This window comes from Argiope bruennichi, chromosome X1 (genome assembly GCF_947563725.1).
Source record: "Argiope bruennichi chromosome X1, qqArgBrue1.1, whole genome shotgun sequence".
Lineage (NCBI taxonomy): Eukaryota > Metazoa > Arthropoda > Arachnida > Araneae > Araneidae > Argiope > Argiope bruennichi.
Genome location: NC_079162.1, coordinates 119,175,698 through 119,319,876, shown reverse-complemented (window position 1 = coordinate 119,319,876; position 144,179 = coordinate 119,175,698).

Below are 144,179 nucleotides of genomic sequence, written 5' to 3'. Positions count from 1 at the left end.
GTAAAGCTTTTAGTTTTGTTGAGTAACATTATCAATTACAGTTCTGATCATTAGTTGAAAAAATCAGTCTCCATTATATAAATGATTTATAGAATCAGATCAGGAAAGGTTAATTTCCTTTAAAACAAAATTTAAAACCTCACCCATTTTATGGATTATTTCCCCAATCATCATCGTTTTACTTACCATACTGATTTATCTACTTATTTGCATGCTCTTCTCTGTCAAACTCTCACGAGATATCAGTTTCCTCTTTTCTCTATTGATGAAATCAATTATTCTAATAGGCCAAAATTGCGTGCCAAGAGGAAAAAGTTAATACCATATGGTTCGCAACTTTGGCTTATAAAAATAAAAAACGATTATATAATTAAATACATTGCTTTTTTTTTATCCAAAAACTGTCTTTTCCATCCAAAATTCTCCGAAAAAATAAAAGCAGGCACTATTTTATACATTTGCACCATTTATAAGATTGAACAAAGATGAATTAAAATGATATTAAAAGCTGATTAATTTTTAAGTTATAAATTATATAATTTATTATAATCTATATTATATATAATTTATTTATATATAATTGAATTTATACATAATTTATTATTATCTATATAGATATAGTAATTAAAAACTTAGTGAACGATATGAGACAGTGAAATTGGGACGGAAAATTATTTTTCTTTAGAGCACTATTTTTGAATAAAAAGAAATTTAAAAAGATAGCTGTTGCTGTTGGATAAAAGTAATCATACCAATAAATATATTTTATAAACAAATTTAACTGAGATTTAATCCATGATTTAAAAATTTCTAGAAGCTGTAAAAATGAAGGAGATTTAAATATTCCAGCATGAAGTTGTTACGCAACGAAGAATAAGAAATTTTATTAAGGAATTTAGAATTCTTTTTTTTTAAATAACTTATGGCAGGATTTTAAGGTATGAGCGTTTTCAAATGAAGGAAATAACACGCCGCACTGAAATGATAAAAAAACGGGATGTAAAAAATTTTTTTCCCTGTTAGTTGAAGTAAAAGAAACATTTAAAAAAAATGAATACTTTCAGTTTACCGCCGAAAATCAAAAGCATCTGAACTATAGCTAGGAGATTGGGCGCCAAGGATTGAAAAAAAAATTATCAGTTTTTGAATTTCGAAAATGTGAAATGAATTAGTGTAATGTAAGTATTTATAGATATTAAATTAATAATATCCACTATATATTAAACATCGTCAAAAAAAAATCTTTTTTTACCAGAAAAATTGTTCTATATACATTTAAATTTTTATCAGGTATGCTTCAGAACTTGAACAAATAGTCTTACAAACAAATCCCTTCCCCTACAACAAAGTGTCTTAGGTGAAGTAATCTTCTTCTTTAGGAACAAGGGGGGGAAAAATTAAATCAAACCACTAGTATAATAATTACCTAGTGATGCAATGCAAATACATTGAAATCTTTAGAGAACCTTCACCACTTATATATTTTAGTGCTGTAGAGCGTTAAGTGATCTAAAGGAGAAACGAGCAGGTTTGTAATAGAGGAGAAATGCGAATTAATATCCATACAAAGGATAACGTTTCACAACCCACCATTTTGAATTAGTGCTATAAAAATTTTTTCATACACATATGGTTAAGCGCATTCGTACTTCATTCACTTCGTACATCATTTTCAATAAGCATTATAAAAACGTTCTCACACAGGAACGATAAAGCGCATTCAGCTTTGTAAATTTTTGAAGCATGGATTAATGTTAATACGTGAGATTTGAAAAATACCTAAAATATCTGGAAACATTAATTTTTTAACAGTATAAAAACTCAGACATTTTGGAGATATCTCTGCTTGTTATCATCGCTTTTCTTGTTCCTTACTTGTTTATAAAAGAATAATAGAATTCATAAAATTTCTCTCATAGAAACACCAACAGAAACACATATGGTACGAATACTTTTAGAGTGGGAGAAAGCTCAAAAGTTATTCTAATCATTTGACAGCGTATCTGAAACGTAAGGTCCCAAAATATCATTATAAAAATGCTTAGAATATTCAATAATATTTTAGAAAACCACAAAAGACTAGTTTACCATGTCTATGCTGATGTTGCTTTAATACTAATAATAATTTCTTTGCTTAAATTTGCTGGTGGTTAAACTTCAATCAAAATCTGCATACTTACACTGACAAAATGCTTTTTTTTTTGCAATCAGTAACTGAATCGCTTTCACATCGTCTCTGTAGTTAAGCTTTAAAGAAAATATATTTTTCGAAAAGCAACCGCACAGATACTTCGTAAGAAATTAAAATCTTCTGTTTCTATTGTTAGACTCACGTCCCTGGAAAGTCTGAAAAGAATAAATTTTAATCTAAATATAATAAAAAAATAGTTCAGTATTTTACGTATGTGTTTAGTATTCGGTAATCAAAAATGAAGGGTTTCATTTAAAATCCTTTTAGAAGGCATTTTAACTGTTGCCGTGCAATATTTCGGAGAGTGTAATTATTACTGATTGATTATTGGGCTTAGAATGTAATTCTTAATATATTCAAAGAATAAATTTAAACAGGACATTAATATAATTAAACTAATTTAATGAAACAAGAAATATTGAAGGACGATATTTTTCTAATATCAAAAAAATTTATCAATTATCATGGTTTGGAAAATTTCTTTTGGATATTTCCATTACTCCAATCTGTTCTATATATCAATTGTATGTCAATTTTCACTTCTAAAAAGTTTCCAGTTTATCAATGACATAGTTAAAAGAAAACAAATCACCTGTGAAATCTCTTGATTATGTTAAAGTAAAAAAGTTTATATTAAGGCGTCCTTGGTATTTGTGTGTTTAAAAACCAGTTTTTATGCAGTGTTTGCTCTCTCAGTGAATCACAGAACATCTGGTCCCATGTGTAATTCCTTTAGAAAAAAAAATATATGCAAAAGGGAAATTATTCAGCATATTATCTTTCACAGAATAAGAATGGAAAAATAAGAAAATTTTAAAAACTTTTATATTAATCTGAAATTGATGTAATAAAATAAAACTTATTTCTATTACATACATTTAAAATAAATAAAATGTAGTGAAAGAAAAAATTAAAAAATTATGATAGTAACTTATTGCTACAAAGAGCATACATAAAAAAAAGGAAAGAAATCCCTAAATGAAATGATAACTCCCCACCCTCCACTTAGTATGACAGCATTCCTTCTCTAAGGAACAATAATATTAGATATAAGAGAAACAATATAGAAAATATCCTTTTGGATGTCCTTCTTTTTGTGTATATCAGTTTCATGAAACAATATTGATGATAATAAATTATAGAAATGTATTAAAATGTTGATGTATAAATAACCTACGATCTCCATGACAAAATCATATAAATCCATTTTAATGTAACTGTCAAAACAAAAATTCTTTTGGGCAAACAACGATCTTCATAAGCGAATTAAATTGTAAATAATAACTCAGTTATAGCAGAACTCAGACATTATAGGAATTATTTCCCATGTCATCATCGTTTTTACTTCTTTAATTGATATACATTTGCAGTTCATATCAGACCAACTTCCTCGGACATCAATGTAATTTCTCTTTAGTGATGAAGTCATGTATTCTACTCAACTGAAAGTGAAATCCTTTTGAAATATATTAATAAAAGTAGGAATATGCTTCCAGTTTTATAAAACTAATAATAAAGTTGTATTTAATTGCATTATTTCTTGCATCGAAGATACTTTTATGGCAAGGTTCGGCAAAAAGGAAAAAGTGTGCATCATTTGATTCTTTTGCTTTATTGACGAAATTAAATAAAGTGACAATGTTATTATAAATTTTAAAAAATTAAAAAAATTATTTTAAAATACACTTGCTGTCTTTGGGTTCTCCGAATTAAAATAAGTGAATTCAATTTTTTATGAATCCATCCACTTCTTGCATCAAATTTCCAATCTTAAAAAATCCTAATCACTCTTAAAAGAAATACTATCAAAGTCACAAAATAACAGATACTAGTATTTACAGCGCCTTATTGTTTGTAATAACAGTATTTTGGAACTACAAGTCAATAAATCAATTCGAGCATTTATTAAGCATGAGAAAAATAATTTAAAAAGACTTCATGAAATATTTTAATACAAATCTTAATGTAAAATTTCAATGCGACATAAGATCTACTTTCTAAACCAATAGAGTACTTGCCATGACTAATATAAAATTTCCAAACAAAAGAAATTTTACAAACAAAATGACGCATTTCTTTTCCCCGGTTTTTCCGCAAACACCCCTATAAAAGAGGTGTCGCCAAGTAACAAAGGATACATTCTTATTATCTTAAGCATCTTGACATAAAAATACCAAAGAAAATTTTAAATAATTATCAAGAATCAATTAAAAAGTGTTATTAATAATATTAAACTTATATATCCGATGTGAATTTAAAAAAAGTACTAATGAAAATATCAACAAGTGTTTTATAAAATATATAATATAACGGAACGAGAATAAAATGATACAGAAATTTTATTAATCGACAATTTCTTTGCGATGCTCAAATTAGATATTTTACCGCAATACCAGATGATAGAATTATTTTCAACGTTTTAGATTTTAATTTATTCGTCATTATAATAAAATACTGAAATCAATTTTTTCTCAAATTCTTTCTAGATTATGCTTCTTATATAGAATGCAGTTGCAATTAAATTAATGCATAAATGAAAAATTAAATATTGAAAGTGGTAAATTTCTGTATTTTCTCCTAGAATATATCAGTGAACAGAGTTTCAAAATACCAACGCAACAAGAGTCAAGTCATAAATAAATTTCGACATCTCATCGTTAAAAACATGAAATAAATCAATAAATAAAAATAGTACATTAAGAAATCATAGCAGAATTCTTGCATTGATTTATATATTTTTATATTTTATTAGTATGTAAGAACCTTTTAAGATTTCTTAAATAGTGTGATTGAAATAAATTGCATTTTATAATCTGAATGATCATTTTGATTTTTCTGAAAACATTTTTTTTTCTTAGAAATAATGCAGGTTATGAACAAAAAAAAATTGAACATTTTACATCATGTACAAATATGTAACATTTAATTAATACACAAATAATATTATTTTAAATTTCAAATTATTATCACTCACTCACTCATTGTGTAAATAAAAATTGCTATCTTATTTCCTTTTCCTCACGAAAAAAGCTACTATATGAAGAAAGTATGAAGCTAAAAATTTCACCAAGTATTATAGTAAATGTATACATATAAACAGTTATATAAATATATGATTATAAAAGGGAGAACACCTTCTGGTGTATTCACGGAAGTGAATTTCATCTGAACTATAAATTGGACGATAGACGTCAAAGACTTAAATGAAAATTTCCATTTTTGAATTATCTAAAATAGAAAAAAGAATCACTATAATATACGGATATTCAAAACTTTAACAAGTGATTTTATAGTAATCACCATCAAAATGAAAATGCTTTCTCAATTCAGAAATTTTTTCCGTAGAGCATTTAATCACGAATCCTTCCAGTCATGAAGAATTTGATTCACAAATAAATTTTTTACCCACAAATTATTTTAGATGAGGTATTATCTTCCGTACTAGCATAAAAATTACCAATGTTGATATGCACATATGGTGAAATCCTCAGAGAGCATTAACTATTTACATATGGTAGCGCTATAAAAAGACCACTGGATCTTAAACATAGCCATCTCGTCCTAAGAGAGGTTAGAAGGGAACTATTAATTTTAACAAGACATAACATTTCACTACTTCGTCATCTTCAACTAGCACCATTAAATCTTTTCTCACACAGATACGGCAAAGGGCTTTCAACTTCGTCAGGGGTTAAATATAAATTCATCTTAAAATATTAAATTTTAAAAGTATTTGAAATATCTGGAAATACAAATTTTTTAACAATATAAAACCTCAGACATTTTGGAGACAATTTCCATTTGTCGTCATCGGTTTTCTTACACATTTGCAAATGTCAGTAAGGTGTGAAAATTAAACAATATCTTGAAAATTAAATAGAAGAAAAGTTATTAAAAATATATTTCAAGAAAACATGCTCCTCTTTCATTAAATCATATTCACAAAAATAATTCAATAATGAATAATAATCATTGGAAATGAATAATAAATGAGAACGAAACACTAATGAAAAAGTGTATGTTGAGTAATAAACGAATTTATTAAGCTTAAAATATTTTTTTAATGAAAAAATAATAATTTGTATTTGTTTATTTTTTTTTAAGTCTAAAACTACTAGTTTTTAATTTAAGAAAATATTTCGTTTTTTTAAATGAAATATAAGAACTTTTATTTTGCCTCAAGATATTAGTATACATATTGTAAATTATTTACTATAAAATATTGTTCTTTTGTGATATATAACTTGAATATTACATTTTCGGTTATGAAACGTATTCACTTTAATTAGTTTAAATGTATTCACTTTAATGATCCTCTGAGGCTCATTCAGTTACCTACTTTAATTATAATCTCGTTTCAGACAACGAAAAGTCGAACTTTTATCCATTCATGTAAATTTGGTTTATTGTGATTATCAATTACATCAGCAATATCATTCTCATTCAAGGTATTCTTGTTCATATTCCCATCGCGTAGCTTTAGCGAAAAAAGATAATTCCAAAGACGTTTTAAAAAGATAAAGGCCACCCTAATAGAAAAATCTATATATGAAGATTAAAAATACTTTGATGCAAAATTTTAAACATTAAAGCATCATAATAAAGGATACAAAGGAATTCTATCTTCTTTATAGATAAATTTGCTTTTTCTGAAAATGTTTGAGCTTGATCGCGCAGTTTTATATTTAACTTTGTGCATCAAGTTCAAACATTCTCGAACAAGCTACATCTTCCCTCCACAGCGCACTATGTCCTTTCTAAGTTATAGCCACACCCTAGTTAAAAAAATAATATGATTTTGAGGTACAATCGCAAAGAGTAAAGAACAATATAAAGGATATGAACGAATTCCGTCTTCTTTATTTGTGAAATTGTTTATTCTAAAGATGTTCGAAACTCGTACAAAAGGTTTATATTCAACATTACGTACGACATTCAAACACTCTAGAACATCATGCCTGCAAATTTCACCATTTCTTTTCGAAATTGTAGCCACACTCTAGTATAAAGTATGAAATGGTCTTCACGTATAATTTCTTCAAAGCTACAGCTGCAATCCAGTATAAAGAGTAAAATTACTCTAATGCATTATTTTATACATTATAGAATCATATAAAGGATACAAAGGGATTCTGTCTTCTTTATTTGATTATTTAGAAAATGTTACAACATGATGCAATAGCTTTATATTTAACTGTTTGCACCAAGTTCAAACATTCTCGAATAAGTTCCTACTACCTTCCACAGCTCACTATGACCGTTAAAAGCTGCATCCACAATGTAGTTTAAAAAGTAATGGGATTTTGAGTTACAATCGTAAGGAATAAAGAACAATATAAAGGATATGAAGGAATTCTGTGTTCTTTATTCGTGAAATTTTTTATTCTAAAGATGTTCAAAAGTCGTACAAAAGGTTTATATTAAACTTTACTCATGAAGTTCAATCATTATAGAACAAACTTCATCAAGCCTCCAAAGTTCACCTTTTTTTTTCTTTTTTTTTTCGAAATTTGAGCCACAATCAATATATAAAATATGAAATGGTCTTCAGGTACAATTTCTTATATTTAAAACTAAGTAAAGAATGCAAATAAAATCTTTCTTCTTTTTTGTTGAATATTCTGAAAATGTTGGAATTTCACAACAGTATTACATATTTAACTGTCTGTGAAAAGTTGAAACAGTTTCTGACAACCTCCGTCTTGCCTCCAAAGTTCACCATGTCCCTTCGAAACAGATGCCGGAATATAGTATAAAAAACAAAGTCATTGCGAGATACAATTTCATAGAATAATGAGCAATATGAAATATACGAAGGAATTCTGCCTTTTTTATTCATTAACTTGTTTATTCTAAAAATGTTGGAAACTGGATTTATATTTAATTGTTTGTCCGAAGTTCAAACATTTCCTTACGAGCTTCACTTTGCCTCCGAAATTCACCGTTTTCCATCAAATTTGAAGATTCATCCTGTTCCCTATGATCAGCATGTGTATTGGAAGCTGAAGCCATAATCTTGAACAAAGAATAAAATGATCTTGAGATACAATTTTATTGATTAATGAATATTTTAAAGAAAACAAAGGGAATATTTATTCTATATACATAACAATCATTATTCTAAGGATGTTCGAAATTCGTCAAATATGTACTACAAAAGGTTTGTATTCAACTTTACCGAAGAAGTTCGATGAGCTTGGCAGAAGCTTCATCATCCATCCAGAGTTCACTATTTCCCTTCGAAGTTGCAGCCACAATCTAGTATAAAGACTAAAATTAGCTTCAGACGCAGTTTCATATATTAACAAACTATGTAAAAGACATAATTGTGCCTTCTTTTTTCATGAAATTGCTTTCTCTGAAGGCGATCGAAATTCAAACGAAATTTTTATATTCAATTGTACGTACAAACTCGAAACACTCTGCAACAAACTTCATGAACTTTCTTCTTCTTAACATGTTCGAAATTAGAGTGATAAATTTATATTCAAATTTACTCACGAAGTTCAAGTATTCTAAAATAAGCATAATTTTGCCTTGAAAGTTCTTCTTGTCACTTTGAAGTTAAAGTTGTAATATAGTATAAAAAATAAAATTATTTTCTGGTACTATTTCATTGATTAAATAATAATATAATGAGAGAAATGGAATTTTTTTTTCTTTCTTCATAAACGTGCGTTTTCTTAAGATTTTCGAAATTCTTATAAAAGATTTCTATTCAACCTCATGTACGAGGCTCAAACTCTCTGGAATAAGCTTCATCCAGCCTCCAAAGTTCTCTACTTTTCTTCGAAATTGTAGTTACAATCTATATTAAGCATAAAATTATATTTATGTACAATTTCAAAGATTAAAAAACTACATTAAGGATGCAAAGGAATTCTATCTCCTTTATTCCTGAACTTGTTGACTCTAAAAATGTTCGAAATTCGAGAGAAAGTTTTATATTCAACTCATTTAAGAACTTCATACACTCTGGAACATGCTTCTAATTACCTCCGAAGTTCACCACCTCGATTCCCAGTTTCAGCTGCAATCTCGTATAAAGAATAATGTGATTTTGAAGGTGAAATTCATAGTTTAATGAATAATACCAAAGAAAAAATTTATTCTTTCATTTTAATTCATAAAACAAGCTTTATCTAAAGATGTTGGAATTTGCTTCAAGTGTTATGTTCTTAACTGTTCGTCATAAGTTCAAATACTATTGAACAAGGTCAAACCTTTCTCCTAAGTTCGCCATGCTTCTTTGAAGCCACAGTTGCAATCCAGTATATAGAGTAAAATTACTTGACGTAGAATTTTATACATTAAAGAATCATAATAAAGGATACAAAGGAAATCTGTCTTCTTTATTGATGAACTTGCTTATTCTGAAAAAGTGCGAGCTTGATGAGAGAGTTTTTTTATTTAACTTTGCGCACCAAGTTCAAACATTCTCAAACAAGCTCCATCTTCCCTCCACAGATCACTATGTCCTTTCTAAGTTGTAGTCCCAGCTTAGTTTAAAAAATAGTACGATTTTGATTTACAATTCTAAAGAGTAATGAACAATATAAAAGATATCAAGGAAATCTGTGTTCTTTATTTGTGAAATTGTTTATTCTAAATATGTTCGAAACTCGTACTTAAGATTTATATTCAACTTTACGTACGAAGTTCAAACACTCTAGAACAAACTTCATCATGCCTTCTAAGTCCACAATGTCACTTCGAACTTGCCGAACTCAAATTTTTATAATTCTAAACTAGTTAAAATTTCATTTGAATGTTTTATTTTAAATAGTTGGTTCGATGTTCAAAGCGTTGGAACAAGCCTTATCCAAAATTCAGAATGTTTCATAAAATTGGATCTGAAATCTAATATAAGGAATAAAATTATTTCAGGTTCAATTTCACCGATTAATGAAAAATAAAAATAAGTGAAAGGTATTTTTACTTTTATATACACGAGCTTACTTATTTTAAAAATGGTGGAAATGAGTGTAAGATTTTTATTTGTAACTCTACATTTTTATACTCAGACGCTCTAGAACAAGCTTCGTCCCTTCCTTTAATATGAGTCTTCAATGTTGCAGCTGCAATCTAGTTTAAAGAAGAAATTTTTTTTTGTTTATGTTGAAAGGATTAATGAACAATATGACGGATATAAAAGAATTATGCCTGTTTTAATTTTGAACTTACTTATTTTAATTTTTTTTTCTAAATTGGTACAAGAGTTATATTTTCAACTGTATGTCTCTGGGGCAAGTTTCATCTTTCTTCGACGAAGGATTTTCAAAGTTTCATCTGCTGCCTAGTATAAGGTATGAAATTATTTTGATGTTCAGTTTCATAGATCAATGACCAATCTAGAGATCTGAAAAGAATGCTGTCTTCTTTTTTCATGATCTTGCTTATTCGAAATATGTTTGAATTTTGTACGAATCTTTTATACCTAAATGCATTATTATTAACAAACTTTCTAGAAGACGCTTCATAATGGCGCTTACGTTCACCATGTCCGTTCGGAATTTCGGCAGCATTCTAATGTAAGAACTAAAATAATTTTTATTCAAATTTTTTTTCGCTGAGTCAATTAAAGAAATATGAAACGAAAATTAATCTTGTTCAGTTAAAATCGTTTTCAATTAAAAGCTTCATCAGTATGAAGGGACTAGATTACACAAATGAAACAAAGCAACCGCAAAAAAGTGCTAACTAATAATCTTCATATCGATTTAAATATAAGGAATTGAAATTGATAAAATATAGTAAGGTACAATGGGCAATTGGCGAAATCTAAATGGACACCTCTATATCTCGAGCATTTATAATCACATCTCCATAAAACTACTTTCAGTAGAAACGGCTTAAAGTAGCATGTTATTTAGATAGAATATTGATTAAACGGGCTAATTAACATAGTCTAAATTTTTTCCACTACGCCTATTAATTTTTCCTATTCATCGATTGCATTGTCATAAATTATGCCTCCAAAATGTTTTATATTTCTGATGATTATTTGGAGGGTTATAATGTTTCGAAAAATGCGCTTCCAGATTTTCCTTTTTCTCTATTTTCACTTTAAATTATAAACTGCACACAAAAAAAAATATTTCTGGTTGGATCCCTAGAAGTCCTTCGGTGTCTTAAAAAGAACCAGAAAACAATTTTGCTCACTCATATAAAAGAACGCTATGGTATCTTTGGAAATGAACGAACAGACTTTTTGGCAAAAGTTGCTTTAATTTCCCAATTAATATAGTAGTCGGAAATCCTAAATGCCGCTATAAAAGAGTCACTTACCGATAGGTCCTTATCAATTTGGAAGAAGTGTACGCTGTTTTTCGAAAGCCAACTATCCAAAAAAAGTTTTTTTTCCTGACATTTCGGATGATCGTTCCTTTTTAAAGTAACTCAATTTCTATTGGTCATTGTGATTTCAGACAGCATTAAAAAATGTTTCATCAACAGAGCAGTGACATAATGTGACAGTTCCTTAAGAAAAATTCAAAATGTCAAGTATATTAATATTTTGGTGCCTGTTTGCGTAGGTTTGAAGGGGAAATTTTTCAGAAAATAATTGGCGTTTGAACAAAAGATTTACCGGTCTTTCTAGTCTCATTTGTAAATACAATGTCCTCCTTGTACTCACTACCAGAATTTGCTCATATTTGTAATACGCATAATGTCACTCTTATATAATAGCTTAGAATTCTTACACCTATCATTAAATTACTGTTCATTCTTGGATTCTAAAATAATATGCGTTTTTGCCCATACATCGGAATGCTTTTATTTAGTCAAAATCGGAATAAGTGGAAAGATGAAATTAGGATGGTGAACTTGGATTATATGCAGACTTAGGAGGCGTAAAAATTACAGATAACTCGCCAATATTATCAGTAAAAGATACACTTTTTTTTAATATGAGGTGTCTGAACATAAAATTATGATGAATAAATGGAAAATAAATAATAATAATTAAAAAATAATAATATTTTTTAGATTAAAGCACTTTTTAAATTTGTTATTTAATTTTTTGATAACATTTTGAGATAATATAAAATATTTTTCATGCTAAATCTCAAGTTATTTGGCCGCTTGAATTAGCCATATAAGCAATCAATACGTAATTTTTGTTTACAATAAAATAGTACTATCTGAAACGACAGGATACTTGCATGCACGTTTAAAAAAATACAGAACGAGAAAGTATGTAAAGGGTCGGAAATCAATGCAGAGAATAAAGTAAGACAGTCCCCACACGGTAGACGATGGAAAGAGGATAGTAAGCTAACAATAGAAAATGGAAAGAAGAATAAAAGAGAAAGAAAACCAAATCAATAGGGTACCTCATGTTCGTGAATCCCGTCACACCTAAAGAAGATGCGCCCATGAGGAAATGTGTACTTACAATAGTTCTTAAATTTTCTCATTATGATTAATTTTTTTATCCATGCAATTCAATGTAATTTTATTTCAAAGTATTTGATTTTTAATCACAAGGAAGAGGAAATCATTAATATTTTAATGAAATATCAGCTTGCTTGAAGAAAAAATTAATTTGAATTTATTCAATTTTTCATCAAATGTGTGAAAAGAATGAATTATTTGATGAAAAATTTGATTTATAAAAGGTACATGTTTAAATATAATAGGATATAAACAATAAATTTTAATAATTAGAGCAAGACTTAATGCTCTCCCTGTAAACTCTGCTTATTTTGAGGATAACATATAAATTCAACTGATATTAAAACAAATTTTATAGAAACAAAAAATCGTACCTTACCTTGCCTGCTTTGTTGTTGTATTCGAATTCCAATAATTACGGTTGAAAAAATTTGATTCGAAGTACCTGCGTTCAAAATTGTTAATTGAATATTTCTTTCACAATTTTGAAACTAGCTACCTCGCAACAAATTATAAAAATGGTACTGGACTTTGAGTCGCCTTGTGGTTGCCATCTTTTTAAAATATTAATAATGCACAAAGTGATATAATGGAAATTGGAGAAAATGCCTAGAATCATCAACTATTTTGATGTACACACACTGCTTATTCCTTCAAAGTTCTTTTTCTGAAAGTGAATACTGTAAAAAAATGAATATTTTGAGGAAATCAGAATGCTTTAAAAAAATAAATATGCATTTGAATTCCTAGACTCAAAATGAGCAGACTGACAACATTTGGAAGATAATTTGAAATGAATTTCTTATCACTTGGTTTCTCTATACTTAAAAGCTCCCTCTATTCAAAAAAAAAAAAAAAAGAAGAATTTCAAAACTCATTAAACAGAGCTCTTCCGTAATTAATTACAAATTTTTAATTTCTTTTTAGACGTAGATTACTAGTTAGTAGTGGGCACAATGTTCTATAAAATCATTGGTGAGTTAAACTGATTTTTATTCCAACAAAATTTAAGGGGTAAAATAATTTAAATGTGCAGCTTTACAAAACGATAATCAAATTCATAAAATTTCTTTCATAAAAAAATTTTTCCCGCAAATATGGTATGAAAGTTTGTAGAAGGGTTGTCGCGTCGGAAGTCATCTTAATTATTTGAATGTAGATCTATGAAGATCTGAATTGTAAGGTCCAAAATATCACTATAAAGATGTTTGGAATATTCATTACTATCTTTGGATACATATATATAATTCAATCAGGTTTTCATATGCCGCAACTAAGGCAATAAATAAATAACTTGCTAGGAGTCAATTATTGTAAAACCAGAGAATGTCATTTATAATTCTTTTGAAGGGAATTATTAAATTCGAACCATGCTAAAAGTAATATTAGAAAACAACAAAAGAGCAATTTTTTTGGAGATACATTTGCATGCTCATATCCGACCAATTTCTGGTATATCACTTAGTCTCTTTTCATGATAATGTCATTTATTCTACTTAGCTGAAAATACTAACCTAGTGAAAGATTTTAATATCAAAAGAAAAGCGTTTGCAGTCTTATAGAATAAACAATATTTAATAAATTGCATTGCTTTATTTCTTGATTCAAACAAGTTTCTTTCAGTTCAATGTTCTGCAAATTGAAAAAATTGGACATACATTTGCATCATTAAGGAGATAAAATTATGACAATTTAAAAAAATAAATAATTTTAGGCTATAAATTTTACAATTCAAAAATATGTATACCTTTCAAGTAACTAACAATTATTTATTGTTGGGTATAAAGCTAACAGAGCAAAACATTTTTCCTCCGAGCCCTACTCCTCTTTGTAAAAGTAGTCCTTAAACAAATGTATTTCATAAACGTATTAATCTCAGGCTTAATCTATGATGTTTGAATTCATATATTGAAGAAATCTTACCCTGTTTCAGTATTCGTATTGTCGTCATGAATCATAAAATAGGAAACTTTCGGAAAAAATTTAGAATTTATTTTTCAAAAATAAAATGTTAATGTATAAAAGTTTTCAAACGAGGAAATAAAATGCTGCACGGGAAATCCTTTTTAGAAAAAAGCTATATTTTGTTTCTTTTCTGACTTTTTCCCTTCGAAATGCATCATTTAAGAGAGAAAAATTTAATTGGTTAAGGAGTTGCTTATCATTACATGAATTAACGTCGCTTTGCAGAAGTTCATGAATCTGTTTGAAATCTTCCAATGTATAGGCAATGAATTCCGCCCACCAATGTGACACCTCTACTGCAGTTGGCTTGCACCCTAGGCATTATCACTTTCTCTCTGTGATGAAGTGTTTGATAATAAAATTCTTTGTCCATCATTATTCGACATTACTGGCTTTTTTACTTTCTTCACGTATTAGCACTTTTTCAGCAATTAGATTTTATATTGAAAAGGTTTTAGTTTTGGTGAGTTCCAGTATCACTTACAGTTCTGATCATTAGTTGAAGAAATTAGTCTCTAGTGTATAAATGATGCTCTTCTTTGTCAAACACTCACGAGATATCAGTTTCCTCTTTTCTCTATTGCTGAAATCATTTATTCTAATAGGCCAAAAGTTCTAACTAATAGGAAAAATTTAATACCATATGGTTAACATCTTTGGCTCATAAAAATAAACAACAATTATGTAATCAAATGCATAGCTTTTTCTTGATCCAAAAATTGTCTTTTCCATCCAAAATTCTCCGAAAAAATAAAAGCAGGCACTATTTTATACATTTGCACCATTTATAAAATTGCACAAAGATAAATTAAAATCATGTTAAAAATTATATTATTTATTATTATCTATATAGATAATAATAAATAACATTTGCACCATTTATAAGATTGAACAAAGATGAATTTAAATGATGTTAAAAACTGAGAAGTTTTTAAGTTATAAATTATATAATTTATTATAATCTATATTATATATAATTTATTTATATATAATTGAATTTATACATAATTTATTATTATCTATATAGATATACTAATTAAAAACTTAGTGAACGATATGAGACAGTGAAATTGGGACGGAAAATTATTTTTCTTTAGAGCACTATTTTTGAATAAAAAGAAATTTGAAAAGATAGCTGTTGCTGTTGGATAAAAGTAATCATACCAATAAATATATTTTATAAACAAATTTAACTGTGATTTAATCCATGATTTAAAAATTCATAGAATCTGTAAAAATGAAGGAGATTTAAATCTTCCTGCATGAAGTTTTTATGCAACGAAGAATTAGAAATTTTAAGAAGGAATTTATAATTCTTTTTTTTAAAAATAACTTATGGCTGGATTTTAACGTTTGAGAGTTTTCAAATGAAGGAAATAACATTCCGCACAGAAATGACAAAAAAAGTTGAAGTAAAAAAAGTTTTCCTGTTAGTTGAAGTAAAAAAAATGAATGCTTTTAGTTAAGCACCGGAAGGCAAAGGCATCTGAACTATAACTAGGACATTGGGGGCCAAGGATTGAAAAGAAAATGTTCAGTTTTTGAATTATGAAAAAGTGAAATGAATTAGTGTAATATAAGTATTTATAGATATTAAATTATTAATATCCACTATATATTGAACATCGTCATAAAATAAATCTTTTTCTTATCAGATTTTTTTGATCTATATACATTTAAATTTTCATCAGGAATACTTCAGACCTTGAACAGCTAGACTTAAAAACAAATCCCCTCCCCTACAACAAAGTGTCTTAGGTGAGGTAATCTTCTTCTATACGAACAAGGAAAAAAAAAAAAAAAGGAAATCAAACCATCAAGATAATAATTACCTGTTGCTGCAATGAAAATACATTGAAATCTTTCGAGTACCTTCACCATTTATATATATAAGTGCTGTAGAGGTTTAAGGGATCTAAAGGAGAAACGAGTAAGTGTGTAAGAGAGGTTGTAAGAGTTGACAAATGCGAATTAATACCCTTACAAAAGATAACATTTCACTACCCCACCATTTTAAATTAGTGCTATAAAAAATTTCTCATACAGGTGTGGTTAAGCTCATTCGTACTTCATTCACTTCGTACATCATTTCCAATTAGCATTACAAAAACTTTCTGAATGTAAAGTCCTAAATGTAAATATCTGAAATGAAAGGTCCTATAAAAATGTTTAGAATAATCTAAAAAATGTTAAATGTTCTAAAAAATGAACTATAAAAATGTTTAGAATATTCTAAAAAATGTTAAATGTTCTAAAAAATGAACTATAAAAATGTTTAGAATATTCAATAATATTTTAGAGAACAACAAAAGAGTAGCTTACCATGTCTGTGCTGATATTGCTTTAATACTAATAATAATTTCTGGTGCATAAATTTTCAGGTGCTTAAAATGAATCAAAATCTGCGTCCTTACACTGACAAAATGCTTTTTCTGTGCAGTTAGTAACTAAATCGCTCTCACATCGTCTCTGTAGTTAAGCCTTAAAGAAATATATTTTTCGAAAAGCAATTGCACACCTACTTTGTAGGAAATTAATATCTTCTGTTTGTGTTTTTAGACTCACATTCCTGGGAAGTGTGAGAAGAACAAATTTTATCCTCGATATAGGAAAAAAATAGTTCAGTATTTTACGTATGGGTTTAGGATTCAATAATCAAAAACGAAGGCATCCTTTTGAAATCCTTTAGAAGGCATTTTAACTGTTGCTGTGCAATATTTTGTAGAGGGTAATTGTTACTGTACTTCTTAATATATTCATAAAATTGTGTTGTAATTCTTAATATATTCATAAAATTGTGTTGTAATTCTTAATATATTCATAAAATTGTGTTGTAATTCTTAATATATTCATAGAATAAATTCGAAACAGGACATTAATGTAATTAAACTAATTTAATGAAACAAACAATATTGAAGGACGATATTTTTCTTATATCAAAGAAATTTACTAAACAAATTAATTATCAAATAACTTATTGCTACAAAAGTGATATACAAAAAAAAAAAAAAAAAGGAAAGAAATCCCTAAATGAAATAATAACTCCCCACCTTCCATTTAAGATGTCAGCATTCCTTCTGCAAGGAACAATAATATTAGATATATGAGGAACAATATAGAAGATAACTTTTTGGATGTCCTTCTTGTTGTGTTTATCAATTTCATGAAACAATATTGATGATAATAAATTATACAAAATGTATTAAAATGCTGATGTATAAATAACCTACGATCTATATCACAAAATCATATAAATCCATTTTAATGTAATACTAAACAATCGAATTAAATCGTAAACAATAACTCAGTTCTTGTAGAAAAGATCAATTTAAAAACGAAATGAAAAAACAACTCAGACAATATAGGAAGTATTTCCCATGTCATCATCGTTTTTACTTCTACAATGGAGATACAATTGCAGTTCATATCATGCCAACTTCCTGTGACATCAATAAACTTTCTCTTTAGTGATGAAGTCATGCATTCTAATCAACTGAAAGAGCAATCCTATTGAGATATATTAATATAAGTAGGAATATGCGTCCAGTTTTATAGAACAAATAATGAAATTGTATTTAATTTCATTAATTTATTTCTTGCATCGAAGATACTTTTATGGCAAGGTTCAGCAAAAAGGAAAAAGTGTGCATCATTTGATTCATTTGCGTTATTGGCAAAATTAAATAAATTGACAATGTTATTAAAATTTTTTAAAAAATCAAAAATTTATTTTAAAATACACTTGCTGTCTATGGGGCCTCCGAATTCAAATAAGTGAATCCAATTTTTATGAATCCATCCACTTCTTGCGTCAAATTTCCAATCTTAAAAAATAATAATCAATCTTAAAAATACTATCAATGTCACAAAATAGCAGATACTAGTTTTTGCAGCATCTTATTGTTTGTAATCACAGTGTTTTGGAACTAAAAGAGAAAAAATCATTTCAAGCATTTATTATGATAAAAAATAATTTTAAAAGATTTCATGATATATTTTAATACAAATCTTAATGGAAAATTTCAATGAGACATAAGATCTACTTTCTAAACCAATAGAGTACATGTTTGTCATGACTAATATAAAATTTCCAAACAAAAGAAATTTTACAAACAAAACGACACATTTCTTTTCCCCGGTATTTCCGCAAACACCCCTATAAAAGAGGTGTCGCCCAGTACCAAGGGATACATTCATATTAAAAGCATCTTGACATAAAAATACCAAAGAAAATTTTAAATAATTATCAAGAATCAATTAAAAAGTGTTATTAAAAATATTGAACTTATATATCCGATGAGAATTTGAAAAAAGTACTAATGAAAATATCAACAAGTGTTTTGTAAAATATATAATATAACGGAAAGAGAATAAAATGATACCGAAATTTTATTAATCGACAATTTCTTTACGATGTTCAGATTAGATATTTTACCACAATACCAAATGATAGAATTATTTTCAACGTTTTAGGTTTTAATTTATTCTTCATTATATTATACTACTGAAAACAATGTTTCGTCAAATTCTTTGCTAGATTGTGCTACTCATATAGAATGCAGTTTTAATTAAATTTATGCATTAATAAGAAAATAAATAATAAAAATGGTAAGTTACTAGATTTTCTTCTAGAATATATCAGCCAACAGAATTTGAAAATACTAACACAACAGGATTCAAGTCAAAAATAAATTAGCTTGTTAAAATACATAAATATAGAAAGAAAATAATAGAATATATTGTTTCAATTATCTTATTTTCGTTCACTGTAGATAAAGCTGCGACTGTCTTGCGTGATATTTATGAACAATATTATGAAATATAGAGTTTCGGCCTGATTATGGCATTTTCACTTAACAACAAAATACGCTTAGAATATATACGAGAAAACGTATTTTGGTTGGCTTTTTTAGAACGATTGAAACGATTGCAAAAATACAGATCGAAAGACGACAGTTGATTTTTTTTCTCTCCCTCTATCGATAAGTTATAAATTTTAACACTAAAATTAATATTTCATTTAGACAATTTAAAATATATTCTATTTCATTTCGCTCATTCAACAAAACTGTTCATTATGACATTTTCATCATAATAGTTATTCAGGTGATACAATTTAAGCAAACCTTCCTATGCTCTTGAACATTTCTTTGCGGATAAAAACCAAACTTATCCGAAAAATTTCCACCGTAAATATTTTATTATGAATGAAGTAGTAAGAAACTTCAATAAAGAAATTGAAACCTTAAAGATGCTTTTAAAGTATCACTATAATTAAATATATATATATAGTATTACCGATGTCCAGATAACATATAAATCTTTCACATCTGAATATGGAAACAATCCCTTAACTGAAAATATCCAACATATAAGGTTGTAATCATACTATATTAACCAAACGGATAATTTACCAATTATCCGTCCCCCACATGGTAATTTTTCCATACGGAATCTATTCGTGGCATCAAAAAAAGTTATTGCTAGAGTAACTCTCAAAGTTTATATAATTTTAAATATGTAGGCAATCCCCTGAGAGCATTTTAGGTACATCAATTTTTAATATGCATTACTAGCTTTAAAATGGATATTAGTTTTGAAATACGATGATCGACAGTAGAATAAAGTTGGGTGGCTCCTTTTTTTTTTTTTTTTTTTTTTTTTTTTTTTTTTTTTTCCCGCGCCTGTACTCATGTAAAACATTCTCCCGCCTTACATGATTTTCTTCAAATTCTGGAATAACGTTTTTCAATAATTCAGCGCCTTGTCCGTGTACAATTTTATCTTGTAATCCCAAATCGTCGGCTTTCTTTCTAGCTCAAATATTAAATCTTCGGTGCTAACTTTCCATTCAAATAATTTCGTCCCATCTTTCATTTTTTGCTCTAGTTTATTTCCAACGTCAGAAAAATCAGAAAACTCCAATCTGAACGATGGCAGAAGAAAGAATTCATGAGGGTGTGTATGAAACGTCAAAGACTCTCGCGTGACGTTTCATATGCGAACTCACCTGCGCAAAATGTACAGTTTCACCATCTTTTTTTCTCGACTAATAGATTATTTGAGGTAATCAGTCCCTTCGAGTTTGAGGGCAAATGTGGTCCGGTTCCGATGACGAGCTGCAATTAGTCACTCCGTTGTGAATCTGAACTAAGTCGACTAATAGACTGCATTAGAACCAAAGCCTCACGATTTACCGTTACAATTAGAGACGTACAGAGTCGCTTACTGCTTATAGCGGCTTTATTCTGCAAAAAAAGTTTCAATTTTGTGCACACAAATGTCACATTTATAACGAATGTTGTTAGTTCATAAACTAAACGAAATAATTAGTGAGTGTTAATGTCTGGTTTTATTCCTTTAACTTTAGTTCTTATAGAAAAAAGCGAATTCTTTTTAAAATTGGCTTTGAAAGAATGAAATGTAATTCACAATCTCATTTCAAGAGAAACTGAAAGTATTAATTTTAAATTTTCAAAAAAGAACTAAAAACTTAATATTTTTCACATTGTTGACTTTGTTTAGTATTAGCTCTTTTACTTACACAAGCCTTTAATTATAATTCTTCTATTTCTAAATGTACATATATTAAAGATATGTTATAAGCAATACATAGGCATACATTGAAGATATGTTATTAAATTAATTAATATTTTGAATCTACTAAAATAACAGTAAGGAAAACCAATAAAAGTGTTGTTTCAACACTTAGTCAAAACAAGTTAAATTAAAATTACATAGAAATATCGATAAAAAATTGAACTGCGTTTCGATATTTTCTTTCAAAAATGTTTCGTACACCAAAACAGAAATTTATAATTTTTAATATAGAATATAATGATTTTCATATTTAAAGATACGCATTAAACGCATAAAAAGTTTTATGTAGCTAAATTTCTGACTTACACATTTGAGAGAGCATTTCCCTTGTCATCATCTTTTCTACTTCTTCATGCTCAGATGAGACAAAGCCTCTCGGGATATCAGTTTGCTTTTTCCTGTGGTGATGAAGTCATTTATTCTTATAAGCCAAACGTGGCATCCTTTTTGAAAAATTTAATATCATAAGGATGCCGCATTTGTCTTTTAAGAATAAACAACGATTTAAAAAAGATTTTCATAGCTTTCTTTGCTTCCTTGAAGATTCTTTCCTTCAAAAAGTTCTGCGAAAAAATAAAATAGAGGCACTATTTTAAACATTAAAATCATTTATGAGGTTTAATGAAGATAAATTATAATGATATTAAAAATTGAGTAGTTCTAAATTTTAAACTGCTTAATTTATTATTACACACGTAGTTATAGTAATTAAAACTTTGCATGCTATATAAAACTGAGACAGCAAACCCTTTTAATTCAGAGAGCTGTTTTTAAATAGAAAGAAATTCTACAGAAATGCATTTGATGATGCAGAGAAGTAGTCGTACCAACAAATATATTTCTGTAACATATTAAATTCAGATTTAATCCATGATTCATGAATTCATATCTTTTATAACATTAAAGAAACGTTAACTGAATCAGTATTATTTGTTTCAGTATGGGTTTATCAGGTCACAAAGAATAATAAATTTTAAGAAGGCTTTTAGATTTTTCTTTTATCACTAACTTGCTGCTGGATTTTAACTTTTAGGATATGGAAATAACATGCCATGTCGAAATAAAGAGAAATAAAAAGATGTGTTTTAGTTTTCCGAATTCAATTAGTTTTTTGAATGTGTGTGTGTGTCTGTGTGATTCAATCAGCTTCTTGCTACAAATTTCAAATCATAAAAGATCTCAATTTCTCCTAAAAGATATATTATCAATGACACTAGACAATGAGAGACTAATTTTTACAGATGTTTAATGTTTTGTAGCAGATAATGGTAGTTTTTAGGAATTACAAAATAATAAGTTATTTCGAGCATTTTTTTGTGTCCTTTGTGACAAAAAAAAAAAATAGTTCGAATACATTTCTTGTAATATTTTCAGACAAATCATAAGGGAAAATTTCAGTAAGATATAAGATCTATTTTTAAAAAACATATAAAATACATGTTTGCCTTTTAGAAATAAAATTTCTGAATAAAAGAAATTTTACAAGTAAAATCAAAAATTTCATTTCCCCTGTTTTTCCGCAAACAACCTCATAACGAAGGTTGTCGCTCAGCACCTAGGTATACGTCTTTATTGAAAGCATCTTCTGACAAAAAGAGTAAGAAAGAATTTTCTTTTTCAGAAATAACTTACGACTGAATATTAACGTCCAGAAGTCTTCAGAGGAGAAGATAACATGCGGCGTTGGAATCACAGAAAAACTGACCAGTTTTGGTTTTCCGAATTATAGGGGGAGAGTCCTATATCTATCATTACATCGATTGCTTGCGCCTCATTTCCAATTATAAAAAGTCGCAGTTATTCCTAAAATAAATATTAACAATTTCACAAAATTACAGAAATTAAATTTTACAGATATTTAATGCTTATTAGCAGGTCGTTTGAAGGTTTTACAGGATACCAAAACATTTCGAGAATTCTATGTCATTTTTATTAAATTCCAGTCTGATAAAAAATTTATTTAAAAACATTTCATGTAATTTTTTTATACAAATCTTAATGGGAGATTTCTGTCAAACGTAAAACTTATTTTCTAAAGCTATATAGTACACGTTAACTGATTCATGATTATTTATTTCAGTATGAGTTTATCAGGTCACAAAGAATGATAAATTTTCTAAGGCATTTAGATTTTCTTTTATCAAAAACAACTTGCTGCTTTATATTAACGTTTAGGATATGGAAATAAATTGACATGTCGAAATCAAGAAAAAAATACCCTGATGTGAATTAGTTTTCTAATTCATGGAGATTGTGCTGGCGTGTGTGTGTGTGTGTGTGTGATTACATCAGCTTCGTGCTTCAAATTTCAAATCATAGAAGATCTTAATTTCTCTTAAAATATATATTATCAATAACACAAAAATACAGAAACTAATTTTTACAGATGTTTATTGCTTTGTTGCATATAATGGTAGTTTTTAGGAATTACAAAATATTGGGTCATTTCGAGCATTTTTTGAGTAAATGTGTGACAAAAAAATTTAGTTCAAATACATTTCTTGTAATATTTTCATTCAAATCATAATGAAAAATTTCAGTGAAATGTAAGATTTATTTTTTAAACGTATAGAATACATGCTTTTCTTTCAGAAATAAAATTTCTGAATAAAAGAAATTTTACCAGTGAAATGACAAATTTTATTTCCCCAGTTTTTCCGCAAACAACGATATAAAGAAGGTTGTCACTCAGCACCTAGGGATACATCTTTAATGAAAGCGTCTTCAGACAGAAATAGTAAGAAAGAATTTTCTTTTCCAAAAATAACTGACGGGTGGATATTAACGTACAGAAGATCTTAGATGAGGACATAACATGCGTTTTTGAAATCACAGAAAAAGCTCATCAGTTTTGATTTTCTGAATTCGAGGCGGCGAATCCTTTATTATTATTATTATTTATTTATTTGTGTTTACATCCACTTCTTGGCTCACATTTCCAATCATAAAAAGTCTTAATCATTCCTAAAAAATATATTTCAATTCAAAATATTACAGAAATCAAATTTTACAGATGTTTAATGTTTAGTAGCATGTAAAGGAATTATTAAGTCATTTCGACAACACTGAGTCATTTTTATTGAGTCCCAGTGTGATAAAAATTGATTTAAAAACATTTCATGCAATATTTTCATACAAATCTTAATGGGAAATTTCTGTGAAACGTAAAACCTATTTTCTAAAGCTATATAGTACATGTCTGCCATTCGGAAATAAAATTTCTGAAAAAAAGAAATTTTACCAGTAAAATGACAAATTTCTTTACCCCGGGTTTTCCGCAAACCACCTCATAAAAAATGTCGTCGTCCAGTAAATAGGAATACATCGTTATTACATGTATCTTCAGACAAAAATATTAATAAAAATTTAAAAGAATTATTAATGAAACAATAAAAATGTGTTATTAAGGAACATTTAATTTATAAATCAGTTAAAAAGTTGAAAATATGAAAATTTTACTCAGTGATATAGTACATGTATACATATAAACAGTGACATAAATACACAATTATAAAAGGGACAACACCTTCTGGTGTAGTCAAGGAAATGAAATTCATATGAACTATAAATCGGACGATAAACGTCAAAGACTTAAATGAAAATTTCCATTTTTCAATTATCTAAAATAGGAAAAAAAACAAAAACAAAAAAAAAACAATCACTATAATATACGGATATTCAGATCTTTAACAAGTGATTTTATACTAATAACCATCAGAATATAAATTCTTTCTCAATTCAGATTTTTTCAGTACAGCATATAATCACGAATCCTTCCAGTCATGAAGAATTTGATTCACAAATAAATTTTTTGCCCTCAAATTATTTTAGATGAGTTAATCATCTTCCGCACTAGCATAAAAATCACCAATGTTGATATGCACATATGCTAAAATCCTCAGAGAGCATTAACCATTTACATATGTTCGCGCTATAAAAAGTCTACTGGATCTTAAACACAGCCATTTGGTCCTAAGAGAGGGTAAAAGGTTATGTCTCACACGACATAACATTTCACTACTTCGTCATCTTCAACTAGCACCATTAACTCTTTTCTCACACAGATAGGCTAAGAGCTTTCAACTTCATCAGGGATTGAAATATAAATTCATCTGAAAATATTAAATTTTAAAAGTACTTGAAATATCTGGAAATATAAATTTTTAAACAATATAAAAACTCAGACATTTTGGAGACAATTTCCACCTGTCATCATCGGTTTTATTTTATGAAAATGTCAGTACCTTGTGAAAATTAAACACTATCTTTAAATTACACAAAAGAAAAGTTAAAAAAATATATTTCAGGAAAATATGCTCTTCTTTCATTAAATCTTATTCACAAAAATAATTCAATAATGAATAATAATTATTGCAAAGAAGAAAAAATGAGAACGAAACACTAATATAAAAGTATATTTTGAGTAATAAATGAATTAATTAAGCTTAAAATATTTTTTTAATTAAAAAAATAATATTTTGTATTCGTGTATTTTTTTAAAAAATGTCTAAAACTACGAGTTTTTAATTTAAGAAAATATTTCTATATTTTTATGAAATTTAAGAACTTTTATTTTGTTTCATGATCTTAGCATGCATATTGTTAATTATTTACTATAAAATATTGTTCATCTGTGATATATAATATGAATATTATACATTCTCGGTAATGAAACGTATTCACTTTAATGATCCTCTGAGGCTCGTTCCTCTTTTTTTTTTATAATCTCAGTTCAGTTTCATAGATTCATGAATAATATAAAAAATAAATCTATTCTGCTATCTATATTCATAAACTTGCATAATTTAAAGATACTCGAATTTGGTTCAAGTATTATATTCTTTAATATTCGTCAGAAGTTCAAACACTGTTGAACAGAGCTAAAACTTTCTCCTAAGTTCACCATGTTTCTTCCAAATTACAGCTGCAATTTAGTATAAAGAGTAAAAATACATTGATGCAAAATTTTATACATTAAAGAATCAAAATAAAGGATACAAAGGAATTCTATATTCTTTATTGTTGAATTTGCTTATTTTGAAAATGTTTCAGCTTGATGGTGCAGTTTTATATTTAACATTGTGCATCAAGTTCAAACATTCTCCAACAAGCTCCATCTTCCCTCCACAGCTCAATATGTCTCTTCTAAGTTGTAGTAACAGCCTAGTTTAAAAAATAGTATGATTTTGAGGTACAATCGTAAAGAATAGAGAATAATATAAAGGATATGAAGGAATACTGTATATATGAAGGAATTCCACAGCTCACTCTGACCGTTAAAAGCTCTATCCACAATCTGGTTTTAAAAGTAATGTGATTTTGAGTTACAATCGTAAGGAATAAAGAACAATATGAAGGATATGAAGGAATTCTGTGTTCTTTATTCGTGAAATTGTTTATTCTAAAGATGTTCGAAACTCGTAGAAAAGGTTTATATTAAACTTTACTCATTAAGTTCAAGCATTCTAGAACAAACTTCATTAAGCCTCCGAAGTTCACTTTTTTTTTCGAAATTTTAATCACAATCAAAGTATAAAATGTGAAATGGTCTTCAGGTATAATTTCTTAGATTGAAGACTATGTAAAGGATGCCAATAAAATCTGTAGTCTTTATTGATGAATATTCTGAAAATGTTAGAATTTCACACTTGTATTTCATATTGCCTCGAAAGAACACCAAGTCTCTTCAAAGCTGAATCCGGAATATAATATAAAAAATAAAATGATTACGATATATAATTTCGTAGATAAATAAGTAATGTGAAGGATACGAAGAAATTCTGTCTGTTTTATTCATTAACTTGTTTGTTCTAAAAATGTTGAAAACTGGATTTATATTTAATTGTCTGTCTGAAGTTCAAACATTTCCTTACGAGCTTCACTTTGCCTTCGAAATTCACCGTTTCCCATCAAATTTGAATATTCATCCTGTTCCCTATGATCAGCATGTGTATTGGAAGCTGCAGCCATTATCGAGAACAAAGAATAAAATGATCTTCAGATACAATTTAATTGATTAATGAATATTTTATAGGAAACGAAGGGAATATTTATTCTTTATACATAATAATAATTATTCTTAAGATGTTCGAAATTCGCCAAATATATACTACAAAAGGTTTGTATTCAGTTTTACCTAAGAAGTTCGACGCGTTTGGAGCAAGCTTCATCCTGCATCCAGAGTTGACCAGTTCCCTTCCAAGTTGCAGCCACAATCTAGTATAAAGACTAAAATTAGCTTCAGACGCAGTTTCATATATTAACAAACTATGTAAAAGACATAATTGTGCCTTCTTTTTTCATGAAATTGCTTTCTCTGAAGGCGATCGAAATTCAAACGAAATTTTTATATTCAATTGTACGTACAAACTCGAAACACTCTGCAACAAACTTCATGAACTTTCTTCTTCTTAACATGTTCGAAATTAGAGTGATAAATTTATATTCAAATTTACTCACGAAGTTCAAGTATTCTAAAATAAGCATAATTTTCCATTGAAAGTTAATCTTGTCACTTTGAAGTTAAAGATGCAATCTAGTATAAAAAATAAAATTATTTTCGGGTACTATTTTATTGATTAAATAATAATATAGAAAAATGGATTTTTTTTCTTTCTTCATAAACGTGCGTTTTCTTAAGATTTTCGAAATTCTTATAAAAGATTTCTATTCAACCTCATGTACGAGGCTCAAACTCTTTGGAATAAGCTTCATCCAGCCTCCAAAGTTCTCTACTTTTCTTCGAAATTGTAGTTACAATCTATATTAAGCATAAAATTATATTTATGTACAATTTCAAAGATTAAAAAACTACATTAAGGATGCAAAGGAATTCTATCTTCTTTATTCCTGAACTTGCTTATTCTAAAAATGTTCGAAATTCGAGAGAAAGTTTTATATTCAACTTAATTACGAGTTTCATACACTCTGAAACAAGCTTCTAATTACCTCCGAAGTTCACCATATCGATTCCAAGTTTCATCTGCATTCTCGTATAAAGAATAATATGATTTTGAAGGTGAATTTCATAGTTTAATGAATAATACGAAAGAAAAAAAATCTATTCTGTCTTCTAAATTCATAAGCTAACTTAATCTAAAGATGTTGGAATTTGGTTCAAGTGCTATATTCTTAACTATCCGTCAGAAGTTCAAATGATATTAAAAAACGCTAAACCTTTCTCCTAGGTTCACTATGTTTCTTCGAAGTTACAGCTGCAATCTAGTATAAAGAGTAAAAATACTTTGATGCAAAATTTTATACATTAAAGAATCATAATAAAGGATACAAAGGAATTCTTTTCTGATGAATTTGCTTATTCTGAAAATGTTTGGGCTTGATGTCGAAGTTTTATATTTAACTTTGTGCACCAAGTTCAAACATTCTCTAACAAGCTCCATCTTCCCTCCACAGCTCACTATGTCCCTTCTAAGTTGTATTCACAGCCTAGTTAAAAAAATAGTATGATTTTGAGGTACAATCGTAAATAGTAAAGAACAATATAAAGGATATGAAGGAATTCTGTCTTCTTTATTTGTGAAATTGTTTATTCTAAAGATGTTCGAAACTCGTACATAAGGTTCATATTCAACTTAACGTACGAAGTTCAAACACTCTAGAACAAACTTCATCCTGCCTTCTAAGTCCACAATGTCACTTCGAACTTTCCGTGAAAATAAAAAGGTTACATAAAAATTAAAAGATTTTTTAATTTTAGTTTCATATATTAATGAAGAATACAAACTGTATAATGGACTTACGTCTTCTGTACTCAAATTGTTATAATTTTAAACTAGTTCAAATTTCGTTTGAAAGTTTTATTTTTAATAGTTCGTTCGATGTTCAAAGCTTTGGAACAAGTTTTAACCAAAATTCAGAATGTTTCATAAATTTAATCGGAAATTTAATATAAGCAATAAAATTATTTCAGGCTCAATTTAACCAATTAATGAAAAATAAAAATAATTGAAAGGTATTTTTACTATTTGATACACTAGCTTACTTATTTTAAAAATGTTGGAAATGAGTACAAGATGTTTATGTGTAACTCTACATTTCTATGCTGAAACACTCTAGAACAAGCTTCGCCCCTTCCCTTAATATATGTTGCAGCCGCAATCTAGTATAAAGAAGAAAATTATTTTTTGGTTTTTTTTGAAATGATTAATGAGAAATATAGCGGATATAAACGAATTATGGCTGTTCTATTTTTGAACTTACTTATTTTAATTTTTTTTTCTAAATTGGTACAAGAGTTATATTTTCAACTGTATGTCTCTGGAGCAAGCTTCATCCTTCTTCCACCAAGGATTTTCGAAATTTCATCTGCAGTCTAGCATATGGCATGAAATTATTTTGAAGTTCAGTTTCATAGATTAATGACCAATATAGAGATATCAAAAGAATTCGGTCTTCTTTTTCCATGAGCTTGCTTATTCTAAATATGTTTGAATTTGGTACGAATGTTTTATATCTAAGTGCATTATTATTAACAAACTTTCTTGAAGACGCTTCATACTGGCTGTTATGTTCACCATGTCTGTTCGGAATTTCGGCAGCATTCTGATGTAAGAACTAAAATGATTTTGATTCTTATTTTTTTACGCTGAGTCAATCAAAGAAATATCAAGCAAAAATTAATATTGTTCAATTAACGTCTTGTTCAAATAAAAGCTTCATCAGTGTCAAGCGACTAGATTTCGCAAATGGAACAAAGCAACCGCAAAAAAGTCCTTACTAATAATCTTCTTATCGATTTAAATAAAATGAATTGAAATTGATAATATATTGTAAGGTACAATGGGTAATCGTCGAAATCTGATTGGACACTTCTATAACTCGAGCATTTATAATCACATCTCCTCAAAACTAGTTTCAGTAGAAATGGCTTAAAGTAGTCCGAAGTTTTTCCATTACGCCTATTAATTTTTCCCATTCATCGATAGCATTGTCATAAATAAACCTTCCAAAAAATTTTTATATTTCTGATGAATATTTTGAGAGTTATAATTTTTTGAAAAATGACGCTTCCAGATTTTCCTTTTCCTCTATTTTCGCTTTAAATTATAAACTGCTCAAAAATAAAAGTTTGTGGTTGGAACCCTAGATGTCCTTCGGTGTCTTAAAAAGAATCAGACAACAATTTTGCTCACTCATATAAAAGAATGCTATGGTATCTTAGGAAGTGAACGAACAGACTTTTTGGCAAAAGTTGCTTTAATATCCCAATTAATATAGATGTCGGAAATCCTAAAGGCCGCTAGAAAAAGAGTCTCTTACCGATTGCTCCTTGGCAAGTTCGATGAAGTGTACGACTCTTTATCGAATGCCAACTATACAAAAAAAGTTTTTTTCCTGACATTTCCGACGACCGACCCGTTTAAAGTAACTCAATTTCTTATTGGTCATTGTGATTTTAGTCAGCATTAAAAAATGTTTCATCAACAGAGCAGTGACATAATGTGACAGTTCCTTAAGAAAAATTCAAAATGTAGAGTATATTATTTTTTGGTGCCTGCTTGCGTAGGTTTGAAGGGGAAATTCTTCAGAAAATAATTGGCATTTAAACAAAAGATTTACCGGTCTTCTAGTTTCATTTGTAAATACAATGTCCTCCTTGTACTCACTATCAGAATTTGCTCATATTTGTAATACGTATAATGTCAAGCTTTGAATTCTTACACCTATCATTAAATTAATGTTCATTCTTGGATTCTAAAATCCTCTACGTTTTTCACTTACATCGGGATGATTTTATTTAGTCAAAATTGGGGTGAGAGGAAAGATGAAATTAGTAAGGTGAACTTGGATTATATGCAGACTTAGGAGGCGTAAAAACTACAGATAACTCGTCAATAATATGAATAAAAGATACTAATTCACAATATGATATTTAAAGCATTTTTTTTTAAATATGAGGCGTCTGAACTTAAAATTATGAGGAATAAATGGAAAATAAATAATAATAATTACAAAGTAATAATATTTTTTAGATTAAAGCACTTTTTAAATTTGTTATTGAATTATTTGATAACATTTTGAGATGATATAAAATATTTTTCATGTTAAATCTCAAGTCATTTTGCTTGAAATCGCCATATAACCAATCAATACGTAATTTTTGTTAATAATAAAATAGTACGATCAGAAACGACAGGATACTTGCATGCATGTGGAAAAAAAATGCAGAACGAAAAAGTATGTAAATTTGAGAAAATCAACGCAGAGAATAAAGAACTTCAGAAGTGCGCTCATCCATCCGCATCTCACCCTAGTGAGATGGACTCATCGGAAGTGGTAGTCTCGGGATACCTTAACAAGCAGTAGTTCGCTCAGAATTTTTTTACTTTTGTTTTCTTCTACACTTCCTTTTCATTTTCCTCCTCTTAATTTTTTTATTATTATTTTGAATGTTTTTATTTTTCTTTATTTAAGAATGAATCTTTTCTAAATTGCAATGTTGACTTTCTGTTTAAAATGGAATTGAATTTGTAATGATTCGTGTACTTGTTATTTGCGTGTTGATATTTGTATTTTGTTTTACTTTAATGCTTATCATATAATTATATTTTGTTTCATTTACTTTGCTTTTATCCATTTTTTGTTTTTCATTGCTTTTTAACTTTTAAGAAATTTTGCCTAAGATTTCAGTTATTATTATTTTCTTTTTTACATTTAATTTTTTTACATCTTTTTTTTTTTGACTTTTAATTAATTTTTTACTTAAGCCCCATGCTGTACATTGTGGAGTATATAAAGTCTAACTATTAATAAATAAGTTTTAAAATAATAATAAAGCCGCTTTGAACCGTTCTCTGAAACTGTAATATATTTCTCAATTGTTTTCTTAATTAAAAGAACTTTATTTTACTCGATCAAGTCCTGAAATAACTTCATACATAAAAAAATAATGAATATTTTCTATGAATTTTTAATATAATAGTTTAAAAAAAGGCGAATTGTGACATAGTAAAATTTTTACATGACAGGATAGCTGAGATACTAAAACTTCGATATTCGAAAAATTACATTCATATTTATTAATGAATCGTACATTATTCGCAATTTCTGCTATCGATCACGGGTTTTAACTGCCATTATATGCCGAATAAATTCTTAATTTTAAAACAAATTGGATTTTCTTTTTTTATAAAAAATATATTTAATCACTTGACGTGAAACATATCGAAAATTAACTAGGATTTCTTAATAGAAAGAATAATAATTTCAAATAAGGGAGATAGGCACTTCCGTATTTATAAATGACAGTGGAGGATAGTTGCAAATTTTTTATATTAAAAGCATTTATATACGATATTAAAAGGAATAATATTTTATATTTATTGAAGATATTCTATTTGTTGGAATTAGTACCTTATCTGTTCTTCAAGTACGATTTGTTATTTTTCCAGAAATAAGCAAATTAAGATGACGCAACTTACAGCAATTTAATCATTGAATCTAAGTTAAATATTGATCAACCATTTACCCCAAGGATAGAAGTAAATAAAATTTATCTAAGATATTTTTTTTTTTAAATAGCAACAAAACTTCATGTTTTGAACTGGACCGCATTCTTACATAGCTTTTAGAAATTTGAAATGCAAATGCCAAATATGGTGTCCATTGAAGCCGCTGTTAATGAACCGCTTTTATGACAATTTTTCTCTCTTGTAACGCGAATGTTGATTTCTTCTCCTTAAAATATATTGACTTTATAGCTTCCTGAAGCTCATTCAGCCATATGTTTGTCTTTAATCTGTCATTTTATATAATTAAAAAAATGACCTTGTTTTTTGATGTTATTTGGAGATGTGTGATTAGCAATAGAAACACTAGAGTCATTCTCATTCAAACTAGAAAGTTAATACTTGTTCACAACAAATAACATTATTTCACGAATATAACTAAAATGAAATTTCAAAAAGACAAAAGTCATAGCTTTATCACAAAAATATATTTAAAAAGATGACGATATATTCGTAGTTTATACCTGATACAAATCTGCTAATTGCTTGCATTCCCGTGCTCCTTTTTTTGTTGTTTGTAATCCGGTATGAATAGAAAGTCCCAATAACGCATTCATATACAATTTAATGGTCACTTGATCTTTTTTATCGCTTTTATTACTCCTATTTCCCTTATGATTGTATAAATATTGTGCTGCTCTATGGATGAAATTACTTCAAATATTCAAAAAGGCAACTTATGCTTTAGATATTTAGTAATAATAAAAACACGCCATTTGGTTATTAATTGATTGAAACAAAAAATCGACAAAGGACCGTAATTTCAGTGTCAAAGCCCTGTACGAAATTTCCTATGTCTAGCGTGTTGCATTTCTGAGTAATCACGTTTGAACATTCAAGAATTGACAGACTAACAAATAGCCAATCCTTTGACAGCCTAAAATTCATATAGCTCTTAAAGTTTAATGATAAAGCATCACACCAATTTTCACCCTCTCGGCTTTTTTAAACGTACGTTGTACGTAGGCGAATATAGAGAAATACTGATTCAGAATTTGTATGAAATTCGAAACAATGCTACATTTTTCAAGCAAAAATCAAAGACAAATTTCATTATGTGGAAATAATTTTTTTTAAAAAAAGTGGTGTCTTTTTTTATATTATTTCAGAGGTCTCTAAACCAAAATGTTTCAGTAAATTCATGGAGTCATATTATTGAGATATTACAAAGTTTTGTCCTTTATACTTCGCGTACTAAAAAGTAAAATATTCTCTTGAGATAAGAAATTATGAATTGTGCTGATGAATTGTTTCATCACCACAAATATTATTCTATTCATTGAATACAATTAAATGCTTGGTTCTTCAACTGTTTAAAATTTAAATTTTTTCAATCTAATATGAGTATTAACAGATTTCAGCGAGTAAAATCCATAATATTCTATTAAAAATTCAAGAATAAAATTATTCTCTAAACTAGTAATATATGTGTTTCGTATATGGATGAAATTTTATTAACAATAATATCATTAATTTAATCACCCGAGCAAATGCTTATATCATTATTAATTTAGCTTATAAACAGATTTTTCCCAAGCAAAGTATTTTAGATGAAGAATTTATCCTTTACAGCAAATGCAAAAAATGAAAAAAATAGAGCCATATGACTGATTGCATTAAAATTATGAAATGATGAAATAACAGGTGCTAAACAGCATGAGATGTTTAGCACCTTTGAGATGAAGAAATAATATTTCGCTATCAAACCAACAGTTTCAACTAAAATAATTCAGTTCCCTTTATGTTTGATGCATTAATATATAATCTAAAAAATATCTAAAATATCAGAAAATAAAATAAATTAACAATATAAAAGCTCAGACATTTCGGAGATTATCCCTCCTTGTCATCACTGCTCTTATTTTTCATATATTTGTATAACAGGGTTTGGTAAAACTAATGTGACTTCTCAAAAATGCAATATGATGCCCATCAATGTCAAATCATTTTTATCATGCAATGTTTTTTCTTGTTCTCCTACAGAAGCGAACCATTTTATTCTAAACAGCAGTATTTCAGGATGTTGTGCAATTATTTCTAAGTATTAGCTCAGTTTGATTTTGTTAAGCATAAATAGAACAAATTTCATTTTCTTTTAATACAAGTTTGCAAATAAATATAAGAGAAGGACAATATGTATCTCTAACTATATTTTGTAGAACTTCAATGGAAAAAAAAATGTCCTATTCCGATCTCAAGTTCTACACTAGAAACGCACTCATATTCTTCTTCTGAAATATGCAAAAGTACACGTACAAATGAAAAAAAAATTTTTAATGACAACAGAATAAGATATTCTGTAGAAACATTTTAAGTAAATATACAATATTCGTTATTTGCTAAACGAAATTTATGTATATTCCTATGTATTTCCTGCCAGATTTTTTTAAAAAAAAGGTAATTTTCACTATTGTGATTAAATGTTACATTAATTAATATATAGAAAGAAACAAAATTTTTAATAAGAACATATATTATTAATAATTCGGAAATGATTGCAATTTTAGGAATAGGCTGTATCTATGGGTATCAATCAACTAGATGTTATACAAAAAATAGAGCATGATTATGTAATCTGATCAGAAAAGAAAAATTTCAGGCAGTTTGATAGTTAAACAAAAGGGCTGACAGGATCATATAGATAATAATATGGGAATCATGATTTAATACAAATAGCTCACATTACATTCTTGCTAAGCATACACTGACTTTTTTCTTTAGAGATATGTACCTTTGGCAAAGGGTCCGTTAACTATATGAGCTGAAACATATTATATTCTGGAACATATTATGCATGATGAAACGAGAACTGAATACATAGGACGTGAGAGGCTATCAGCAGATGTTCAATGTTATTTTAAGATATTACGTTTATGTGACGAGGTCATATTCTTATCTCAACATCTAAGCAGCTGCTTTTGGTCAGTATAAATTGTGTAAAGAGAATTTTCATAGATTAATATACTATATAAAGGATACAAAGGATCTTTATTAATGATCTTGCCAATTCTGAAGTGCTTGAAATTGTTACGCCAGTTTCATATTTAACTATATCTCCCAACTCCAAACATTTCAGAACAAGCTCCATCCGGGCTCCAAATTTCAATTTTTCTCTTCGGAGTCGCAGTCACATTCTGGTTTTAAACAAACAAATAAATTTGGGAGTTCCTTTTTTGACTCCTAGCAAATAAATATAATTATTATAACAGTCTTTACGAAATCAAAACTATGGTAAGTTAAATGCATTTTCAATATAACTTACTGTAATTCCCAGAAATTAATCAAATTAATCCCAGAAAAGGAAAAACTCAAAAATTTCATACCTATTAATTTTTAGCAGCATCTGCAACTTCTATTTCGAATCTCAATCACAAATATAAGTTTAAGATAATATTTGCTTGGTCTATTTGCCTTAATCTATAGGTGTAATATGTATTATAAAAACGGACTTTCTATCTAAAATGAAACATAACTTTTCTCAAAACTTGATTTTTTGGGGGCATTTTTGGTACTTTCTTTGGTTTGAAGTCTATCATATTCAATGTGTAACTTTATTAAAAAGAGAAATTTAAAATTTTAATACACAGAACAGTAAAATTTTTATATTTTAAGAATAATCGCATTTAGTATCGTAATTAGCATTTAGTAATCGCATTTAGTATCGTAATTAGCATTTAGTAATCGTAATTAGTATCGTATTATTAATAATGAAAAATACATTTGAAGGTTAACTTTGCAAAAATATATGGACTACTTTAATTTTATTGATAAAACCCACTAAGGATTTTAGTATCATCAATTATATATTTTAGAAATCGCATGTGAAATAAAAAATGATAGCAATTTCTCTGAAAAATTGTTTCTTCTTTATTCACTGCAAAATTGAATTCTATAACCTAGAGGGATTCGTATTAAGTAATGGAAAACTCCGAAAATTAATATAATTAAACTATCAGTACGAAATTAACTAACTCATATAGACATACGATTTTCAATTCTTTTAGAAACATTTACAATGTACAACTTTCCAATAAAACGGAATATTAGAATCGAAACTATAATCGATTGGTGGCAAGAAGTTTAAGGAAATTTTTTTGCCAATCAAATATATTAGATTTGGTCAATGCCTTTCATTTTTCATTTCACTATCTTCCATAACGTTATGAAGATATAAATTAAGTTTCCACTGATATTTGATATTTTTACTATGATTTAAACTTTCATGAAAAATTCAGTAATGTTAACTTGTTTTGCGTTAAAAATTTACACATAAAATGATATCGTTAAATTAGCCATAGCCTTGGATAAAACAAAAAATAAGATTTATTTAAACTCTTATGCTTCGTGAAGTATATAATGTTGAAATAACCGTCGTCTTGGATACCTCAAAGGTGGAGAAAATTGCTTCAATTTATAAACATATTGGTTTTAAAACAATTTTATGATAAAATTTAATTTTTGGTATTCGATTTAATCAGAAAAATCTAATTTTACAAACAAAATAAAAGTACTCAGAAAAATCTAGTAACACTTTCAATTTTTTAAATGATCATGACAAAATTCGTTACCATTTTTAGGCAATGCTAATAAATTATGTCATATTACTATTCCCACTGCTCAAATCGTCCTTGAACAAATATTAGTATGTGAGGAGAATTGTAAAAGTCTTTAACAACTAATCAATGAATATGCGAGAAGAAATGTTTCAAATGACTCTGAAAATCTTTTAAATGGGAAACATTGCTTTTTCAAAATGGTGATCCTAAAATAGGAGGGGGAAAATGCGCCATTTACATCTTTACTCAACTAACATTTGGTGATATTTTTCCTTTTGGTGGATTGTAATAGTCTAAGATAATTTATATCTTCTGATAATTTACAGAGACGAGAGAATGACACAGATTTTTCAGTAAGAAAATTTAAAATATTGATTAGTCGTTAAAATTACTACGTTAAAACTAAGTATTAGTACTGAAAATTACTACGTTAAAACTAAATCACGTAAACTATTACTGCGATTGTTAAATAAGATTTCGAGAAGGACATGACATATATGAAAGGAATATCAAATTTCAATAATCTGTCAAAAGAAAAAAAAAAGGAAACTAACAGAAAGAAAGGTGATCTTTCTGAATGAAAAAACTATTCCTATTATACACAGGCTATAAAGGTTGAAGCAATATCAACTCAAAATAAATATAAACTCTTATTAAAGAGTGTTAAAAATAGATGCACAAAGTGGCGGAAGTTAAGGGAAGATAAAATTTAACCTTAAAAGTAGTAATATTTCCAATAAGTATTAGATAGAAAATTAAGTAATCATTTTAGTTTTTCTTTAAAACTTTAAAATAAGTATCTAAAAACTTTAAAATAAGCATTTAAAAAAAGTGGAAATGTAACTTACTTTCATTTGAAGAAAGTACTGTGACAGTATTCGCCTTGCCAAAGCAAAAAAAAAAAAAAAAAAATCTTTTTCACTTAAGAAAACATATTTTTTTTTACATAAATATTTTAAAAGGCAGTTTATTGTAGATATATATATATTCATTATTCATTGTTTTGTTTACATTAATATAAGATTTCATTGTTTTAATTAAATTTAGATCATTTCGCAATGTGAGCCAAAATTAAAAGGTGAAGGTAGGTCCAGAAATAGAAAGAAAGAAAAAAAAAAAAAAAAAAAAAATCCGAAGATTTATTCTAAAGCAAAGGTCTAATGTCTTCATTAAGTATAAACTGCTTTAACTTTAAATAGAACTTGACTCAGTCCAAAAGTTCTACTATCTCTTAATTAATTTTCTTTAATAACTTCATACATCTCATGAACTTTTCTTTGAGAACAAATGATTTAGCAAGATGATTTGTCAGAAAATTCCTGAGTTTTCCAGAATATCACAACAAATTAATATTTACGAAAGAATTTTATTTCCTACTGGCAAATTATTTCAACTATCTTAAAATGGGAAGAAACCTTTACTTTCAATCCATAAAAATTTCAGTCCTTGTTAGCGTTATGATATGAAACAAATTAAGTAATTTGCCACCTTTGGACTTCCTTACTCAGGGCAATTAACTTGTTACTTAGAGGAATATATAGATTTGGAATTTTCCTAACAGTAAGTGATATTTCACTTTAGTAAAAAAAAACTCACTTTTCTGGTGAGTAACTTTCCAATCGATTCAAACTGGAGAGCCATACTACTTTACTTTTCAACAGCTCCACAATCCAAGACCAAGACTTGGAATTAATCAAGATAGTAAGCGAAAAAAATTCACTAAGCATAGGTCTTCCGGAATTAATTTCAAATTTTAAATTTCTTTTTACGGCCTAGTTAACTAGGTAGTAGGGGGCTCAATGTTCAATAAAGTGATTGGTGAGTTAAAAAGATTTTTATTCTAACAAATTTTAAGGTGAAAAATAATTTAAATGCGCAGCTTTACAAAAGTGTAATCAAACTCATAAAATTTCGTTCATAAAAATTATTTCCCGCATATGTGGAATGAATATTTATAGAAGGGTTGTCACTTCGGAAGTTATCTTAATTATTTGAATGTAGATCTATGCAGATATGAAATGTAAAGTTGAAAATATCACTATAAAAATGTTTGGAATTTTCATTACTATCTTTGGATACATAAATATAATTCAATTAGGTTTTCATATGCCTCAACTAAGGCAATAAACAAATAACTTGTTAGGAGTCAATTATTGTAAAACCAGAGAATGTCATTTATAATTCTTTGTAAGGAATTATTGAATTCGAACCATGCTAAAAGTAATATTAGAAAACAACAAAAGAGCAACTTTTGTGTTGGAGATACATTTTCTTGCTCATATCCGACCAATTTTTGGTATATCACTTAGTCTCTTTTCATCATAATGTTATTTATTCTATTTAGCTGAAAATACTAACCTAGTGAAAGATTTTAATATCAAAAGAAAAGCGTTTGCAATTTGATAGAATAAACAACATTATAATAAATTTGCATTGCTTTATTTTTTGATTCAAAGAAGTTTCTTTCAATTCAATGTTCTGCAAATTGAAAAAATTGGACAATATTCCATTCATTTGCATCATTAATGAGACAAAATTATAAAAAAAATTTTGGAAATAAATAATTTTAGGCTACAAATTTTACAATTTAAAAATGTGTATACTTTTGATGTAACCAGCATTTATTTATTGTTGGGTATAAAATTAACAGATCAAAAAATTTTTCTTCGGAACCCTACTCCTTTTCGTAGAAGTAGTCATTAAATAAATGTATTTCATAAACGTATTAATCTCAGACTTAATCCATGATGTTTGAATTCATATATTGAAGAAATCTTACCCTGTTTCAGTATTCGCATAGTCGTCATGTATCATAAAATAGGGAATTTACTGAAAAAAATGTAGAATTTTTTTTTCAAAAATGAACTTCTAATGTAAAATAGTTTTCAAACGAGGTAATTAAATGCTGCAATGGAAATCTTTTTTAGAATAAAGTTATATTTTTTTTTTTCTTACCTGACCTTTTTCCTTCGAAATGCTAAAAAGATCATTTAAGAGAGATAAATTGAATTGCTAGAGGAGTTGCTTATCATTACACGAATTAACGTCGCATTGCAGAAGCTCATGAAAATGGCTGTAATCTTCCAACGTATACGCAATGAATTCCGCTATCCAATGTGTCGCCTCTACTGTAGTTAGCTTGCACACTAGGAATTATCACTTCGTCTCTGTGATGAAATGTTTGACAATAAAAATTCTTTGTTCATCATTATTCATTATTACTGGCTTTTTTACTTTCTTCATTAGCACTTTTTCAGCAATTACATTTTAGATTGTAAAGCTTTTAGTTTTGTTGAGTAACATTATCAATTACAGTTCTGATCATTAGTTGAAAAAATCAGTCTCCATTATATAAATGATTTATAGAATCAGATCAGGAAAGGTTAATTTCCTTTAAAACAAAATTTAAAACCTCACCCATTTTATGGATTATTTCCCCAATCATCATCGTTTTACTTACCATACTGATTTATCTACTTATTTGCATGCTCTTATCTGTCAAACTCTCACGAGATATCAGTTTCCTCTTTTCTCTATTGATGAAATCAATTATTCTAATAGGCCAAAATTGCGTGCCAAGAGGAAAAAGTTAATACCATATGGTTCGCAACTTTGGCTTATAAAAATAAACAACGATTATATAATTAAATACATTGCTTTTTTTATCCAAAAACTGTCTTTTCCATCCAAAATTCTCCGAAAAAATAAAAGCAGGCACTATTTTATACATTTGCACCATTTATAAGATTGAACAAAGATGAATTAAAATGATATTAAAAGCTGATAAATTTTTAAGTTATAAATTATATAATTTATTATAATCTATATTATATATAATTTATTTATATATAATTGAATTTATACATAATTTATTATTATCTATATAGATATAGTAATTAAAAACTTAGTGAACGATATGAGACAGTGAAATTGGGACGGAAAATTATTTTTCTTTAGAGCACTATTTTTGAATAAAAAGAAATTTAAAAAGATAGCTGTTGCTGTTGGATAAAAGTAATCATACCAATAAATATATTTTATAAACAAATTTAACTGAGATTTAATCCATGATTTAAAAATTTCTAGAAGCTGTAAAAATGAAGGAGATTTAAATATTCCAGCATGAAGTTGTTACGCAACGAAGAATAAGAAATTTTATTAAGGAATTTAGAATTCTTTTTTTTTAAATAACTTATGGCAGGATTTTAAGGTATGAGCGTTTTCAAATGAAGGAAATAACACGCCGCACTGAAATGATAAAAAAACGGGATGTAAAAAATTTTTTTCCCTGTTAGTTGAAGTAAAAGAAACATTTAAAAAAAATGAATACTTTCAGTTTACCACCGAAAATCAAAGGCATCTGAACTATAGCTAGGAGATTGGGCGCCAAGGATTGAAAAAAAAATTATCAGTTTTTGAATTTCGAAAATGTGAAATGAATTAGTGTAATGTAAGTATTTATAGATATTAAATTAATAATATCCACTATATATTAAACATCGTCAAAAAAAAAAATCTTTTTTTACCAGAATATTTTTGTTCTATATACATTTAAATTTTTATCAGGTATGCTTCAGAACTTGAACAAATAGTCTTACAAACAAATCCCCTCCCCTACAACAAAGTGTCTTAGGTGAAGTAATCTTCTTCTTTAGGAACAAGGGGGGGAAAAAATTAAATCAAACCACTAGTATAATAATTACCTAGTGATGCAATGCAAATACATTGAAATCTTTAGAGAACCTTCACCACTTATATATTTTAGTGCTGTAGAGCGTTAAGTGATCTAAAGGAGAAACGAGCAGGTTTGTAATAGAGGAGAAATGCGAATTAATATCCATACAAAGGATAACGTTTCACAACCCACCATTTTGAATTAGTGCTTTAAAAATTTTTTCATACACATATGGTTAAGCGCATTCGTACTTCATTCACTTCGTACATCATTTTCAATAAGCATTATAAAAACGTTCTCACACAGGAACGATAAAGCGCATTCAGCTTTGTAAATTTTTGAAGCATGGATTAATGTTAATACGTGAGATTTGAAAAATACCTAAAATATCTGGAAACATTAATTTTTTAACAGTATAAAAACTCAGACATTTTGGAGATATCTCTGCTTGTTATCATCGCTTTTCTTGTTCCTTACTTGTTTATAAAAGAATAATAGAATTCATAAAATTTCTCTCATAGAAACACCAACAGAAACACATATGGTACGAATACTTTTAGAGTGGGAGAAAGCTCAAAAGTTATTCTAATCATTTGACAGCGGATCTGAAACGTAAGGTCCCATAATATCATTATAAAAATGCTTAGAATATTCAATAATATTTTAGAAAACCACAAAAGACAAGTTTACCATGTCTATGCTGATGTTGCTTTAATACTAATAATAATTTCTTTGCTTAAATTTGCTGGTGGTTAAACTTCAATCAAAATCTGCATACTTACACTGACAAAATGCTTTTTTTTGCAATCAGTAACTGAATCGCTTTCACATCGTCTCTGTAGTTAAGCTTTAAAGAAAATATATTTTTCGAAAAGCAACCGCACAGATACTTCGTAAGAAATTAAAATCTTCTGTTTCTATTGTTAGACTCACGTCCCTGGAAAGTCTGAAAAGAATAAATTTTAATCTAAATATAATAAAAAAATAGTTCAGTATTTTACGTATGTGTTTAGTATTCGGTAATCAAAAATGAAGGGTTTCATTTAAAATCCTTTTAGAAGGCATTTTAACTGTTGCCGTGCAATATTTCGGAGAGTGTAATTATTACTGATTGATTATTGGGCTTAGAATGTAATTCTTAATATATTCAAAGAATAAATTTAAACAGGACATTAATATAATTAAACTAATTTAATGAAACAAGAAATATTGAAGGACGATATTTTTCTAATATCAAAAAAATTTATCAATTATCATGGTTTGGAAAATTTCTTTTGGATATTTCCATTACTCCAATCTGTTCTATATATCAATTGTATGTCAATTTTCACTTCTAAAAAGTTTCCAGTTTATCAATGACATAGTTAAAAGAAAACAAATCACCTGTGAAATCTCTTGATTATGTTAAAGTAAAAAAGTTTATATTAAGGCGTCCTTGGTATTTGTGTGTTTAAAAACCAGTTTTTATGCAGTGTTTGCTCTCTCAGTGAATCACAGAACATCTGGTCCCATGTGTAATTCCTTTAGAAAAAAAAATATATGCAAAAGGGAAATTATTCAGCATTTTATCTTTCACAGAATAAGAATGGAAAAATAAGAAAATTTTAAAAACTTTTATATTAATCTGAAATTGATGTAATAAAATAAAACTTATTTCTATTACATACATTTAAAATAAATAAAATGTAGTGAAAGAAAAAATTAAAAAATTATGATAGTAACTTATTGCTACAAAGAGCATACATAAAAAAAAGGAAAGAAATCCCTAAATGAAATGATAACTCCCCACCCTCCACTTAGTATGACAGCATTCCTTCTCTAAGGAACAATAATATTAGATATAAGAGAAACAATATAGAAAATATCCTTTTGGATGTCCTTCTTTTTGTGTATATCAGTTTCATGAAACAATATTGATGATAATAAATTATAGAAATGTATTAAAATGTTGATGTATAAATAACCTACGATCTCCATGACAAAATCATATAAATCCATTTTAATGTAACTGTCAAAACAAAAATTCTTTTGGGCAAACAACGATCTTCATAAGCGAATTAAATTGTAAATAATAACTCAGTTATAGCAGAACTCAGACATTATAGGAATTATTTCCCATGTCATCATCGTTTTTACTTCTTTAATTGATATACATTTGCAGTTCATATCAGACCAACTTCCTCGGACATCAATGTAATTTCTCTTTAGTGATGAAGTCATGTATTCTACTCAACTGAAAGTGAAATCCTTTTGAAATATATTAATAAAAGTAGGAATATGCTTCCAGTTTTATAAAACTAATAATAAAGTTGTATTTAATTGCATTATTTCTTGCATCGAAGATACTTTTATGGCAAGGTTCGGCAAAAAGGAAAAAGTGTGCATCATTTGATTCTTTTGCTTTATTGACGAAATTAAATAAAGTGACAATGTTATTAAAAATTTTAAAAAATTAAAAAAATTATTTTAAAATACACTTGCTGTCTTTGGGTTCTCCGAATTAAAATAAGTGAATTCAATTTTTTATGAATCCATCCACTTCTTGCATCAAATTTCCAATCTTAAAAAATCCTAATCACTCTTAAAAGAAATACTATCAAAGTCACAAAATAACAGATACTTGTTTTTACAGCGCCTTATTGTTTGTAATAACAGTATTTTGGAACTACAAGTCAATAAATCAATTCGAGCATTTATTAAGCATGAGAAAAATAATTTAAAAAGACTTCATGAAATATTTTAATACAAATCTTAAAGAAAATTTTAAATAATTATCAAGAATCAATTAAAAAGTGTTATTAAAAATATTAAACTTATATATCCGATGTGAATTTAAAAAAAGTACTAATGAAAATATCAACAAGTGTTTTATAAAATATATAATATAACGGAACGAGAATAAAATGATACAGAAATTTTATTAATCGACAATTTCTTTGCGATGCTCAAATTAGATATTTTACCGCAATACCAGATGATAGAATTATTTTCAACGTTTTAGGTTTTAATTTATTCGTCATTATAATAAAATACTGAAATCAATTTTTTCTCAAATTCTTTCTAGATTATGCTTCTCATATAGAATGCAGTTGCAATTAAATTAATGCATAAATGAAAAATTAAATATTGAAAGTGGTAAATTTCTGTATTTTCTCCTAGAATATATCAGTGAACAGAGTTTCAAAATACCAACGCAACAAGAGTCAAGTCATAAATAAATTTCGACATCTCATCGTTAAAAACATGAAATAAATCAATAAATAAAAATAGTACATTAAGAAATCATAGCAGAATTCTTGCATTGATTTATATATTTTTATATTTTATTAGTATGTAAGAACCTTTTAAGATTTCTTAAATAGTGTGATTGAAATAAATTGCATTTTATAATCTGAATGATCATTTTGACTTTTCTGAAAACATTTTTTTTTCTTAGAAATAATGCAGGTTATGAACAAAAAAAAATTGAACATTTTACATCATGTACAAATATGTAACATTTAATTAATACACAAATAATATTATTTTAAATTTCAAATTATTATCACTCACTCACTCATAGTGTAAATAAACATTGCTATCTTATTTCCTTTTCCTCACGAAAAAAGCTACTATATGAAGAAAGTATGAAGCTAAAAATTTCACCAAGTATTATAGTAAATGTATACATATAAACAGTTATATAAATATATGATTATAAAAGGGAGAACACCTTCTGGTGTATTCACGGAAGTGAATTTCATCTGAACTATAAATCGGACGATAGACGTCAAAGACTTAAATAAAAATTTCCATTTTTGAATTATTTAAAATAGAAAAAAGAATCACTATAATATACGGATATTCAAAACTTTAACAAGTGATTTTATAGTAATCACCATCAAAATGAAAATTCTTTCTCAATTCAGAAATTTTTTCCGTAGAGCATTTAATCACGAATCCTTCCAGTCATGAAGAATTTGATTCACAAATAAATTTTTTACCCACAAATTATTTTAGATGAGGTATTATCTTCCGTACTAGCATAAAAATTACCAATGTTGATATGCACATATGGTGAAATCCTCAGAGAGCATTAACTATTTACATATGGTAGCGCTATAAAAAGACCACTGGATCTTAAACATAGCCATCTCGTCCTAAGAGAGGTTAGAAGGGAACTATTAATTTTAACAAGACATAACATTTCACTACTTCGTCATCTTCAACTAGCACCATTAAATCTTTTCTCACACAGATACGGCAAAGGGCTTTCAACTTCGTCAGGGGTTAAATATAAATTCATCTTAAAATATTAAATTTTAAAAGTATTTGAAATATCTGGAAATACAAATTTTTTAACAATATAAAACCTCAGACATTTTGGAGACAATTTCCATTTGTCATCATCGGTTTTCTTTCACATTTGCAAATGTCAGTACCTTGTGAAAATTAAACAATATCTTGAAAATTAAATAGAAGAAAAGTTATTAAAAATATATTTCAAGAAAACATGCTCCTCTTTCATTAAATCATATTCACAAAAATAATTCAATAATGAATAATAATCATTGGAAATGAATAATAAATGAGAACGAAACACTAATGAAAAAGTGTATGTTGAGTAATAAACGAATTTATTAAGCTTAAAATATTTTTTTAATGAAAAAATAATAATTTGTATTTGTTTATTTTTTTTAAGTCTAAAACTACTAGTTTTTAATTTAAGAAAATATTTCGTTTTTTTAAATGAAATATAAGAACTTTTATTTTGCCTCAAGATATTAGTATACATATTGTAAATTATTTACTATAAAATATTGTTCTTTTGTGATATATAACTTGAATATTACATTTTCGGTTATGAAACGTATTCACTTTAATTAGTTTAAATGTATTCACTTTAATGATCCTCTGAGGCTCATTCAGTTACCTACTTTTATTATAATCTCGTTTCAGACAACGAAAAGTCGAACTTTTATCCATTCATGTAAATTTGGTTTATTGTGATTATCAATTACATCAGCAATATCATTCTCATGCAAGGTATTCGTGTTCATATTCCCATCGCGTAGCTTTAGCGAAAAAAGATAATTCCAAAGACGTTTTAAAAAGATAAAGGCCACCCTAATAGAAAAATCTATATATGAAGATTAAAAATACTTTGATGCAAAATTTTAAACATTAAAGCATCATAATAAAGGATACAAAGGAATTCTATCTTCTTTATAGATGAATTTGCTTTTTCTGAAAATGTTTGAGCTTGATCGCGCAGTTTTATATTTAACTTTGTGCATCAAGTTCAAACATTCTCGAACAAGCTACATCTTCCCTCCACAGCGCACTATGTCCTTTCTAAGTTATAGCCACACCCTAGTTAAAAAAATAATATGATTTTGAGGTACAATCGCAAAGAGTAAAGAACAATATAAAGGATATGAACGAATTCCGTCTTCTTTATTTGTGAAATTGTTTATTCTAAAGATGTTCGAAACTCGTACAAAAGGTTTATATTCAACATTACGTACGACATTCAAACACTCTAGAACATCATGCCTGCAAATTTCACCATTTCTTTTCGAAATTGTAGCCACACTCTAGTATAAAGTATGAAATGGTCTTCACGTATAATTTCTTCAAAGCTACAGCTGCAATCCAGTATAAAGAGTAAAATTACTCTAATGCATTATTTTATACATTATAGAATCATATAAAGGATACAAAGGGATTCTGTCTTCTTTATTTGCTTATTTAGAAAATGTTACAACATGATGCAATAGCTTTATATTTAACTGTTTGCACCAAGTTCAAACATTCTCGAATAAGCTCCTACTACCTTCCACAGCTCACTATGACCGTTAAAAGCTGCATCCACAATGTAGTTTAAAAAGTAATGGGATTTTGAGTTACAATCGTAAGGAATAAAGAACAATATAAAGGATATGAAGGAATTCTGTGTTCTTTATTCGTGAAATTTTTTATTCTAAAGATGTTCAAAAGTCGTACAAAAGGTTTATATTAAACTTTACTCATGAAGTTCAATCATTATAGAACAAACTTCATCAAGCCTCCAAAGTTCACCTTTTTTTTTCTTTTTTTTTTTCGAAATTTTAGCCACAATCAATATATAAAATATGAAATGGTCTTCAGGTACAATTTCTTATATTTAAAACTAAGTAAAGAATGCAAATAAAATCTTTCTTCTTTTTTGTTGAATATTCTGAAAATGTTGGAATTTCACAACAGTATTACATATTTAAATGTCTGTGAAAAGTTGAAACAGTTTCTGACAACCTCCGTCTTGCCTCCAAAGTTCACCATGTCCCTTCGAAACAGATGCCGGAATATAGTATAAAAAACAAAGTCATTGCGAGATACAATTTCATAGAATAATGAGCAATATGAAATATACGAAGGAATTCTGCCTTTTTTATTCATTAACTTGTTTATTCTAAAAATGTTGGAAACTGGATTTATATTTAATTGTTTGTCCGAAGTTCAAACATTTCCTTACGAGCTTCACTTTGCCTCCGAAATTCACCGTTTTCCATCAAATTTGAAGATTCATCCTGTTCCCTATGATCAGCATGTGTATTGGAAGCTGAAGCCATAATCTTGAACAAAGAATAAAATGATCTTGAGATACAATTTTATTGATTAATGAATATTTTAAAGAAAACAAAGGGAATATTTATTCTATATACATAACAATCATTATTCTAAGAATGTTCGAAATTCGTCAAATATGTACTACAAAAGGTTTGTATTCAACTTTACCGAAGAAGTTCGATGAGCTTGGCAGAAGCTTCATCATCCATCCAGAGTTCACTATTTCCCTTCGAAGTTGCAGCCACAATCTAGTATAAAGACTAAAATTAGCTTCAGACGCAGTTTCATATATTAACAAACTATGTAAAAGACATAATTGTGCCTTCTTTTTTCATGAAATTGCTTTCTCTGAAGGCGATCGAAATTCAAACGAAATTTTTATATTCAATTGTACGTACAAACTCGAAACACTCTGCAACAAACTTCATGAACTTTCTTCTTCTTAACATGTTCGAAATTAGAGTGATAAATTTATATTCAAATTTACTCACGAAGTTCAAGTATTCTAAAATAAGCATAATTTTGCCTTGAAAGTTCTTCTTGTCACTTTGAAGTTAAAGTTGTAATATAGTATAAAAAATAAAATTATTTTCTGGTACTATTTCATTGATTAAATAATAATATAATGAGAGAAATGGAATTTTTTTTTCTTTCTTCATAAACGTGCGTTTTCTTAAGATTTTCGAAATTCTTATAAAAGATTTCTATTCAACCTCATGTACGAGGCTCAAACTCTCTGGAATAAGCTTCATCCAGCCTCCAAAGTTCTCTACTTTTCTTCGAAATTGTAGTTACAATCTATATTAAGCATAAAATTATATTTATGTACAATTTCAAAGATTAAAAAACTACATTAAGGATGCAAAGGAATTCTATCTCCTTTATTCCTGAACTTGTTGACTCTAAAAATGTTCGAAATTCGAGAGAAAGTTTTATATTCAACTCATTTAAGAACTTCATACACTCTGGAACATGCTTCTAATTACCTCCGAAGTTCACCACCTCGATTCCCAGTTTCAGCTGCAATCTCGTATAAAGAATAATGTGATTTTGAAGGTGAAATTCATAGTTTAATGAATAATACCAAAGAAAAAATTTATTCTTTCATTTTAATTCATAAAACAAGCTTTATCTAAAGATGTTGGAATTTGCTTCAAGTGTTATGTTCTTAACTGTTCGTCATAAGTTCAAATACTATTGAACAAGGTCAAACCTTTCTCCTAAGTTCGCCATGCTTCTTTGAAGCCACAGTTGCAATCCAGTATATAGAGTAAAATTACTTGACGTAGAATTTTATACATTAAAGAATCATAATAAAGGATACAAATGAAATCTGTCTTCTTTATTGATGAACTTGCTTATTCTGAAAAAGTGCGAGCTTGATGAGAGAGTTTTTTTATTTAACTTTGCGCACCAAGTTCAAACATTCTCAAACAAGCTCCATCTTCCCTCCACAGATCACTATGTCCCTTCTAAGTTGTAGTCCCAGCTTAGTTTAAAAAATAGTACGATTTTGATTTACAATTCTAAAGAGTAATGAACAATATAAAAGATATCAAGGAAATCTGTGTTCTTTATTTGTGAAATTGTTTATTCTAAATATGTTCGAAACTCGTACTTAAGATTTATATTCAACTTTACGTACGAAGTTCAAACACTCTAGTACAAACTTCATCATGCCTTCTAAGTCCACAATGTCACTTCGAACTTGCCGAACTCAAATTTTTATAATTCTAAACTAGTTAAAATTTCATTTGAATGTTTTATTTTAAATAGTTGGTTCGATGTTCAAAGCGTTGGAACAAGCCTTATCCAAAATTCAGAATGTTTCATAAAATTGGATCTGAAATCTAATATAAGGAATAAAATTATTTCAGGTTCAATTTCACCGATTAATGAAAAATAAAAATAAGTGAAAGGTATTTTTACTTTTATATACACGAGCTTACTTATTTTAAAAATGGTGGAAATGAGTGTAAGATTTTTATTTGTAACTCTACATTTTTATACTCAGACGCTCTAGAACAAGCTTCGTCCCTTCCTTTAATATGAGTCTTCAATGTTGCAGCTGCAATCTAGTTTAAAGAAGAAATTTTTTTTTTTGTTTATGTTGAAAGGATTAATGAACAATATGACGGATATAAAAGAATTATGCCTGTTTTAATTTTGAACTTACTTATTTTAATTTTTTTTTTCTAAATTGGTACAAGAGTTATATTTTCAACTGTATGTCTCTGGGGCAAGTTTCATCTTTCTTCGACGAAGGATTTTCAAAGTTTCATCTGCTGCCTAGTATAAGGTATGAAATTATTTTGATGTTCAGTTTCATAGATCAATGACCAATCTAGAGATCTGAAAAGAATGCTGTCTTCTTTTTTCATGATCTTGCTTATTCGAAATATGTTTGAATTTTGTACGAATCTTTTATACCTAAATGCATCATTATTAACAAACTTTCTAGAAGACGCTTCATAATGGCGCTTACGTTCACCATGTCCGTTCGGAATTTCGGCAGCATTCTAATGTAAGAACTAAAATAATTTTTATTCAAATTTTTTTTCGCTGAGTCAATTAAAGAAATATGAAACGAAAATTAATCTTGTTCAGTTAAAATCGTTTTCAATTAAAAGCTTCATCAGTATGAAGGGACTAGATTACACAAATGAAACAAAGCAACCGCAAAAAAGTGCTAACTAATAATCTTCATATCGATTTAAATATAAGGAATTGAAATTGATAAAATATAGTAAGGTACAATGGGCAATTGTCGAAATCTAAATGGACACCTCTATATCTCGAGCATTTATAATCACATCTCCATAAAACTACTTTCAGTAGAAACGGCTTAAAGTAGCATGTTATTTAAATAGAATATTGATTAAACGGGCTAATTAACATAGTCTAAATCTTTTCCACTACGCCTATTAATTTTTCCTATTCATCGATTGCATTGTCATAAATTATGCCTCCAAAATGTTTTATATTTCTGATGATTATTTGGAGGGTTATAATGTTTCGAAAAATGCGCTTCCAGATTTTCCTTTTTCTCTATTTTCACTTTAAATTATAAACTGCACACAAAAAAAAATATTTCTGGTTGGATCCCTAGAAGTCCTTCGGTGTCTTAAAAAGAACCAGAAAACAATTTTGCTCACTCATATAAAAGAACGCTATGGTATCTTTGGAAATGAACGAACAGACTTTTTGGCAAAAGTTGCTTTAATTTCCCAATTAATATAGTAGTCGGAAATCCTAAATGCCGCTATAAAAGAGTCACTTACCGATAGGTCCTTATCAATTTGGAAGAAGTGTACGCTGTTTTTCGAAAGCCAACTATCCAAAAAAAGTTTTTTTCCTGACATTTCGGATGATCGGCCCTTTTTAAAGTAACTCAATTTATATTGGTCATTGTGATTTCAGACAGCATTAAAAAATGTTTCATCAACAGAGCAGTGACATAATGTGACAGTTCCTTAAGAAAAATTCAAAATGTCAAGTATATTAATATTTTGGTGCCTGTTTGCGTAGGTTTGAAGGGGAAATTTTTCAGAAAATAATTGGCGTTTGAACAAAAGATTTACCGGTCTTTCTAGTCTCATTTGTAAATACAATGTCCTCCTTGTACTCACTACCAGAATTTGCTCATATTTGTAATACGCATAATGTCACTCTTATATAATAGCTTAGAATTCTTACACCTATCATTAAATTACTGTTCATTCTTGGATTCTAAAATAATCTGCGTTTTTGCCCATACATCGGAATGCTTTTATTTAGTCAAAATCGGAATAAGTGGAAAGATGAAATTAGGATGGTGAACTTGGATTATATGCAGACTTAGGAGGCGTAAAAATTACAGATAACTCGCCAATATTATCAGTAAAAGATACACTTTTTTTTAATATGAGGTGTCTGAACATAAAATTATGATGAATAAATGGAAAATAAATAATAATAATTAAAAAATAATAATATTTTTTAGATTAAAGCACTTTTTAAATTTGTTATTTAATTTTTTGATAACATTTTGAGATAATATAAAATATTTTTCATGCTAAATCTCAAGTTATTTGGCCGCTTGAATTAGCCATATAAGCAATCAATACGTAATTTTTGTTTACAATAAAATAGTACTATCTGAAACGACAGGATACTTGCATGCACGTTTAAAAAAATACAGAACGAGAAAGTATGTAAAGGGTCGGAAATCAATGCAGAGAATAAAGTAAGACAGTCCCCACACGGTAGACGATGGAAAGAGGATAGTAAGCTAACAATAGAAAATGGAAAGAAGAATAAAAGAGAAAGAAAACCCAATCAATAGGGTACCTCATGTTCGTGAATCCCGTCACACCTAAAGAAGATGCGCCCATGAGGAAATGTGTACTTACAATAGTTCTTAAATTTTCTCATTATGATTAATTTTTTTATCCATGCAATTCAATGTAATTTTATTTCAAAGTATTTGATTTTTAATCACAAGGAAGAGGAAATCATTAATATTTTAATGAAATATCAGCTTGCTTGAAGAAAAAATTAATTTGAATTTATTCAATTTTTCATCAAATGTGTGAAAAGAATGAATTATTTGATGAAAAATTTGATTTATAAAAGGTACATGTTTAAATATAATAGGATATAAACAATAAATTTTAATAATTAGAGCAAGACTTAATGCTCTCCCTGTAAACTCTACTTATTTTGAGGATAACATATAAATTCAACTGATATTAAAACAAATTTTATAGAAACAAAAAATCGTACCTTACCTTGCCTGCTTTGTTGTTGTATTCGAATTCCAATAATTACGGTTGAAAAAATTTGATTCGAAGTACCTGCGTTCAAAATTGTTAATTGAATATTTCTTTCACAATTTTGAAACTAGCTACCTCGCAACAAATTATAAAAATGGTACTGGACTTTGAGTCGCCTTGTGGTTGCCATCTTTTTAAAATATTAATAATGCACAAAGTGATATAATGGAAATTGGAGAAAATGCCTAGAATCATCAACTATTTTGATGTACACACACTGCTTATTCCTTCAAAGTTCTTTTTCTGAAAGTGAATACTGTAAAAAAATGAATATTTTGAGGAAATCAGAATGCTTTAAAAAAATAAATATGCATTTGAATTCCTAGACTCAAAATGAGCAGACTGACAACATTTGGAAGATAATTTGAAATGAATTTCTTATCACTTGGTTTCTCTATACTTAAAAGCTCCCTCTATTCAAAAAAAAAAAAAAAAAAAAAAAGAATTTCAAAACTCATTAAACAGAGCTCTTCCGTAATTAATTACAAATTTTTAATTTCTTTTTAGACGTAGATTACTAGTTAGTAGTGGGCACAATGTTCTATAAAATCATTGGTGAGTTAAACTGATTTTTATTCCAACAAAATTTAAGGGGTAAAATAATTTAAATGTGCAGCTTTACAAAACGATAATCAAATTCATAAAATTTCTTTCATAAAAAAATTTTTCCCGCAAATATGGTATGAAAGTTTGTAGAAGGGTTGTCGCGTCGGAAGTCATCTTAATTATTTGAATGTAGATCTATGAAGATCTGAATTGTAAGGTCCAAAATATCACTATAAAGATGTTTGGAATATTCATTACTATCTTTGGATACATATATATAATTCAATCAGGTTTTCATATGCCGCAACTAAGGCAATAAATAAATAACTTGCTAGGAGTCAATTATTGTAAAACCAGAGAATGTCATTTATAATTCTTTTGAAGGGAATTATTAAATTCGAACCATGCTAAAAGTAATATTAGAAAACAACAAAAGAGCAACTTTTGTGTTGGAGATACATTTGCATGCTCATATCCGACCAATTTCTGGTATATCACTTAGTCTCTTTTCATGATAATGTCATTTATTCTACTTAGCTGAAAATACTAACCTAGTGAAAGATTTTAATATCAAAAGAAAAGCGTTTGCAGTCTTATAGAATAAACAATATTTAATAAATTGCATTGCTTTATTTCTTGATTCAAACAAGTTTCTTTCAGTTCAATGTTCTGCAAATTGAAAAAATTGGACATACATTTGCATCATTAAGGAGATAAAATTATGACAATTTAAAAAAATAAATAATTTTAGGCTATAAATTTTACAATTCAAAAATATGTATACCTTTCAAGTAACTAACAATTATTTATTGTTGGGTATAAAGCTAACAGAGCAAAACATTTTTCCTCCGAGCCCTACTCCTCTTTGTAAAAGTAGTCCTTAAACAAATGTATTTCATAAACGTATTAATCTCAGGCTTAATCTATGATGTTTGAATTCATATATTGAAGAAATCTTACCCTGTTTCAGTATTCGTATTGTCGTCATGAATCATAAAATAGGAAACTTTCGGAAAAAATTTAGAATTTATTTTTCAAAAATAAAATGTTAATGTATAAAAGTTTTCAAACGAGGAAATAAAATGCTGCACGGGAAATCCTTTTTAGAAAAAAGCTATATTTTGTTTCTTTTCTGACTTTTTCCCTTCGAAATGCATCATTTAAGAGAGAAAAATTTAATTGGTTAAGGAGTTGCTTATCATTACATGAATTAACGTCGCTTTGCAAAAGTTCATGAATCTGTTTGAAATCTTCCAACGTATAGGCAATGAATTCCGCCCACCAATGTGACACCTCTACTACAGTTGGCTTGCACACTACGTATTATCACTTCGTTTCTGTGATGAAGTGTTTGATAATAAAATTCTTTGTCCATCATTATTCGACATTACTGGCTTTTTTACTTTCTTCACGTATTAGCACTTTTTCAGCAATTAGATTTTAGATTGAAAAGGTTTTAGTTTTGGTGAGTTCCAGTATCACTTACAGTTCTGATCATTAGTTGAAGAAATTAGTCTCTAGTGTATAAATGATGCTCTTCTTTGTCAAACACTCACGAGATATCAGTTTCCTCTTTTCTCTATTGCTGAAATCATTTATTCTAATAGGCCAAAAGTTCTAACTAATAGGAAAAATTTAATACCATATGGTTAACATCTTTGGCTCATAAAAATAAACAACAATTATGTAATCAAATGCATAGCTTTTTCTTGATCCAAAAATTGTCTTTTCCATCCAAAATTCTCCGAAAAAATAAAAGCAGGCACTATTTTATACATTTGCAATATTTATAAAATTGCACAAAGATAAATTAAAATCATGTTAAAAATTATATTATTTATTATTATCTATATAGATAATAATAAATAACATTTGCATCATTTATAAGATTGAACAAAGATGAATTTAAATGATGTTAAAAACTGAGAAGTTTTTAAGTTATAAATTATATAATTTATTATAATCTATATTATATATAATTTATTTATATATAATTGAATTTATACATAATTTATTATTATCTATATAGATATACTAATTAAAAACTTAGTGAACGATATGAGACAGTGAAATTGGGACGGAAAATTATTTTTCTTTAGAGCACTATTTTTGAATAAAAAGAAATTTGAAAAGATAGCTGTTGCTGTTGGATAAAAGTAATCATACCAATAAATATATTTTATAAACAAATTTAACTGTGATTTAATCCATGATTTAAAAATTCATAGAATCTGTAAAAATGAAGGAGATTTAAATCTTCCTGCATGAAGTTTTTATGCAACGAAGAATTAGAAATTTTAAGAAGGAATTTATAATTCTTTTTTTTTAAAAATAACTTATGGCTGGATTTTAACGTATGAGAGTTTTCAAATGAAGGAAATAACATTCCGCACAGAAATGACAAAAAAAGTTGAAGTAAAAAAAGTTTTCCTGTTAGTTGAAGTAAAAAAAATGAATGCTTTTAGTTAAGCACCGGAAGGCAAAGGCATCTGAACTATAACTAGGACATTGGGGGCCAAGGATTGAAAAGAAAATGTTCAGTTTTTGAATTATGAAAAAGTGAAATGAATTAGTGTAATATAAGTATTTATAGATATTAAATTAATAATATCCACTATATATTGAACATCGTCATAAAATAAATCTTTTTCTTATCAGATTTTTTTGATCTATATACATTTAAATTTTCATCAGGAATACTTCAGACCTTGAACAGCTAGACTTAAAAACAAATTCCCTCCCCTACAACAAAGTGTCTTAGGTGAGGTAATCTTCTTCTATACGAACAAGGAAAAAAAAAAAAAGGAAATCAAACCATCAAGATAATAATTACCTGTTGCTGCAATGAAAATACATTGAAATCTTTCGAGTACCTTCACCATTTATATATATAAGTGCTGTAGAGGTTTAAGGGATCTAAAGGAGAAACGAGTAAGTGTGTAAGAGAGGTTGTAAGAGTTGACAAATGCGAATTAATACCCTTACAAAAGATAACATTTCACTACCCCACCATTTTAAATTAGTGCTATAAAAAATTTCTCATACAGGTGTGGTTAAGCTCATTCGTACTTCATTCACTTCGTACATCATTTCCAATTAGCATTACAAAAACTTTCTGAATGTAAAGTCCTAAATGTAAATATCTGAAATGAAAGGTCCTATAAAAATGTTTAGAATAATCTAAAAAATGTTAAATGTTCTAAAAAATGAACTATAAAAATGTTTAGAATATTCTAAAAAATGTTAAATGTTCTAAAAAATGAACTATAAAAATGTTTAGAATATTCAATAATATTTTAGAGAACAACAAAAGAGTAGCTTACCATGTCTGTGCTGATATTGCTTTAATACTAATAATAATTTCTGGTGCATAAATTTTCAGGTGCTTAAAATGAATCAAAATCTGCGTCCTTACACTGACAATATGCTTTTTCTGTGCAGTTAGTAACTAAATCGCTCTCACATCGTCTCTGTAGTTAAGCCTTAAAGAAATATATTTTTCGAAAAGCAATAGCACACCTACTTTGTAGGAAATTAATATCTTCTGTTTGTGTTTTTAGACTCACATTCCTGGGAAGTGTGAGAAGAACAAATTTTATCCTCGATATAGGAAAATAATAGTTCAGTATTTTACGTATGGGTTTAGGATTCAATAATCAAAAACGAAGGCATCCTTTTGAAATCCTTTAGAAGGCATTTTAACTGTTGCTGTGCAATATTTTGTAGAGGGTAATTGTTACTGTACTTCTTAATATATTCATAAAATTGTGTTGTAATTCTTAATATATTCATAAAATTGTGTTGTAATTCTTAATATATTCATAAAATTGTGTTGTAATTCTTAATATATTCATAGAATAAATTCGAAACAGGACATTAATGTAATTAAACTAATTTAATGAAACAAACAATATTGAAGGACGATATTTTTCTTATATCAAAGAAATTTAATAAACAAATTAATTATCAAATAACTTATTGCTACAAAGGTGATATACAAAAAAAAAAAGGAAAGAAATCCCTAAATGAAATAATAACTCCCCACCTTCCATTTAAGATGTCAGCATTCCTTCTGCAAGGAACAATAATATTAGATATATGAGGAACAATATAGAAGATAACTTTTTGGATGTCCTTCTTGTTGTGTTTATCAATTTCATGAAACAATATTGATGATAATAAATTTTACAAAATGTATTAAAATGCTGATGTATAAATAACCTACGATATATATGACAAAATCATATAAATCCATTTTAATGTAATACTAAACAATCGAATTAAATCGTAAACAATAACTCAGTTCTTGTAGAAAAGATCAATTTAAAAACGAAATAAAAAAACAACTCAGACAATATAGGAAGTATTTCCCATGTCATCATCGTTTTTACTTCTACAATGGAGATACAATTGCAGTTCATATCATGCCAACTTCCTGTGACATCAATATACTTTCTCTTTAGTGATGAAGTCATGCATTCTAATCAACTGAAAGAGCAATCCTATTGAGATATATTAATATAGGTAGGAATATGCGTCCAGTTTTATAGAACAAATAATGAAATTGTATTTAATTTCATTAATTTATTTCTTGCATCGAAGATACTTTTATGGCAAGGTTCAGCAAAAAGGAAAAAGTGTGCATCATTTGATTCATTTGCGTTATTGGCAAAATTAAATAAATTGACAATGTTATTAAAATTTTTTAAAAAATCAAAAATTTATTTTAAAATGCACTTGCTGTCTATGGGGCCTCCGAATTCAAATAAGTGAATCCAATTTTTATGAATCCATCCACTTCTTGCGTCAAATTTCCAATCTTAAAAAATAATAATCAATCTTAAAAATACTATCAATGTCACAAAATAGCAGATACTAGTTTTTGCAGCATCTTATTGTTTGTAATCACAGTGTTTTGGAACTAAAAGAGAAAAAATCATTTCAAGCATTTATTATGATAAAAAATAATTTTAAAAGATTTCATGATATATTTTAATACAAATCTTAATGGAAAATTTCAATGAGACATAAGATCTACTTTCTAAACCAATAGAGTACATGTTTGTCATGACTAATATAAAATTTCCAAACAAAAGAAATTTTACAAACAAAACGACACATTTCTTTTCCCCGGTATTTCCGCAAACACCCCTATAAAAGAGGTGTCGCCCAGTACCAAGGGATACATTCATATTAAAAGCATCTTGACATAAAAATATCAAAGAAAATTTTAAATAATTATCAAGAATCAATTAAAAAGTGTTATTAAAAATATTGAACTTATATATCCGATGAGAATTTGAAAAAAGTACTAATGAAAATATCAACAAGTGTTTTGTAAAATATATAATATAACGGAACGAGAATAAAATGATACCGAAATTTTATTAATCGACAATTTCTTTACGATGTTCAGATTAGATATTTTACCACAATACCAAATGATAGAATTATTTTCAACGTTTTAGGTTTTAATTTATTCTTCATTATATTATACTACTGAAAACAATGTTTCGTCAAATTCTTTGCTAGATTGTGCTACTCATATAGAATGCAGTTTTAATTAAATTTATGCATTAATAAGAAAATAAATAATAAAAATGTAAGTTACTAGATTTTCTTCTAGAATATATCAGCCAACAGAATTTGAAAATACTAACACAACAGGATTCAAGTCAAAAATAAATTTCAACATCTCATCGTTAAAAACATGAAATAAATAAATCAGTAAATAAAACTAGTACATTAAGAAATCATAGAATAATTCTTGCATTGGTTTATATTTTTTTAATATTTTGTTTGTAAGAACCTTTCAAGATTTCTAATTTTTAAATAGTGTGATTGTAATAAATTGCATTTTATATTCTAAATGATCATTTTAATTTTTGTGAATTTTTTTTTCCTTAGAAATATTGCAGGATATGAATAGAAAAAAATTAGAACATTTTACATCATGTACAAATATATAACCTTTAAATAATACACAAATAATATTATTTTAAATTTCAAATTTTTATCACTCATTCACTTCTAGTGTCATTAAACATTACTGTCTTATTTCCTTTTAATCACGAAAAAAGTTATTATTTATTTTCAGAAAGTAAAATATGAAGATTTCTTGCTTATTAAATAAAGTCCTAAGATTCTTAATACAATTATGCTGCCTTTATACATGGAACATTTTACGGGGTGATCTTAGAACCAAGAAAACTAGAATGCATAAACTAAAATGGAAAATACAGAATTGTAGATAGATATGATAGAATTTTCATCAAAATTAAGAAGTAAAAATTAAATTAGCTTGTTAAAATACATAAATATAGAAAGAAAATAATAGAATATATTGTTTCAATTATCTTATTTTCGTTCACTGTAGATAAAACTGCGACTGTCTTGCGTGATATTTATGAACAATATTATGAAATATAGAGTTTCGGCCTGATTATGGCATTTTCACTTAACAACAAAATACGCTTAGAATATATACGAGAAAACGTATTTTGGTTGGCTTTTTTAGAACGATTGAAACGATTGCAAAAATACAGATCGAAAGACGACAGTTGATTTTTTTTCTCTCCCTCTATCGATAAGTTATAAATTTTAACACTAAAATTAATATTTCATTTAGACAATTTAAAATATATTCTATTTCATTTCGCTCATTCAACAAAACTGTTCATTATGACATTTTCATCATAATAGTTATTCAGGTGATACAATTTAAGCAAAACTTCCTATGCTCTTGAACATTTCTTTGCGGATAAAAACCAAACTTATCCGAAAAATTTCCACCGTAAATATTTTATTATGAATGAAGTAGTAAGAAACTTCAATAAAGAAATTGAAACCTTAAAGATGCTTTTAAAGTATCACTATAATTAAATATATATATATAGTATTACCGATGTCCAGATAACATATAAATCTTTCACATCTGAATATGGAAACAATCCCTTAACTGAAAATATCCAACATATAAGGTTGTAATCATACTATATTAACCAAACGGATAATTTACCAATTATCCGTCCCCCACATGGTAATTTTTCCATACGGAATCTATTCGTGGCATCAAAAAAAGTTATTGCTAGAGTAACTCTCAAAGTTTATATAATTTTAAATATGTAGGCAATCCCCTGAGAGCATTTTAGGTACATCAATTTTTAATATGCATTACTAGCTTTAAAATGGATATTAGTTTTGAAATACGATGATCGACAGTAGAATAAAGTTGGGTGGCTCCTTTTTTTTTTTTTTTTTTTTTTTTTTTTTCCCGCGCCTGTACTCATGTAAAACATTCTCCCGCCTTACATGATTTTCTTCAAATTCTGGAATAACGTTTTTCAATAATTCAGCGCCTTGTCCGTGTACAATTTTATCTTGTAATCCCAAATCGTCGGCTTTCTTTCTAGCTCAAATATTAAATCTTCGGTGCTAACTTTCCATTCAAATAATTTCGTCCCATCTTTCATTTTTTGCTCTAGTTTATTTCCAACGTCAGAAAAATCAGAAAACTCCAATCTGAACGATGGCAGAAGAAAGAATTCATGAGGGTGTGTATGAAACGTCAAAGACTCTCGCGTGACGTTTCATATGCGAACTCACCTGCGCAAAATGTACAGTTTCACCATCTTTTTTTCTCGACTAATAGATTATTTGAGGTAATCAGTCCCTTCGAGTTTGAGGGCAAATGTGGTCCGGTTCCGATGACGAGCTGCAATTAGTCACTCCGTTGTGAATCTGAACTAAGTCGACTAATAGACTGCATTAGAACCAAAGCCTCACGATTCACCGTTACAATTAGAGACGTACAGAGTCGCTTACTGCTTATAGCGGCTTTATTCTGCAAAAAAAGTTTCAATTTTGTGCACACAAATGTCACATTTATAACGAATGTTGTTAGTTCATAAACTAAACGAAATAATTAGTGAGTGTTAATGTCTGGTTTTATTCCTTTAACTTTAGTTCTTATAGAAAAAAGCGAATTCTTTTTAAAATTGGCTTTGAAAGAATGAAATGTAATTCACAATCTCATTTCAAGAGAAACTGAAAGTATTAATTTTAAATTTTCAAAAAAGAACTAAAAACTTAATATTTTTCACATTGTTGACTTTGTTTAGTATTAGCTCTTTTACTTACACAAGCCTTTAATTATAATTCTTCTATTTCTAAATGTACATATATTAAAGATATGTTATAAGCAATACATAGGCATACATTGAAGATATGTTATTAAATTAATTAATATTTTGAATCTACTAAAATAACAGTAAGGAAAACCAATAAAAGTGTTGTTTCAACACTTAGTCAAAACAAGTTAAATTAAAATTACATAGAAATATCGATAAAAAATTGAACTGCGTTTCGATATTTTCTTTCAAAAATGTTTCGTACACCAAAACAGAAATTTATAATTTTTAATATAGAATATAATGATTTTCATATTTAAAGATACGCATTAAACGCATAAAAAGTTTTATGTAGCTAAATTTCTGACTTACACATTTGAGAGAGCATTTCCCTTGTCATCATCTTTTCTACTTCTTCATGCTCAGATGAGACAAAGCCTCTCGGGATATCAGTTTGCTTTTTCCTGTGGTGATGAAGTCATTTATTCTTATAAGCCAAACGTGGCATCCTTTTTGAAAAATTTAATATCATAAGGATGCCGCATTTGTCTTTTAAGAATAAACAACGATTTAAAAAAGATTTTCATAGCTTTCTTTGCTTCCTTGAAGATTCTTTCCTTCAAAAAGTTCTGCGAAAAAATAAAATAGAGGCACTATTTTAAACATTAAAATCATTTATGAGGTTTAATGAAGATAAATTATAATGATATTAAAAATTGAGTAGTTCTAAATTTTAAACTGCTTAATTTATTATTACATGCATAGTTGTAGTAATTAAAACTAAGCATGCTATATAAAACTGAGACAGCAAACCCTTTTAATTCAGAGAGCTGTTTTTAAATAGAAAGAAATTCTACAGAAATGCATTTGATGATGCAGAGAAGTAGTCGTACCAACAAATATATTTCTGTAATATATTAAATTCAGATTTAATCCATGATTCATGAATTCATATCTTTTATAACATTAAAGAAACGTTAACTGAATCAGTATTATTTGTTTCAGTATGGGTTTATCAGGTCACAAAGAATAATAAATTTTAAGAAGGCTTTTAGATTTTTCTTTTATCACTAACTTGCTGCTGGATTTTAACTTTTAGGATATGGAAATAACATGCCATGTCGAAATAAAGAGAAATAAAAAGATGTGTTTTAGTTTTCCGAATTCAATTAGTTTTTTGAATGTGTGTGTGTGTCTGTGTGATTCAATCAGCTTCTTGCTACAAATTTCATATCATAAAAGATCTCAATTTCTCCTAAAATATATATTATCAATGACACTAGACAATGAGAGACTAATTTTTACAGATGTTTAATGTTTTGTAGCAGATAATGGTAGTTTTTAGGAATTACAAAATAATAAGTTATTTCGAGCATTTTTTTGTGTCCTTTGTGACAAAAAAAAAAAAAAAATAGTTCGAATACATTTCTTGTAATATTTTCAGACAAATCATAATGGAAAATTTCAGTAAGATATAAGATCTATTTTTAAAAAACATATAAAATACATGTTTGCCTTTTAGAAATAAAATTTCTGAATAAAAGAAATTTTACAAGTAAAATCAAAAATTTCATTTCCCCTGTTTTTCCGCAAACAACCTCATAACGAAGGTTGTCGCTCAGCACCTAGGTATACGTCTTTATTGAAAGCATCTTCTGACAAAAAGAGTAAGAAAGAATTTTCTTTTTCAGAAATAACTTACGACTGAATATTAACGTCCAGAAGTCTTCAGAGGAGAAGATAACATGCGGCGTTGGAATCACAGAAAAACTGACCAGTTTTGGTTTTCCGAATTATAGGGGGAGAGTCCTATATCTATCATTACATCGATTGCTTGCGCCTCATTTCCAATTATAAAAAGTCGCAGTTATTCCTAAAATAAATATTAACAATTTCACAAAATTACAGAAATTAAATTTTACCGATATTTAATGCTTATTAGCAGGTCGTTTGAAGGTTTTACAGGATACCAAAACATTTCGAGAATTCTATGTAATTTTTATTAAATTCCAGTCTGATAAAAAATTTATTTAAAAAAAAATTCATGTAATTTTTTTATACAAATCTTAATGGGAGATTTCTGTCAAACGTAAAATTTATTTTCTAAAGCTATATAGTACACGTTAACTGATTCATCATTATTTATTTCAGTATGAGTTTATCAGGTCACAAAGAATGATAAATTTTCTAAGGCATTTAGATTTTCTTTTATCAAAAACAACTTGCTGCTTTATATTAACGTTTAGGATATGGAAATAAATTGACATGTCGAAATCAAGAAAAAAAATACCCTGATGTGAATTAGTTTTCGAATTCATGGAGATTGTGCTGGCGTGTGCTTTCAACTTCATCAGGGATTGAAATATAAATTCATCTGAAAATATTAAATTTTAAAAGTACTTGAAATATCTGGAAATATAAATTTTTTAACAATATAAAAACTCAGACATTTTGGAGACAATTTCCACCTGTCATCATCGGTTTTATTTTATGAAAATATCAGTACCTTGTGAAAATTAAACACTATCTTTAAATTACACAAAAGAAAAGTTAAAAAAATATATTTCAGGAAAATATGCTCTTCTTTCATTAAATCTTATTCACAAAAATAATTCAATAATGAATAATAATTATTGCAAAGAAGAAAAAATGAGAACGAAACACTAATATAAAAGTATATTTTGAGTAATAAATGAATTAATTAAGCTTAAAATATTTTTTTAATTAAAAAATAATATTTTGTATTCGTGTATTTTTTTAAAAAATGTCTAAAACTACTAGTTTTTAATTTAAGAAAATATTTCATTATTTTTATGAAATTTAAGAACTTTTATTTTGTTTCATGATCTTAGCATGCATATTGTTAATTATTTACTATAAAATATTGTTCATCTGTGAAATGTATTCGCTTTAATGATCCTCTGAGGCTCGTTCCTCTTTTTTTTTATAATCTCAGTTCAGTTTCATAGATTAATGAATAGTATAAAAAATAAATCTATTCTGCCATCTATATTCATAAACTTACATAAATTAAAGATACTCGAATTTGGTTCAAGTATTATATTCTTTACTATTCGTCAGAAGTTCAAACACTATTGAACAGAGCTAAAACTTTCTCCTAAGTTCACCATGTTTCTTCCAAATTACAGCTGCAATTTAGTATAAAGAGTAAAAGTACATTGATGCAAAATTTTATACATTAAAGAATCAAAATAAAGGATACAAAGGAATTCTATCTTCTTTATTGTTGAATTTGCTTATTTTGAAAATGTTTCAGCTTGATGGTGCAGTTTTATATTTAACATTGTGCATCAAGTTCAAACATTCTCGAACAAGCTCCATATTCCCTTCACAGCTCAATATGTCTCTTCTAAGTTGTAGTAACAGCCTAGTTTAAAAAATAGTATGATTTTGAGTTACAATCGTAAGGAATAAAGAACAATATAAAGGATATGGAGGAATTCTGTGTTCTTTATTCGTGAAATTGTTTATTCTAAAGATGTTCGAAACTCGTAGAAAAGGTTTATATTAAACTTTACTCATTAAGTTCAAACATTCTAGAACAAACTTCATCAAGCCTCCGAAGTTCACTTTTTTTATTTTTTCGAAATTTTAAGCACAATCAAACTATAAAATGTGAAATGGTCTTCAGGTATAATTTCTTAGATTGAAGACTATGTAAAGGTTTCCAATAAAATCTGTAGTCTTTATTGATGAATATTCTGAAAATGTTAGAATTTCACACTTGTATTTCATATTGCCTCGAAAGAACACCAAGTCTCTTCAAATCTGAATCCGGAATATAATATAAAAAATAAAATGATTACGATATACAATTTCGTAGATAAATAAGCAATATGAAGGATACGAAGAAATTCTGTCTTTTTTATTCATTAACTTGTTTGTTCTAAAAATGTTGAAAACTGGATTTATATTTAATTGTCTGTCTGAAGTTCAAACATTTCCTTACGAGCTTCACTTTGCCTTCGAAATTCACCGTTTCCCATCAAATTTGAATATTCATCCTGTTACCTATGATCAACATGTATCTTGGAAGCTGCAGCCATTATCGAGAACAAAGAATAAAATGATCTTGAGATACAATTTAATTGATTAATGAATATTTTATAGGAAACGAAGGGAATATTTATTCTTTATACATAACAATAATTATTCTTAAGATGTTCGAAATTCGCCAAATATATACTACAAAAGGTTTGTATTCAGTTTTACCTAAGAAGTTCGACGCGTTTGGAGCAAGCTTCATCCTGCATCCAGAGTTGACCAGTTCCCTTCCAAGTTGCAGCCACAACCTAGTGTAAACACTAAAATTACTTCAGACACAGTTTCATATATTAATTAACTATATAAAAGACACAAAAGAATTCTGCCTTCGTTTTTCATAAAATTGCTTTCTCTGAAAAAGTTCGAAATTCAAACGAAATTTTTATATTTAATTGTACGTACAAACTCGAAACACTCTGCAACAAACTTCATGAACTTTCTTCTTCTAAACATGTTCGAAATTCGAGTGCAAGATTTATATTAGAATTTAGTCACGAAGTTCAAGTATTCTAAAATAAGCATAATTTTCCATTGAAAGTTAATCTTGTCACTTTGAAGTTAAAGATGCAATCTAGTATAAAAAATAAAATTATTTTTGGGTACTATTTCATTTATTAAATAATAATATAGAAAAATGGAATTTTTTTTCTTTCTTCATAAACGTGCGTTTTCTTAAGATTTTCGAAATTCTTATAAAAGATTTCTATTCAACCTCATGTACGAGGCTCAAACTCTCTGGAATAAGCTTCATCCAGCCTCCAAAGTTCTCTACTTTTCTTCGAAATTGTAGTTACAATCTATATTAAGCATAAAATTATATTTATGTACAATTTCAAAGATTAAAAACTACATTAAGGATGCAAAGGAATTCTATCTTCTTTATTCCTGAACTTGCTTATTCTAAAAATGTTCGAAATTCGAGAGAAAGTTTTATATTCAACTTAATTACGAGTTTCATACACTCTGAAACAAGCTTCTAATTACCTCCGAAGTTCACCATATCGATTCCAAGTTTCATCTGCATTCTCGTATAAAGAATAATGTGATTTTGAAGGTGAATTTCATAGTTTAATGAATAATACGAAAGAAAAAAAATCTATTCTGTCTTCTAAATTCATAAACTAACTTAATCTAAAGATGTTGGAATTTGGTTCAAGTGCTATATTCTTAACTATTCGTCAGAAGTTCAAATGATATTAAAAAACGCTAAACCTTTCTCCTAAGTTCACCATGTTTCTTCGAAGTTACAGCTGCAATCTAGTATAAAGAGTAAAAATACTTTGATGCAAAATTTTATACATTAAAGAATCATAATAAAGGATACAAAGGAATTCCTTTCTGATGAATTTGCTTATTCTGAAAATGTTTGGGCTTGATGTAGAAGTTTTATATTTAACTTTGTGCACCAAGTTCAAACATTCTCAAACAAGCTCCATCTTCCCTCCACAGCTCACTATGTCCCTTCTAAGTTGTAGTCACAGCCTAGTTAAAAAAATAGTATGATTTTGAGGTACAATCGTAAATAGTAAAGAACAATATAAAGGATATGAAGGAATTCTGTCTTCTTTATTTGTGAAATTGTTTATTCTAAAGATGTTCGAAACTCGTACTTAAGGTTCATATTTAACTTAACGTACGAAGTTCAAACACTCTAGAACAAACTTCATCCTGCCTTCTAAGTCCACAATGTCACTTCGAACTTTCCGTGAAAATAAAAAGGTTACATAAAAATTAAAAGATTTTTTAATTTTAGTTTCATATATTAATGAAGAATACAAACTGTATAATGGACTTACGTCTTCTGTACTCAAATTGTTATAATTTTAAACTAGTTCAAATTTCGTTTGAAAGTTTTATTTTTAATAGTTCGTTCGATGTTCAAAGCTTTGGAACAGGTTTTAACCAAAATTCAGAATGTTTCATAAATTTAATCGGAAATCTAATATAAGCAATAAAATTATTTCAGGTTCAATTTAACCAATTAATGAAAAATAAAAATAAGTGAAAGGTATTTTTACTATTTGATACACTAGCTTACTTATTTTAAAAATGTTGGAAATGAGTACAAGATGTTTATGTGTAACTCTACATTTCTATGCTGAAACACTCTAGAACAAGCTTCGCCCCTTCCCTTAATGTATGTTGCAGCCGCAATCTAGTATAAAGAAGAAAATTATTTTTTGGTTTCTTTTGAAATGATTAATGAGAAATATAGCGGATATAAAAGAATTATGGCTGTTCTATTTTTGAACTTACTTATTTTAATTTTTTTTTCTAAATTGGTACATGAGTTATATTTTCAACTGTATGTCTCTGGAACAAGCTTCATCCTTCTTCCACCAAGGATTTTCGAAATTTCATCTGCAGTCTAGTATATGGCATGAAATTATTTTGAAGTTCAGTTTCATAGATTAATGACCAATATAGAGATATCAAAAGAATTCGGTCTTCTTTTTCCATGAGCTTGCTTATTCTAAATATGTTTGAATTTGGTACGAATGTTTTATATCTAAGTGCATTATTATTAACAAACTTTCTTGAAGACGCTTCATACTGGCTGTTATGTTCACCATGTCTGTTCGGAATTTCGGATTTTGATTCTTATTTTTTTACGCTGAGTCAATCAAAGAAATATCAAGCGAAAATTAATATTGTTCAACTAAAGTCTTGTTCAAATAAAAGATTCATCAGTGTCAAGTGACTAGATTTCGCAAATGAAAGAAAGCAACAGCAAAAAAGTGCTTACTAATAATCTTCTTATCGATTTAAATAAAATGAATTGAAATTGATAATATATTGTAAGGTACAATGGGTAATCGTCGAAATCTGATTGGACACTTCTATAACTCGAGCTTTTATAATCACATCTCCTCAAAACTAGTTTCAGTAGAAATGGCTTAAAGTAGTCCGAAGTTTTTCCATTACGCCTATTAATTTTTCCCATTCATCGATAGCATTGTCATAAATAAACCTTCCAAAAAATTTTTATATTTCTGATGAATATTTTGAGAGTTATAATTTTTGGAAAAATGACGCTTCCAGATTTTTCTTTTTCTCTATTTTCGCTTTAAATTATAAACTGCTCAAAAATAAAAGTTTGTGGTTGGAACCCTAAATGTCCTTCGGTGTCTTAAAAAGAATCAGACAACAATTTTGCTCACTCATATAAAAGAATGCTATGGTATCTTAGGAAGTGAATGTACTGACTTTTTGGCAAAAGTTGCTTTAATATCCCAATTAATATAGATGTCGGAAATCCTAAAGGCCGCTAGAAAAAGAGTCTCTTACCGATTGCTCTTTGGCAAGTTCGATGAAGTGTACGGCTCTTTATCGAAAGCCAACTATACAAAAAAAGTTTTTTTCCTGACATTTCCGACGACCGACCCGTTTTAAAGTAACTCAATTTCTTATTGGTCATTGTGATTTCAGTCAGCATTAAAAAATGTTTCATCAACAGAGCAGTGACATAATGTGACAGTTCCTTAAGAAAAATTCAAAATGTAGAGTATATTATTTTTTGGTGTCTGCTTGCGTAGGTTTGAAGCGGAAATTCTTCAGAAAATAATTGGCATTTAAACAAAAGATTTACCAGTCTTCTAGTTTCATTTGTAAATACAATGTCCTCCTTGTACTCACTATCAGAATTTGCTCATATTTGTAATACGTATAACGTCAAGCTTTGAATTCTTACACCTATCATTAAATTACTGTTCATTCTTGGATTCTAAAATCCTCTACGTTTTTCACTTACATCGGGATGTTTTTATTTAGTCAAAATCGGGGTGAGAGGAAAGATGAAATTAGTAAGGTGAACTTGGCTTATATGCTGACTTAGGAGGCGTAAAAACTACAGATAACTCGTCAATAATATGAATAAAAGATACTAATTCACAATATGATATTTAAAGCATTTTTTTTAAATATGAGGCGTCTGAACTTAAAATTATGAGGAAGAAATGGAAAATAAATAATAATAATTAGAAAGTAATAATATTTTTTAGATTAAAGCACTTTTTAAATTTGTTATTGAATTATTTGATAACATTTTGAGATGATATAAAATATTTTTCATGTTAAATCTCAAGTTATTTTGCTTGAATTCGCCTATAACCAATCAATACGTAATTTTTGTTAATAATAAAATAGTACGATCAGAAACGACAGGATACTTGCATGCATGTGGAAAAAAAATGCAGAACGAAAAAGTATGTGAATTTGAGAAAATCAACGCAGAGAATAAAGAACTTTAGAAGTGCGCTCATCCATCCGCATCTCACCCTATTGTGAGATGGACTCATCGGAAAGTGGTAGTCTAGGGATACAGTAACAAGCAGTACTTCGCTCAGCACTTTTTTAATTTTGTTTTCTTCTACACTTCCTTTTCATTTTTCTCCTCTTAATTTTTTTATTATTATTTTGAATGTTTTTATTTTTCTTTATTTAAGAATGAATGTTTTCTAAATTGCAATGTTGACTTTCTGTTTAAAATGGAATTGAATTTGTAATGATTCGTGTACTTGTTATTTGCGTGTTGATATTTGTATTTTGTTTTTCTTTAATGCTTATCATATAATTATATTTTGTTTCATTTACTTTGCTTTTATCCATTTTTTGTTTTTCATTGCTTTTTAACTTTTAAGAAATTTTGCCTAAGATTTCAGTTATTATTATTCTCTTTTTTACATTTAATTTTTTTACATCTTTTTTTTTTTTTTTTTACTTTTAATTAATTTTTTACTTAAGCCCCATGCTGTACATTGTGGAGTATATAAAGTCTAACTATTAATAAATAAGTTTTAAAATAATAATAAAGCCGCTTTGAACCGTTCTCTGAAACGGAAAATATTTCACAATTGTTTTCTTAAGTAAAATAACTTTATTTTACTCGATCAAGTCCTGAAATAACTTCATACATAAAAAAATAATGAATATTTTCTATGAATTTTTAATATAATAGTTTAAAAAAAGGCGAATTGTGACATAGTAAAATTTTTACATGACAGGATAGCTGAGATACTAAAACTTCGATATTCGAAAAATTACATTCATATTTATTAATGAATCGTACATTATTCGCAATTTCTGCTATCGATCACAGGTTTTAACTGCCACTATATCCATTTAACTGCCATTATATGCCGAATAAATTCTTAATTTTAAAACAAATTGGATTTTCTTTTTTTATAAAAAATATATTTAATCACTTGACATGAAACATATCGAAAATTAACTAGGATTTCTTAATAGAAAGAATAATAATTATTTCGCTCAGTTGCGATTTTTAATAATTCAAAAAATTTTTGTATCTTTCCTTTGTTGCTAAAATTTAATTATCAATGACCAACTGTGTAATTAAGGCATATTTATGATTTTTTAAACAAAATTTAAATGTCATTCCTACAATTGAAATACCTTAAATTTCGTTTGACATTAGAATTTCAAATAAGGGAGATAGGCACTTCCGTATTTATAAATGACAGTGGAGGATAGTTGCAAATTTTTTATATTAAAAGCATTTATATACGATATTAAAAAGAATAATATTTTATATTTATTGAAGATATTCTATTTGTTGGAATTAGTACCTTATCTGTTCTTCAAGTACGATTTGTTATTTTTCCAGAAATAAGCAAATTAAGATGACGCAACTTACAGCAATTTAATCATTGAATCTAAGTTAAATATTGATCAACCATTTACCCCAAGGATAGAAGTAAATAAAATTTATCTAAGATATATTTTTTTTTAAATAGCAACAAAACATAGCTTTTAGAAATTTGAAATGCAGATGCCAAATATGGTGTCCATTGAAGCCGCTGTTAATGAACCGCTTTTATGACAATTTTTCTCTCTTGTAACGCGAATGTTGATTTCTTCTCCTTAAAATATATTGACTTTATAGCTTCCTGAAGTTCATTCAGCCATATATTTGTATTTAATCTCTCATTTTATATAATTAAAAAAAATGACCTTGTTTTTTGATGTTATTTGGAGATGTGTGATTAGCAATAGCAACACTAGAGTCATTCTCATTCAAACTAGAAAGTTAATACTTGTTCACAACAAATAACATTATTTCACGAATATAACTAAAATGAAATTTCAAAAAGACAAAAGTCATAGCTTTATCACAAAAATATATTTAAAAAGATGACGATATATTCGTAGTTTATACCTGATACAAATCTGCTAATTGCTTGCATTCCCGTGCTCCTTTTTTTGTTGTTTGTAATCCGGTATGAATAGAAAGTCCCAATAACGCATTCATATACAATTTAATGGTCACTTGATCTTTTTTATCGCTTTTATTACTCCTATTTCCCTTATGATTGTATAAATATTGTGCTGCTCTATGGATGAAATTACTTCAAATATTCAAAAAGGCAACTTATGCTTTGGATATTTAGTAATAATAAAAACACGCCATTTGGTTATTAATTGATTGAAACAAAAAATCGACAAAGGACCGAAATTTCAGTGTCAAAGCCTTATACGAAATTTCCTATGTCTAGCGTGTTGCATTTCTGAGTAATCACGTTTGAACATTCAAGAATTGACAGACTAACAAATAGCCAATCCTTTGACAGCCTAAAATTCATATAGCTCTTAAAGTTTAATGATAAAGCATCACACCAATTTTCACCCTCTCGGCTTTTTTAAACGTACGTTGTACGTAGGCGAATATAGAGAAATACTGATTCAGAATTTGTATGAAATTCGAAACAATGCTACATTTTTCAAGCAAAAATCAAAGACAAATTTCATCATGTGGAAATAATTTTTTTTAAAAAAGTGGTGTCTTTTTTTATATTATTTCAGAGGTCTCTAAACCAAAATGTTTCAGTAAATTCATGGAGTCATATTATTGGGATATTACAAAGTTTTGTCCTTTATACTTCGCGTACTAAAAAGTAAACAATTCTCTTGAGATAAGAAATTATGAATTGTGCTGATGAAATGTTTCATCACCACAAATATTATTCTATTCATTGAATACAATTAAATGCTTGGTTCTTCAACTGTTTAAAATTTAAATTTTTTCAATCTAATATGAGTATTAACAGATTTCAGCGAGTAAAATCCATAATATTCTATTAAAAATTCAAGAATAAAATTATTCTCTAAACTAGTAATATATGTGTTTCGTATATGGATGAAATTTTATTAACAATAATATCATTAATTTAATCACCCGAGCAAATGCTTATATCAGTATTAATTTAGCTTATAAACAGATTTTTCCCAAGCAAAGTATTTTAGATGAAGAATTTATCCTTTACAGCAAATGCAAAAAATGAAAAAAATAGAGCCATATGACTGATTGCATTAAAATTATGAAATGATGAAATGACAGGTGCTAAACAGCATGAGATGTTTAGCACCTTTGAGATGAAGAAATAATATTTCGCTATCAAACCAACAGTTTCAACTAAAATAATTCAGTTCCCTTTATGTTTGATGCATTAATATATAATCTAAAAAATATCTAAAATATCAGAAAATAAAATAAATTAACAATATAAAAGCTCAGACATTTCGGAGATTATCCCTCCTTGTCATCACTGCTCTTATTTTTCATATATTTGTATAACAGGGTTTGGTAAAACTAATGTGACTTCTCAAAAATGCAATATGATGCCCATCAATGTCAAATCATTTTTATCATGTAATGTTTTTTCTTGTTCTCCTACAGAAGCGAACCATTTTATTCTAAACAGCCGTATTTCAGGATGTTGTGCAATTATTTCTAAGTATTAGCTCAGTTTGATTTTGTTAAGCATAAATAGAACAAATTTCATTGCCTTTTAATACAAGTTTGCAAATAAATATAAGAGAAGGACAATACGTTTCTCTAACTATATTTTGTAGAACTTCAATGGAAAAAAAAAATGTCTTATTCCGATATATTTTTATATTTTATTAGTATTTAAGAACCTTTTAAGATTTCTTAAATAGTGTGATTGAAATAAATTGCATTTTATAATCTGAATGATCATTTTGACTTTTCTGAAAACATTTTTTTTCTTAGAAATAATGCAGGTTATGAACAAAAAAAAATTGAACATTTTACATCATGTACAAATATGTAACATTTAATTAATACAAAAATAATATTATTTTAAATTTCAAATGATTATCACTCACTCACTCATACTGTAAATAAACATTACTATCTTATTTCCCTTTCCTCACGAAAAAAGCTACTATATGAAGAAAGTATGAAGCTAAAAATTTCACCAAGTATTATAGTAAATGTATACATATAAACAGTTATATAAATATATGATTATAAAAGGGAGAACACCTTCTGGTGTATTCACGGAAGTGAATTTCATCTGAACTATAAATCGGACGATAGACGTCAAAGACTTAAATAAAAATTTCCATTTTTGAATTATTTAAAATAGAAAAAAGAATCACTATAATATACGGATATTCAAAACTTTAACAAGTGATTTTATAGTAATCACCATCAAAATGAAAATTCTTTCTCAATTCAGAAATTTTTTCCGTAGAGCATTTAATCACGAATCCTTCCAGTCATGAAGAATTTGATTCACAAATAAATTTTTTACCCACAAATTATTTTAGATGAGGTATTATCTTCCGTACTAGCATAAAAATTACCAATGTTGATATGCACATATGGTGAAATCCTCAGAGAGCATTAATTATTTACATATGGTAGCGCTATAAAAAGACCACTGGATCTTAAACACAGCCATCTCGTCCTAAGAGAGGTTAGAAGGGAACTATTAATCTTAACAAGACGTAACATTTCACTACTTCGTCATCTTCAACTAGCAACATTAAATCTTTTCTCACACAGATACGGCAAAGGGCTTTCAACTTCGTCAGGGGTTAAATATAAATTCATCTTAAAATATTAAATTTTAAAAGTATTTGAAATATCTGGAAATACAAATTTTTTAACAATATAAAACCTCAGACATTTTGGAGACAATTTCCATTTGTCATCATCGGTTTTCTTTCACATTTGCAAATGTCAGTACCTTGTGAAAATTAAACAATATCTTGAAAATTAAATAGAAGAAAAGTTATTAAAAATATATTTCAAGAAAACATGCTCCACTTTCATTAAATCATATTCACAAAAATAATTCAATAATGAATAATAATCATTGGAAATGAATAATAAATGAGAACGAAACACTAATGAAAAAGTGTATGTTGAGTAATAAACGAATTAATTAAGCTTAAAATATTTTTTTAATGAAAAAATAATAATTTGTATTTGATTATTTTTTTAAAGTCTAAAACTACTAGTTTTTAATTTAAGAAAATATTTCGTTTTTTTAAATGAAATATAAGAACTTTTATTTTGTTTCAAGATCTTATTATGCATATTGTAAATTATTTACTATAAAATATTGTTCTTTTGTGATATATAACTTGAATATTACATTTTCGGTTATGAAACGTATTCACTTTAATTAGTTTAAATGTATTCACTTTAATGATCCTCTGAGGCTCATTCAGTTACCTACTTTTATTATAATCTCGTTTCAGACAACGAAAAGTCGAACTTTTATCCATTCATGTAAATTTGGTTTATTGTGATTATCAATTACATCAGCAATATCATTCTCATTCAAGGTATTCTTGTTCATATTCCCATCGCGTAGCTTTAGCGAAAAAAGATAATTCCAAAGACGTTTTAAAAAGATAAAGGCCGCCCTAATAGAAAAATCTATATATGAAGATTAAAAATACTTTGATGCAAAATTTTAAACATTAAAGCATCATAATAAAGGATACAAATGGATTCTATCTTCTTTATAGATGAATTTGCTTTTTCTGAAAATGTTTGAGCTTGATCGCGTAGTTTTATATTTAACTTTGCGCATCAAGTTCAAACATTCTCGAACAAGCTACATCTTCCCTCCACAGCGCACTATGTCCTTTCTAAGTTGTAGCCACAGCCTAGTTAAAAAAATAATATGATTTTGAGGTACAATCGCAAAGAGTAAAGAACAATATAAAGGATATGAAAGAATTCCGTCTTCTTTATTTGTGAAATTGTTTATTCTAAAGATGTTCGAAACTCGTATAAAAGGTTTATATTCAACATTACGTACGACATTCAAACACTCTAGAACATCATGCCTGCAAATTTCACCATTTCTTTTCGAAATTTTAGCCACACACTAGCATAAAGTATGAAATGGTCTTCACGTATAATTTCTTCAAAGCGAAAGCTGCAACCTAGTATAAAGAGTAAAATTACTCTAATGCATTATTTTATACATTATAGAATCATATAAAGGATACAAAGGGATTCTGCCTTCTTTATTTGCTTATTTAGAAAATGTTAGAACATGATGCAATAGCTTTATATTTAACTGTTTGCACCAAGTTCAAACATTCTCGAAGAAGCTCCTACTACCTTCCACAGCTCACTATGACCGTTAAAAGCTGCATCCACAATGTAGTTTAAAAAGTAATGTGATTTTGAGTTACAATCGTAAGGAATAAAGAACAACATAAAGGATATGAAGGAATTCTGTGTTCTTTATTCGTGAAATTTTTTATTCTAAAGATGTTCAAAAGTCGTACAAAAGGTTTATATTAAACTTCACTCATGAAGTTCAATCATTATAGAACAAACTTCATCAAGCCTCCAAAGTTCACCTTTTTTTTTTTTTTTTCGAAATTTTAGCCACAATCAATGTATAAAATATGAAATGGTCTTCAGGTACAATTTCTTATATTTAAAACTAAGTAAAGAATGCAAATAAAATCTTTCTTCTTTTTTGTTGAATATTCTGAAAATGTTGGAATTTCACAACAGTATTTCATATTTAACTGTCTGCGAAAAGTTGAAACAGTTTCGGACAACCTCCGTCTTGCCTCCAAAGTTCACCATGTCCCTTCGAAACAGATGCCGGAATATAGTATAAAAAACAAAGTCATTGCGAGATACAATTTCATAGAATAATGAGCAATATGAAATATACGAAGGAATTCTGCCTTTTTTATTCATTAACTTGTTTATTCTAAAAATGTTGGAAACTGGATTTATATTTAATTGTTTGTCCTTACGAGCTTCACTTTGCCTCCGAAATTCAACGTTTTCCATCAAATTTGAAGATTCATCCTGTTCCCTATGATCAGCATGTGTATTGGAAGCTGAAGCCATAATCTTGAACAAAGAATAAAATGATCTTGAGATACAATTTTATTGATTAATGAATATTTTAAAGAAAACAAAGGGAATATTTATTCTATATACATAACAATAATTATTCTAAGGATGTTCGAAATTCGTCAAATATGTACTACAAAAGGTTTGTATTCAACTTTACCGAAGAAGTTCGAAGAGCTTGGAAGAAGCTTCATCATCCATCCAGAGTTCACTATTTCCCTTCGAAGATGCAGCCACAATCTAGTATAAAGACTAAAATTAGCTTCAGACACAGTTTCATATAATAACAATCTATGTAAAAGACACAATTCTGCCTTCTTTTTTCATGAAACTGCTTTCTCTGAAGGCGATCGAAATTCTAACGAAATTTTTATATTCAATTGTACGTACAAACTCGAAACACTCTGCAACAAACTTCATGAACTTTCTTCTTCTTAACATGTTCGAAATTCGAGTGCAAGATTTATATTAGAATTTAGTCACGAAGTTCAAGTATTCTAAAATAAGCATAATTTTCCATTGAAATTTAATCTTGTCACTTTGAAGTTAAAGATGCAATCTAGTATAAAAAATAAAATTATTTTCGGGTACTATTTCATTGATTAAATAATAATATAAAGAGAGAAATGGAATTTTTTTTTCTTTCTTCATAAACGTGCGTTTTCTTAAGATTTTCGAAATTCTTATAAAAGATTTCTATTCGACCTCATGTATGACGCTCAAACTCTCTGGAATGAGCTTCATCCAGCCTCCAAAGTTCTCTACTTCTCTTCGAAATTGTAGTTACAATCTATACTAAGCATAAAATTATATTTATGTACAATTTCAAAGATTAAAAAATTACATTAAGGATGCAAAGGAATTCTATCTCCTTTATTCCTGAACTTGCTGACTCTAAAAATGTTCGAAATTCGAGAGAAAGTTTTATATTCAACTCAATTACGAACTTCATACACTCTGGAACATGCTGCTAATTACCTCCGAAGTTCACCACCTCGATTCCTAGTTTCAGCTGCAATCACGTATAAAGAATAATGTGATTTTGAAGGTGAAATTCATAGTTTAATGAATAATACCAAAGAAAAAAATTATTCTGTCTTCTTAATTCATAAAACAAGCTTTATCTAAAGATGTTGGAATTTGCTTCAAGTGTTATGTTCTTAACTGTTCGTCATAAGTTCAAATACTAATGAACAAGGTCAAACCTGTCTCCTAAGTTCACCATGCTTCTTCGAAGCCACAGTTGCAATCCAGTATATAGAGTAAAATTACTTGAAGTAGAATTTTATAAATTAAAGAATCATAATAAAGGATACAAAGGAGTTCTGTCTTCTTTATTGATGAACTTGCTTATTCTGAAAAAGTTCGAGCTTGATGAGAGAGTTTTTTATTTAACTTTGCGCACCAAGTTCAAACATTCTCAAACAAGCTCCATCTTCCCTCCACAGATCACTATGTCCCTTCTAAGTTGTAGTCTCAGCTTAGTTTAAAAAATAGTACGATTTTGATTTACAATTCTAAAGAGTAATGAACAATATAAAAGATATCAAGGAAATCTGTGTTCTTTATTTGTGAAATTGTTTATTCTAAATATGTTCGAAACTCGAACATAAGATTTATATTCAACTTTACGTACGAAGTTCAAACACTCTAGAACAAACTTCATCATGCCTTCTAAGTCCACAATGTCACTTCGAACTTGCCGAACTCAAATTTTTATAATTCTAAACTAGTTAAAATTTCATTTGAATGTTTTATTTTAAATAGTTGGTTCGATGTTCAAAGCGTTGGAACAAGCCTTATCCAAAATTCAGAATGTTTCATAAAATTGGATCTGAAATCTAATATAAGGAATAAAATTATTTCAGGTTCAATTTCACCGATTAATGAAAAATAAAAATAAGTGAATGGTATTTTTACTTTTATATACACGAGCTTACTTATTTTCAAAATGGTGGAAATGAGTGCAAGATTTTTATTTGTAACTCTACATTTTTATACTCAGACACTCTAGAACAAGCTTCGTCCCTTCCTTTAATATGAGTCTTTAATGTTGCAGCTGCAATCTAGTTTAAAGAAGAAATTTTTTTTTTGTTTATGTTGAAAGGATTAATGAACACTATGACGAATTATGCCTGTTTTAATTTTGAACTTACTTATTTTAATTTTTTTTTTCTAAATTGGTACAAGAGTTATATTTTCAACTGTATGTCTCTGGGGCAAGTTTCATCCTTCTTCCACGAAGGATTTTCAAAGTTTCATCTGCTGCCTAGTATAAGGTATGAAATTATTTTGATGTTCAGTTTCATAGATTAATGACCAATCTAGAGATCTGAAAAGAATGCTGTCTTCTTTTTTCATGATCTTGCTTATTCGAAATATGTTTGAATTTTGTACGAATCTTTTATACCTAAATGCATTATTATTAACAAACTTTCTAGAAGACGCTTCATAATGGCGCTTACGTTCACCATGTCCCTTCGGAATTTCGGCAGCATTCTAATGTAAGAACTAAAATAATTTTTATTCAAAATTTTTTTTCACTGAGTCAATCAAATAAATATGAAACGAAAATTAATCTTGTTCAGTTAAAATCGTTTTCAATTAAAAGCTTCATCAGTATGAAGGGACTAGATTACACAAATGAAACAAAGCAACCGCAAAAAAGTGCTAACTAATAATCTTCATATCGATTTAAATATAAGGAATTGAAATTGATAAAATATAGTAAGGTACAATGGGCAATTGTCGAAATCTAAATGGACACCTCTATATCTCGAGCATTTATAATCACATCTCCATAAAACTACTTTCAGTAGAAACGGCTTAAAGTAGCATGTTATTTAGATAGAATATTGATTAAACGGGCTAATTAACATAGTCTGAATTTTTTATCAAATGCATTCTTTAACACTTTTAATCAATGCGTTCTTTAACGCTTTGATTTAAACATATCTTTTCTGTTTTCCAAATAAAATTTTTAAAAGTAATGATTGTATTTAAAGATGAAACTTTCTGAAAAATATGAATTATTTTAAGAAAAAATTGATTTATTAGAAGTGCATGTTTAAATATAACAGGACATAAACAATAAATTTTAATAATTAGAGCAAGACTAAATGCTCTCCCTGTATACTTTGCTTATTTTGAGGATAACATATAAATTCATGTGATATTAAAATAAATTTTATAGAAACATAAAAGCGTACCTTACCTTGCCTGCTCTGTTCTTGCCTTCGAATTCCAATACTTTCGATTTCAAAAATTTGATTCGAAGTACCTGCCTTCAAAATTGTTAATTGAATATTTCTTTCACAATTTTAAAAGCAGCTACCTCGCAGAAAATTATAAAAATGGTACTGGACTTTGAGTCGACTTGTATTTGCCTTCTTTTTAAAACATTAATCCTGCACAAAGTAATATAATGGAAATTGGAGAAAATGCTTAGAATCATCAACTATTTTGATGAACATACACTGCTTATTCCTTCAAAGTTCTTTTTCTGAAAGTGAATAGTATAAAAAAATGAATATCTTGAGGAAATGAGAATGCTTTAAAAAAAATAAAATTGCATTTCAATTCCTAGACTCAAAATGAGCAGACTGACAACATTTAGAAAATGATTTTGAAGTGAATTACGTATTACTTGGTTTCTCTTCTTCTTATCTTGGCGTATAGTGCTCCTAGGCAGAAACTGTTTGAAACTCTATACTTAAAAGCCAACCCCCCTCCCTCCAAAAATAAATTCACTAAGCAGAGGTCTTCCGTAATTACTTTCAAATTTTAAATTTCTTTTTACGGCCTAGTTAACTAGGTAGTAAGGGGCTCAATGTTCAATAAAGTGATTGGTGAGTTAAACAGATTTTTACTCTAACAAATTTTAATGTGAAAAATAATTTATATCAGCTTTAAAAACTGTAATCAAACTCATAAAATTTCGTTCATAAAAATTATTTCCCGCATATGTGGTATGAATATTTATAGAAGGGTTGTCAGTTCGGAAGTTATCTTAATTATTTGAATGTAGATCTATGTAGATCTGAAATGTAAAGTTCAAAATATCGCTATAAAAATGTTTGGAATTTTCATTACTATCTTTGGATACATAAATATAATTCAATCAGGTTTTCATATGCCTCAACTAAGGCAATAAACAAATAACTTGTTAGGAGTCAATTATTGTAATATCAGGGAATGTAATTTATAATTCCTTTGTAAGGAATTATTAAATTCGAACCATGCTAAAAGTAATTTTAGAAAACAACAAAAGAGCAACTTTTGTATTGGAGATACGTTTGCATGCTCATATCACACCAATTTCTGGTATATCACTTAGTCTTTTTTAATGCTAATGTCATTTATTCTATTTAGCTGAAAATATTAACCTAGTGAAAGATTTTAATATCAAAAGAAAAGCGTTTGCAATTTGATAGAATAAACAACATTATAATAAATTTGCATTGCTTTATTTTTTGATTCAAAGAAGTTTCTTTCATTTCAATGTTCTGCAAATTGAAAAAATTGGACACTATTCCATTCATTTGCATCATTAATGAGACAAAATTATAAAAAATTTTGCAAATAAATAATTTTAGGCTATAAATTTTACAATTTAAAAATATGTATCCGTTTGATGTAACCAGCATTTATTTATTGTTGGGTATAAAATTAACAGATCAAAAATTTTTCTTAGGAAACCCTACTCCTCTTCGTAGAAGTAGTCATTAAATAAATGTATTTCATTAACGTATTAATCTCATACTTAATCCATGATGTTTGAATTCATATATTGTAGAAATCTTACCCAGTTTCAGTATTCGCATAGTCGTCATGTATCATAAAATAGGGAATTTACTGAAAAAAATGTAGAAATTTTTTTCAAAAATAAACTTCTAATGTAAAATAGTTTTCAAACGAGGAAATAAAATGCTGCAATGGAAATCTTTTTTAGAAAAAAGTTATATTTTGTTTCTTACCTGACCTTTTTCCTTCGAAATGCTAAAAAGATCATTTAAGAGAGATAAATTGAATTGCTAGTGGAGTTGCTGATCATTACACGAATTAACGACGCATTTCAGAAGCTCTTGAAAATGGCTGTAATCTTCCAACGTATACGCAATGAATTCCGCCCGCTAATGTGACGCCTCTACTGCAGTTAGCTTGCACACTACGTATTATCACTTCGTCTCTGTGATGATATGTTTGACAATAAAAATTCTTTGTTCATCATTATTCATTATTAATGGCTTTTTTACTTTCTTCACGCATTAGCACTTCTTCAGCAATTAGATTTTAGATTGTAAAGCTTTTAGTTTTGTTGAGTAACATTATCAATTACAGTTCTGATCATTAGTTGAAAAAATCAGTCTCCATTATATAAATAATTTATAGAATCAGATCAGGAAAGGGTAATTTCCTTTAAAACAAAATTTAAAACCTCACCCATTTTATGGATTATTTCCCCAATCATCATCGTTTTTACTTACCATACTGATTTATCTACTTATTTGCATGCTCTTCTTTGTCAAACACTCACGAGATATCAGTTTCCTCTTTTCTCTATTGATGAAATCAATTATTCTAATAGGCCAAAATTGCGTGCCAAGAGGAAAAAGTTAATACCATATAGTTCGCAACTTTGGCTTATAAAAATAAACAACGATTATATAATAAAATACATTGCTTTTTCTTGATCCAAAAAGGGTCTTTTCCATCCGAAAATCTGCGAAAAAATAAAAGCATGCACTATTTTATACATTTGCACCATTTATAAGATTGAACAAAGATGAATTTAAATGATGTTAAAAACTGAGAAGTTTTTAAGTTATAAATTATATAATTTATTATAATCTATATTATATATAATTTATTTATATATAATTGAATTTATACATAATTTATTATTATCTATATAGATATACTAATTAAAAACTTAGTGAACGATATGAGACAGTGAAATTGGGACGGAAAATTATTTTTCTTTAGAGCACAATTTTTGAATAAAAAGAAATTTGAAAAGATAGCTGTTGCTGTTGGATAAAAGTAATCATACCAATAAATATATTTTATAAACAAATTTAACTGAGATTTAATCCATGATTTAAAAATTTCTAGAAGCTGTAAAAATGAAGGAGATTTAAATTTTCCAGCATGAAGTTGTTACGCAACGAAGAATAGGAAATTTTAAGAAGGAATTTAGAATTCTTTTTTTTTAAATAACTTATGGCAGGATTTTAAGGTATGAGCGTTTTCAAATGAAGGAAATAACACGCCGCACTGAAATGATAAAAAAACGGGATGTAAAAATTTTTTTCCCTGTTAGTTGAAGTAAAAGACACATTTTAAAAAAATGAATACTTTCAGTTTACCACCGAAAATCAAAGGCATCTGAACTATAACTAGGACATTGGGCGCCAAGGATTGAAAAAAAAAATGATCAGTTTTTGAATTTTGAAAAAGTGAAATGAATTAGTGTAATGTAAGTATTTATAGATATTAAATTAATAATATCCACTATATATTAAACATCGTAAAAAAAAATCTTTTTTTACCTGAATATTTTTGTTCTATATACATTTAAATTTTTATCAGGTATGCTTCAGACCTTGAACAAATAGTCTTAGAAACAAATCCCCTCCCCTACAACAAAGTGTCTTTGGTGAAGTAATCTTCTTCTTTAGGAACAAGGGGGGAAAAATTAAATCAAACCACTAGTATAATAATTACCTAGTGATGCAATGCAAATACATTGAAATCTTTAGAGAACCTTCACCACTTATATATTTCAGTGCTCTAGAGCGTTAAGTGATCTAAAGGAGAAACGAGCAGGTTTGTAATAGAGGAGAAATGCGAATTAATATCCATACAAAAGATAACGTTTCAATACCCACCATTTTGAATTAGTGCTATAAAAATTTTTTCATACACATATGGTTAAGCGCATTCGTACTTCATTCACTTCCTACATCATTTTCAATAAGCATTATAAAAACTTTCTCACACAGGAACGATAAAGCTCATTCAGCTTCGTAAATTTTTGAAGCATGAATTAAGGTTAATACGTGAGATTTGAAAAATACCTAAAATATCTGGAAACATTAATTTTTTAACAGTATAAAAACTCAGACATTTTGGAGATTTCTCTGCTTGTTATCATCGCTTTTCTTGTTCCTTACTTGTTTATAAAAGAATAATAGAATTCATAAAATTTCTCTCATAGAAACACCAACAGAAACACATATGGTACGAATACTTTTAGAGTGGGAGAAAGCTCAAAAGTTATTCTAATCATTTGACAGGGGATCTGAATTTAAGGTCCCAAAATATCATTATAAAAATGCTTAGAATACTCAATAACATTTTAGAAAACCACAAAAGACTAGTTTACCATGTCTATGCTGATGTTGCTTTAATACTAATAATAATTTCTTTGCTTAAATTTGCTGGTGGTTAAACTTCAATCAAAATCTGCATACTTACACTGACAAAATGCTTTTTTTTGTGCAATCAGTAAATGAATCGCTCTCACATCGTCTCTGTAGTTAAGCTTTAAAGAAAATATATTTTTCGAAAAGCAACAGCACAGATACTTCGTAAGAAATTAAAATCTTCGGTTTCTGTTGTTAGACTCACATTCCTGCAAAGTCTGAAAAGAATAAATTTTAATCTAGATATAGGAAAAAAATAGTTCAGTATTTTACGTATGGGTTTAGGATTCAGTAATCAAAAATGAAGGCATTCATTTAAAATCCTTTTAGAAGGCCTTTTAACTATTGCCGTGCAATATTTCGGAGAGTGTAATTATTACTGATTGGTTATTGGGCTTAGAATGTAATTATTAATATATTCAAAGAATAAATTTAAACAGGACATTAATATAATTAAACTAATTTAATGAAACAAGAAATATTGAAGGACGATATTTTTCTAATATCAAAAAAATTTATCAATTATCATGGTTCGGAAAATTTCTCTTGGATATTTCCATTACTCCAATCTGTTCTATCTGTCAGTTGATACAATTATATTTCAATTTTCACTTCTAAAAAGTCTCCAGTTTATCAATGATATAGTTAAAAGAAAACAAATCACCTGTGAAATCTCTTGATTATGTGAAAGTAAAAAAGTTTATATTAAGACGTCCTTGGTATTTGTGTATTTAAAAACCAGTTTTTATGCAGTGTTTGCTCTCTCAGTGAATCACAGAACATCTGGTCCCATGTGTAATTCCTTTAGAGAAAAAAAAATATATGCAAAAAGGAAATTATTTAACATAATATCTTTCACAGAATAAGAATGGAAAAATAAGAAAATTTTAAAAACTTTTATATTAATCTGAAATTGATGTAATAAAATAAAACTTATTTCTATTACATACATTTAAAATAAATAAAATGTAGTAAAATAAAAATTTTTGATGGTAACTTATTGCTACAAAGAGCATACATAAAAAAAGGAAAGAAATCCCTAAATGAAATGATAACTCCCCTCCCTCCACTTAGGATGTCAGCATTCCTTCTCTAAGGAACAATAATATTAGATATAAGAGGAACAATATAGAAAATATTCTTTTGGATGTCCTTCTTTTTGTGTATATCAGTTTCATGAAACAATATTGATGATAATAAATTATTGAAATGTATTAAAATGTTGATGTATAAATAACCTACGATCTCCATGACAAAATCATAAAAATCCATTTTAATGTAACTGTTAAAAGAAAAATTGTTTTGGGCAAACAACGATCTTCATAAACGAATTAAACTGTAAAGAATAACTCAGTTATAGCAGAAAAGACCATTTTAAAAACGAAATAAAAAACAACAACAACTCAGACATTATAGGAAGTATTTCTCATGTCATCATCGTTTTTACTTCTACAATGGAGATACATTTGCAGTTCATATCATGCCAACTTCCTGTGTTATCAATGTACTTTCTCTTTAGTAATGAAGTCATGTATTCTAATCAACTGAAAGTGAAATCCTTTTGAAATATATTAATATAAGTAGGAATATGCGTCCAGTTTTATAGAAGAAATAATGAAGTTGTATTTAATTTCATTAATTTATTTCTTGCATCGAAGATACTTTTATGCCAAGGTTCTGCAAAAAGGAAAAAGTGTGCATCATTTAATTCATTTGCGTTTTTGGCGAAATTAAATAAATTGACAATGTTATTAAAAATTTTAAAAAACTAAAAAAAAAATACTTTAAAATACACTTGTTGTCTTTGGGTCCTCCGAATTCAAATAAGTGAATTAAATTTTTTATGAATCCATCCACTTCTTGCATCAAATTTCCAATCTTAAAAAATCCTAATAACTCTTAAAAGAAATACTATCAATGTCACAAAATAACAGATACTAGTTTTTACAGCGCCTTATTGTTTGTAATAACAGTGTTTTGGAACTACAAGACAATAAATCAATTCGAGCATTTATTAAGCATGAGAAAAATAATATAAAAAGATTTCATGAAATATTTTAATACAAATCTTAATGTAAAATTTCAGTGGGACATAAGAACTACTTTGTAAAGCAATAGAATACAAGTTTGTCATGAGGAATATAAAATTTCCAAACAAGAGAAATTTACAAACAAAATGACAAATTTCTTTTCCCCGGTTTTTCAGCAAACACCCCTATAAGAGAGGTCTAGTCGAGGACCAAGGGATACATTCATATTAAAAGGCATCTTGACATAAAAATACCAAAGAAAATTTTAAATAATTATCAAGAATCAATTAAAAAGTGTTATTAAAAATATTGAACTTATGTATCCGATGAGAATTTGAAAAAAGTACTAATGAAAATATCAACAAGTGTTTTATAAAATATATAATATAACGGAACGAGAATAAAATGATACAGAAATTTTATTAATCGACAATTTCTTTGCGATGCTCAAATTAGATATTTTTCCACAATACCAGATGATAGAATTATTTTCAACGTTTTAGGTTTTAATTTATTCTTCATTATAATAAACTAATGAAATCAATTTTTTTCTCAAATTCTTTGCTAGATTGTGCTTCTCATATAGAATGCAGTTTTAATTAAATTAATGCATAAATGAAAAATTAAATATTGAAAGTGGTAAATTTCTGTATTTTCTCCTAGAATATATCAGTGAACAGTGTTTCAAAATACTAACACAACAGGAGTAAAATCATAAATAAATTTCGACATCTCATCGTTAAAAACATGAAATAAATCAATAAAAAAATAGTACATTAAGAAACCATAGCAGAATTCTTTCATTAATTTATATTTTTTTTAAATATTTTATTAGTATATAAGAACCTTTCAAGATTCCTTAAATAGTGTGATTGAAATAAATTGCATTTTATAATCTGAATGATCATTTTGACTTTTCTGAAAACATTTTTTTTTTCTTAGAAATAATGCAGGTTATGAATAGAAAAAAAATTGAACTTTTTATATCATGTACAAATATGTGACATTTAATTAATACAGAAATAATATTATTTTAAATTTCAAATTATTATCACTCACTCAGTCATAGTGTAAATAAAAATTACTATCTTATTTCCTTTTCCTCACGAAAAAAGCTACTATATGAAGAAAGTATGAAGCTAAAAATTTCACCAAGTATTATAGTAAATGTATGCATATAAACAGTTATATAAATATATGATTATAAAAGGGAGAACACCTTCTGGTGTATTCACGGAAGTGAATTTCATCTGAACTATAAATCGGACGATAGACGTCAAAGACTTAAATGAAAATTTCCATTTTTGAATTATCTAAAATAGAAAAACGAATCACTATAATATATGGATATTCAAAACTTTAACAAGTGATTTTATAGTAATCACCATCAAAATAAAAATTCTTTCTCAATTCAGATTTTTTCCGTAGAGCATTTAATCACGAATCCTTCCAGTCATGAAGAATTTCATTCACAAATAAATTTTTTACCTACAAATTATTTTAGATGAGGTATTATCTTCCGTACTAGCATAAAAATTAATTAATTAAAAATACAAATTTTTTAACAATATAAAACCTCAGACATTTTGGAGACAATTTCCATTTGTCATCATCAGTTTTCTATCGCGTATGCAAATGTCAGTACCTTGTGAAAATTAAACAATATCTTGTAAATTAAAAAGAAGAAAAGTTATTAAAAATATATTTCAAGAAAACATGCTCTTCTTTCATTAAATCATATTCACAAAAATAATTCAATAATGAATAATAATCATTGGAAATGAATAATAAATGAGAACAAAACACTAATGTAAAAGTGTATGTTGAGTAATAAACAAATTAATTAAGCTTAAAATATTTTTTTAATGAAAAGATAATAATTTGTATTTGATTATTTTTTTTAAAGTCTAAAACTACTAGTTTTTAATTTAAGAAAGTATTTCGTTTTTTTAAATGAAATATAAGAACTTTTATTTTGTTTCATGATCTTAGTATGCATATTGTAAATTATTTATTATAAAATATTGTTCTTTTGTGATATATAACTTGAATATTACATTTTCGGTTATGAAACGTATTCACTTTAATTAGTTTAAATGTATTCACTTTAATGATCCTCTGAGGCTCATTCAGTTACCTACTTTTATTATAATCTCGTTTCAGACAACGAAAAGTCGTGCTTTTATCCATTCATGTAAATTTGGTTTATTGTAATTATCAATTACATCAGCAATATCATTCTCATTCAATGTATTCTTGTTCATATTCCTATCACGTAGCTTTAGCGAAAAAAGATAATTCCAAAGACGTTTTAAAAAGATAAAGGCCGCCCTAATAGAAAAATCTATATATGAAGATTAAAAATACTTTGATGCAAAATTTTAAACATTAAAGCATCATAATAAAGGATACAAAGGAATTCTATCTTCTTTATAGATGAATTTGCTTTTTCTGAAAATGTTTGAGCTTGATCGCGTAGTTTTATATTTAACTTTGCGCATCAAGTTCAAACATTCTCGAACAAGCTACATCTTCCCTCCACAGCGCGCTATGTCCTTTCTAAGTTGTAGCCACAGCCTAGTTAAAAAAATAATATGATTTTGAGGTACAATCGCAAAGAGTAAAGAACAATATAAAGGATATGAAAGAATTCCGTCTTCTTTATTTGTGAAATTGTTTATTCTAAAGATGTTCGAAACTCGTATAAAAGGTTTATATTCAACATTACGTACGACATTCAAACACTCTAGAACATCATGCCTGCAAATTTCACCATTTCTTTTCGAAATTGTAGCCACACTCTAGTATAAAGTATGAAATGGTCTTCAGGTATAATTTCTTCAAAGCTACAGCTGCAATCCAGTATAAAGAGTAAAATTACTCTAAAGCATTATTTTATACATTATAGAATCATATAAAGGATACAAAGGGATTCTGTCTTCTTTATTTGCTTATTTAGAAAATGTTAGAACATGATGCAATAGCTTTATATTTAACTGTTTGCACCAAGTTCAAACATTCTCCAAGAAGCTCCTACTACCTTCCACAGCTCACTATGACCGTTAAAAGCTGCATCCACAATGTAGTTTAAAAATTAATGTGGTTTTGAGTTACAATCGTAAGGAATAAAGAACAATATAAAGGATATGAAGGAATTCTGTGTTCTTTATTCGTGAAATTTTTTATTCTAAAGATGTTCAAAAGTCGTACAAAAGGTTTATATTAAACTTCACTCATGAAGTTCAATCATTATAGAACAAACTTCATCAAGCCTCCAAAGTTAACCTTTTTTTTTTTTTTCGAAATTTTATCCACAATCAATGTATAAAATATGAAATGGTCTTCAGGTACAATTTCTTATATTTAAAACTAAGTAAAGAATGCAAATAAAATCTTTCTTCTTTTTTGTTGAATATTCTGAAAATGTTGGAATTTCACAACAGTATTTCATATTTAACTGTCTGCGAAAAGTTGAAACAGTTTCGGACAATCTCCGTCTTGCCTCCAAAGTTCACCATGTCCCTTCGAAACAGATGCCGGAATATAGTATAAAAAACAAAGTCATTGCGAGATACAATTTCATCGAATAATGAGCAATATGAAATATACGAAGGAATTCTGCCTTTTTTATTCATTAACTTGTTTATTCTAAAAATGTTGGAAACTGGATTTATATTTAATTGTTTGTCCTTACGAGCTTCACTTTGCCTCCGAAATTCAACGTTTTCCATCAAATTTGAAGATTCATCCTGTTCCCTATGATCAGCATGTGTATTGGAAGCTGAAGCCATAATCTTGAACAAAGAATAAAATGATCTTGAGATACAATTTTATTGATTAATGAATATTTTAAAGAAAACAAAGGGAATATTTATTCTATATACATAACAATAATTATTCTAAGGATGTTCGAAATTCGTCAAATATGTACTACAAAAGGTTTGTATTCAACTTTACCGAAGAAGTTCGAAGAGCTTGGCAGAAGCTTCATCATCCATCCAGAGTTCACTATTTCCCTTCGAAGTTGCAGCCACAATCTAGTATAAAAACTAAAATTAGCTTCAGACACAGTTTCATATATTAACAAACTATGTAAAAGACACAATTCTGCCTTCTTTTTTCATGAAATTGCTTTCTCTGAAGGCGATCGAAATTCAAACGAAATTTTTATATTCAATTGTACGTACAAACTTGAAACACTCTGCAACAAACTTCATGAACTTTCTTCTTCTTAACATGATCGAAATTAGAGTGATAAATTTATATTCGAATTTACTCACGAAGTTCAAGTATTTTAAAATAAGCATAATTTTGCCTTGAAAGTTCATCTTGTCACTTGAAGTTAAAGTTGTAATATAGTATAAAAAATAAAATTATTTTCTCGTACTATTTCATTGATTAAATAATAATATAATGAGATAAATGGAATTTTTTTTTCTTTCTTCATAAACGTGCGTTTTCTTAAGATTTTCGATAAATAAAAATAAGTGAAAGGTATTTTTACTTTTATATACACGAGCTTACTTATTTTAAAAATGGTGGAAATGAGTGCAAGATTTTTTTTTGTAACTCTACATTTTTATACTCAGGCGCTCTAGAACAAGCTTCGTCCCTTCCTTTAATATGAGTCTTCAATGCTGCAGCTGCAATCTAGTTTAAAGAAGAAATTTTTTTTTGTTTATGTTGAAAGGATTAATGAACAATATGACGGATATAAAAGAATTATGCCTGTTTTAATTTTGAACTTACTTATTTTAATTTTTTTTTCTAAATTGGTACAAGAGTTATATTTTCAACTGTATGTCTCTGGGGCAAGTTTCATCTTTCTTCCACGAAGGATTTTCAAAGTTTCATCTGCTGCCTAGTATAAGGTATGAAATTATTTTGATGTTCAGTTTCATAGATCAATGACCAATCTAGAGATCTGAAAAGAATGCTGTCTTCTTTTTTCATGATCTTGCTTATACGAAATATGTTTGAATTTTGTACGAATCTTTTATACCTAAATGCATTATTATTAACAAACTTTCTAGAAGACGCTTCATAATGGCGCTTACGTTCACCTTGTCCCTTCGGAATTTCGGCAGCATTCTAATGTAAGAACTAAAATAAATTTTATTCAAATTTTTTTTCGCTGAGTCAATCAAATAAATATGAAACGAAAATTAATCTTGTTCAGTTAAAATCATTTTCAATTAAAAGCTTCATCAGTATGAAGGGACTAGATTACACAAATGAAACAAAGCAACCGCAAAAAAGTGCTAACTAATAATCTTCATATCGATTTAAATATAAGGAATTGAAATTGATAAAATATAGTAAGGTACAATGGGCAATTGTCGAAATCTAAATGGACACCTCTATATCTCGAGCATTTATAATCACATCTCCATAAAACTACTTTCAGTAGAAACGGCTTAAAGTAGCATGTTATTTAGATAGAATATTGATTAAACGGGCTAATTAACATAGTCTGTATTTTTTCCACTACGCCTATTAATTTTTCCCATTCATCGATTGCATTGTCATAAATTATCCCTCCAAAATGTTTTATATTTCTGATGAATATTTCGAGGCTTATAATGTTTCGAAAAATGAGCTTCCAGATTTTCCTTTTTCTCTATTTTCGCTTTAAATTATAAACTGCACACAAAAAAAATATTTCTGGTTGGAACCCTAGAAGTCCTTCGGTGTCTTAAAAAGAATCAGAAAACAATTTTGCTCACTCATATAAAAGAACGCTATGGTATCTTTGGAAATGAACAAACAGACTTTTTGGCAAAAGTTGCTTTAATTTCCCAATTAATATAGTAGTCGGAAATCCTAAATGCCGCTATAAAAGAGTCACTTACCGATAGGCCCTTATCAACTTGGAAGAAGTGTACGCTGTTTTTCGAAAGCCAACTATCCAAAAAAAGTTTTTTTCCTGACATTTCGGATGATCTGCCCTTTTTAAAGTAACTCAATTTCTATTGGTCATTGTGATTTCAGACAGCATTAAAAAATGTTTCATCAACAGAGCAGTGACATAATGTGACAGTTCCTTAAGAAAAATTCAAAATGTCAAGAATATTAATTTTTGGTGCCTGTTTGCGTAGGTTTGAAGGGGAAATTCTTCAGAAAATAATTAGCGTTTGAACAAAAGATTTACCGGTCTTTCTAGTCTCATTTGTAAATACAATGTCCTCCTTGTACTCACTACCAGAATTTGCTCATATTTTTAATACGCATAATGTCACTCTTATATAATAGCTTAGCTCTTACACCTATCATTAAATTACTGTTCATTCTTGGATTCTAAAATCCTCTGCGTTTTTGCCCATACATCGGAATGCTTTTATTTAGTCAAAATCGGAATATGTGGAAAGATGAAATTAGGATGGTGAACTTGAATTATATGCAGACTTAGGAGGCGTAAAAATTACAGATAACTCGCCAATATTATCAGTAAAAGATACACTTTTTTTTAATATGAGGTGTCTGAACATAAAATTATGATGAATAAATGGAAAATAAATAATAATAATTAAAAAATAATAATATTTTTTAGATTAAAGCACTTTTTAAATTTGTTATTGAATTTTTTGATAACATTTTGAGATAATATAAAATATTTTTAAAGCTAAATCTCAAGTTATTTTGCCGCTTGAATTAGCCATATAAGCAATCAATACGTAATTTTTATTTACAATAAAATAGTACGATCTGAAACTACAGGATACTTGCATGCACGTTTAAAAAAATACAGAACGAGAAAATATGTAAAGGGTCGGAAATCAATGCAGAGAATAAAGAAAGACAGTCCCCCCACGGTAGACGATGGAAAGAGGATAGTAAGCTAACAATAGAAAATGGAAAGAAGAATAAAAGAGAAAGAAAACCAAATCAATAGGGTACCTCATGTTCGTGAATCCCGTCACACCTAAAGAAGATGCGCCCATGAGGAAATGTGTACTTTCAATAGTTCTTAAATTTTCTCATTATGATTAATTTTTTTATCCATGCAATTCAATGTAATTTTATTTCAAAGTATTTGATTTTTAATCACAAGGAAGAGGAAATCATTAATATTTTAATGAAATATCAACTTGCTTGAAGAAAAAATTAATTTGAATTTATTCAATTTTTCATCAAATGCATTCTTTAACACATTTTTTCAATGCGTTCTTTAACGCTTTGAATCAAAGACATCCTTCCTGTTTTCCAAATGAAATTTTCAAAACTAATGATTGTATTTAAAGATAAAACTGTGTTAAAAGAATGAATTATTTGATGAAAAATTTGATTTATAAAAGGTACATGTTTAAATATAATAGGATATAAACAATAAATTTTAATAATTAGAGCAAGACTTAATGCTCTCCCTGTAAACTCTGCTTATTTTGAGGATAACATATAAATTCAACTGATATTAAAACAAATTTTATAGAAACAAAAAAGCGTACCTTACCTTGCCTGCTCTGTTGTTGTATTCGAATTCCAATAATTACGGTTGAAAAAATTTGATTCGAAGTACCTGCGTTCAAAATTGTTAATTGAATATTTCTTTCACAATTTTGAAACTAGCTACCTCGCAACAAATTATAAAAATGGTACTGGACTCTGAGTCGCCTTGTGGTTGCCATCTTTTTAAAATATTAATAATGCATAAAGTGATATAATGGAAATTGGAGAAAATGCCTAGAATCATCAACTATTTTGTTGGACACACACAGCTTGTTCCTTCAAAGTTCTTTTTGTGAAAGTGAATACTGTAAAAAAATGAATATTTTGAGGAAATCAGAATGCTTTAAAAAAATAAATATGCATTTGAATTCCTAGACTCAAAATGAGCAGACTGACAACATTTGGAAGATAATTTGAAATGAATTACTTATCACTTGGTTTCTGTATACTTAAAAGCCCCCTCTATTCAAAAAAAAAAAAAAAGAATTTCAAAACTCATTAAACAGAGCTCTTCCGTAATTAATTACAAATTTTTAATTTCTTTTTAGACGTAGATTACTAGTTAGTAGTGGGCACAATGTTCGATAAAATCATTGGTGAGTTAAACTGATTTTTATTCCAACAAAATTTAAGGAGTAAAATAATTTAAATGTGCAGCTTTACAAAACGATAATCAAATTCATAAAATTTCTTTCATAAAAAAATTTTTCCCGCAAATATGGTATGAAAGTTTGTAGAAGGGTTGTCGCGTCGGAAGTCATCTTAATTATTTGAATGTAGATCTATGAAGATCTGAATTGTAAGGTCCAAAATATCACTATAAAGATGTTTGGAATATTCATTACTATCTTTGGATACATATATATAATTCAATCAGGTTTTCATATGCCGCAACTAAGGCAATAAATAAATAACTTGCTAGGAGTCAATTATTGTAAAACCAGAGAATGTCATTTATAATTCTTTTGAAGGGAATTATTAAATTCGAACCATGCTAAAAGGAATATTAGAAAACAACAAAAGAGCAACTTTTGTGTTGGAGATACATTTGCTTGCTCATATCCGACCAATTTCTGGTATATCACTTAGTCTCTTTTCATAATAATGTCATTTATTCTACTTAGCTGAAAATACTAACCTAGCGAAAGATTTTAATATCAAAAGAAAAGCGTTTGCAGTCTTATAGAATAAACAATATTTAATAAATTGCATTGCTTTATTTCTTGATTCAAAGAAGTTTCTTTCAGTTCAATGTTCTGCAAATTGAAAAAATTGGACATACATTTGCATCATTAAGGAGATAAAATTATGACAATTTAAAAAAATAAATAATTTTAGGCTATAAATTTTACAATTCAAAAATATGTATACCTTTCAAGTAACTAACAATTATTTATTGTTGGGTATAAAGCTAACAGAGCAAAACATTTTTCCTCCGAGCCCTACTCCTCTTTGTAAAAGTAGTCCTTAAACAAATGTATTTCATAAACGTATTAATCTCAGGCTTAATCTATGATGTTTGAATTCATATATTGAAGAAATCTTACCCTGTTTCAGTATTCGTATTGTCGTCATGAATCATAAAATAGGAAACTTTCGGAAAAAATTTAGAATTTATTTTTCAAAAATAAAATGTTAATTTATAAAAGTTTTCAAACGAGGAAATAAAATGCTGCACGGGAAATCCTTTTTAGAAAAAAGCTATATTTTGTTTCTTTTCTGACTTTTTCAATTCGAAATGCATCATTTAAGAGGGAAAAATTTAATTGGTTAAGGAGTTGCTTATCATTACATGAATTAACGTCGCTTTGCAGAAGTTCATGAATCTGTTTGAAATCTTCCAACGTATAGGCAATGAATTCCGCCCACCAATGTGACACCTCTACTACAGTTGGCTTGCACACTACGTATTATCACTTCGTTTCTGTGATGAAGTGTTTGATAATAAAATTCTTTGTCCATCATTATTCGACATTACTGGCTTTTTTACTTTCTTCACGTATTAGCACTTTTTCAGCAATTAGATTTTAGATTGAAAAGGTTTTAGTTTTGGTGAGTTCCAGTATCACTTACAGTTCTGATCATTAGTTGAAGAAATTAGCCTCTAGTGTATAAATAATAAATAAAATCAGATCAGAAAAGGTTAATTTACTATAAAACAAAATTTAAAAACTCACCCATTTTATGGATTATTCCCCTAGTCATTATCGTTTTTACTTAACATACTGATTTATCTACTTATTTGCTTGCTCTTATCAGAGAAACCCTCGCGTGTTATCAGTTTAATCTTTTCTCCATTGCTGAAATCATTTATTCTAATAGGCCAAAAGTTCTAACTAATAGGAAAAATTTAATACCATATGGTTAACATCTTTGGCTCATAAAAATAAACAACAATTATGTAATCAAATGCATAGCTTTTTCTTGATCCAAAAATTGTCTTTTCCATCCAAAATTCTCCGAAAAAATAAAAGCAGGCAGTATTTTATACATTTGCACCATTTATAAAATTGCACAAAGATAAATTAAAATCATGTTAAAAATTATATTATTTATTATTATCTATATAGATAATAATAAATAACATTTGCACCATTTATAAGATTGAACAAAGATGAATTTAAATGATGTTAAAAACTGAGAAGTTTTTAAGTTATAAATTATATAATCTATTATAATCTATATTATATATAATTTATTTATATATAATTGAATTTATACATAATTTATTATTATCTATATAGATATACTAATTAAAAACTTAGTGAACGATATGAGACAGTGAAATTGGGACGGAAAATTATTTTTCTTTAGAGCACTATTTTTGAATAAAAAGAAATTTGAAAAGATAGCTGTTGCTGTTGGATAAAAGTAATCATACCAATAAATATATTTTATAAACAAATTTAACTGTGATTTAATCCATGATTTAAAAATTCATAGAATCTGTAAAAATGAAGGAGATTTAAATCTTCCTGCATGAAGTTTTTATGCAACGAAGAATTAGAAATTTTAAGAAGGAATTTATAATTCTTTTTTTTTTAAATAACTTATGGCTGGATTTTAACGTATGAGAGTTTTCAAATTATAACATTCCGCACAGAAATGACAAAAAAAGTTGAAGTAAAAAAAGTTTTCCTGTTAGTTGAAGTAAAAAAAAAAATGAATGCTTTTAGTTAAGCACCGGAAGGCAAAGGCATCTGAACTATAACTAGGACATTGGGGGCCAAGGATTGAAAAGAAAATGTTCAGTGTTTGAATTATGAAAAAGTGAAATGAATTAGTGTAATATAAGTATTTATAGATATTAAATTAATAATATCCACTATATATTGAACATCGTCATAAAATAAATCTTTTTCTTATCAGATTTTTTTGATCTATATACATTTAAATTTTTATCAGGAATACTTCAGACCATGAACAACTAGACTTAAAAACAAATCCCCTCCCCTACAACAAAGTGTCTTAGGTGAGGTAATCTTCTTCTATACGAACAAGGAAAAAAAATCAAACCATCAAGATAATAATTACCTGTTGCTGCAATGAAAATACATTGAAATCTTTCGAGTACCTTCACCATTTATATATATAAGTGCTGTAGAGGTTTCAGGGATCTAAAGGAGAAACGAGTAAATGTGTAAGAGAGGTTGTAAGAGTGGACAAATGCAAATTAATACCCTTACAAAAGATAACATTTCACTACCCCACCATTTTAAATTAGTGCTATAAAAAATTTCTCATACAGGTGTAGTTAAGCTCATTCGTACTTCATTCACTTCGTACATCATTTCCAATTAGCATTACAAAAACTTTCTGAATGTAAAGTCCTAAATGTAAATATCTGAAATGAAAGGTCCTATAAAAATGTTTAGAATATTCTAAAAAATGTTAAATGTTCTATAAAATGAACTATAAAAATGTTTAGAATATTCTAAAAAATGTTAAATGTTCTAAAAAAGGAACTATAAAAATGTTTAGAATATTCAATAATATTTTAGAGAACAACAAAAGAGTAGCTTACCATGTCTATGCTGATGTTGCTTTAATACTAATAATAATTTCTGGTCCATAAATTTGCAGGTGCTTAAAATGAATCAAAATCTGCGTCCTTACACTGACAAAATGCTTTTTCTGTGCAGTTAGTAACTAAATCGCTCTCACATCGTCTCTGTAGTTAAGCCTTAAAGAAATATATTTTTCGAAAAGCAATAGCACACCTACTTTGTAGGAAATTAATATCTTCTGTTTGTGTTTTTAGACTCACATTCCTGGGAAGTGTGAGAAGAACAAATTTTATCCTCGATATAGGAAAATAATAGTTCAGTATTTTACGTATGGGTTTAGGATTCAATAATCAAAAACGAAGGCATCCTTTTGAAATTCTTTAGAAGGCATTTTAACTGTTGCTGTGCAATATTTTGTAGAGGGTAATTGTTACTGTACTTCTTAATATATTCATAAAATTGTGTTGTAAGTCTTAATATATTCATAAAATTGTGTTGTAATTCTTAATATATTCATAGAATAAATTCGAAACAGGACATTAATGTAATTAAACTAATTTAATGAAACAAACAATATTGAAGGACGATATTTTTCTTATATCAAAGAAATTTAATAAACAAATTAATTATCAAATAACTTATTGCTACAAAGGTGATATACAAAAAAAAAGGAAAGAAATCCCTAAATGAAATAATAACTCCCCACCTTCCATTTAAGATGTCAGCATTCCTTCTGCAAACAACAATAATATTAGATATATGAGGAACAATATAGAAGATAACTTTTTGGATGTCCTTCTTGTTGTGTTTATCAATTTCATGAAACAATATTGATGATAATAAATTATACAAAATGTATTAAAATGCTGATGTATAAATAACCTACGATCTATATCACAAAATCATATAAATCCATTTTAATGTAATCCTAAACAATCGAATGTCGTCGTCAAGTACATAGGAATACATCGTTATTACATGTATCTTCAGAGAAAAATATTAATAAAAATTTAAAAGAATTATTAATAAAACAATTAAAATGTGTTCTTAAGGAACATTTAATTTATAAATCAGTTAAAAAGTTGAAAATATGAAAATTTTACTCAGTGATATAGTACATGTATACATATAAACAGTGACATAAATATACAATTATAAAAGGGACAACACCTTCTGGTGTAGTCAAGGAATTGAAATTCATCTGAACTATAAATCGGACGATAAACGTCAAAGATTTAAAGGAAAATTTCCATTTTTCAACTATCTAAAATAGCAAACAAAAAACAAAAAAAAAAACAATCACTATAATATACGGATATTCAGATCTTTAACAAGTGATTTTATACTAATCACCATCAGAATATAAATTCTTTCTCAATTCAGATTTTTTCAGTACGGCATATAATCACGAATCCTTCCAGTCATGAAGAATTTGATTCACAAATAAATTTTTTGCCCTCAAATTATTTTAGATGAGTTAATCATCTTCCACAATAGCATAAAAATCACCAATGTTGATATGCACATATGCTAAAATCCTCAGAAAGCATTAACCATTTACATATGTTAGCGCTATAAAAAGTCTACTGGATCTTAAACACAGCCATTTGGTCCTAAGAGAGGGTAAAAGGTTATGTCTCACACGACATAACATTTCACTACTTCGTCATCTTCAACTAGCACCATTAACTCTTTTCTCACACAGATAGGCTAAGAGCTTTCAACTTCATCAGGGATTGAAATATAAATTCATCTGAAAATATTAAATTTTAAAAGTACTTGAAATATCTGGAAATATAAATTTTTTAACAATATAAAAACTCAGACATTTTGGAGACAATTTCCACCTGTCATCATCGGTTTTATTTTATGAAAATGTCAGTACCTTGTGAAAATTAAACACTATCTTTAAATTACACAAAAGAAAATTTATTAAAAATATATTTCAGGAAAATATGCTCTTCTTTCATTAAATCTTATTCACAAAAAAAATTCAATAATGAATAATAATTATTGCAAAGAAGAAAAAATGTGATATAAAAGTATATTTTGAGTAATAAATGAATTAATTAAGCTTAAAATATTTTTTAATTAAAAAATAATATTTTGTATTCGTGTATTTTTTAAAAAAATGTCTAAAACTACTAGTTTTTAATTTAAGAAAATATTTCTATATTTTTATGAAATTTAAGAACTTTTAGTTTGTTTCATGATCTTAGCATGCATATTGTTAATTATTTACTATAAAATATTGTTCATCTATGATATATAATATGAATATTATACATTCTCGGTAATGAAACGTATTCACTTTAATGATCCTCTGAGGCTCGTTCCTCTTTTTTTTTATAATCTCAGTTCAGTTTCATAGATTAATGAATAATATAAAAAATAAATCTATTCTGCCATCTATATTCATAAACTTGCATAATTTAAAGATACTCGAATTTGGTTCAAGTATAATATTCTTTACTATTCGTCAGAAGTTCAAACACTATTGAACAGAGCTAAAACTTTCTCCTAAGTTCACCATGTTTCTTCGAAATTACAGCTGCAATTTAGTATAAAGAGTAAAAATACATTGATGCAAAATTTTATACATTAAAGAATCATAATAAAGGATACAAAGGAATTCTTTTCTGATGAATTTGCTTATTCTGAAAATGTTTGGGCTTGATGTCAAAATCTTATATTTAACTTTGTGCACCAAGTTCAAACATTCTCAAACAAGCTCCATCTTCCCTCCACAGATCACTATGTCCCTTCTAAGTTGTAGTCACAGCCTAGTTTAAAAAATAGTATGATTTTGAGGTACAATCGTAAATAGTAAAGAACAATATAAAGGATATGAAGGAATTCTGTCTTCTTTCTTTGTGAAATTGTTTATTCTAAAGATGTTCGAAACTCGTACTTAAGGTTTATATTCAACTTAACGTACGAAGTTCAAACACTCTAGAACAAACTTCATCCTGCCTTCTAAGTCCACAATGTCACTTCGAACTCATACACTCTGAAAGAAGCTTCTAATTACCTCCGAAGTTCACCATATCGATTCCAAGTTTCAGCTGCATTCTCGTATAAAGAATAATGTGATTTTGAAGGTGAATATCATAGTTTAATGAATAATACGAAAGAAAAAAAAATCTATTCTGTCTTCTAAATTCATAAACTAACTTAATCTAAAGATGTTGGAATTTGGTTCAAGTATTATATTCTTTACTATTCGTCAGAAGTTCAAACACTATTGAACAGAGCTAAACCTTTCTCCTAAGTTCACCATGTTTCTTCCAAATTACAGCTGCAATCTAGTATAAAGAGTAAAAATACTTTGATGCAAAATTTTATACATTAAAGAATCATAATAAAGGATACAAATGAATTCTTTACTGATGAATTTGCTTATTCTGAAAATGTTTGGGCTTGATGTAGAAGTTTTATATTTAACTTTGTGCACCAAGTTCAAACATTCTCAAACAAGCTCCATCTTCCCTCCACAGCACACTATGTCCCTTCTAAGTTGTAGTCACAGCCTAGTTTAAAAAATAGTATGATTTTGAAGTACAATCGTAAATAGTAAAGCACAATATAAAGGATATGAAGGAATTCTGTCTTCTTTATTTGTGAAATTGTTTATTCTAAAGATGTTCGAAACTCGTACTTAAGGTTTATATTCAACATTACGTGCGACGTTCAAACACTCTAGAACAAACTTCATCCTGCCTTCTAAGTCCACAATGTCACTTCGAACTTTCCGTGAAAATAAAAAGGTTACATAAAAATTAAAAGATTTTTTAATTTTAGTTTCATATATTAATGAAGAATACAAACTGTATAATGGACTTACGTCTTCTGTACTCAAATTGTTATAATTTTAAACTAGTTCAAATTTCGTTTGAAAGTTTTATTTTTAATAGTTCGTTCGATGTTCAAAGCTTTGGAACAAGTTTTAACCAAAATTCAGAATGTTTCATAAATTTAATCGGAAATCTAATATAAGCAATAAAATTATTTCAGGTTCAATTTAACCAATTAATGAAAAATAAAAATAAGTGAAAGGTATTTTTACTATTTTATACACTAGCTTACTTATTTTAAAAATGTTGGAAATGAGTACAAGATGTTTATGTGTAACTGTACATTTCTATGCTCAAACACTCTAGAACAAGCTTCGCCCCTTCCCTTAATATATGTTGCTGTTCTATTATGGCTGTTCTATTTTTGAACTTACTTATTTTAATTTTTTTTTCTAAATTGGTACAAGAGTTATATTTTCAACTGTATGTCTCTGGAACAAGCTTCATCCTTCTTCCACCAAGGATTTTCGAAATTTCATCTGCAGTCTAGTATATGGCATGAAATTATTTTGAAGTTCAGTTTCATAGATTAATGACCAATATAGAGATATCAAAAGAATTCGGTCTTCTTTTTCCATGAGCTTGCTTATTCTAAATATGTTTGAATTTGGTACGAATGTTTTATATCTAAATGCATTATTATTAACAAACTTTCTAGAAGACGCTTCATACTTGATGTTATGTTCACCCTGTCTGTTGGAATTTCGGCAGCATTCTGATGTAAGAACTAAAATGATTTTGATTCTTATTTTTTTACGCTGAGTCAATCAAAGAAATATCAAGCGAAAATTAATATTGTTCAATTAAAGTCTTGTTCAAATAAAAACTTCATCAGTGTCAAGCGACTAGATTTCGCAAATGAAACAAAGCAACCGCAAAAAAGTGCTTACTAATAATCTTCTTATCGATTTAAATAAAATGAATTGAAATTGATAATATATTGTAAGGTACAATGGGTAATCGTCGAAATCTAATTGGACACTTCTATAACTCGAGCATTTATAATCACATCTCCTCAAAACTAGTTTCAGTAGAAATGGCTTAAAGTAGTCCGAAGTTTTTCCATTACGCCTATTAATTTTTCCCATTCATCGATAGCATTGTCATAAATAAACCTTCCAAAAAATTTTTATATTTCTGATGAATATTTTGAGAGTTATAATTTTTTGAAAAATGACTCTTCCAGATTTTCCTTTTCCTCTATTTTCGCTTTAAATTATAAACTGCTCAAAAATAAAAGTTTGTGGTTTGAACCCTAAATGTCCTTCGGTGTCTTAAAAAGAATCGGACAACAATTTTGCTTACTCATATAAAAGAATGCTATGGTATCTTAGGAAGTGAACGAAGTTTTTTTCCTGACATTTCCGACGACCGACCCGTTTTAAAGTAACTCAATTTCTTATTGGTCATTGTGATTTCAGTCAGTAATAAAAAATGTTTCATCAACAGAGCAGTGACATAATGTGACAGTTCCTTAAGAAAAATTCAAAATGTAGAGTATATTATTTTTTGGTGCCTGCTTGTGTAGGTTTGAAGGGGAAATTCTTCAGAAAATAATTGGCATTTAAACAAAAGATTTACCGGTCTTCTAGTTTCATTTGTAAATACAATGTCCTCCTTGTACTCACTATCAGAATTTGCTCATATTTGTAATACGCATAATGTCACTCTTATATTAGAATTATATAGCTTAGAATTCTTACACCTATTATTAAATTACTGTTCATTCTTGGATTCTAAAATCCTCTGCGTTTTTGCACATACATCGGGATGTTTTTATTTAGTCAAAATCAGGGTGAGAGGATAGATGAAATTAGGAAGGTGAACTTAGATTATATGCTGACTTAGGAGGTGTAAAAACTACAGATAACTCATCAATAATATGAGTAAAAGATACTAATTCACAATATGATATTTAAAGCATATTTTTTTTAAATATGAGGCGTCTGAACTTAAAATTATGCTGAATAAATGAAAAATAAATAATAATAATTACAAAGTAATAATATTTTTTAGATTAAAGCACTTTTTAAATTTGTTATTGAATTTTTTGATAACAATTTGAGATGATATAAAATATTTTTCATGCTAAATCTCAATTTAGTTTGTTTGAATTAGCCATATAATAAATCAATACTTAATTTTTGTTTATAATAAAATAGTACGATCAGAAACGACACGATAATTGCACGCATGTGAAAAAAAAAATGCAGAACGAAAAAGTATGTAAATTTGAGAAAATCAACGCAGAGAATAAAGAACTTCAGAAGTGCGCTCATCCATCCGCATCTCACCCTAGTGAGATGGACTCATCGGAAGTGGTAGTCTCGGGATACCTTAACAAGCAGTAGTTCGCTCAGAATTTTTTTACTTTTGTTTTCTTCTACACTTCCTTTTCATTTTCCTCCTCTTAATTTTTTTATTATTATTTTGAATGTTTTTATTTTTCTTTATTTAAGAATGAATCTTTTCTAAATTGCAATGTTGACTTTCTGTTTAAAATGGAATTGAATTTGTAATGATTCGTGTACTTGTTATTTGCGTGTTGATATTTGTATTTTGTTTTTCTTTAATGCTTATCATATAATTATATTTTGTTTCATTTACTTTGCTTTTATCCATTTTTTGTTTTTCATTGCTTTTTAACTTTTAAGAAATTTTGCCTAAGATTTCAGTTATTATTATTTTCTTTTTTACATTTAATTTTTTTACATCTTTTTTTTTTTGACTTTTAATTAATTTTTTACTTAAGCCCCATGCTGTACATTGTGGAGTATATAAAGTCTAACTATTAATAAATAAGTTTTAAAATAATAATTAAGCCGCTTTGAACCGTTCTCTGAAACTGTAATATATTTCTCAATTGTTTACTTAATTAAAAGAACTTTATTTTACTCGATCAAGTCCTGAAATAACTTCATACATAAAAAAATAATGAATATTTTCTATGAATTTTTAATATAATAGTTTAAAAAAAGGCGAATTATGACATAGTAAAATTTTTACATGACAGGATAGCTGAGATACTAAAACTTCGATATTCGAAAAATTACATTCATATTTATTAATGAATCGTACATTATTCGCAATTTCTGCTATCGATCACGGGTTTTAACTGCCATTATATGCCGAATAAATTCTTAATTTTAAAACAAATTGGATTTTCTTTTTTTATAAAAAATATATTTAATCACTTGACGTGAAACATATCGAAAATTAACTAGGATTTCTTAATAGAAAGAATAATAATTTCAAATAAGGGAGATAGGCACTTCCGTATTTATAAATGACAGTGGAGGATAGTTGCAAATTTTTTATATTAAAAGCATTTATATACGATATTAAAAGGAATAATATTTTATATTTATTGAAGATATTCTATTTGTTGGAATTAGTACCTTATCTGTTCTTCAAGTACGATTTGTTATTTTTCCAGAAATAAGCAAATTAAGATGACGCAACTTACAGCAATTTAATCATTGAATCTAAGTTAAATATTGATCAACCATTTACCCCAAGGATAGAAGTAAATAAAATTTATCTAAGATATTTTTTTTTAAATAGCAACAAAACTTCATGTTTTGAACTGGACCGCATTCTTACATAGCTTTTAGAAATTTGAAATGCAAATGCCAAATATGGTGTCCATTGAAGCCGCTGTTAATGAACCACTTTTATGACAATTTTTCTCTCTTGTAACGCGAATGTTGATTTCTTCTCCTTAAAATATATTGACTTTATAGCTTCCTGAAGCTCATTCAGCCATATATTTGTCTTTAATCTCTCATTTTATATAATTAAAAAATGACCTTGTTTTTTGATGTTATTTGGAGATGTGTGATTAGCAATAGCAACACTAGAGTCATTCTCATTCAAACTAGAAAGTTAATACTTGTTCACAACAAATAACATTATTTCACGAATATAACTAAAATGAAATTTCAAAAAGACAAAAGTCATAGCTTTATCACAAAAATATATTTAAAAAGATGACGATATATTCGTAGTTTATACCTGATACAAATCTGCTAATTGCTTGCATTCCCGTGCTCCTTTTTTTGTTGTTTGTAATCCGGTATGAATAGAAAGTCCCAATAACGCATTCATATACAATTTAATGGTCACTTGATCTTTTTAATAGCTTTTTTTACTCCTATTTCCCTTATGATTGTATAAATATTGTGCTGCTCTATGGATGAAATTACTTCAAATATTCAAAAAGGTAACTTATATTTTAGATATTTAGTAATAATAAAAACACGTCATTTGGTCCTTAATTGATTGAAACAAAAATCGACAAAGGACCGAAATTTTAGTGTCAAAGCCTTATACGAAATTTCCTGTGTCACGCGTGTAGCATTTCTGAGTAATCACGTTTGAACATTCAAGAATTGACAGACTAACAAATAGCCAATCCATTGACAGAAATAGTCTAAAATTCATATAGCTCTTTAAGTTTTATGATAAAGCATCACACCAAATTTCACCCCCTCGGCTTTTTTAAAAATTTATTTTCACATGTACGTAGACGAATACAGAGAAATACTGATTCAGAATTTGTCCGAAATTCGAAACAATGCTACATTTTTCAAGCAAAAATCAAAGACAAATTTCATCATGTGGAAATAATTAAAAAAAAGGTGTGTGTGTGTCTTTTTTTTATTATTATTTCAGAGATCTTTAAACCAAGAAGTTTCAGTAAATTAATGTAGTCATATTATTGAGCTATTACAAAGTTTTGTCCTGTATACTTCGCGTACTAAAAAATAAACAATTCTCTTGAGATAAGAAATTATTAATTGCGCTGGTGAATTGTTTCATCACCACAAATATCATTCTATTCAATGAATAATAGGTATATTATTAGTACGTTAGGTAGTAGGTATGTCTCTGATTCAGCACTTTATGTCAAACATTTGGATACTTGTAAGAATTTGGCTTAAAAATTAACACATGACAAGAAATTCAAGGTGGAATTTATTTTTCTTAGAATTCCGTTTTGAAAATTTAAATTAAGATTTTGCTGTTTACTATAAATGTAAATTTAAATTAATATATACCTCAGAAAAAATTCCAACATATATAATATTTTTCATTTACAATTAAATGCTTGGTTCTTCAATTGTTTAAAATTTAAATTTTTTTCAATCTAATATGAGTATTAACAGATTTCAACGAGTAAAATCCATAATATGCTATTAAAAATCAAAGAAATCAAAGAATAAAATTATTCTCTTAACTAGTAATATATGTGTTTCGTATATGGGAGAACTTTTATTAACAATAATACCATTAATTTAATCACCCGAACAAATGCTTATATAATTATTAATTAACAGATTTTTCCCAAGCAAAATATTTTGGATGAAGAATTTATCCTTTACAACAAATACAAAAACTGAAGAAAATGAAGCCATATTATTGATTAAAATTATGTATGTATTATTGATTGTATGTATTATTGATTAAAATTATGTAATGATGTAATGAAAGATGCTAAACAGTATGAGATGTTAGCGATTGATGTACTTCCTACAAAAATATAAAGGGCCTTAACACTTTCAACGCTACCAACGAGATACCTCGTCTTTCACACACTTACATTGATATTTGATATTTGTCTTTTCATGGAGTTTTTATCTAATTCATCCTTAGCGATGAATGTATTAAGATTAAAAAAACTATCTTTTTAATGGCACCAATATAATCTAGAATTTTTTCCAATTTAATTGGAAGTATCTGAAAGACCAGATATCTCGTCGGTAGCGTTGAAAGTGTAAAGAAAATCATTCTAATTCAAGGAATAATATTTCGCTATCAAACCAAGAGTTTTAATTAAAATAATTCAGTTCCCTTTATGTTTGATGCATTAATATATAATCTGAAAAATATCTGAAATATCAGAAAATAAAAAAAATTAACAATATAAAAGCTCAGACATTTTGGAGATTATCCCTCCTTGTCATCACTGCTCTTATTTTTCATATATGTGTATAACAGTGTTTGGTAAAAATAATGTGACTTCTCAAAAATGCAATATGATGCCCATCAATCTCAAGGTATTTTTATCATGCAATGTTTTTTCTTGTTCTCCTACAGAAGCGAACCATTTTATTCTAAACAGCCGTATTTCAGGATGTAGTGCAATCATTTCGAAGTATTAGCTCAGTTTGATTTTGTTAAGCATAATTAGAACAAATTTTATTGCCTTTTGATACACGTTTGCAAATATATATAAGAGAAGGACAATACGTATCTCTAAATATATTTTGTAGAACTTCAATGGAAAAAAAATGTCTTATTCCGATCTCAAATTCTACACTGAAAACGCACTCATATTCTTCTTCTGAAATATGCAAAAGTACACGTACAAATGAAAGAAAAATTTTAATGACAACAAAATAAGACAATCTGTAGAAACATTTTAAGTAAATATACAATATTCGTTATTTGCTAAGCGAAATTTATGTATATTCCTGTCTATTTCCTGCCAGACATTTAAAAAAAAGGTAATTTTCACTATTGTGATTAAATGTCACATTAATAAATATATTGAAAGAAACAAAATTTTTAATAAGAAAATATATTATTAATAATTCGGAAATGATTGCAATTTTAGCAATAGGCTGTATCTATGGATATCAATCAACTAGTTTATACAAAAAAATAGAGCTTGATTATGTAATCTGATCAGAAAAGAAAATTTACCGGCAGTTTGATAGTTAAACAAAGGGACTCACAGAATCATATAGATATAATATGGGAATTATGACTTGAAACAAATAGCTCACATTACATTCTTGCTAATCATGCACTGACTTTTTCCTGCAGAGATATGTACCTTTGGCAAAGGGTCCGTTAACTCTATGGGCTAAAACATATAATATTCAAGAACAATTTATGCATGATGAAACGAGAACTGAATACATAGGACGTGAGAGGCTACCAGTAGATGTTCAAAAATTGTTACGCCATATTTAACTATACCTCCCAACCTCAAATATTTCAGAACAAGCTCCATCCGGGCTCCAAATTTCAATTTGTCTCTTCGGATTGGCAATCACATTCTAGTTTTAAACAAACAAATAAATTTTGGAGTTCCTTTTTTGACTCCTAGCAAATAAATATCATTAAAATAACAGACTTTTCAAAATCAAAACTATGGTAAGTTAAATGTATTTTCAATATTACTTACTGTAATTCCCAGAAATTAAGCAAATTAATTCCAGAAAAGGAAAAACTCAAAAATTTCATACCGATTAATTTTTAGTAGCATCTGCAACTTCTATCTCGAATCTCAATCACAAATATAAGTTTAAAGTAGTATTTGCTTGGTCTATTTGCCTAAATCTATAAGTGTAATATTTATTATAAAAACGGACTTTCTATCTAAAATGAAACATACCTTTTCTCAAAACTTGATATTTTTGGGGGCATTTTTGGTACTTGCTTTGGTTTGAACACTATCATATTCAATGTGTAACTTTATTAAGAATTTAAACAGAAATTTAAAATTTTAATACACAGATCAGTAATATTTTTAAATTTTAAGAATAATCGCATTTAGTAATCGTATTTAGTATCGTATTATTAATAATGAAAAATATATTTGAGGTTAACTTTGCAAAAATATATGGACTACTTTAATTTTATTGAATAAACCTACTAAGGATTTTAGTATCATCAATTATGCATTTTAGAAATGGCATGTGAAATAAAAAAATGATAGCAATTTCTCTGAAAAATTGTTTCTTCTTTATTTACTGCAAAATTGGATTCTATAACCTAGAGGGATTCGTATTAAGAAATTGAAAGCTCAGAAAATTAATATTATTAAACTATCAGTACGAAATTAACTAACTCATATAGACATAAAATTTTCAATTCTTCTGGACACATTTACAATGTACACCTTTCCAATATAATGGAATATTAGAATCGAAACTATAATCGATTGGTGGCAAGAAGTTTAAGGAAATTTTTTTGCCAATCAAAAATATTAGATTTCACTGTCTTTCATTTTTCATTTCACTATCTTCCATAACGTTATGAAGATATTAATTAAGTTTCCACTGATATTTGATATTTTTACTATGATTTCCACTTTCATCAAAAATTCAGTAATTTTAACTTATTTTGTGTTAAGAATTTTTTTTAAATGATATTATTAAATCAGCCATTGTCTTGGATAAAACAAAAAATAAGATTTATTTAAACTCTTATCCTTCGTGAAGTATATAATGTTGAAATAGCCGTCGTCTTGGATACCTCAAAGGTGGAGAAAATTGCTTCAATTTATAAACATATTGGTTTTCAAACGATTTTATGATAAAATTTAATTTTTGTTATTTGATTTAATCAGAAAAATCTAATTTTACAAGCAAAATAAAAGTACTCAGAAAACTCTAGTAACACTTTCATTTTTTTAAATGATGATGACAAAATTATTTACCATTTTTAGGCAATGCTAATAAATTATGTCATATTACTATTCCCACAGCTCAAATCGTCCTTGAACAAATATTAGTATGTGAGGAGAATTGTAAAGGTCTTTAACAACTAATCATTGAATATGTGAGAAGAAATGTTTCAAATGACTCTGAAAATCTTTTAAATGGGAAACATTGCTTTTTCAAAATGGTGATCCTAAAATAGAAGGGGGAAAATGCGCCATTTACATCTTTACTCAACTAACATTTGGTGATATTTTTCCTTTTTATGGATTGTAATAGTCTAAGATAATTTATATCTTCTGATAATTTACAGAGACGAAAGAATGACACAGATTTTTCAGTAAGAAAATTTAAAATATTGATATTCTGAAAATTACTACGTTAAAACTAAATCACGTAAACTATTACTGCGATTGTTAAATAAGATTTCGAGAAGGACATGACATATATATGAAAGGAATATCAAATTTCAATAATTTGTCAAATGAAAAAAAATGGAAACTAACAGAAAGAAAGGTGATGTTTCTGAATGAAAAAACAAATCCTATTATACACAGGCTATATAGGTTGAAACAATATCAATGCAAATTAAATATAAGCTCTTAATAAAGAGTGTTAAAAATAGATACACAAAGTGGCGGAAGTTAAGGGAAGTTAAAATTTAACCTTAAAAGTAGTAATATTTCCACTTAGTATTAGATAGAAAATTAAGTAATCATTTTCATTTTTCTTTAAAACCTTAAAATAAGTATTTAAAAACTTTAAAATAAGCATTTAAAAAAAGTGGAAATGTAACTTCCTTTCATTTGAAGAATGTACTGTGAGAGTATTCGCCTTGCCAAAGCAAAAAAAAAAAAAAAAAAAAAAAAAAACTTCTGTACTTCTGTACTAAATAATTTTTTTTTGACATAAATATTTGAAAAGGCAGTTTATTATATATATATATATATATATATATATATATATATATATATATATATATATATATATATATATATATATATATTCGTTTTTCATTGTTTCGCTTACATTAATATAAGATTTCATTGTTTTAATTAAATTAAGATAATTTCGCAATGTGAGCTAAAATTAAAAGGTGAAGGTAGGTCCAGAAATAGAAAAAAAGAAAAAAAAATCGAAGGTTTATTCTAAAGCAAAGGTTTAATGTCTTCATTAAGTATAAACTGCTTCAACTTTAAATAGAACTTGACTCAGTCCAAAATTACTACTATCTATTAATTAATTTTCTTTAATAACTTCATATATCTCATGAACTTTTCTTTGAAAACAAATGATTTAGCAAGATTATTTGTCAGAAAATTCCTCGGTTTTCCAGAATATCACAACAAATTAATAATTTGGAAGGATTTTATTACCTACTGGCAAATTATTTCAACTATCTTGAAATTGGAAGAAAACTTTGCTTTCAATCCATAAGAATTTAATAAAAATTTCAGTCCTTGTTAGCGTTATGATAAGAAACAAATTAAGTAAATTGCCACCTTTGGATTTCCTTACTATGGTTAATTAACTTGGAACTACCGGAATATATAGATTAGGAATTTTCCTCCCAGTTAGTGATATTTCGCTTTAGTAAAAAAAAACTCACTTTTCTGGTGAGTAACTTTCCAGTCGATTCAAACTGGAGAGCCATACTACTTTACTTTTCAACAGATCCGCAATCCAAGACCCAGACTTGGGATTAATCAGGATAGTAAGCGAACAATAGAAAATGGAAAGGAAAACCAAATTTTTAATTTTTAATCACAAGGAAGAGGGAATTGTTAATATCTAAATGAAATTTCAACTTGCTTGAAGAAAAAAATTAATTTGAAATTATTCAATTTTTCATCAAATGTATTCTTTAACACTTTTAATCAATGCGTTCTTTAATGCTTTGATTTAAACACATCTTTCCTTTTTCCCAAATGAAATTTTCAAAAGTAATGATTGTATTTGAAGATGAAACTGTCTGAAAAATATGAATTATTTTATGAAAAATTTGATTTATTAAAAATACATGTTTAAATATAATGGGATTTAAACAATAAATTTTAATAACCAGAGCAAGGCTCAATGCTCTCCCTGTATACTCTGCTTGTTTTGAGGATAACATATAAATTCAAGTGATATTAAAAGAAATTTTATAGAAACATAAAAGCGTACCTTACCTTGCCTGCTCTGTTGTTTTCGAACTCCAATAATTTTGGTTGTAAAACTTTGATTCGAAGTACCTGCCTTCAAAATCGTTAAATGAATATTTCTTTCACAATTTTGAAAGCAGCTACTCCAAAACAAATTATAAAAATGGTACTGGACTTTGAGTCGCCTTGTATTTGCCATCATTTTAAAACATTAAACCTGCAAAAAGTGATATAATGGAAATTGGAGAAAATGCTTAGAATCATCAACTATTCTGACGGACACACACTGCTTGTTCCTTCAAAGTTTTTTTTCTGAAAGTGAATACTATAGAAAAATGAATATCTTGGGGAAATCAGAATACTTAAAAAAAAAAAAAAAAAAATTGCATTTGAATTTCTAGACTCAGACAAGAATTCCTAGAGCGGACTGACAAAATTTAGAAAATAATTTTGAAGTAAATTGCATATTACTGGGTTTCTCTTCTTCTTATCTTGGCGTATAGTGCTCATAGGCAGAAACTGTTTGATTCGCAAACTCTATACTTAAAAGCCCCTCTCCCTTAAAATAAAAAGAATTTCAAAACTTATTAAGCAGAGCTCTTCCGTAATTAATTGCAATTTTTTAATTTCTTATCACGACGTAGATAACTAGGTAGTAGGGGGTTCAATGTTCTATAAAATCATTGGTAAGTAAAACTAATTTTTATTCTAACAAAATTTAAGGGTATAAATAATTTAAATGTGCAGCTTTACAAAAAGATAATAAAATTCATAAAATTTAATTCATAATATTTTTTTTCTCGCATATGTGGTATGAATATTTGTAGAAGGGTTATCACTTCGGAAGTTATCTTAATTATTTGAATGTAGATCTATGCAGATCTGAAATGTAAAGTCCAAAATATCACTATAAAAATGCTTGGAATCTTCTTGGATCTTGGGATACATATATATAATTCAGTCAGGTTTTCATATGCCGCAACTAAGGCAATAAACAAATAACTTGTTAGGAGTCAATTATTGTAAAATCAGAGAATGTCATTTATTATTTTTTTGAAAGGAATTATTAAATTCGAACCAAGCTAAAAGTAACTTTAAAAAAACAAACAAATAAGAGCAACTTACCATGTCTGCGCTGATGATGCTTTAATGCTAAATTTCCCTTGTTATTATGGTTTTATACTTTTGTATGGGAGATACATTTGCATGCTCATATCAGACCAATTTCTGGTATATCACGTAGTCTTTTTTCATGGTAATATCATTTATTCTACTCAGCTGAAAATACTAACCTAGTGAAAGATTTTAATATCAAAAGAAAAACGTTTGCAGTTTTATAGAAAAAACAATATTATAATAAATTGCATTGCTTTATTTCTTGATTCAAAGAGGTTTCTTTCAGTTCAATGCTCTGAAAATTGAAAAAATTGGACATACATTTGCATCATTAAGGAGAGAAAATTATGACAATTTAAAAAAATAAATAATATTTGGCTATAAATTTTACAATTTAAAAATATGTATACATTTGAAGTAAATAGCATTTATTTATTGTTGGGTATAATATTAAAACAGCAAAACATTTTTCTTCGGAACCCTGCTCCTCTTCGTAGAAGTAGTCATTACATAAATATATTTCCTAACCATAATATTCCCAGGATTCTAAGATTCAGCAAAAGATTCTTGTCCTGAAACAGGATAAGAATCTTATCCTCTTTCAGCATTCGTATAGTCATCATGTACCATAAAATAGGGAATTTTCATAAAAAATTTAGAATTTTTTTTAAAAATAAACTTTTAATGTATAAGAGTTTTCAAACAAGGAAAAAAAAATGTTGCACTGGAAATCTTTTTTAGAAAAAAGTGATTTTTTTTTTCTTACCTGACCTTTTCCCTACGAAATGCTAAAAAGCATCATTTAAGAGAGATTGAATTGCTAGAGGAGTTGCTTATCATTACATAAATTAACGTCGCTTTGCCGAAGTTCATGAAAATGGCTGAAATCTTCCAACGTATATTCAATGAATTCCGCTCGCCAATGTGACGCCTCTACTGCAGTTGGCTTGCACCCTAGGCATTATCACTTTCTCTCTGTGATGAAGTGTTTGATAATAAAAATTCTTTGTCCATCATTATTCGACATTACTGGCTTTTTTACTTTCTTCACGAATTAGCACGTTTGCGGCCATTAGATTTTAGATTGTAAAGCTTTTAGTTTTGGTGAGTTCCATTATCACATACAGTTCTAATCATTAGTTGAAGAAATCAATCTCCATTATATAAATGATTAATAGAATCAGATCAGAAAAGATTAATTTATTTTAAAACAAAATTTAAAAACTTACACATTTTATGGATTATTCCCCTAGTCATCATCGTTTTTATTTCCCATACTGATTTATCTACTTATTTGCACTCTCTTATCAGAGAAACCCTCGCGAGATATTAGTTTGCCTTTTATCTGTATTGATGAAATCATTTATTCTAATTGGCCAACAGTGTGAACCAGTAGGAAAAATTTAATACCATATGGTTCGCAACTTTGGCTTATAAAAATAAACAACGATTATATAATAAAATGCATTGCTTTTTCTTGATCCAAAAAGGGTCTTTTCCATTCGAAAACTTGAGAAAACACAAAAGCAAGCACTATTTCGTACATTTGCACCATTTATAAGATGGAACAAAGTTAAATTAAAATGACGTTAAAAACTGAGTATTTTTGAAGTTATAAATAATATAAATTATTATTTATATATATGTTGTAATTAAAAACTTAATGAGGAATATGAAACAGTGAAATTGAGATATAAAACATTTTTCTTCAGAGCACTATTTTTGAATGAAAAAAAAAATTTAAAAGAAAGCTATTGCTGCTGCATAAAAATAATCATACCAATAAATATATTTTATAAACAAATTTAACTCATATTAAATACATGATTTATAAATTCATAAAATCTGTAACAATGAAGGAGAGTTAACAGTTCCAGCATAAAGTTGTTATGCAACGAAGAATAAGAAATTTTAAGAAGGACTTTAGAATGGTAGTGGGACAAATGCGTACGAACTTTTGCTTACGGGTCATAAAAGGCCAATAAATCAAGATTTCCTCTTTGAAAAAAAGGGGGTAGGGAGTGATTAGTCTAGGTTTGCTAAAACATATGTTATCTGTTGGCAAGAGTATTTGGCAAGAAAATATATTGGTATTTTAAATAAATTTTGATAAACACAAGGAAAAAACTTTTGTCTCTATGTGTATATACTGGCTCTGTAAAACCAGACAGTCTGTCTACCAAATTTGGCAAATATATACTTTGGATGGTAGGAAAGTGATTTTTTGAACTTTTAATTAGAATTTTAATTAATCAAAAATTAAGAGAAATATTGACTTTTTTCCGTGATAACTTTCTAAAAATTTACAGTAAAAAATAGTTTTTACTTTCAAATCATATCGATTCTCTGCATTTATCATTCACAGTCAAAGTATGATAAATATAGTTCTGAAATGAAAATCAATAAACTTTAAAAGAAAATCTGAAATTCCATTCTAAAAAATTACACCTGAACTTAACTTTTACCATCACAAACGATTCCAATTGTTTTAAGATAAATGGATTATTTAAATGTGCATTTCAGCTAATTAATAACACACAAGTCAATGAGAGAATTTAACAGTTGATAAATTTCCTACTATTAGAAATTAAATCTATTCAAAGCTTTTCATAAATCTGGTAATCAAATAAATAATTCAAATATTTAATTCGTATACACATGAAATAAATAACTTAACAAGTCTGATATAGTTATAAATATATATTAATTTATATTTAAAATAATAGTATTCTCGTATATATGAAAACTTTTTAATACGTAAATATAAACGAAAGATCTTGACTATAAAACATACATGCTATCTAAGATCTGTATTCTTTTTGCAGAATAAAAATGCACAAATACTGATAAACCAATAAAATTAATTATTTTTTAAAAATTTTAAGATCATTTACGTTTTATATAATATTATTTTTTGTATTAATATTTTTAAATGCACTGAATTGCATGTTTCTTTCTCCCAAATATGCGTGTGTTAAATTTAGTATCTGTACATGCAATGGTCTATATTTTAAATAGATTGATAGCCGCATATATATACATTCACTTTTATTCTTGGAAGAAAATCTTATTTTGTTAGTTAAAACTTTTAGATTAAAGTCTGAATATTCCACACTTTAATTTTTTGAATAATTTTAAACGAAAAATTTGGAGATATCTGTGAAATTTAAAGTATATGCTTCCATGTTAAAAGTCAATTTTTTCCATTCCCCCCTCCCTCCTTTGTGTGAGTGTGTGTGCGTATGTTATCAGGTAGTTTGTTATTTAAGTTCCTAAAACAGTCCTTATTTTATTTTATGTATTAAAAATAAAACTCAGGATATTTTAATGGAACATTACAACTGGAAATGGAATAATAATACGTAAGAAAGCATTTTTCACTATTTTTAAACTTATCCCGCATTTACTATTTATTTGATTTTAATAATATTGCAGTGTATTGAATATTATTTTAAAATATTCTCAGTGTGATTTCTTTTATCTTTTGTGATATTGTTACAAATTTAGATAATTTTGAAACGCTGTATTCTCTTATTTTTCCATTGATGATATAAATTTTGAAAGCAGAATGCATAAGAAGCTTATAAAGAATTCTTATGATAAATATTAATCGCAAAATGCATATTCAGGTAAGTTAACATAATATTCTAGTTGGATGAAGAAGTACTTAAATACCACGAGTCTGATTAAATGACAAATCTTAACAAAGAGTGATAAGTTAAAAAAAGCAACATGGAAAAATACCCTCAGCTTTTGATAATTTTTAGTATTTGTAGAAAGGTATTTAGTTTTATACTTTCATTTAATGACAGGAAGCCCTGCAGTCAAATTTATTCAAGTCATAATCAAGTAGTGATTAAATAAATTTTGGAACTTTATTCTAGTAATATTCCTGATTACCATTTACAAGTTATTCGTTATGCTATTTTATAATTCTAAAAAATTTGGAGCTTTACAGTTTAAAAAAATATATTCCCTCCTTTTACAATATTGTTTAGACTGTTATAGAAAGTTGTCTTTTGTTTTCGATATTTTGCTTAAAATTAATTTTACGTTTTGATTGTGCATTTTTTTTATTTGTACAATATTGAAATGGACTTTTTAGAAAGGAACTTGCGACTTCAGTTTTCAAAATTTACTATTAAAATTGCTGAATAAAAATTAAATTAAAATCAATTTAAAAAATTTGGCGAGAAAAAGGGCCTTTGAGATTTGCAATATCTCAGAGCCCCTGGAAGGTTTAAAAATGGCCATGAATTCTTCTGAAATTAGAAATAATTACATTGTTTAAAATATGGAAAAAGCGCATAGCTAATCAGTAAACATTTCAATAAAGGTGTAGATGTATATTGTTGAAGAGTGGGTTACCAGAACTTCATTCAAAACTATTTTTAATGATTTATTGTACATATAAGAACGTTCTTCAATAAAATTAAAGTTTCTGAAGAACATATATTACATATATTAATGTAAAAATCATTTTTCGTAATTCTATTTTATTTTTTAACAGTAGATTTGGATTTCGGTTTAATAAAAGGGCAACTAGAAGAAAATTAAATTTGAATTCAGCTAATATCTCCTACAAATTTTCGCAGATACAAATGATCAGTTAGCAAACTATTAATATACTTCTGATTTAGTAAGCTGTTTATTTTATGCACCATATACTTACAATATTTCATATTCAAAATGCAAAGTCATATAATGAACAAATAATTTATCTTTATCAGAGTACAGATTTTAAAAAAATGTAACAGCATTTAAATTAAATCTACGATGATAAACAGAAAAGTTTAAATTTCTGATGGCGTTCTACTCTGGAAACTGGTTTTTTTTTTTAAAAAAACTATATAGCATGGAAACTTAACATCCGTAGTTGGAAGCTTTTCTTGCTATTTACGGCACTTCAAGAATTGCTTTTGCAACTTTTCCCTCCTTACAAATCATTCCAATACCACTAACCTCATTTAATTGTACTTTAAATTTATTAAACAACTTTTTTTAAGTGCCTATATTTAAATAACATATATTTTATTGTTCGAAATTATTGAATTAAATAAACGAAGAAAGAAGAAATAAAGCAAAAAATGAAATGCAAACTCTTTCGTTTAATGCAAAATGTTATATTTATGTAAAGTAATGCATTTATATCCAAAATCTAGAAGAAATTATTATTATTTCGAAGTGGATACACTATTTATATGAGAAGAAATATCATTCCTCAATGATTTTTATCATACATTTTTGAATAAATACATTGAAAAGCAATCCATCTTTCATAAAAAGCAAAGTGGAAATTATTCATATAGTATTAAAACGCATGAAATTGTATTAATGAACGTATCGTTAAGTATTCGAAATGTGGCAAACATCATAACTCTTGCCAAATATGACACTTTTAGATAACGTTTAAAATGTTGTAACCTCTTCTAGAACTGGCCATTATCAGTAACACAACCGCATTGTAAACGAGACTATTTATTGATTGACAGTTTTATGACTGGTGCGCGAAGTGTACTGTACGCAATTGTCATTACTACCTTTTAGAATTATTATTTTCAAAAATAGCTTATGGCAGGATTTTAACGTATGAGAGTTTTCAAATGAAGGAAATAACATGACGCAACGAAATGACAAGTTTTCCTGTTAGTTGAAGCAAAAAAAAAAAAAAAATTAATGTTTTCAGTTTACGCCGGAAGTCAAGGGCATCTGAACTATAAATAAGACGCTGGGCGCCAAAGATTAAAAAGAATATGTTCAGTTCTTGAATTATGAAAAAGTGAAGTGAATTAGTGTAATATATGGGATTTATAAATCTTAAATAAATAAAATCCACTATATATTTATTAAATATCGTCAAAAAATAAATCTTTTTCTTATCAGATTTTTTTGTTCTATATACATTTAAATTTTCATCAGGAATGCTTCAGACCATGAACATTAGACTTACAAACTAATCTCTTCCCCTACAACAAAGTGTCTTAGGTGAGGTAATCCTCTTCTATACGAACAAGGAAAGAAAAAAGGAAATCAAACCATCAAGATAATAATTACCTGGTGCTGCAATGAAAATACATTGAAATCTTTAGAGAATTTTCACCATTTATATATTTTACTGCTGTAGAGGTTTAAGGGATCTAAAGGAGAAGCGAGTAAGTTTGTAAGAGAGGACAAATGCGAATTAATACCTTTACAAATGATACCATTTCACTACCCCACCATTTTCAATTAGTGCTATAAAAAATTTCTCATCAGTTTGGTTCAGCGCATTCGTACTTCATTCACTTCATACATCATTTTCAATTAGCCTTATAAAAACTTTCTCATACAGGAACGATTAAGCTCATTCAACTTCGTACATTTTTGAAGCATGAATTAATGTTCATACGTGAAATTTTAAAAATACTTGAAATATATGGAAATATTAATTTTTTAACAGTATAAAAACTCAGACGTTTTGGAGATATCTCCACTTGTCATCATCGTTTTTCTGATTCGTTGATAACAGTAGTACAAAAAATTTTGTCATTAAATATTCCTGTTCCTAGGTTTTATTTATTTATTTATTTATTATTATTACTATTGAACAAGTGGTGAATATAATACAAATAAAATTTATACAAATAAAAGTAAATGAAATTTTAATTTATAGGTAAATGCAGTTAAAATAAAAGGCGCAACGTTTCTTGATTCCATGGAATGAAATCAGCCATTCCTATTTAAAGAGTTAAGCCGTCATTATGGCTGTTTGCAACTCCATTTCATGATAATCAAAGAATGAATGCTTGGACAACTAATGTTGTGCCTAGAATTACATAAGAGATTTCAGATAGTTGTGACAAAGCTATAAGAGTACTTTGACATTTTTTGAGCGATAAAGGGAGCACACGTAGAAATTAGCTAAGCTAATTGATCTAATCAGAAATTTAGATATGTAATTCGAAATTTACAAAAAGAAACATTCATTTAAATATTATAGAATTTGCGTAATACATTTTTATAGCTAGATCTATACTTAATGCTCACCCTGTATATTCTATTTATTTTGAGGACAGCATATAAATTCAAGTGATATAAAAATTTTTTTTCGAGAAACATTAAGCGTATCTAACTTTGCATGTTCTGTTATTGTCTTCGAATTCCAATTATTTCCGTTGAAAAAATTTGATTTGAAGTATCTGCCTTTAAAATTGTTAAACGGATATTTCTACCACAATTTCAAAAGAGTTACTCCAAAGCAAATTATAAAATTTTATTGGACTTTTTTTTTTACTTTGTTTTATCTCGTGTTTTTCTACGATTTAAAGCGTTAATCCTGCTCACAGTTCTGTGAAGAAAATCGGAAAAAGAATCATCACCAATTTTCTCAGGCACACACTGTTCCTTCTTTTAAAGTTCATTTGCTGAAAGATGATTCAATAAAACAATAAATGTCTTGAGGAAATCAAAATGCCTTTTAAAATATTAAATTAAAATATTAAAATATTGGATTCCTTGATACTGAAGAGAATTGATGACGTTTAGCAAATAAATTCGAAATAAATTTTGAAATCATTGATTAATCCTTACGTTATTTTCTAAAATAATTCACCTAAGTGGAAATTATTTGATTCTCAGACTTTTCACTTCAAAATTAAAAAAGAAATAAAATTTCAAAGCTCAAAAGCGAAGTTTCTCCTAAATTAATTAGTTCGAAATCAATCAAATTAATTAATTAGAAATCATTAATTTCTTTTTATGACATTGAAGGAGATTCCATGCTCTATGGTGTTACTGTTGAGCAAATTTTTATCTTTATTATTACAAATCTTAAGGTGAAAAATAACTTAAATGCACAGCTTTATAAAACAATAATAGAATTCATTAAATTTCACTCATAGAAAGACCAACAGAAACTGTTTCTGCATATATGGTACGAATATTTGTATAATGGAAGAAGGCTCAAAAGTTATTCTAGTCATTTGACGGCGCATCTGAAATGTAAGGTCCGAAAATATCACTATAAAAATGTTTAGAATCTTCAATAATATTTTAAAGAAGCACAAAAGAGTAGCTTACCATGCCTATGCTGATGTTGCTTTAATACTAATAATAATTTCTGGTGCTTAAACTTGAATCAAAATCTGTATCCTTACACTGACAAAATGCTTTTTTTGTGCAATCAGTAACTAAATCATTCTCACACTCTGTAGTTAAGCTTTAATGAAAATGTATTTTTCGAAAAGCAAGAGCACACCTACTTCGTAAGAAATTAAAATCTTCTGTTTGTGTTTTTAGACTCGTATTCCTGGGATGTCTGAGAAGAAAAAATTTTATCCTCGATATAGGAAAAAAATAGTCCAGTATTTAACGTACGGGTTTAGGATTCAGTAATCAAAAACGAAGGCATCCTTTTGAAATCCTTTAGAAGGCATTATAACTGTTGCACTGCAATATTTTGGACAGGATAATTATTACTGGTTGGTTATTGGGCTTAGAATGTAATTCTGAATGTATTCAAATTCAAAAGATGACATTAATGTAATTAAACTAATTTAATGAAACAAGAAATTGAATTGCGATATTTTTCTTATATCAAAAAAATTTATGAATTATGATAGTTCGGACAAATAACAACTCATAAACTGATTTATAAAATTACTTCGATAAATTATTCAAAATGTTTTTAATTCCTAAAAAAATTTCTCTTGGATATTTCCATTACTCCAATCTGTTCTATCCATCAGTTGATACAATTATAATACAATTTTCAATTCTAAAAAGCCAACAGTTTATCAATGATATAGTTAAAAAAAAAACCTTTGAAATCTGTTGATTATGTTACAGTAATTTGTGCCTTTAAAAACCGGTTTTTATGCAGTGTTTGCTCTCTCAGTGAATCACAGAACATATGGTCCCATGTGTAATTCCTTTAGAAAAAAAAATTACATGCAGAAAGGAAATGATTTAGCATATTATCTTTCAAATAATAAGAATGGAAACATAAGAAAATTTAAAACACTACTATTTTAATCTGAAATTGACAGAATCATACAATAAAATAATGCTTATTTCTATTATAGACATTTAAAATGAATAAAAGGTAAAAAAAGAAAGAATTAAAAAATTATGATGCGTAACTTTTTGCTACAAACAGGATATGCAAAAAAATGGTAAGAAATCCCTAAATGAAATGATAACTCCCCACTCTCCACTTAAAATGTCAGCATTCCTTCTCTAAGGAACAATAATATTATATATATGAGGTACAATATAGAAGGTATCTTTTTGGATGTCCTTCTTGTTGTGATTATCAGTTTCATGAAACAATATTGATGATAATAATTTATACAAAAATTATTAAAATGTTGATGTATAAATAACCCACGATCTCCATGACAAAATCATAAAAATCCATTCTAATGTAACTGTTAAAACAAAAATTGTTTTGGGCAAACAACGATTTTCATAAGCGAATGAAATCGTAAACAATAGCTCAGTTATAGCAGAAAAAATAAATTTAAAAAAGAAATAAAAAAAACTCAGATATTATAGGAAGTATTTCCCATGTCTTCTTCGTTTTTACTTCTACAATGGAGATACATTTGCAGTTCATATCAGACGAACTTCGTGGGACATCAATGTACTTTCTCTTTAGTAATGAAATTATTTATTCTAATCAGTTGAAAGTGCAATCCTATTGAAATATTTTAATATCAGTAACAACACGCTTCCGTTTTATATAACAAATAATGAAGTTGTATTTAATTGCATTAATTTATTTCTTGCATCGAAGATTCTTTTATGGCAAAGTTCTGCATAAAGGACAAACTGTGCATTATTTCATTCATTTGCAATATTGGTGAGATTAAATAAATTGAAAATGTTATTAAAAATTTTAAAAAACTAAAAAAATTATTTTAAAACACATTTGCTGTGTTTGGGTTCTCCGAATTCAAATAAGTGAATTCAGTTTTTTATGAATCCATCCACTTCTTGCATCAAATTTCCAAACTTAAAAAATCCTAATCAATCTTAAAAGAAATACTATCAATGTCACAAAATAACAGATACTAGTTTTTACAGCGCCTTATTGTTTGTAATAACAGTGTTTTGGAACTACAAGACAATAAATCAATTCGAGCATTTATTAAGCATGAGAAAAATAATTAATTAAATAAAATAATAATTAAAAAAAATAATTTTTTTAACGAATTAAATTGTAAATAATAACTCAGTTATAGCAGAACTCAGACATTATAGGAAGTATTTCCCATGTCTTCATCGTTTTTACTTCTTTAATTGATATACATTTGCAGTTCGTATCAGACCAACTTCGTGGAACATCAATGTACTTTCTCTTTAGTGATGAAATTATTTATTCTAATCAGTTGAAAGTGCAATCCTATTGAAATATTTTAATATCAGTAACAACACGCTTCCGTTTTATATAACAAATAATGAAGTTGTATTTAATTGCATTAATTTATTTCTTGCATCGAAGATTCTTTTATGGCAAAGTTCTGCATAAAGGACAAACTGTGCATTATTTCATTCATTTGCAATATTGGTGAGATTAAATAAAGTGACAATGTTATTAAAAATTTTAAAAAACTAAAAAAATTATTTTAAAATACACTTGCTGTCTATGGCTCCTCCGAATCCTATGGGTCCTCTTGCGCCTAATTTCCAATCATAAAAAATAATAATCAATCTTAAAATAAATACTATCAATGTTAGAAAATAACAAATACTAATTTTTACAGCATCTTACTGTTTGTAATAACAGTGTTTTGGAACTAAAAGATAATAAATCATTTCGAGCATTTATTATAATTAAAAATATTTTTAAAAGATTTCATGAAATATTTTAATACAAATCTTAATGGAAAATATCAATGAGACATAAGATCTACTTTTTAAACCAATAGAGTACATGTTTGTCATGACTAATATAAAATTTCCAAACAAAAGAAATTTTACAAACAAAATGACAAATTTCTTTTCCCCGGTTTTTCCGCAAACACCCCTATAAAAGAGGTGTCGCCCAGTACCAAGGGTTACATTCATATTAAAAGCATCTTGACATAAAAATACCAAAGAAAATTTTGAATAATTATCAAGAATCAATTAAAAAGTGTTATTAAAAATATTGAACTTATATATGCGACGAGAATTCGAAAAAGTACTAATGAAAATATCAACAAGTGTTTTATAAAATATATAACATATAATATGATATATAATATAAAATATATAATATAAAATAATAATATATAATATAAAATATATAATATAAAATAATAATATATAATACCAAATGATAGAATTATTTTCAACGTTTTAGGTTTTAATTTATTCGTCATTATATTATATGACTGAAAGCAATTTTTTCTGAAATTTTTTGCCAGATTGTGCTACTCATATAGAATGCAGTTTTAATTAAATTTATGCATTAATAAGAAATTAAATAATGAAAATGGTAAGTTGCTAGATTTTCTTCTAGAATATATCAGCCAACAGAATTTGAAAATGATAACACAACAGGATTCAAGCCAAAAATAAATTTCAACGTCTCATCGTTAAAAACATGAAATAAATAAATCAGTAAATAAAACTAGTACATTAAGAAATCATAGAATAATTCTTGCATTGATTTATATTTTTTTAATATTTTGTTTGTAAGAACCTTTCAAGATTTCTAATTTTTAAATAGTGTGATTGTAATAAATTGCATTTCATATTCTAAATGATCATTTTAATTTTTGTGAATTTTTTTTCCTTAGAAATATTGCAGGATATGAATAGAAAAAAATTAGAACCTTTTACATCATGTACAAATATATAACCTTTAAATAATACACAAATAATATTATTTTAAATTTCAAATTTTTATCACTCATTCACTTCTAGTGTCATTAAACATTACTGTCTTTTTTCCTTTTAAGCACGAAAAAAGTTATTATTTATTTTCAGAAAGTAAAATATGAAGATTTCTTGCTTATTAAATAATGTCCTAGGATTCTTAATGCAATTATGCTGCCTTTATACATGGAACATTTTACGGGGTGATCTTAGAACCAAGAAAACTAGAATGCATAAACTAAAATGGAAAATACAGAATTGTAGATAGATATGATAGAATTTTCATCAAAATTAAGAAGTAAAAAATAAATTATTTATTTTGAGAAAGAGAAACATGAAGATTTCTTGCTTGTTAAAGAAGGTGTCAGTATTTTTAATGCAATTATGCTGCCTGTATATTAGGAGCATTTTACACGTGGATCTTAGAATCTGTTAAACTAGAATGCATAGATTGAAATGGAAAATACAGAGTTAAAAATAGGTATTCTAGAGTTTTCATCAAAATTAAGAAGTAAAAAATAAATTAGCTTGTTCAAGTACATAAGTATAGAAACAAAATAATTGAATATCTTGTTTTAATTATCTTATTTTCGTTCACTGTAGATAAAGCTGCGACTGTCTTGCGTGGCATTGATGAACAATATTATGAAATATAGAATTTGGGCCTGAATATAAAAATTCCTTTTCACTGAATAATAAAATACGTTTATAAAATATATAGTAGAAAAAGTATTTTGGTTGACCTATTTTTAGAACGACTGAAACGAAAAGGACGAACGAAACGATTGCGAAAATACAGATTGACAGCCAACAGTTCATTTTTCTCTCTGTCTCTGTTTATAAAGTAATAATTTTAATGCTAAAATTAATATTTCATATAGAGAATAAAAAATATATTCGATTTCGTTTCTTTCGATCATGCAGCAAAATTTTTCATTTTGATACTTTCAGCATAATAGTTATTCAGGTTCAGGTACAATTTAAGCAAAACTTTCAATGCTCTTGAACATTTCTTTGCAGAAAAGGACCAAACTTATCCGAAAAATTTCCAGCGAAAATATTTTATTATGAGTGAAGTTGCAAGTGACTTTAACAAAGAGATTGAAACTTTAAATATACTTTAAAGTATCACTAAATTTAAAATATATATATATATTATCACTGATGTCCAGATAACATATAAACATTACACATCTAATCATGGCAATAATCCCTTAACAGAAAATAACAAACATCTCCGTATGTAATCATAGTATATTAACCAAACGGGTCATTTACCAATTACCCGTCCCCCTCTTGTTAATTTTTCTATTCGGAATCTATTCGTCACATCAAAAAAGGGTAATGGCAGAGTAATTTTCAAAGTTTATATAAATTTAAATATGTAGTCAATCCCCTATGAGCATTTTAGGCACATCAAATTTTAATATACACTACTAGCTTTAAAATGGATATTAGTTTTGAAATACGATGATCCACAGTAGAATAAAGTTGGGTAGCTCCCTTTTTTTCCCGCCACAGTACTTATAAAATAGAAAAGAGTAAAAATTTAATTGACTATATAATTATTATGGGTATTACAATTTTAATAATGAGATAATATAATACTCACCTAGACATTCTCTCCACTCGCATTATTTTCTTCAAATTCTATAATAACGTCCTTCAATAATTCAGCACCTTTACCGTATACTCTTTAATCTTGTAATCTCAAACCTCGGTTTTCTTTCTACCTCAAGAATTAAATCTTTGGTGTTAACTCCCATTGAAATAATTTGGTCCCCTCTTCTATTTTTTTGCTCCAGTTTACTTCCCACGGCAGAAAAATCAGAAGACACCAATCTGGACGATCGCAGAAGAAAGAATATATGAGGGTGTGTATGAACCGTCAAAGACTCTCGCGTGACGTTTTATATGCGCACTCAGCTGCGCAAAATGTACAATGTCGCCATCTTTTTTTCTCGATTAATAGGTTATTTAAAGTACCCAGCCCCTTCGAGTTTCAGGGCAAACGTGATCCGGTTCAGATGACTGTTCCGCAATTAGCCACTCCGTTGTGAATCTGATCTTAGTCAACTAATAGGCTGCATTAAAACCATAGCCTCGTGATTCACCGCTGCAACTAGAGATGTAAACAGCCGCCTACTGCTTATAGCGGACTTATTTATATCTGAAAATATAAATTTTTAATTTTTAAAAAAGAACTAAAACCCTATATATTAAAATTGTTGACTTTGTTCTTATAATCTCAGGCGTGAGTATAAGACATATAAAAAAACTTAGAAATTTTAGTTATTATTTCCTTTTGTCATCCTCGTTTTTTAATTATTTTTCGAAACTGTTGGTTCAGAAATAAGAGTAAAATTTCATATAATACCTTTTTATTTCTTTCCTGTTTCATGGCGAACCATTTTATTCTAAAAATAGAATTTAACGACTTACTGTAATTATATTTAAGTATTAGCTCTTTTACTTACACAAACCTTTAATCATAAAATTTCTATTTCTGAATATACATATATTAAAAATATGTCATAAGTAATAAATAGGCATACATTGAAGATATGTTATTAAATTAATTAATTTTTTTAATCTACTAAAAGAACACTAATAAAAACTGATAAAAGTGTTTGTTTCAACAGCTAGTCGAAACAACGTAAATTAAAGTTGCATAGAAATATCGATAAAACATTGAACTGCTTTTCAATATTTTCTTTCAAAAATGTTTCGTACACCAAAACAGAAATTTATAATTTTTAATATAGAATATAATGATTTTCATATTTAAAGATACGCATAAAACGCATAAAAGTTTTTATGTAGCTAAATTTCTGACTTACACACTTCAGAGAGCATTTCCCTTGTCATCAGCTTTTCTATTTCTTCATGCACAGATCAGACGAATCCTTTCGGGATATCACTTTGCCTTTTCCTGTAGTGATGAAGCCATTTATTCTAAAAAGCCAAAAGTGGCTTTCTTTTCGTAAAATTTAATATCATAAGAATGCCACATTTCTCTATTAAGAATAAACAAATAAATTTCATAGCTTTCTTTGCTTTTATGAAGATTTTTTCTTTGCAAAAGTTCTGCGAAAAAATAAAAGCGAGGCACTATTTTAAACGTTGACATCATTTATGAGGTTAAATTATAATGATATTAAAAATTGAGTAGTTTTTAAATTTTAAACTGCATAATTTATTATTACATACGTAGTTGTAGTAATTAAAACTTTGTGTGCTATATAAAACTGAGACAGCAAACCCTTTTTCTTCAGAGAGCTGTTTTTAAATAGAAAGAAATTTTAAAGAAAACCCATTGATGCTGCAGAGAAGTAGTCGTACCAACAAATATATTTCTGAAATATAAATTTCAGATTTAATCCATGATTCATGAATTCATATCTTTTACAACATTAAAGAAACGTTAACTGATTCAGCATTATTTATTTCAGTATGAGTTTATCAGGTCACAAAGAATGATAAATTTTAGAAGGCATTCAGATTTTCTTTTATCAAAAACAACTTTGCTGCTGGATATTAACGTTTAGGATATGGAAATAAATTGACATGTCGAAATCAAGGAGAAAAAAAAAAAACACCCTGTGCGAATTAGTTTTCCGAATTCAAGGATTTTGTGTGTGTGAGTGTGTGTGATTACATCAGCTTCTTGCTTCAAATTTCAAATCATAAAAGATTTTAATTTCTCTTAAAATATATATTATCAATAACACAAAAATACAGAAACTAATTTTTACAGATGTTTATTGCTTTGTTGCAGATAATGGTAGTTTTTAGGAATTACAAAATATTGAGTCATTTCGAGCATTTTTTGAGTAAATGTGTGACAAAAAAAAAAAATAGTTCAAATACATTTCATGTAATATTTTCATTCAAATCATAATGGAAAATTTCAGTGAAATATAAGATTTATTTTTTAAACGTGTAGAATACATGTTTGCCTTTCAGAAATAAAATTTCTGAATAAAAGAAATTTTACTAGTGAAATGACAAACTTCAATTCCCCAGTTTTTCCGCAAACAACGTCATAAAGAAGGTTGTCGCTCAGCACCTAGGGATACGTCTTTATTGAAAGCATCTTCAGACAGAAATAGTAAGAAAGAATTTTCTTTTCCAAAAATAACTGACTGGTGGATATTAACGTACAGAAGATTTCAAATGAGGATATAACATGCTGATTTGAAATCACAGAAAAAGCTCATCAGTTTTGATTTTCCGAATTCGAGGCGGCGAGTCCTTTTTATTATTATTATTATTATTATTTATTTATTTGTGTTTACATCCACTTCTTGGCTCACATTTTCAATCATAAAAAGTCTTAATCATTCCTAAAAATATATATTAACAGTTTCAAAATATTACAGAAATTAAATTTTACAGATGTTTAATGTTTAGTAGCATGTAATGGAATTATTAAGTCATTTCGAGAACACTAAGTCATTTTTATTGAGTCCCAGTTTGATAAAAATTGATTTAAAAACATTTCATGTAATATTTTCATACAAATCTTAATGGGAAATTTCTGTGAACCGTAAAACCTATTTTCTAAAGCTATATCGTACATGTCTGACATTCGGAAATAAAATTTCTGAACAAAAGACATTTTACCAGTAAAATGACAAATTTCTTTACCCCGGATTTTCCGCAAACCACCTCATAAAAAATGTCTCTCCCAGTACCTAGGAATACATCTTTATTACAAGCATCTTCAGATAAAAATATTAATGAAAATTTAAAAGAATGATCAATGAAACAATTAAAATGTGTTATTAAGGAACATTTAGTTTATAAATCAGTTAAAAATTTGAAAATATAAACATTTCATCAGGTGTTATAGTAAATGTATACATATAAACAGTTACATAAATATATAATTATAAAAGGGGCAACACCTTCTGGTGCCGTCACGGAAGTAAAATTTATCTGAACTATAAATTGGACGATAGACGTCAAATACTTAAATGAAAATTTCCATTTTTGAATTACCTAAAATAGAAAAAAGAATCACTATAATATACGGATATTCAGATCTTTAACAAGTGATTTTATACTAATCACCATAAAAATATAAATTCTTTCTCAATTCAGATTTTTTCAGTAGAGCATTTAATCACGAATCCTTCCAGTCATGAAGAATTTATTCACAAATAAATTTTTTACCCTCAAATTATTTTAGATGAGGTAATCGTTTTCCGTACTATCATAAAAATCACCAAAGTTGATACGCACATATATTGAAATCCTCAGAGAGCATTAACCATTTACATATGTTAGCGCTATAAAAAGACTACTGCATCTTAAACACAGCCACTTGGTCCTAAGACAGGGCAAAAGGGAACTATTAATCTTACAGGACATAACATTTCACTACTTCGTCATCTTCAACTAGCAACATTAACTCTTTTCTCACACAGATACAGCTAAGAGCTTTCAACTTCATCAGGGGTTGAAATATAAATTCATCTGAAAATATTAAATTTTTAAAGTACTTGAAATGTCTGGAAATACAAATTTTTTAACAATATAAAAACTCAGACATTTTGGAGACAATTTCCACTTGTCATCATCGGTTTTCTTTCGCGTATGTAAATGTCAGTATCTTGTGAAAATTAAACAATATATTTAAAATCACATAGAAGAAACGTTACTAAAAAATATATTTCAAGAAAATATGCTCTTCCTTCATTAATTCAAATTAACAAAAATAATTCAATAATGAATAATAATCATTGCAATGAATAAAAAATGAGAACGAAACACTAATGAAAAAGTGTATGTTGAGTAATAAATGAATTAATTAAGCATAAAATATTTTTTTAAATTCAAAAAATAATATTTTGTATTCGATAATTTTTTGAAAAAAGGCTATAATCACCAGTTTTTAATTTAAGAACATATTTCTATTTTTTTTATGAAATGTAAAAACTTTTATCTCGTTTCATGATCATTGTATGCATATTGTTAATTATTTACTATAAAATATTGTTCTTCTGTGGTATATAAAATGAATATTACATTTTTGGTTATGAAATACTCACAAATCGAATCGGTTCCTGAAATTGTATTCTCAGAAAAGGCTTCGTTTATAAGTGGGGTGCTGATTTTTTTGTAAGAGCAAACAAATGAATAAATAAAATCAAAACGCCGACGAGATTCCCTTCCATGTCATACTTACAAAGAAATCAGCTAATTCTAATTTAATTAGAGAGAATTCAAATTTAATTATATAATTAATTATTATATCCAAAGTACCTGTCAGTGTAGCACAGTTTTGATTCCTCCTAAGCTAGGTGCTTTTCGTTTTATATCAAAAAACTAAATTCTAGTTCTTCACATTCAGTGTACCTTACAGCCACCAAGCAGTTATTATCCTTCGTTAAATATTGAGTGCTTCTTCTCTGTAAAATATAATAATAATTCACTTAATTTTCGTTGAATAAAATAATGGCCCTTTGGGTCACGTTGTCACGTTGCCTGGATACGTGTGGTCGGTCCCCTCACGTTTTAAATAATGAGGCTAGAATTTCTGTTTTCGTCAAATACTGTTCACGTTATTCGGTTACTTGGTTATTCTTGTCGTCATTATGGGTTATATATATTTTTGCTCATCATTCAATAATATCGTATAACGTTTGCGGTTTGATTTTCAAAAGTCAGAAAAGCAGTTCGAATATAGAATCGAAATAGAATCTGGAAAGTCACGAGGCAACTGATTATATTGCGATAATAAAATTAGAGGAACAAAATTATTCCTAATATTTAATGCAAACCTCATTACCATCCCTAAAATGTTGTTAAATTCTTAAAAGTTAAATTTTTGATGGAAAAATGCATCTGATATATAAATAATGATTTTTTATCCATTAAATCCACGCTTGATTCTAATGATTGTAACAGCAGTCGCATTTATTAGAGATTAGATTTCATACTCAATCTAGATATATTGCATTAACATATATTAAGATATATTGCATACCTGTCAAAATAATCAAATGTCTAATTAATCACCAATACACATACGGCATTTAAATATGGTAATAAATCCATAAACGTAACATAAATTGCAGAAAGAATTTTAGGGAACAAATTCCTCTTTCAGAATTTTCAAAATTAGTTCTTTTTTAACAAATTCATATTCACTGTTTTTATTTTACCGAAAACAAAATTTTAATTTGAAATCTATGCTAGTAATAACATTGAAAGTTGACGATTAAAAATGTAATATATATTTGTATATAAAGATTTATTTCTTCTGTATTTGATGTGTATTAGAACATGATTTCCGAGATGCATAGGATAAAGACTGTACGATTATAAAGGAGGTTTGGAAAAATGCAAAGCATGTTTTATAACAAACTATACCTCCAATTACAAATATGGAACGTTAGAAAACTAAACCTCTTAATATATAGATATTGAAATAACCTTAATTTACAATAAAAGGATGCTCATTTTCTTTAAAACCATTCGTAAAAAATTTATTGAGATACAGCACTAGATAGTTTGAAACATAATTCAATGATATTAGAAGAGTTATAGTTTCTTTTTTAGTTTCTAATTTTTAAGAAATAAAAATTTCCTCCCTAATACGAAAAATACTAATTTATGATTTGCTTCAATAATTTATATTAAATATATTTGCATTTAAACTAATTATCTCTTGTTATTTAATAAAAAGTACCTTGTTTTTGAAAATATTAAGGTGAAAATATTCTGAGACACTGCATCTATTTTCTCCGACCGATTCCAGATCGAAGGTTGCAAATCTTCATTATTAAAATTATATAGCAGTTAGGCACTAAATTAATGTGGAAATTCTTCAATTTCTAATTTTAAAAAATGGGTTGCTAGAAATTTTAACTTAAATGATCATGAATTGCATCACATTATTTAGACTTTTTTTTTTTTTTTTTTACCTCATTCTAAGAAAAATTTGTATTTGGACGAAAAAAGCATTAATTTCTTTTTCATTCATTTACTCTTAAGGTTTCTGAAAGTAAGCAATAAATCTCATCTTTATCTATCAGATAAATTTTTCAACATTTAAAACAAGTTCATCACTGTTTTCCGATCATATTTTGTATCATTATTATATATGTACTTCTTTGAGATGTATTTAACTATTTATGTTTGTTTTTGCTTTGAATTTCTAGCTTGCAAAAATTTTAATAATAGACAGCTGTCAGTCGAAAGTTCAATTCAATTTACTTTTTCATTACAACAAAGCACTTTTTTAATGAACTTATAATCTTGAAATCAAGAAATATAGTTTTTAAAATATAATTCTGAGCATGTATTTCTAAAAATATGAGAAGCTCAGATATTTCGAATAATGCCCCAAATTTTCTTTGACTTTTTGCTGTGTGATTTGTGCATGTGGTATGTGTGATTTATATATGAGTATCAAAAACTCTCACATTTTGGTGATTATTTCTACGTGTCACCATCGTTTCTGTTTAAGTATTAGTGCAGGTAAAATTTTTAACTATTGAAAAAAGTACTCAGACATTTTTGAATTATTCGTAGATAAAGAATAAGAAAAATAATGCTATAATTATTATTTTTGTTGTTTTATGTTTTGGAAACTTTGGCACTTAAATCTGCGGAGCGGAAATAGTTGTAAAATGATATTAGGAGCATTGTTTTGCAATACGATTTCCTTCATTTTATCTAACGAAGCGATATTTTATCCTAATCATCTGAATCTCAGTACCAAATGCAATAAATGCTGCTTCCTATATGAATTAAAAATTTAAAAATTCATTAAAAGGAAACAAGTATTCTTAAACAATTCCGATTTGCATTATTTTAGGATGAACACTATTTTAGGATTCCTTGCCTTCAATAGGATTATATATCCAGTTTAATCGTGGTCCAATATTGATATTATAATCTTTCAAAAAAAGACATGCACTTCCAGTTGGGAAATTATTATGGCAAATTATTATCATGCTTTTAAAGTCAATAAATGCAATTTTGAAAAAATTAGAAATCTGTATTTTTATATAGTTTTATGGTTCTGTTTATCATAATTAACACAATATTTTTTATCCAAAAACATTTTAGCAAAAGTAGATCCCCTATTTTGTGATTAAAACTGACCAAGTTTTGAATTTTTTTTATCAGTGTTTCAGGCAATATTAAAAATAGAATTCCGAGGTCAGAAAAACGCTCTTCAAGGCTCCATGCAAATTAAAATTGTGCATCAACTTCTTATTATCCTTAGATTTCCTTTTATTACTTGACATGAGAAGCAATTGCTATTGTTTTAGAAAGAAAATGGATATTTAAATGTTTATATAAAATCATTTAATAATTCTCAAATTTTATTCATTTTATTTAATACATTATAGGACATAATTTTGGAACATCTCCCGGATTTTTTGTTTTGTTTTGTTTCATTATGACAACTGAAGTTTTAAAGTAAGGAAACATAAAAATGGTGAAAGTTACCTACTTCATTTACGAAATTAAGGATGATAAAATCATTTATCAGCAAACTTTGAGACAAAACTAGAAGTAGAAACATTTGCACCATTGAGAATAACAGTATAGGTATCCTATTATGGATACTTGTAAGTATATTTACTATTTAATTTTAAGTAATATAAAATAATTTCATGGAATATTTTAAACAGAAAATAATGGAATTTCCCAGAATTGAGAGTTTAATTCAAATAAATTTTGAACTCTGTTTCGATTTTAACTGCATATCCACATCAACTGCCAATTATAATATAATTAATTACCCCATATCCACATATAGCAGATACACCTGCTCTTTGTAAGATAAACTTACGTTGTCCTAAAATATTTATACTCACAGAAACATCTATGTTAAAGCAACCTTAGTCGTAAATAAGTATATAAATGTTAAAATACTTTGTAAAAAGGTTTGAAACAAAGATACAAGATTTCATTTTTCCCCAAACAATTTGTTAAGGTATAGAAATTTTTGTGGGTTAATATTTAAACAAACTCCGATATGCATAACAGGATAGCATGACATTCGTGATTCTTTTAAAGAAAACCATTCATTCTTACCACTGACTTTCAAGTTCAGCCTCGAAACGATCATCGACTCTATCTGAAAAACAAAATAATTTGAACAAAACATCTGAAACATATCTGTGATTTTTCTTGTGCCTTTTCTTTAAAAAATTTGTATTTCCTTCTTACCAGAAATATTTTCTTAAGATGTAATATCAGTCTTTGCTTTAGTGATGAAATATTTTATTCCAAACATCAGATAAACTGGCAATGCAATGTAGTTTCAGCATTATCTCCCTGCTGCTTAGGATAAATCATTGGCTTCATGAGTAGCAATTTGCCTCGCTTGAAAAAAATAACATGCCAGCTATTTCCTAGCATTTATGAACAATAATACATCAATTTTAGATTAATTATACATAAATTAAGATTAAATGAATTTCTGTCACTTATATATCTTATATCTGAGAGATGTACAAATACACTTTTATCATAATTTTCTAAAACTAACAATTATTTATGATCAGATGTATTAGAATAAATGCAATTGGAAAAAAAGCGTGTATTATAGTTTATTATAACTAAATCTTCAATTCATGCATATAAATCGGTAAGTTAGACCAAAGAGCATAAGTCCCTTTTAATGTAATTACTAATAAGACTTAGAAAAAAATAGAAATATTCAGACATTCTATGTTGGAGATACTTCTATGGAGTTCTTCTATGTTGGAGATACTTCTATGGAGTTTTTGTATGTTGGAGATACTTTTGCTTACTCCTATCAGACAAGCATTCCTGAGACTATGTTTGCATTATCGAGGAAATTATTTATTCTAGTTAGCTGGAAGTGCCAACCTGAAGAAATATTTTAGCATCTTTAAGGCAGCACTTCCAGCTTTATAGAATAAACATTAATTATATAATAAGTCGCATTACTCCATTCCTTTCTTCGGAGAAGGTTCTTTCATTAAGAGTTCTGTGAAGGAAAAGAAAAGTGTTTCGTTCATTTAATTATTTTTGAAATGAATTAAAATAAACTCTAATAATATTAAAAATTGAAGTAGTTGTTGAATTAAACAATTTAAAAATATCTATACTGTTGTAGCAATTAAAATTTACTTTCCCAAAGGAAATTGAAGCAGCAAATCAGTCATCTGAATTATCTTTTTAAAATAAAGAGAAATTTGAAATAAAAGTCCTTGCCACTTCGTAGAATTAATTATATCAAAAATATAGTCAAACAACATTGGATTTCATAATAATAAGTAATAATAAAAATAGAAAATATCCACAATATCGGTAGACAAGTACTTGCTGACATTTTAAATGTATTGATCATATTATTGAAATTGGTTCCATGTTAAAATTTAACTTACATACACCATACTAACTACCGCAATCTTTGACATGTAAACTGATAATTGCTAATTAAGCTAATAAATTTTCAGCTGTTGAGAAAGTTTTTTTTATAACTAATGAAATTATTTTCAATGTTGTTTTTATTGATGGACCTATTTTCTTTAAACATTTTCCATACAAAGTGGAAGATTGGTGAATATCAAATCTGCATAATCTGCATAAAAATTACCTTTTGCTGTTAGGGAAATATATTGAAATTTTCAACTTATATTGTTAATGCTTACCTGTGTTGTTTGTGTTAATTACATTGCCGTGTCTGTTGTTAATGAATTAGAGCTATTAAAACCTAATGTGCATTACGTAAAAATGACTATTACTAAGAAAGTGTAAAATGAAGTAAACTCTTGTAAATGACAATACTTCACCACCTTGTCATCTTCAACTAAAACTATTAACAGCTACTCCATACATATGCTGTTCAGTTTCTTCAACTTCGTCAGTGGTTCAATATTGTATTTTAACCATTGACGTTAAAATACAAATTTAACTGAAAATATAAAATTTGAAAAACACTTGATTGTATTTCAACCACTGACGTTGAAATACAAATTTAACTGAAAATATAACATTTGAAAAATACCTGAAATATGTTGAAAGTGCTATGGTAAAACGCTTCCGCTTTGAAGTACGTCCCGTCATAGATGGGAGGAAGCCGACCCACAACTTTTACTGTACATACCAGGAAGGCGAAAACCAACCAACATACCGGAAGCTTCTCATCCTCAATTACGAGGTGGCCCCCAGTGGGAGATATTCTAAGAATTAACAAAAAGAAAATCTAATCTTCTTCCGTTAGTATAATATAAGTATAAATATATCAATAAAAATTTTATGAAAGTAAATAAAAAATGTACATAATTCCAATCTCCAAAAAAATGCTCCAATGTGTAAATGATTTAAATATTGAAATGAACATATATCGTTTGGAAATCTGAATTAGATTAAAAGATATTTAATTAGGTAAACAAATGCTTTTAGAATTGGAATGAAGTAACTATAAAATTTCTAAAAAAATTTCGATTCATATCAGAAGATTTCTTAAGATAAAATTTTAAAAAAATTCTCTAAAATTGAATTTACAAGCATGGTTCTGTCATTTTCTGATTTAATGATGCTTTATTTGTTTGAAATTGCCATGTAACTCGCCCGTGTTTCTCTCATGTAAGTGACAGAAACAGATACATCACAAATCTTAATAAACGTGTAAGTTGTCATATTTGCCCGTTTCCTATTTTGAAAATGCACGTAAATGAAATTTTCCGACTTAAATCAAATTGGGAATTCTCTGCAAGTACAAAAAGTAAGAGTAACCACAGTATTAATTCTTAGAAATATATTACCAATCTAAATGCGTTATTCATATATTTAACGCTATATTCTGCACTAAAATTTATATTACCGAGACCATAATTACAGACTTACGCAGGGGTTAACGAATGCCTTAATTATTGTTATCTGAACACAAAGAACTGTTAGCATCATATTCTAATTTTCCATTCGCAACCCTTAAAACTTCTTCTTTTAAATTAATTTACTCACTAACATGTCCGTAGATAAAAAGTTTTAAGCACAATTAATTAGTAATACCAATTCAAAGAAACGAAGAAATACAAAAGAATTCAGAAATATTTTGAAGCCTATTAGAATTTAAATAATTACCTGTTATCCTCATATAGTAGATAAACTTACAATCTGTAAGACAAGCGCGCAATTTTATAAAACATTAACTCTAATATTCACAAAACATTGTGGCAAAGGTCTTAAGACATTGAAAGACTAACAGAAGATAAGGCTTTCAAATGCAATTTTTTAATATGTAGAAAAAATTGAGGGATAGTATTTAAACAAACTCTTTTATGAAAAAAATTAAAATGAACATTAAATTATATTGCTGGAAAAAATCTGAAATTAAACCCGTTCCTTTTTTTACAACCGATTTTCAAGTAAAGTTCCTAAACGAAGTGTCGGTTTCATCTCATAAACAAACTACCTGAAACCTTTCAACGACTTTTCCTCTGTCATTGTTTTCCATAGAAAATTTTCAAACTTCTCGTTTCCAGGAATATGTTCACAAGTTGAAATAACAGTCTTTGTTTTAGCGATGAAATATTTTACTCTAAACAGCAAGAACATAAGGCGAGATAGCAATATATCTTTAGCATTCTCTCCATTGTCGTTTGCTGCTTAGGATAAATCATTGGTTTGAAAATAAAGAATATTTTGTCTCACTAAAAACACCTCTTCTTACAGATAATATTCTGCAAAAAATAGAAAAGAAATTTCGTCATTTTCGTATAATTTAATTTTTTAGATTTTTATAACCCTCTAATAAATATTTCTTCTGTGAACATATTCGTTCTCATAAAAAATATTCTATTATCTTTTAAAAATATTCTATTCTGTATCTTACATATCAAAATGTTTAAATTATTTATCAGTCTAAATTAAATTCTGAAAATATTTTCGGGCGTATTCTACATTAAAAACGCAAAAATCATTACTAAAATAAAACGAGTCATTTCCAAAAGCAAACACTAACGAAATGCTGTTTTTAAAAAAGTGAGCAATTACAGTGGAGTCAAATGTATATGTGAGATATAAGAGTGTCTCACCAAGAGACAAATTTACATCAAATCATTTTTGATGATAAAGAAGTCTAAAGCGTAATCAAAAGTTATTAGATATAACTGTTAGAAATATAGATGTTTTTCATCAAAAAAATTAAGTTTTAAAATTTTTAGGGACCTCGAAAAGGGACCTTAGGGATTCGAAAGAAACCCTTCATGCCTTAATTATTTGAAAATAAAATAATATGTCTGTTTCTTAGTAAATATGAAAATCCATGCTTAAATACTAGTAATATATGAATTTCTTTAGTATCAAATATGTTCATACTGTTTATCGGTATGATATCTTATTTATGAAACAATGGGATATATACAACCAAAACAATTTACTCGAGCTATTTTATTAGGATCACATGTGTTAGGATAAATGTAGCTAAAATTTACAAAAGTAGATGCCTTTTTCCACAACTGTGATGTTTTTGGTAATGAAATCTCCCATTCATACACAAAAATCCGTATCCTGGTCAAAAACTTAAAATTCCGTTTTAATACAATTCCTAAGACAAAAAATACTTTCAGGTAACAAAAACATTCATAAAAGAACTTCGTCGTAAATATAGTGATTAAATTATACCATACCAAGATTAGTTTTTAAAAATTTTTAAAAATTCCTACATTTGAAGGTGCAGTTCTATTATCATCATCGTTTCTGCTTTTGAATGCTCTGTACCACAAATATCGTGAGCTATTAGTTTGCCTTCTTCTTTAGTAATGAAGTCCTTTATTCTAAAAAGTCACTGGAGTTATCAATAGAATAATATCATATGGATACCAAGAGTGGCTCTAAAGTATAAATGATTTTATAAGTTTCTCTATTTTTTCTTGTTTCAAAGAATTTCCTTCGAGTGCAAAGTCCTGCAAAAAGTGTAAAGTAAGAAGTATTCTATTTTTTGCATCACTTACGAGATTAAATAAAAATAAATTTTAATTATATTAAAAACTTAAAATGATTTTGGGTTACAAATTACACAATTTAAAATATCCATGTAGTTAGTAGCAGTAGTTGCAGATTTGTGTGTTATATGATATTAACATTAAAAAAACCCATTTCTTCTTAATACTGTTTTTAAAATAAAAGGAAACTCAGACCAACCCTCTTGCATTATCATTTGGTCTTTTTCGTTACTGATTAACTCATTTATTCTAAAAAGTCAGAAGTATTACCCTTCTGAAAAATTTTAAAACCATAAAGATAGAGCGTTTGGCTTAAAAGACTAAACAACTGTACTATAATTTCAATATCACCTATTATTCTTACTTTGAAAAAGGTCCCTTTCGTGTAAAGTTCCAAAAATAGTAAATGGGACAAGATTTTATTTCTTCTATTATATATAAAGTAAAATTAAAATAAATGACAAAAAATAAAATAAATAAAAAATATTCCGAAGTATAAATTTTTTAATAATAAAAAAACTCAGACTTTTTGGAGATTATCTCCTTTTGTCATCATCGTTTTTCTTTCATATTTCAATGTGCTAACACGGTTTAAATTATACCACTTTTTTTCAGTTATATAATATATTATTCTTTTGTGGCAGGGAATTCTTCTGATTAGATCTTCTTTTCTTCTTTTTCTTTAGAATATAAGCATTCAATTCTAATCAGCCATATTTCAGGATCTTTTGCAATAATTTTGAGCATTATCTGATGAAATACAGCTGTTTAGAATAAATTAATACCTTACATAATTTGCACATCGAAAATTATTTTATTTTTTTACTGGTACTATTTTCTTAATGTTATTTTGAAGCAATATATAATTTTCAGATGCTCGAAGTTCAGCTTAAAATGTCATATTTTAAATGTGAAATACGACTTTTAAGATAAATTAAATGATTTTAATCTCAAGAGCATAAAACTAGAAACACATTGCGACTAATAAAAAAGTAGTATCAAACAAGGTAAAAAAAAGGGAGGAAAATGTTATATAACGTCTATTTGTTCTTAAAAAAAATATGCCTAAAAGTAACGTTTATTAGTTGTGTATTCTAAAACCAAAAATTAAAACGTATACATACATAAGATAAGAAACAGCTAACATAAAGAAGACGTTTATTATAATGCAACAAGCCTCTAGATTTTCGATTACAAACAATCTATAGACGAATTAAAACTCCAAACATAAACAAGATTAAAATATAATCACCGTTTTTAAATGAATACAATTATAAATTCTTAATAATAAATAAAAGTATGCTACATTTTAATCGCGAAAGAATTCTTCATTATATATGTAATATATGCAGCCAAAGAACAAGCGTCGTTAAGAAATCTTCAGTATGTTAAACTACATAAAATTAAACAAGCATGAACTCAAATTTAAATTGTTCGCATCATATCATTCTTCTATAACTTCGTATACATCTTTGAATGTGATTTCTTTAAAAAGAAGTACTATTACTAAGAAAAGGATTAAATATTTAAATAAGGAGGCTTTCTCTTATTAAATAAAACTCAAAATTATTATAAAAAATCCTAAAAATGGAAAAATATTTTATATGACGAAACAAATGCTTCAGAAAAATTTTAAACTATTCAGACATAAAATATTCTGAACTGCAAAGCAATAGAAGTGTTAAAAAGGCATTCCATTCATACCGGAATACAATTTTTCATTAAATTGAAATTAAAACTCCCTGATTGTATTTACAAACATTTTCCAGTCTTCTGCCTCTTTTATTGAAGATTTTGTTTGTTTTAGAGTGTGGGGTAACTACTATATATTTTTTTTCATATAAATGATAGGGTCAGGTACCTCACACTTCAACATAAAAATGAAAAAACATCATTTTCTGGTTTGAATTAATGTAAAATAAATCTCCCTGCTTTATTCCAGCCAACTGAAATCTTCGATTTGTTATTGTTGTTTCCAAATCACTGAACATTCAAATATTGAGATCATCTGTTTAGAAAATATTCATCATGAAAATTCTGGATTATGAACTGGATGAGGGTTTTAAGACCGACTTTCAAGAACCATCCTAAAAGGAATGTTGACTGTATCTTAAAAATAAAATAAATTTAATATAATAACCGAATCGTATCTTTAAATTTTCCTGCTCCAGAATTTTCCTTCAAAAATTTTTAATCTTCTTAAAGAACATATTTTCAGAAAATGTATTATCTGTGGTCGCTTTACTAATGGATTATTTTATTCTAAACGGCAATTTCACTGGGAATTAGCAATATACCATTCGCATATTCTCCACTGCCCCTGCCGCTTTGGATAAATTACTGGATTAAAGATGAATAAAATTTTGCTTCACTAGAAGAGCTCTTCTTGTAGCTGTGGTTTTCATTTTGACATCCTAAAAAGGGAAACTAGAAAATGGGAACAGTCATAACATTCCTCACCAACATAATATTTATATTTGAGAACACATATAAATACATTAAAAAAACTTTTGCTATTCAAGAAATTACTAAAAGAAGTATTGATTTGATTTAAGAAAAAAATTAAGTTAAAAAAATTTTTCGTGAGATTTTCTTTAAACAAAATCTTTTAAATGATTTTTTTTAAAAGAATAATATGTCCGTTTCTTCTTAATAACTATAAGCACTCGTGCTAAAATGTTAGGATTAAAAGAATTTACTTTACATTATTCAGCATTTATATACAACCAGGCATCTTATCTATTAAACAAATAAATATATACAACCAGGACAAAAATACAAACCATCTGATTAGGATCACATGTGCTGGAATAAATGCCATTCAAATCTTCAAAAGTAGATGCATTTTTCTATTTTGTGTTGTTTATGATTATTAAATACTCAACATGAGTTGACATAACATAAAAATCCGTATGTTGTGTAAAAACATCAAAATCTATTTTCATATAATTTCAAAGACGAAAATTGTTCTGAACTAATAATATTTTCATAAATTAATTTCTTCCTAAACAGTGATTAAATTATATCAGAAAATATTTATTTAAAACAGGGATGGGCAAACTACGGCCCGCCGGAAGGTTCTATCCGGCCCGCGATTATAATTTTAATGTTGCCGATCCGAGACAAATTAAAAGAAATATATATTTATATATTATATGTTGATCTCCTTTTCTGCTTTGATTAAATATTATTTTTTTATTCCTTTTTTTCAAAGGACTGCTGATCTTTTTACTTTCTCTACTTTTGTTCTACAAAACATAAATCGACGGAAATAGCTAGCATAGTCATCTTTCAATCTGTAAAATGTTAAAAGAGGAAGTTCTTTGTTAGTTATAGCTATAGATTGGTGCCAACCAGTGTTATCTCTTTCTCGGGGATGAGACATATACGAATCCAATATAGGTGAATTAGACCTCAAATATGCGCATTTTAAGCTCCAGTCAACGGCTTTTTCTCTTGGCCCGAGTTCTAACATTATTGATTGTGTATGGAAAGATTGCGGACATACAGCATCGTTGTGAATAGTGGTGAAATTATTAAAAGTATAGCGTACTAAGTGCTTGTTTGGGTTATTCGTAAAATATTTCAACCCAAAAATGGCTACTGAAAATGTAAAGTTGATTCAGAGTGGGCTTGCTTTTAATGATGAAAGGACATCGAAATATTTTTTACAGTTGTAAAAGATAAA